General features: G+C 44.0%; 1 long non-coding RNA gene across 2 annotated transcripts; it reads right to left on the reverse strand.

The window, feature by feature from the left end:
• Positions 1–16,875: 16,875 nt before the first annotated feature.
• LOC109282226 (uncharacterized) lies at positions 16,876–104,796 on the reverse strand. Of its 2 annotated transcripts, XR_002089149.2 has the most exons (6): positions 104,392–104,796; positions 87,346–87,541; positions 26,468–26,628; positions 22,953–23,094; positions 19,630–19,661; positions 16,876–17,670 (listed from the first exon to the last, which is right to left on the reverse strand). It is a non-coding gene; the product is annotated as an uncharacterized LOC109282226 (long non-coding RNA). The 2 variants fall into 2 exon arrangements; XR_009462521.1 differs by lacking the exon at positions 19,630–19,661 and having other exon boundaries at positions 104,392–104,792.
• Between the last annotated feature and the right edge of the window lie 39,383 nt (positions 104,797–144,179).

Here is a 144,179-nt window from a genome sequence, read left to right on the forward strand (position 1 = left end):
ACAGAAAAGTAGCTCTTTTAAACTTATGTGAAGAAGAGGAGTTCCTCAGTCCCTTCCTCACCAGGAGTGGTATCTTTCTTCAGCAATTTCTGTGGGGTTACCTATAGAGCAAAATTTAATGAAATAGTGGGAGGCCTGGCCATCCTCACTCCCATTGGTTAGCACCTTACCCTAAAAACAATTCTGTTGATTTCAATTGGTAGTAAGGTACTACTTGTGGGAAAGAGTAGTGGCTCCCACTGATTAAATGTTAAAGGTATTCCACTCCTATTCCTTTTGAATATTTTTGGGTAGCTATTCCTAAAAGCTATTTTCACTCCTCTAATTGCCATCATTAGAAATCCCTAATATGAGGGTGACAGACTTCTAGTAAATAGGGAAGTCATTGGTGAGTCCATACATGCATGAGGAGGCCAATCTGAGATCTGCATGTTCAATTGCGTATGTGGCAAATATTTCTGGAAGAAATGAATAGATCATGGAGATGTCAGGGCACAATTCTTTCCATAGGTGACTTGTAGGGGGAGGAGCATGGGGGGCATGGGTCCCCACTGAGATTGGACGCTGCCACCACTGGCTTCTGTGGGTTTTCATTGCTTGCCATCCCACCACTGCTGCTGCCACCCACAAATTGTGCCCCCCCCACCCTAGTCTTGGGAGGCACCAGTTATTCATGATTCTTTCTCTTTGTCTCACTCATCTGCCTGCCTCCATAGTGCAGTAAGTTTCTTTGAAATGGTTGTGGCAAGAAACCCTTTTGTCTGCCCCACCCCCCCACAAATGTATAGCTCCTCCATGTGCGGGCCGGGAGCGGTCCGAGGCCCTCGGGGGTTTTTCGTGTGGCGGGCTGTGGCCAGCAGCCCGGACACGCTGGGTCGGGGAAGGCAGGCGGCACGCTAGAATTAGGCACGGACGCTTAGTGGTTGATTAAAGATTATTTTATTTACACCGAAGATGGTCGCGGTGCAGGCAGGAAAACTTGTTTGAGTTGCAGTTACAAAACAAAACTCGAACTTGCAGGGCACGAAAGTACGTCTCAGGGGGTTTTCTGCAACGGGAAGATGCAAAACACGAGAGTACGTCGCAATGGGTTTTTGGCGACTGGAAGATAAACCTGCAGGACTCGAATCCGGACAGAGCTCTGGATACACTCACACGAAGTTTGCTAGGCTCTGTGGAACTTGCGCGCAGGGAAGGGTATGTCAAGGGATCAGGCAGCGACGGGGAGAGGCTAGAGGCTGATTAGACTCCTATAGCCTTCTTGAGATACACGCTGGGTCCAATAGGCTCCGCAGCGCTTAGAGATCTTCACGAGACGTGAAGTTCTCCTCCTCCTGATAGTCGTGGAGTCCTCCAACTTGGGCGGAAACCGCTCAAGCCTCTTATACAGCTAGCAATCCAATCACTAGCTGCCACGTGGGAATAATTTAGAATTGGCCAATAGTGGGACACAAATTTGCATGCAAATGGCGGGAACTCCTTGCACCGTGCATTTCTCTTTTGCAACCTAGAAATGCACCATGCAAAGAAAGCTACGAGTGGCAGGAAATAATTTAGCAGTGCCGAAGCACACACAAACAAAAATCACACCCTTGGGTTGTGACATCCCCCCTTGCTGAAGGCACAGCTGAATTATGCTGCACGCTCGTCACTCGGGTGATCAAGAGCTCTTACCACAGGTTGTCGAACTAAATGGGTAAATGCAAAATCCGCTAACATAAGAAGTTCGTCCTCTAGGGATCAAATCAAATAATAACCAGCACAAATACATATACACATGATCAGATTCATAACAAAGAACTGCACGATCAGGGCTTCAGTGGGCGTCATGGCGAAGTCGCGCATCAGGCCCTCACTTCTTCCGATGATGTTATCCTTCTTGGGGCTTCTCTCCACCATGCACTCTGAATTCCGGATCTGTAAACAAAACTCTCAAAAAATAAGTTAATGTATAGCAAAATATTTACAAAGTTTCCATGGAACTACATTATCATTTCTAAAACATATAATATAGGTGTTTGCTACTTTAAACTACCCTCTCTTGCACACTCAACTAGATGAAATCATCGAGGAGCCGTCGTCTAGTTCTTCTAGATAATGGAAACCTAACTCATAGGCCAGTTGCCATTGGCCTGCGTCACCTAAAATCTGAAGTTGCCACTTATTGAGTCCAGAACACTGTAGGAGAAATCCAAACATGTATCGTTCCTCTGGTGTTCTCTGTGGCAATGATGGAAGGTCGGATTCGCGGTGTCTTGTGCCTTGAATCTCGGTCGGGTGTCGACATTCCCGATCACCGGATAATCTTGGCTCCATCAGGATACGCAGTCGTGACAACTGACGAAGGAGGTTACTCACGGGTTGGTTCACCATTGGGCTGAGCAGAATCCGGAGGACGACGATGTTCTTTCACCCATAAACCTCAAGACAACTATCTATGCTGTGAACGGTCACTGGAACGGTTCCAGGATCTTGTAGATGACGGTGAGGCCATGGTCTTATTTGCTGGAGTGATGTCAATCCCAGCGCACATGCTCTGGGGTTCCAGGCACAGTATGAGACTCTGATGATTGCTAGCATAAGTTGCTCTGCGCCGGTATGTTCTGGCCATCTGTCATGCCATGCGTGGGCTTTCTGACCGATCAGTCCTGCAACAAGCGCTGGCAGTGGAATAGGCCAGTGAACGTTAACCGCTACCATGTCGATGTCAGTGACATGTCCTCTACTCCATGAAGTTTGTCTGACCAAGAAGCTTGCTTCTTCCTGGTTTAGCAGGTCAGATCCAAGTTCCACGACCAAACGTCCCAACCAGCTAGAGTTTCTTCAGGTTGGATTCTTGATTCTCTGCACAAATCCTGTAGTTCAGTTCTGGTGCGAGCATAGTAGGCAGTAGCAACTCGGTTAGTTGTTGTTACAGGCTGGACTACTGCTGCGGGAGTCACTGCTGCTGTCATTGCCCCAGGCAGGAGGGGCAGACGCACCCCTCCGCTCGACCCTCCCCTCCGTCGGCAAGAAGGCGCGGTTGCCAGAAGTGACGCTGCATCGGTGGGCGGGGTCGCCGGAAACGATGCTGCGTCAGTGGGCGGAGTCGCCGACTGAACTCCCGCGGGCTCCCCCGAAGCTCCACCCCCCTCCCCTGGCCCCTCCACGCAGCCTCCCTCCCGCTCGGCGCCATCCTGGCGTGGCGTTTCAGGATTCTCCTCGCAGCCGCCTCCCCGACCGCCTGAATGGCCATGTGCAGCTGGGCTTTTAAACTTAAGTTCTTTTGCATTAAATCAGTTACTGCATGAAAAGCTGCAGTTAGTACTCCCCCCTCGTCGTATTGTGGGGCCACCCTCTCATCCGCGGCGCGCCCCTCCGTCTCCAGATCCTCGCGGAGCCCAGACAGAAGCTCGCGACCCCTCAATCCAGACGCCAGCACAAAGGGGGCGAACCGGTCGATCGGCACCGGCTCCCCACTCTCCCAAGCACATCTTAGGCAACGGGCACACTCCCGGGCGAGGGCCGGGTTCACCTCGCCCTCCGGGCTGACTCTGGCAAGGGACACAGTGTCGAGGGGCCCGAACAGGACCCGCTCATCGCCCACCACACACCCAAATGCCGCGGGGTGCAAACACCCCCCACCTCTCCCTGGGCTCCGCCCTCGGAAGCTCCCCCCTCTCCCCCCCAGCGAAAGGCGTCTGCCAACAAACCTCCCACCCGCTCCACCTGCCCGGTGGCAAGCAACACACGCCCCCAGTTGTAGATGCTTTTAGAAATGTACTTTAAGTTTAAAAGTAAGTTGTACTATGTAATAATGTTAGCAAGAGCAGGAATCTCTGTATGGAGCAGGTCCCTGAATGAATCATGGTTGATTGTGTAACACAGTAGCTAGTCTGGATAAGCATGTTAATGAGCGGCAATTAACACCTAAAACATCAGAGACCAAGGAGAAGAAAGAAGAAATAAAGAACTAGGAATTCTCGGAAACGTCATTGTTAAATGTACGGAAGCCCCCATTTGAACTAATCAACCCTGGAAACAGACCCTTGGGGCTGAAATACCCCCTGATCAATCACTTCTAGAGCTCTATTCATTATGGAAGTGAATCAATTAAAATTCATCAATGGACTCCTGAGACTGCACGTACGTGTGGACGTGACACCTGGGGCTGACAGCTGCCCAGCAGTTACCAAGAGGGATGTCCCTTGAGGTCACCTGGATTGGGTAAGCCTGGGAATTGGGGAGTCACCAAAGTCTGCCAGAGAAGGATAAAAGGCAGCAAAGAATGACCCCCAGTGGTGCCCTCTTTGACCTAACCAGCACCCTGCCTGTCCAGCCAGAAGGACCAGCCGGCGACCTGCTTCTGAAGCAACATCGCACTGAAAGAAGCCTTGACTGGCCATCAATGGTGGACTCTAGCACTTGGGGATAGGTATATCTTGACACCGGTGCTTAGTGTTCATAGCTAGCTACTGTGAGTGTGTGTGTGTGTATGAATGTATGTGTGTTTGAGGGGATTAGCACCAAGGTTTATGGTCTGACTTTTGCATTCATCCAATAAACTAGAATTTTATGATGCTCCTGTGAGTTGGTCCTTTGTAGCCAACATGATCGATTCCATGTTGTGCACTGTGGGTTCTCTGGGGACAATTCAGTGCTTGAGTCTACCAGGTATTAATGTTAATATTGCATTCCTTCAGATTTGCCTACAAGGTGTCTTTGAATTTCTACATTTTCCCATCTCTACAGCAGTGACCACTAGTGAATTGGGAGTACAGGATCTGTTTCACAAGCCAGTTTTCAGGCATCCTTATAACAAGTCTTGTCCAATGGAGCTAGTGTTATATAAACATAGCTTCAACAGTGGTGGTGTTTGCTTGAATCAGAACACTGGCATTGTTCTTTTGCCCTTCCAATTGATATGGAGGATTATCACTGATGGTAACATTCCAAGCCTTTCAGGTGTTTCTGATATGTCATCCCAGTTTCACATCCATACAACAAAGTAGGAACAGCCCGGTAGATGAGAATTTGTGTTTGAGTCCTGATGTCATGATCATTGAAGATGTGATTTCAGAGACATCCAAAGATAACACTGGCAGATTTTATCCAGTGCTGAATATTTTTTATTCCATTGACTGTTTTGGGAAGGTGGCTACGCAGGTAGGAGAAATGCTCAACATTCTCCAAGGATTGCCCTCTAATTTTAATATGTAGAGAAGCAGCTGGTAGATTTGGAATGAGTTGGTTTGGGATGGGTTGATAAAATATCTTAGTTTTGGTTAAGCTGACAATGAGTCCAAGAAATTCATATACTTCACCAAAGTAATCAAGAGTGCCCTGGAGTTTTTCATTTGAGTGGGAACACACAAAACAACTATCAGCACATTGAAGATCCATAATGGAAGTGTTGGTTATCTTGGATTTGGAATGTAACTCTTGATGTTAATGAAATGCCCAACTATGCAATATTAGATGCTGTCTCCAGGTAGAAGTCTATCAGTGGTAGATAGCTATATCAATAAATATATCAAGATACCTATATCAGTAGATAGCTATATCAGTACATATATATATATTAGGTCTGTTCAAAACGGCTGTGTTTTGATTCAGTTTCAGATTCAGACGTTTTTCATAGATGTTAGGATTCATAGATGTTAGGGTTAGAACGGACCTCAATAGATCATATAGATCGAGTCCGACCCCCTGCATGTCAGGAAAGAGTGCTGAGTATAGATGACCCCAGCTAGATGCCTATCTAACCTCCTCTTGAAGACCCTTAGGGTAGGGGAGAGCACCACCTCCCTTGGGAGCGCTTTCCAGACTTTGGCCACTCTAACTGTGAAGTTCTTCCTAATGTCTAGTCTAAATCTGCTCTCTGCTAGCTTATGGCCATTATTTCTTGTAACCCCCAGGGGCGCCTTGGTGAGTAAAGCCTCACCAATTCCCTTCTGTGCCCCCATGATGAACTTATAGGCAGCCACAAGGTTGCCTCTCAACCTTCTCTTGCAGAGGCTGAAGAGGTCCAGGTGCCCTAGTCTCTCCTCATAGGGCTTGGCCTGCAAGCCCTTAACCATATGAGTGGCCCTTCTCTGGACCCTCTCCAGGTTATCCGCATCCCTCTTGAAGTCCTTGGTTCTGTTCATCATGCATCTGCTGATGCACGATAAAGTGCCATTAGCTTTCCTGATGACTTCGTCACACTGACGACTCATGTTCATCTTGGAGTCCTACTGGACTCCAAGATCCCTTTCTACTTCCGTGCCACCAAGCAGGTCATTTCCTAGGCAGTAGGTATGCTGGACATTTTTCCTTCCTAGGTGCAGCACTTTGCATTTCTCCTTGTTGAATTGCATTCTGTTTTTTTGTGCCCATTTGTCCAACCTGTCCAGGTCTGCTTATAGTTGTTCCCTGCCCTCCGGTGTGTCCACTTCTCCCCACAGTTTTGTGTCATCCGCAAACTTGGACAGAGTACACTTCACTCCCTCATCCAAGTCGCTGATGAAGACATTGAAGAGTATCGGTCCAAGGACCGAGCCCTGCAGGACCCCACTGCCCACACCCTTCCAGGTCAATACCGACCCATCCACTATGACTCTCTGGGTACGACCCTCTAGCCAATTCACCACCCACCAGACCGTGCAGTCATCCAAGTCACAGCCTCTTAATTTGTTCACCAGTATGGTGTGGGATACCGTATCGAAGGCCTTCCTGAAGTCTAAGTAAATGACATCTACCCCTACTTCTGCGTCCAGGTGTTTTGTAACCTGGTCATAAAAAGAGACTAGATTAGTCAGGTATGATCTGCCTGCTACAAACCCGTGCTGGTTTCCCCTCAGCATAATTTGTCCTGCCGGGTTCTCGCAAATGTAAGCCTTGATCCTTTTTACAAAGACTTTGCCAAGGATGGAGGTGAGACTGACTGGCCTATAGTTGCCTGGGTCCTCCTTCCTCCCCTTCTTGAAAATGGCCCTTTTACAGTCCTCCAGGACCTGGCCTGTGCGCCATGAACATTCAAATATTCCCGCCAGTGGCTGTGCAATGACGTCAGCCAGTGCTTTCAGTACCCTCGGATGGAGCTCATCCGGGCCTGCCGACTTAAATGCATCCAGTTCCTCCAAGTGCCTCTGCACCATCTCAGGGTCTACGCTTGATAGTCTGGTGCCCTGCTGCTGCCTCTCTACAATCCCAGTGAGAGACTTGTCTTGCCCCTCGTTTAGGAACACTGAGGCAAAGAACTCATTGAGGAGTTCAGCCTTGTCCGCCCCTGTCTGTCACCAATTGTGTATGCCCATCTAGTAGGGGTCCTATTCCACCCTGGGCCTTCCTTTTACTCCCTATATATCTAAAAAACAATTTTTTGTTATCCTTAACTTGGGATGCCATCCTCAGCTCCATGGCATCTTTGGCCTGTCTAACTGCCTCCCTACCAGCGTGAGCAGAGGAGGTATACCCCTCTTTAGTAGTCTCTCTCCGTTGCCACTTTTTATATGCCCCCCTTTTTGCCCGTAGGCTGCTCTGGGTTTCTCTGGCCAGCCAAGGAAGCCTCCTGCATCAGGATCGTCTCACTCTGTGCCCGAAGTATCATTTCCTTAAGGCACAGCCACCCTTCCTGGGCTCCCATCTCTTCAAAACTCTTACTGTGCAGTGCGTCCTTGGCTAAATGCCTGAGTTCATTGAAATCAGCTTTCCTAAAGTCTAGCACTTTCACCCTACTATTTACCTTACCCACTCGACGTCTTGTAGTGAATTCTATTATTTGGTGATCACTGTCCCCCAGGTGGCCACCGATCTGTAGGTCTCCTACCATGTCATCCCCTGTTGCCAATACCAGGTCCAGCAAGGCATTCCCCTTAGTGGGACCATGTACCTCCTGCGTCAGATGGAGGTCCTGTACGCAGGATAGTTTTGGAGAACAGTGATTCATTTTGGTGTTTTGGATCACTGTCCTTTTTCATTTCTGCTGAATCTCTTTTGAATCTGTTTCAAACGGGCTGCAAGGGAAGCTTTGCACAGCCCTACACAGCTGGGCAGGGCTGCAGGGCTGGGGGCTGCAGGGCCCCAGTGGGGAGCAGGATGGGGCTAGGAGTGGCTCATCTAGGGGAGGACCGGTGCCCTCTGTGCAGGTGAGGAAAACCCCATGCAGATCTCTAATCCCTATGATGCTGGGTCGCAGGACAGGGAAGCAGCACTGAGTGGCAAGCAAGCCTGCTGGTCCCTGCCACCTGACTTGACCCTGCAGGGAGCAGAGATCTGTGCTGGGCAGCGGCAGTGATGAGACCCTGGCAGAGATCTCTGCTCCCTATGAATCCAGGTCACATGGCAGAGGTTCCTTGGCCCCTGGTTTGATTCCCCAACTCCCTGTTTGATTCTTTCTTTTCAATTCCCCAGCCCCTGGTTCTATTACCGAGCTCCCTGTTCAATTCCTCACCCCGGGTTCAATTCCCCAGGTCCCTGTTCAATTCCCCAGCCCTGGGTTCAATTCCCCAGCTCTCTGATCATTCTCTCAGCTCTTCTCAGGGGCACAGGCCCCCAGATCTGTGCACCGAGTGCAGGCTGCTGCTGCAGGCTGGAACTAGCAGCAGCACTTCATTCTCCCAGTGCTCAGCGTGGGCTGCGCCAAGTAGCTGCTGCTGACCCCAGCCTGCAACGGCAGCCTGCTAAAACCCCGTACGCAGATTGTGGGCTTGCATCCCTCAGAAAAATCTGGAGAAATTATCAGAAAGCTAGGGGAAGCAATCAGAGAGCTGGGGAATCAAACCAGGAGCTACATGTCGATATCAGAACAGTCCTCCCCTCCCTCCTCTTAGTTTTTGTTTCCCTACAATCCCAGCTCTGAAACTCTGAAATTCTCTGAAACATTTCTGCAATGTTTCAGAGACTTCCGATTATTTTTAGAGCTGTTTTGGAGCCTTCTGTTCTGATTTGGATTTGGTGTTTTGGGAGCCAAAATGGCTCTAAACACCTTTGAAATGAAACAGCTGTCGAAATTTCGCACAGCCCTAATATATATCAATATATAGCTGGGAAGAGATAGCAATAATAGATATATCAGTAGTTGTGATATAGATTTAAAAGAGTGTTAGTACAATCACACATCTTTGCATGACTCCAGTTCTCACAGTAAAGGGGTCCATTTTGCAGCCATTGCTTAGGGTGGTTGCTGCCATGTTGTCATGAAGAAGACAAAGTTTTGGCATGCATCCAAATCTCATCAGGATCTTCCAGAGGGCCTCTGTGTACAGAATCAAAGACTTTAGTTAAATTAATGAAGGCCATGTAAAGACCTCATTGTTATTTGCAGCATTCTGCAACTGTCTAACAACAAAGATCATATCTGTTGTACCTCCGAGTGGTCTGAAACTAAGTTGGGACTTGGGCAGAATCTCCTCAGTGACAAAAAATGAGTTTACTTAGGAGAACATGGGTGAGGATCTTCCCCGCTATGAACAGGAGTATAACATGCTAATCAATGCAATCCAAACTATCTCCTTTCTTGAATATGGTAATGATTCTGGCATCTCTCAAATTGCTGGTAATCTATTCATGTTTCCAGATTTTCTTAAGGATGACATGTAGTAGGTGATAGAGGTTTTTTTTTTTTCCATCTTGCTTATAAATTTTAGCTGATATTCCATCAAAACCATGTAATTTGTTTTTCTTCATCAGCTCAATGGCTTTCAACCTCTTAATAAGTTTTGGACACCTGCTTCAGTTTCAAATACAAAATGACAATCATACACTCATCACCTCCATGTAGGTTTGTGACTAGGCACTCCTGGTAATCAGTAGTACCTGTCCCCATTGCCACTCACCCATTGCCATAGAACTTGCTATTGAAGGAAGATGCCTGGGAAGTCCACCTTCTTTTAATGGTAGGATGCCATTGCACATAACCAGACACATAATAAGCTGTGGGAAGGAAACCTTAAACTGCTGGCAAAGAAAATCTAGAGACAACTAGAGGTTTCTAGTCCACTGCACCCTTCATCCCACTTTGCAACCATTTTGAAGTAGTCTTGCTTCATTTGCCTGTCCATCCATTGAAGACTTTAATTTAATTTTTGGATTGCTATTAACCTGAAAACCTAGTTCTTGACCTTGCCACCATAGGTGACCCTACTAGGAACACTGAATTCCAGACATCACACAACCCTCTCTACCGTATCAAGGCTACAATTCATGGAAAGACTCCTCCAATACCACACAATTTTAATATTCAGTATAATGGACGATACCTAGGTTACTATTACCAGAGTGATCAACCACTTGGATAGAAAGAAGCAGGGATCCCTAATGAACATAATTTTCCAAAGGCGACTGAATGAGCCTCAGGTAAGATCACAACACCAGCTGGCCAAAAATGCAGAGTCAAAAGGTCTTAAATAGAAAAGTTAATATTTTTTTTTTTATAGAAGACAACATTTTTTGAAAGAATGTTCAATGAAAAATATCTGTGCCCTTGATATTTTTCCATCCTTTTGATAAAAAATTATTTTTTTATTTTTCTTTCAAATGAAAAAAAAAAGTCAATCTGATCACATTGTAATGTATTACAAGATGATACTATATCCTGCAATTGTTATGTCTCTTAACTCATAGTTTTTGGGGTTGGAGGGGACCTGAACAGATCATCAAGTCCGACCCCCTACCCTGGGCAGGAGCAAGTGCTGGAATCATTATACCCTAGCCAGATATCTATCTAACCTCCTCTTCAAGATCCCCAAGGTAGGGGAGAGCACCACCTCCCTAGGGAGTTCATTCTAGAGCCTGGCAGCCTTAATCATAAAGTAATGCCTCCTGATACCAAGCCTGACCTTGCTGTCAATCAATTTATGGCTGTTATTCCTTGTTATCCCAGGTGATACCCAGGGGAACAGAGCCATGCCTATTTTCCGCTGGTTCCCCCAGTGAGTTTATAGACAGCCACCCAGATCCCCTCTCAGTCTTCTCTTGTGGAGGCTGAATAGATTCAGGCCCTTTAGTCTATCTTTGTAGGCCTGGCCTACTGCCCCCTAACCATGTGAGTGGCCCTCCTCTGGACCCTCTCAATGCTAGCCACATCTCTCTTGAAGTGTGGTGCCCAGAACTGGACACAGTACTCCAACTGCGGCATGACCAGCACCACATAGAGGGGAAGGATCACCTCCCTGGACCTGCTTGTGATGCATCTGTAGATGCATGACAAGGTGAGGTTAGCCTTACTGACTGCTTCCTTGCATTAGCAGCTCACGTCCATCCTGGCATCAACAATGACTCCAAGATCCCTTTCAGCCACTGTGTTGTTGAGAAGGGTGTTCCCCAGCCTATTGGTGTGTTGCTGGTTCCTTCTCCCTAGATGCAGCACCTTGCACTTGTCTGCATTGAATTTGATTCTATTCTCATCCGTCCACCTCTGTAACCTGTCTACATCAAGTTGGATTCTGTCCCTCCCCTGCAGTGTGCCCACTTCTTCCCACATCTTTGTGTCATCAGCGAATTTGGACAGCATGCTTTCCATGTCCATCTCCAAGTTGTTGATAAAGATGTTGAATAGCACAGGCCCGAGGACCGAGCCCTGGGGAACGCCACTGGCCACATCCCTCCAGGTCGAAAACGACCATCCACCTCCACCCTCTGGGTGCAACCAATTTGCCACCCATCTGACTGTGTAGGCATCAATGCCACAGTCATCTAGTTGTTTTTTTTTTATGAGAATGGGATGCGAGACAGTGTCAAAGGCCTTCTTGAAATCCAGGTAGACTACATCCACTTCAATGTCTGCATCCAAGGACTTTGTGACGTCTCTTAATTTTGCCGTCTCCAAATGGCCTATTAGTTTCTACAAAATGTTGGTGCTTGTATCTAAAAGTAGTAACAGGCAGAACAGGTAGGCCATAGGCACAGACAGAAGTGCAGCTCCCAGCTATAAATGAGAATCAGTGCTGTAGCAAGTGGGGGTGAGTGGGGTGACCACACAAGGCACCAGAGCAAAGGGGCACCAACAGGTGCAGCCCAGCTGGAATAGAGCATGGGACAGAGCCGTGATCGACTTGTTTTGGGGGGGGGGGGGACAGGGGAATGGGGAAGGGTGGCTCCCACTGCTGCATGAACTCCCAGGAAAGCATGGGGGAGCTTGTGCCCCCCAGATCTGTATGTGGCGGGAGGGTGGGCTGCCTCTGTGGGCTTTGCCCTGGGCGCAAAGCTTCATTGCTATGGCACTGCTGAAAATGCTTTGCAGGAAGTGTTCTAAGTTACAACAATCCCCCAAACTAAACATACAATGAGGGTTCAGATTTTCACCCAATTGGCCATTTTTAAATGGTCTGCAGCCATGCACTTGTGTTGGGTTGCAGCTATAGACCACTTTCTGTGGCCAGATCAGGCAAAAATTGTCACTTCTGCCTATGCCATATGACTACCTCATGTCAACTACACGAGGAAGTACTTTGATGAAAGTATGAAAATATGCCTCACCTACTGACTACTGGTTCACACTACAACAAATGCTGAAAAAAGAAACCTGGTTGGCACCCAGAGAGCAGTGGGTGCATCTAGAGCCACTCTAATAAGCACATGCAAGACTAATAGCCAGCAGCTAACATGGGGTGAGCAAATAGGGTGCAGCTGGCCTAAGGGAAGTGTTGACCAGCACATGTGCTGCCTCAGGGTCAGGCACCAGAAGGATGGGGCCATCTCACCCCAAGGCTACTCACCATTCACTGGTGCATCACTGCTACCTGCCTACTGCCTGCTTCACTCTGCTGGTACTTTCTGGATCCAGGATTGCAGGCAATAGGCTGTTAGTGTATAAGGCATTCTGAGATTCATAGTTTTGTAAAACAGCAGTGGAGTTTGCAACTTCTGGAGGGAGAAAAACGAATCATTAAAATCAGCATTGTTTTCTCACCAAAACTCCTTGACCCCACGTTGTCATCACCCTGCAATCCTGCCCCATGACCCCAGCCTCACTCACCTGTCCTGCTCCTGACCACTGCTCCCTAATCCTTGTCACTAACCCTAAGGGTTAGTCTATTTGATTATGTTACTGACCCCAGGTAAAGCATCTTAGAGTACTGGCATATGCAGCAGTGCTCCATGGCTCCACTGCTCCATGGTCCCATCCTGTGTGCCCTGCCCACAAGGGTCCCACCCCCATCAGTGGGTGCAGAGCGAGTAGGCCAGTGTTCCTGGGCAGTGGAGCCAGGTCCTGTGGTAAGTCTGCCACCATCCTACCCCAGATCTGCTGTGTGCCTGGGGGCGGTGGGACTGACCACATGCACTGGTCAGCCTGGACTGCCCCCTGTGCCTGGGCTGAGATGGAGCAAGGAACCTGCCATGGGCTGGACAAAATCCTTTGGTGGGCCAGATGCAGCCCGTGGGCCATGTTTTGCCCACCCCCCTTAAGCAGTGAATCTAAAGTTTCCATTTATGCTGCTAAACAGCCACAGAGGCATCTAGCTGATGTAACTTCCTGAAATTGTTTTTTGTTGATGCTGTTTGTTTCAGTTTGAGCTTTTAAAACCTAAGGAATTACGCTCAAACCAAAGGAAATATCAACACAAAACCCTATTCCACCCTACATTAAAATAACTTTACTATGTGTTCATTTCAAGGTCAAGCACTTATAACACACATTACAAAATGCCATAATTAAGGGGGCTGTGTGGCATAAATTTGTCTCCCTTATCTTTACTCCATGCTCTTATACTATTTTTTTCCATTGGACTCCTATCGCATTCATTACACAAGCTGGATTTCCTTTTACTTTAGATTTTTTTTTTTTTTATGATATGTTTGCAACCTCTCTTTCAAATGCCACTTTTAACTGTGATGTCTCTATTGAGTGTACATGCTTATTTTTCTGCATCGTCACTGAAGAATTACGGCAGAGGGAAAATTAATTATGGCGATGTAGTTTTACTTATGAACTAAAATTATCTCTGTACCTTATCTTGATGTTAAATATCTGGCATTTATATTTTATATCTAGTACACTGAATAAAAATAAAACATAACAAAAGTTGATTCAGTGAAAATGATCTAGAAATAATTTGGTCCCTCAAGTTCTGATCAAACAAAGTGGCAAAAAAATCAAATTAATCAAGACTCAAAAAAAATCACAAATCAAATCATCTTGTAAAATTGAATCGAGAATGTCATATTTTGGGGAATTCCTTAAAAAAAAATTGACAATGATGATAGATTAATGTTATCTTAACTCAATTTTCCATGATGTTTTGGCATATATTTTTTAATTGCAGTGTGGCTAACAGAGTATAAAATATTCAGTTATACTTTCATTACCCATGAGGGCTTCAAATATTTGATTCAGGCCCATTTTCATTTTCTAACTCTATTATTGATGCTGTGTGGCAGGTTGCATATCTCGGAGCCAGAAATAAAGTTACAAAGAAGCAGACACACTGAGCGCACAGATACCTAGGGAGTGGTTTCCCTAGCAACAGGGAACAGGAGAGCACTCACAACTTTCCTCTTGTGAAATTATCGGTGGCTTGTCAGAAGAGTCCATAAAGGAGTAACCTATTATAAAACATTCATTACAGTCAGTTCATGTAAAAAAAGACTGGTGTTAAAATATAGTTAGTGCAGCTTCCCTTTCTAATCACTCTTTGTGCCCAGGATTTTAAAAAGTAACAAGTTAAATGAGGGTAAGGTGGGGAGGAGAGGACTTACATTTTGGATGCTCAACTTAAAACACCTTAAAGAGGTCTGATTTTAAGTCCAGAGTACTTTCCTTGTGAAAAATCAGACTATTGCAGTACATCTCAAGCTGGCCATATGACTCGTTGGTTACTTTTAAAACCCTTGGTCTTCAAACTAGGTTTCTGACAAGGAAAATCCTTTTGGCTGTCTAAAAACATTGACATTTTTTTCTTTACACTATATTTTTATTATTCCAATAACCAAGGACCAGATTGTGCAAGTACACCTTTCACAGAAGGGCACTTGAATAGAGCCAGAAACTCACCAGATGTTACCTGTAGCTATTCACTTACTTCGGCCTCAGTGCTTCAATCTTCAACAGATTAATCCTTGCCACTAACCCTGAGGGTTAATCTATTTGATTATGTTACTGACCCCGGGTAAAGCGTCTTAGAGTACTGGCATATGCAGCATTCTCCCTTGGAGAAAATGTTCCCAATCATTTGAAAACTGAATCCTATCTCTTCACCATAATGAATGGGATCAAGTGTCTTTGCTATCTGACTACAAACATATCCATGGACAATCCTGAATTTTGTGAAGGGGGTTTCAGGCATCACAGGGGTGGCTGAACCCGCACTCCCAGCTCTCCTTTCCCCCCAACCATGGCAGGCAGACCACGGTGCAGGAGTAGCAACCAGGGACTTGTTTAATATCCCTGAATCAGGTAAGAACCGCCCCCCCCCCCCACCTTCCTTCTCCTCTGTGCCCAGTGGCACCTCCTTTTCTATTCCATTGTCCCCCTTTCCTGCCTGCCACTGGTCCCTGCTGTCCCAGTGGAAGGTATGGAGCTCCAAAGCTGCTCCTATTCCCACCAGTCAGTCAGTACAAGGAGCCAGGTTCAGCTGGGGACAGTGGCAATGGCCATGGTGACAGGCAGATTCCCTCATCCCTGCACCTACTCTCAGGTTGGTAGGGAACACCCAGGGGATCAGAAAAGATGGAGGAACCCACCTGCTGTCCCTGCTGAGTCCATGCCCCATGCAGCCCAGCTGAAACAGCTCAGGAACTCCTCCTGCTACCAGGTCAGATGGAGACAGTGGAGATTGCAGCAGTGGTGGTAGAAATGGGAGGAGGGGGGGAAGGTAAAAACCACTACGTACAAAGAGGAATGGGGGTGGGGTGGGGTGGGGGGGATGAGGTTCTTAACTGATGCAAAGACTTTAAAAAGTCAACAGATGCTGTTCCCATGGCATGGTCTGAAAGAGGAATGTGAACACACTACCTCCTGTGGATCCATCCCTGAACACATCTGTGCATTGTGGGCCAAACCCTCAGCTGGAATAAGTTAGTAGTGGTCTACAGATTTCAGAGGAGACACATTGATTTACAGTTGCTGAGGATCTGATCCTCTGTCTAGGAAAGAACAAATCTATTTTATACGAGATTTTAGCACAAAGTTGTATGTTTAAGTCACTAAAAAGGGTTAGTGGGGAAAGTGCAAGAAAAGGGAGATGCCAGGAAGCATATCTGAGACCAGTTCATGTCAACATGGGCCTCATCAGCCTATGCTAAACCCCATTCTCATGCAGCAGCATTCACTCCCCAGTCCTTCTCCTCCTCAGCCATTGATGAGCTCCATTGACCAGTGTAGCCTGTAGCCCAGGGGTGGGCAAAATGCAGTCCACGTGCCGGGTATGGTGTGCCAGGCCATTCTATCCAGCCCACGGGGTCCCTAAAAATTTTAGGAAATTAATATTTATCTGTCCCCGGCTGCCTGTCATGTGGCCCTCAATGGCTTGCTAAAACCCAGTAAGTGGCCCTCCGCCCAAAATAAGTGCCCACCCCTGGTGTAGCCTACTCATTCCCCTTTTCTTCTTTTCCACCCCATTTGGGGTGGGAGAGGTGCTGAACTCTCTCAGTCCATTGCACAGTAAGACTGTTCCTGGCCTTGGCACATGAGTGCCATGTCACCTACCACATCATCCCCTTGTTCCTATGCAGGGCTAGGTGCATCAAATTATATCATTTCTGATATTAAGAATTGACCAATTATTTATATTTGGAAGGATTTTTTGAGGGTCAGAGAGCAAGGGAAAAGTATGTGTGTGTTTGGATTCTGTGGGCCACGATTCCTGGATGGTCCTTGGGAAACGGCCGCAGTTGCGCGTCGAGTGGGGCACCGGGTGGTGACAGCAACCCAGACACACTCGGGGATGCCAAGTGCCGGAGGGAGATAAACACCACAGACAATGAGGTGTGAAATAAAATTTGATATTTACTTACAGAACTGTCGAAACAACTTGAAGGGTGATATAACTTGGGGGCGATGAACTATATACAGCAACAAGGGACAAGCGGTGGGTGGCAGGTGAAGACCGCAGTATACAAGTACGATGTCTGGTTGGGACAAAGTACAGGGCGTTCCGGATTTGGCGATGCAGTAAACTATAATGCTCAGAGCGACCGGAGCAGCTTCTGCTATAGACCTAGGGGTCTGACCAGGCCCCAAGACGGGTGATCAATCCGTCCTGAGAGTCAGAGCCTGGGGACCACGCACCGAGGCGTGCGGTCCCCTATATAACTTTTTCGGCCAATCAGAAATCTCCCCTGATGGTACATTCTGGAACCCATGGACATGCTGGCCAGCCAGCCATGCCCATTAGGTGGTTTTTGATTGGCTAGACCACAGGTGATCACGCCCTGATCACGCATCGCTCACATGTTGGGTCAAATTGCTGATACACTCCGCCACCGCATCACTATTTACAATGGTTACATCACTTAACACATCAATACAATAATCTGGCGGAGTCACTTTGCTTTTTGACAGATTCTAATTTAGTTTTGGAATCTGTTACCTTCAAAACAGAAGTCAGTGGCATTCAAAGCAATTATCTCTTCAACATTTTATGCACTGTGATTGTGACAGCAACACAATGATGGTATTCCATTTCCAGGGCCAGTCACAGACAGGATGACAGATGGTATCTCCATTTCACAGCGTTGTCCCAAAAGAGATTTTAAAATCAAATGAGTAGCCTTCAGAGGAGATAATAATGTTAAAGAATAAAAAGTGTTGATTATTCATGCAATTTAGACAATGTGAAGCTACAGCCAATGACACTCATTGTTCACTTGGGTTTAATTCCAGTCCTTTAAATCACAGAATATCACCTTTATTTTAAGAAAGCAGAAAAGATTGCCATAGCTGACATATGCATTTCAATGTTACTCATACTCCAGGTAATCAGAATTAAACATCTGGTGTATAGGAAGTGAATCAGTGGTCTCCATTCAGCTCTTTGTCATTCTTAGAGGTTGGATGCCTTATAAAACAGCACTTTCTTTCAGCTTGTCTCTAACGTAGAAGTCAAGGGCTGTATCGTCTTTAGGGGTGAAGTGCCCCACTCCTACCTCCACAGATCTGATATACAAATATGGAAGATTTGAACCATCTTTGAATAAACCAAGTTCAGTTTTCACTGTTGTTCAGATGGCACCTTCCATGTATGGATAAAATTTGTCACTCACTTATTCTTTAAATAAGAAAAGCAGAACTCTGATAACAGGACAATCCTGTCGACAGCACACTTTACTAATGAAGTACTTTTGTGATACAACATCATAAAACAGCCCATAAGCAAATGTATCCTAATTCAAATAGGTCATATTAGGATTCCCTTAGGCCTCTTCAACAGAAGTTTCAAATCATAGCCCTATAAAAACAAACTAAACCCACAATACTGAGAATAAAAACTGTTTAAATAGCATGTTAACAGATGACTAATAAGTTGTCTTTTTTACTATATAAGCTTACTCTTGCTGTATATAAAACCCGTCGTGCCAAGAGTTATGAGACTGATGACATCACTAAGCTTGGGAGCCAGTCACACTTTTTAACAGTTCTTGATGTTCTAATAGTGCATGCATTACTGAGTCTTTGATGGAAGAGGTCAAATTAAAGCATATCTAGGGGATGTTTTGCCTGCACTTTGGAGGAAATCACTCCTTCCCTGCACATTGTGAAATCATCCTTGTCACAGATGACTTTTATCCATGGCTTAGGTGTGTGTGTTTATTTTCAGCCTCTCTGTCCAAGTTAAATGAGTCAAAAGCAGCAACTTATCACAGCGGTGATATTTTTGACATATGTACCTTGCAACCTGTAAACTAGCAAATCACTATTTAGGGGAGGCAAGCATCAAGGGGCTCTTGGGGACAACCAACATATACTATTGATCTTAAGAATAACTAGGGACATTTCTGAAGTAAGGATGGTTTTGTGGTTTAATTGGGCTGTGGGCATTATCATAGGAACAGGGTGTGATACATTAGTTATTTTCCAGAGCTATTACCATAGTTTTTGAGATGGTTGTTTGTAAAGGAAAGCATTATTTCATTTATGGAAATAATTAGGAAACAAACAACAAAATTCAATATCTTCCATGTTACAGGGGTGTAGGTATAGCCATGTTTGTCTAAAGACATAGCCAGACAAGGTTCTTTGGGTAAATCAGATATCTTTTATTAGATCAACTTAAATAGTTGAAAAAAAATTCTTCTTAGCAAGCTTTTGGGTTTAAATATCCTTTGAGGAAGCATCTGCAGGTGGTGTGTGCTCTTCCTGGCTGGAATGAATAGTAAAGAAACTTTACCGATTCTTTACTACTTTACTATTTCTTTACTATTCATTCCAGCCAGGAAGAGCACACACCAACTGCAGATGCTTCCTCACCCTGAAGAAGGGTATTTATTTAAACCCAAAATCTTGCTAAGAAGATTTTTTCCAACTATTTGAGTTGGTCTAATAAAAGATATCAGATTTACCCAAAGAACCTTGTCTGCCTTAAGGAAATAAATGCAGCTATATGCTAGAGCTGATCCGAAATATTGTAGGGGAAAAAGAGATTTTTTGCAGTTTGGAAAGCGCTGATATAAAGTACTTTTCACAAAAATATACTAATTTTGATTTTAAAAAACAATCATCAGTAAAGGTACCTGAAATCCAGGATGGATTTTATGGTCAATATCTGAGAGAGAGAGAAAAGAGACTCTTAACTTTTTATACATTTATTATAAAAAATATAATAAAAACAAAAAGGTGAAGTTACGGATACAGAAGAGCAGGAACTTCCCTCATCTCAGGCAAGTGCCTGTCCTCAAGAAATATTTATTGGACATGGAAACTGTTCATACCCAGATCCTTTATCAAAAATACTGTCATCAGTGTCATTGACCTGTGTCAAAGTTTTAGCCTCTTGTTTTTGATTATGAGCTATTTATAGCATGGGACATGACTTCCTATGAATTTTTACAATAATTAGCAGAACTGAGGTCCATTTTGATTACCACCTTTGACTTCTGTGGCAGTAAAAATAAACAAGAACACACACTTATTAGTGTACTGACTTGTGCATACAGTGACCAACTAGGTTTTTTATCTGTTCAGACACAGTAAAAGAAAGATGACAAAAAGGTAATTCAAGTGAGTGGAACAGGTATGTATCTTTTGTGTGTAGACTTCATTCCTCCCCCAAAAATGTAATACATCTTTTTTTTTTTTTCTTCATGGCAAATCATATTTTGGATCAACCTTCTTTATGGATTAAGGTAACTCTTCCTCATTTCTTTAAACTAAAGAATATAGGGATTGATTTATTGACCTGAATTTTTTGTCATTGTGGATTACCTCTACTAAAACTCATAAAAGTTATCAATTCCTTTCAATTTTTTTATGGGACCTCTTGATTCTTAGTAAACTGAAAACATGAAAGCTACTCAACTGATGACACTCTCCTGAGAATCTTTTTTTTCCCTTGGTTTCAAAATGCTTTAGCAGTCTATCATTAAGAAGCTGGGTGGTTTCATTAACAATAAAAGTGGGTAGTTAGGAAAACAAGCACTATGATAGAGTTCAAACCTGTAAGACTGACTTCCTGGATAAGGCACATTATTCCCCAACTAATCCTGCACTGGAGAAAAGAGAAATATATTCTCATTATCACATTTTACATGAATCCTGAATCCTATTCTATTTTATAATCCATCTGGGATAACTGGCAAATCATTAGAACTAAGTTAGGTCACCAAACTACTTAACTATCCCCTTTTGTATTTTGCATAAAGCTTTAATTAAAATTGATCCAGGGTCAACTAACAGTGTCCAATTGTAACATATCACCTGAAAAATCCAACAACAAAAAAGGATAAATGCCACAGGAAAAAAAAAGAAAATCAATAAAGGCTGGATAGATGGGGGTTATCATACTGTTTGCTGTAATGGGTATATGTATTCTTTCCATATTCCCCACAGCAGATGTTCCACACAAAGCACAAATATGAGCTTTTCTCTAAGATGAATGCTATAAATGTTCAGTGCCTGATGGTAATATTTTTTTTCTAAAAACCTAATTGAATACGTAATGAGCGTACAATATGCTATGTGGAACTACATTGCTGAGATTTCATACAGTTATTGTTTTCATTCATGAGTCCTAAGCATTATTGTTATTGTTTATTTTAACTTGAATCCACAAAAAATGAAGAGAAGCCTATGTCCTATTTTATTCAGGTCAGATTAGAAGATCCCAATGGTCCCTTTTGGCCCTAAAATCCATGAATCTATAAACATCTTAATATATAACTGGCATCCCTTTTTTCCCTATTGCCCCACCATTGGGTACACAGTGAGTGTCTTGAGAGTTACCAGCCTACTCTCACTGCACACTTAATAGAATACATTTAAATTCATTATAGCAAAGCTGTGCTGCACTGATGTATTTAAGGTTGAGAACCCCTTTCTGTTTGAAGATTGGCTTTTCAAACTGCTCTAAAAACTCACGTCCTTAATCAAATTACCCTGAAATACAGTGTGCCTCGGGGGGGGGGGGGGGGTGTAGGGTTACTGCATAAATTCTGGGATTATCTGAGAGAAATTCCTGAGGTGCAGCCCCTTGGAAAAAAATGTTCTTCAGGATGAGAGTTTCTGTATATTTTTCCATACAGATCTCAGATTGAAGAATAGCTTTGACCATATCCAAAATGGCTCAGTCACTCAACACTTAGTCCTACTGGTATAAGGCATCCACTCCCACTTCAGGGACAGTAAATGAAAAATGCTTTAAAAAATGCTTTAAAAAAAAACTCTCTTAGTTTATCCACGCAACAGCAAATCTAGCTACATGGGTTTACACTGTATCTGTCTGACATTAGAGGCATTTCATATGTAGAAACACAATGAATTGTCTGCCACTTCTTGCACCAGCCCTGTTAACAACTACACATTCCTAGGGTTGCCAACTCTGACTAAAGCTATTCCAGGAGATTTTTTTTCCAACATGATGTAATGTCATTAATTGTACTGTACGTTACGTATTATGTCATTACGCTGCCAAGGGAAAGGAAAACGCAATCAGATGACACTGTTACGTTTTAACAATGAATGAACTTCTGCATGAATTATATGCATTCATTATATTAATTAACTTTCTTAAAATATCCTATTAAAATCTCTCAGATTTCTTAAAATAGTCACTGGGAGATCAGTGTCCATTCTGATAGACTCCTAGCCAATTCGGGAGGGTTGGCAACCCAACACACTCCAAAACATTTCAAAGCACAACTGTGTGCCACCCATAATGCACATACTTGCATGATACCATGCCTTATAAGCATACTGAACAGAAACTACTAACACCTACCCTATAGTCAAGCACTTAGCCAAGTCTTTTAATTGTTATAACCCCTTCATTCTTAAACACACACTTTTATTTAGCCATCGTTTTTTCCAGAATCCATATTCAGTCTTCCTAACTACTGACAATCCCCACGGCATGAATACTTCTATGCCCTGCTAAGAATATTTTTAATGCACTACTGAAATGTAGCACAACAGGTCCCTCAATGCCCTTCTTCCCTTTCATCATATACACGGGGTTCAGGTCCTTCCCCTCCCTCAAGAAGCAAAACTCTGACAGGTTGACTCATATCACAAGCACAGCTCTTCCAAGCTACTCAAAGTAACCCCTCCAGCACTCCATACAGCTATATCTAACATAATGAGTGCAGCTGGAGCACATGCAGATATAATCCAGATGCTACTGCCAATACCAGGGGGGCAGAGTCAACATTACATGGACATGTAACTTAAATCTCTAAATCCTGATTTTCAAGACACAAGCTTTATATTTTCAACAAAGCTAGACTCCAATATTCTGGGAGAGCATGATATACCACCAGGCAAACTTAATTCTATATTTATGAAGTATTTGACAGTAAACTACATAATGCTTTTAAAATTTTAACAACATAGCTGTACTCACCGTAACTCACACAGAGGCTCTACATTTGTGAAAAGAAAAAGGGGATGCATGGTAAAGGCATACAGATAAGTCAGGAGATATAAGGTCTCTTCCTGAGTTTGCCAAAGGCTTCATGTGTCACCTCTCTTCCCCATTTCCCTAACTGTAAAATTAAAATGAGGTTTTCAGAAACATTGTTAATAGCAATTCATTCATCATATTGTTCTATTGTTACATTAGTATAAGAAATGTATACAAATAAATGCACTGTGTGTGAACAACCAAAATTAAATATGAAAAATATCAGAACCTTGATAATAGTAGTAAGAGTGATAAGACCAAAACACTACATTAGCCCATTAAGGAAAGAACAAAAGCACAGGATATGCATGCATGCAGGGGGGGGCAGAAGGCACTGCAATTACTTCATAAGATTCTTCATAATTTCTGTGAACTAAAAAGGGCTGCCCCTGGAGAAGTAACATTCTGCTTTATGCAGTCAATGACAACCTGTTAGTCTCCATTCACTACTAGTGTAGGAACATATGCTATTTTTGGATAATGTTTCAGGTCCTTGTTGGGTATTTTGTTAATTTTGAAAGGATATCAAACTATCTGAGATGTTCTTTTATGCAGAAATACACTTATAAAGGATCTAAAGTAACTCTGACAGCAATAATCATAATGAATCTTCATAACAAAAATGTTTTTTATTTAGTTTAAAAATGAAGAGATAAAACCCCTTAATTTCCAGTATGTATGCAAATGATTAAGTTAAAATAAATAATACTGCATTTTACTTTTTTTTGTTTTAATGGTGGTTACTAGGGCTGCACTGAGCTTCAGTTCCTGATTCAATTTGGTGGAGATTCGGCCCGATTCGGTGGCCAAATCTCTGAATTTGAATCTAATCAGAGGACCCTTCAATCTCTTTGAATTGAATCAGAACCCTACAAATCAATTTGGAGAGATTCGGAAATATTCAGTGATTTGGACATTAACATAGCTTTAAATGTCTTTTCTACATACCTCTAGGTAGCAGGGGCTCATGAATGCTGTGATGCTAGGGTGCAAGAAGCATCCCACAGAAGCACAGGGGACTCCCCAGCATGCTCAGCAACAGACCCAGAAGTGGGCCAGAAGCACTTCCGGTCCACTTCTGGGTCCACCTGGGAGCACGCAGATACACCCCCCCCCCCCGGCGCCCCTTGGCTCAGTAACTGTTGTCTCCTGGATCTGGGAGGGACACCCAGGGTCCCCCTGTGGCCAATTGATGAGTCAGGGAGGCATGGGGCCAGTGTGCTTCCTGGCAGACCCGAAAGTGGAGACTGGAAGTACTTCCAGTCTCCACTTCCAGGTTCGCCACTGAGCACATGGAGAGCGCCCCACCCCCTCCCCCCTGCACTTCTGTGAGATGCTCCATCCACCCCAGAATCACAGCATTCACAAGCTGTGCTGGTACCTCGAGGTATGTAGAAAAAAACTTTTAAAGCTGTGTCTGTGTCTGAATTGCTGATTCCTTGAATCAGCATTGAATCTTCAGATTCGGGTTCAGCTCAATCAAATCAGGGACAGTGATCCAAACCAATGAATCAAATCACTGTCCCTGATTTGGGCCAAATCAGAATCCAAATCAAATAGGGCCTACTTTGCAAACCCCTACTGTGCATGCAGTGTCCCACAGAAGCACAGGGAGGCTCCCCAGTGCACTTGGCAGCAGACGTGGAAGTGGACCAGAAGCACTTCTGGTCCACTTCTGGGTCCACAGGGGAGCACACGGGGGGGGGGGGGCTGTGCCTCCCCAGCTCAGTGACTGGTGCCTCCTGGGTCTGAGGAGGCACCCAGGGTCACCCTTCAGCTGATCACCAAGCTGGGAGGACATGGGGGGGGGAGGCTGTACTCTCTCCAGCAGACCTAGAAGTGGACCGGAAGTACTCACTCATCCTCTCTAATGCTATACAAGCTGCTGGTACCTTGAAGTATGTAGAAAAAATCATTTAAAGCTGTGTCTATGTCCAAATTGCTGATTCTCTGAATCAACATTGACTCCTCTGATTCAGATTCGGCTGAATCGAATAAGGGACAGTGATCCGAATGAAAGAATTGAATCACTGTTCCTGATTTGGACTGAATCCAAATCCAAATCGGATAGGGCCTGCTTCACACACCCCTAGTGGTTACTGTGAAGCTTTCACGTTTTTAACTGAAGATTTAAAATAAATATATAACACAATTAGATAATTAATGTAGATCACCTCAATCATTATGTAACTATTAAAGGTTTGCACAAACAATAATGGCCATTCATTTTGTATAGAAAAGGGAAATAATATCAATTGCAAAATATCAAGCATTTTCTTGATATTTTTTCTTGATTTTCTTCTCATGTGCTTCTTTCATCCTGTAGGTTACAATTTGTGTTACTGCTACAAACCAACCTACAAACCAACCTGTCCATTTTGGCACTGGACTGTACAAGGGGCAACACACAGCTGCACTGGCTCAGAAGCTTTGGAAAAGATCATGCCTCTAAAAAGGGGAAATTCTGGTCTTGCCAAAGCTTCTGTCAATTCAGCAGTAGCTACAAGAGAAGTAAAATTCCAGCTTTTGGCTGAGCAGCCAATGTAGCAGCAAGTAGCTGAAGAATAGACTCTGCCTTTGTTCCACACAATCAGCATTCAGTCATGATCATGGAAAAATCTTTTTTCTTCATTCTGCCTTCCCAAACCAGTGAGTGTGTGTGTGTTATTTGGCAGTGTGAGATATGCAAAAAAAATAGTGTTTTGATGGAACAATATGAATTTACAAGTTCACCACAACCAGCAGACAAGAAATGCCTGCACTGTTCTGTACATAATATTACATTTTGATTAATCTTTGACTTTGAATGCCAGGAATTGAGAGATTTTTGTTTATTTTATTGTCTGCCAGTACCTCATAGAAAAAATGGCATTTTTGTTTGCTTGATCTGAAAGTTATTTAGGACACTGAATATGTGGTTGCTCAAACTTAGCATGCTTTCAAAGAATGCATTTATCATATAATTTCTAGTTTCTCTTTCATTTGATAACATAAAACATAATACTTCATTGCCTTTTCTTTGTCACAATCATTTATTTTGGAGCAGTGAATAATTTTAGTGACATTGCCAAAAGTAATTTTTAAACAGTATCTCAGATTTCCTTTTACTTTTTCCCAGTCTTCTCTTGCCCCAGTGTTTTTTCTCTGGGACAATGGTTGAGAGAGAGGAAAAACTTGGACTCTGTGTCATGGCTTTTGATTACCCATGTAACTTTTATTTCAGATCCTATGCCCCAATATTCTTCCTATTGAAACCAACTCATCATAGTTTTGCCACTTCACTGAGACTGGCTTATGCTCTTTGTGGGTAATTTTGAGCAATTCTACCACTTCAATGAAAATTCAATTTTCATTAGGGCCTTGCCCTATCACCAATAATGAATGGGAAACATCGGTAAAAGCCAGGGCACAGGCTATAGAAGTTAGAAATAAAGATATATTTCTAAGTGACTTACCCATTAAGCTTAAAATCCTGGTCTTAATTAAATCAATGGTAAAGATCCCTTTGACTTCAACGGGGTAAGGATTTTACTCTCAGAATGAAGGTGGTTAAGGATATCTTGAATTAAATTATCCTGGAAATGCATTCTCCTCAACAATTGTGGAATTTCCTGTTCTGTAAAAAATGATTTTTACTTTTGAGTACAAATTATTTTTGATTAATAGAAGCATATTCAGATATCCAAAATGAGACAAATTATATTTTATTGAACCTCACCCTTCACACAATAAAATTTAGAAATAATCACACTCACTCATAAATCTTTTCCAAGCTTTAGCTCAGAGCCAGCATGTACAGTGGCTTTTATCCCTTTGGAATAAAGGATTCATAATGGATGTGCCAACAAAACCTTAAACTAGGCTATCTGGGTGCAACTGCACTGCTATAATAAGACTTTATTTGATTTTCGAGAGCTGTAATAAGATTAAGGCATAATCATAAATTCCCCGGTGAAAAAAGATAAACTACTTCTCATTGATCTCTCAGAAACCAGACTAATTTTGGATACTAAACAGTCATATTTACTGCGGCAGCAGGTATATTATTGCTCTGATAACATAATGTCAAGTTTTATAGAGACACTCTAGTGGCTCTTCCAGAAGCCTACTTAAATAGTAGGTCCATATAGTAGAGAATTTCTAGGAATACCCAGTTTTTTGAGGGTTATCATATAGATTTTTTGTTTCACATTGATTTATATGAATCATTCCAAGAAACATACTGGCTTCTGTTAAGCAGGTCTCAAAGCTGCAGGTAGCATTGCAAAAGCAAGGTGGTGTTATTACAGAGGGGGGATTTCCATCATACTGTCCAATGAATGAAATCAATCCTCACTAATGCTTTAATTGACTGTGTAGACACAGCATCATTATAATTAGATTCAATATACAGCATATACCCATGCAGATGTACTGATTATAATACTCCAACTTCCCTCCTAGTGAGTTATAAATGCAGTAGATTTATTCCTACAGTTTTTTTGTTAATTTTAAAGTACTTATAAAGATCAAGGCCCCATTGGCATGGAGTAAATATATATTAAAAGACAGTCCCTGTGCCAGAGTGCTTATGATCACTTCAAATTTAACAACTAAGGAACAAACACCCACATAGATTAAGAATGGGATTTTCAAAAGCACCAAAAGGATTTAGGACAGGGGTGGGCAATTATTTTGGGCAGAGGAGCGCTTTGAGTTTTGGTAAGCCATCGAGGGCTGTATGACAGGCAGCCCAGATCAGATTAATATTAATTTTCCAAAATTTTTAGGGGCCCTGCGGGCCAGATAGAATGGCTTGGCGGGCTGCGTCTGACCCGCGGGCCGCATTTTGCCCACCCCGATTTAGGAGTTACCATTCTTTTTTGAGAATTCAGGACTAAGCACCCTGTCCAGTATCACACAAGTTGTCTTTGGACAAGACAGCGATTCATTCCATATTTTTTGACTCCCAGTCTGGTGTTTTAACTGCAAGATCATCCTCCCTCTCTTTATCAGTGAAGACAATATATATTCACATTAAGCATGCCTGCAAATCTGAAACCAAGTCCCTAGGCAAGTTCATCAGGTTTGACCTTCCTTGGGATAACATAAGGTTTTCCAGTGCAGATAATTGAAGCTATGCAGCTTCTTTCTGTAGGACAAGCTGTGAAGTTTGAAGATAGTGGGTGGTTGGTAATACACAAAAGTTCCTATTGGCTTCAGTGAAAGTTTTGTCTGAATATAACTTGTTGCATCAAAGCTTCAGGAACGAGCCTATGGAAGTAAACATTCTTGAGGTAATGGTCATTCATACAGAGCCTGACGAAATTAAAAATTTGTATTTAAATCAACTTCATTATAATATGATTGCAATGCACAGACAGAGATGTCTTTCCTTTGATATTTTTTTTTAATGTCAGGGCTGCAATTGATCCTCTGTTCCAAAGCAATCTATTTCTAACCTAACTAAACATTTGAAAACCTTATTTCAAAACCAGAATAATCATATGCCTCAACTTTTTTAAAATCCCTCCATGCAATCAAAATAATTAGCTGCCCAGACAGGTAGTGGGTAACCCCCTCTGCTCATAGACAGTGGGTTATATCATTACATCAGTTTTTGAGGCCAAATCCTGGCATCAATTTTTAAGCAGAATTCTCTACTGAAATCAGCACGGAGTACTGCTTAAAAATTGATGGTGTGACATGATCTGCAGTGGAACTCCTTTGTTACTATTGTAAACCAATATGAGACTGAAAAACAACTACCTTCATTTTGAAATATTTTATGAAAGAATTTAATAACTCATCTTACGAGATAAGTAATTAATTCAGTTTCCCTGATACACAACTCACCTCTCCTGTTGAAGGAAATGCCATTTAGCTACCTACATTTTTTAAGTGATGTTAACTAATATTCATCTTTAAAATGAATTTAAAACATAAAGCTCTAACAGAAGACTAGATGTTTCAAACTTATAGGGAAAACTCCGCTGCACAAAGAACCAAAAAGCTGGTACCATTGTTAAAGTGCTATATAATAAATAAAAGACCAGGTTGCTAACTCAGACGTAACATTTTCTTAACAGGGCCTTAGTTCTAAACCCCTGCAGGTGTTGTCTATGTTCCTTTAATAAAAATGCTTCTAATTCCTGAACCTTCCTAAATTGTTGGATTTTTAGTTGCATTAGATGAAATCTTGCCTAAATACTATATTATGTTGTACGTCAACATGAGTTACTAAATTTTATACTAGTAATATTCTGCACAGTGCCTTTCAGCTACTTAAAAACCACGAGAGCTTAGCACAGAAAAAGTGTAAGGATCCATTTTGAAAATTCCAAAAATGGCCAAGAAGCAATTGCACAAAGACAGAAAACTGAAGCACAGTGATCCAGGTTGCACATTGCAAGTGGTGTTTTAAAATGCGTGATTTCTGTTATCTCAAAAAAATACTAGAAGACAGAACCAGAATACTAGAACCAGAGTTCCACCAATCAGAACACCTCTTTTACACTGTGATTTCTATGCCTGATAGTTCAAGGGCAATTCTGTCTTTATGTAAATCTCATTACAAAAGCAACTAGGAGGCTGAAATCATTTCAAATATTGGTATAAAGGCTGGGAGCCCAGGAAGTTTGTCAGCAATAGACCAGTTTTTCCCAATTCAGACTCCTTTGTCTTATAAAATCTTATGGAAGGATATAGGGATTAATTTAGATTAATTTTATGGAAGCAACACCAAAACATTACAAAGAGATCCAAATCAGGAGAAAGACAGGGCTTGTCAGTGAGCGTGTGGATGGATGAACACACCCCGTAGTGTAATTTACATCATTGTTCTATACCAGTTCTGCGCAGCCAGGTTCCACACACTGCTGGGGCAAGCCCCCAAGATTCCTTTGCCACACAGACAGCACCAGTGGTGCACACCCCTCCCTGCCCCACTCTGCTGCATGGACGGTGTGCAGCCCCCCACCTCTAGTGCATGAGGAGGAGGGGGTGACCCTCAGCTCTTATCCTTCCAGGCCTTTCTCTGCTGCACAACTTCAAGAGAAGCAGCTGCAGGGGCCCATGAGCCACCACTTGGACAAAAGTGTTCTATACCAATGTTGATTGCACTCATATCAAGAACTGATGGATGTGAACATATATAGTTATATGTCACAGACAAGGCAGCCATTACTGCAACTTAGCCTTAGGCATGGAGGAGCCTTTAGCAAACAGCTATGCTGGTATGGACACAAACCGATAAAACATAGAACTGGTGTGAAGTTTTACTTCTGCCTCTTTTCAGGGTTAATTCTTCTTCAGATTGGGTGAAGTCACTCTGGCTTAGGGATTTGAATGGTCTGGCTGCTAGTTTTTCTTTGGGTTTTTTCTTTTACAATTGTGTAATGTTGATTATGCTGGTGTGAAGGATTTATCTGCCCTGAGAAGACAGCAGTCATCCTGATAGTTGTTAGTAACATCTTTAAAAGGTACCCATTTATATCCCACATTCTATTCCTCTCAGCTCATCCTCTTTTCCCTGGAATAAGTCTCTACTTGCTAGCATATGTTCCTACAGTCAAGACCTGCAAGACAGAATCTGTAATGCTAATATAATCTGAGTTTCTGGCAGAAGAGATGCAACTTGCTCAACTAGATCTAGCTACTCAGACTGGATGATGGTCAGGACAACTAGACCCCAGTTCAGTGATACACTTCAAGAAGTGGAATAGGACCTCTACTAAATAGGCATAAGCAATTGGTGATGGACAGGGGGGACAAGGCTGAACTCCTCAATGAGTTCTTTGCCTCAGTTTTCCTAAGCGAGGGGCAAGACAAGTCTCTCACGGGGATTGTAGAGAGGCAGCAGCAGGGTGCCAGACTACCAAGCATAGACCCTGAGATGGTACAGAGGCACTTGGAGGAACTGGATGCATTTAAGTCGGCAAGCCTGGATGAGCTCCATCCGAGGGTACTGAAGGCACTGGCTGATGTCATTGCACTGCCATTGGCAAGAATATTTGAACACTCATGGCGCACAGGCCAAGTCCCAGAGGACTGAAAAAGGGCCAATGTGGTCCCCATTTTCAAGAAGGGGAGTGTCGCAGGGCATCTCGGTGCACCTGCTCCTAGAGAGGGGAAAGCTGCCAGAGAAGCTCTGACAGTACATAAGGAGCCCCAGTGGAGATAATGAGCACAGCTGCAGGTTGCCAGGGAAACTGATAAGAATCAGCTGGCCAGAAGGGGGCAGGGCCTGGCCCTTATAAAGCCCAGGGCTGAGGCCAGGCTGGTAGTTCCCTGCCAGCAGCCAGAGAGGCAGGAGCTCGGGGCTAAGATGTGAGGACTGCTCGAGCAGGCTGAAGGATGGTGGCTCTGTGGTGCAGGAGCTATGTTGTTGCAGCCAGGCAGCCTTAAGTTAAGTTACAGCCAGGAGGCTTGTGTTTTGTTTGGTTAGTGTTTGTATTACAACCGGAAGCTTGGGTGAGGCTGTAGGGGTTGGAGGAGGCCTCATCGGGGACTCACAAGGGAGTGTGAGGCCCCAGAGCCAGTGAGGGTGCAGTCTAGCACCAGAAGGGCGCACTATCCTCAAAGGGACCCCATAGGGGTGGGGTGCCCTAGCACCAGTGAGGGCACAGTCTAGCGCCAAGAGGGCGCATTATCTTCATAGGTACCCCAGTGGTATGGGGACCTCAGCACCAGTGAGGGCGCAGCTCACAGTTAGGAGCGCAACTAGTGGGTTGCAGGTGCAACCAGTGGGTTGCGGATGGGGAACACAGACCCTGGGTTGTGTGCGGGGTATGTAGACCCCAACCCCAGAGAGAGGGGCGATTTTATCAGGGAGCCCAAGGTGGGCACGGCGAGCCCCAAAGAGGGGGAGCGCCATATTGGTCTACTGAGGAGCCCTAGAGCGGGGCGATACTGAGGAGCCCGAGAGGGTCCATACTGAGGAGCCCTAGAGCGGGGCAATGTTTGAGAGGCCCAAGAGGGGCCCGATTGAGAAACCCAGGACAGGAGGAGCGAGCCCGGTAACAGGCTAGCACCGCGGAAAGCCCAGGACAGGGGAAGGGTGCTGCGGTGGACCCAGACAAAAAGGGTTAGCAGTACAGCATCCCAGAGAAGGGCAAGGTGCTGCGGTTGCCCCCAAGAGGACGGGGAGTAGCAGTGCAGTAAGCCCATACTAGAGAGGGTAGTGGTGCGGTGGGCCTAAAAGACCGGCGGCTCAAGGGGACGTCCCTGAGGGGACTAGCGTATTGTAGAGAAGGCCCAAGAGTGGGCGTAGGTGCATTGTGACAGGACAACGTCTTTCCCATCAGCGAGGCTTGGGGCATGGTATTAGGGGTGGTAGGAGCCACGCGCAGCCCATAAGGCTAGGGTGCCTGGGGAGCACCCATTATACCGGGAGAACCCCAAGGGGGAGGTCCAGGAACACACGGGGACAGAGGTCCCGAGTAGCTGTGCCCAGGGAGTCATAGGCAGCCTCTCAACCTTATATTTACCAGCAAGACGTGGCAGACGAGAATAAGAGGGTGCCTTGGGCCGGCCTTGACACGGAGCTAGGGACCTCGAGGAGATCACGGCCCTCCTAGAGGACCCCGCCGTGACAGGGAGGAAGGAGGACCCAGGCAACTATAGGCCAGTCAGTCTCACCTCCATCCTTGGCAAAGTCTTTGAAAAAATGACCAAGGCTCAGATTTGCGAGAGCCCAGCAGGAAAAATTTATGCTGAGGGGAAACCAGCACAGGTTTGTAGCAGGTAGATCATGCCTGACTAATCTAGTCTCTTTTTATGACTAGGTTACAAAACACCTGGACGCAGGAGTAGGGGTTGACATCATTTACTTAAACTTCAAGAAGGCCTTCGATACGGTATCCCACCCCATACTGGTGAACAAGTTAAGAGGCTGTGACTTGGATGACTGCACAATCCGGTGGGTGGTGAATTGGCTAGAGGGTCATACCCAGAGAGTTGTAGTGGATGGGTCAGTATCGACCTGGAAGGGTGTGGGCAGTAGGGTCCCGCAGGGCTTGGTCCTTGGACCGATACTCTTTAATGTCTTCATCAGCGACTTGGGCGAGGGAGTGAAGTGTACTTTGTCCAAGTTTGCGGATGACACAAAACTGCGGGGAGAAGTGGACACACCAGAGGGCAGGGAACAACTACAAGCAGACCTGGACAGGTTGGACAAATGGGCACAAAACAACAGAATGCAATTCAACAAGGAGAAATGCAAAGTGCTGCACCTAGGGAGGAAAAATGTCCACCATACCTACTGCCTAGGAAATGACCTGCTTGGTGGCATGGAAGCGGAAAGGGATCTTGGAGTCCTAGCAGACTTCAAGATGAACATGAGTCGGCAGTGTGACGAAGTCATCAGGAAAGCTAATGGCATTTTATCATGTGTCAGCAGATGCATAACAAACAGAACCAAGGAGGTGATACTTCCCCTCTATCGGGCGCTGATCAGACTGTAGTTGGAATACTGAGTGCAATTTTAGGCACCGCACTTCAAGAGGGATGTGGATAACCTGGAGAGGGTCCAGAGAAGGGCCACTTGTATGGTTAAGGGCTTGCAGGCCAAGCCCTATGAGGAGAGACTAGGGCACCTGGACCTCTTCAGCCTCCGCAAGAGAAGGTTGAGAGGCGACCTTGTGGCTGCCTATAAGTTCATCATCGGGGCACAGAAGGGAATTGGTGAGGCTTTACTCACCAAGGCGCCCCTGGGGGTTACAAGAAATAATGGCCACAAGCTAGCAGAGAGCAGATTTAGATTGGACATTAGGAAGAATTTCTTCACGGTTCGAGTGGCCAAAGTCTGGAACGGGCTCCCAAGGAAAGTGGTGCTCTCCCCTACCCTAAGGGTCTTCAAGAGGAGGTTAGATAGGCATCTAGCTGGGGTCATGTAAACCCAGCACTCTTTCCTGCCTGTGCAGGGGGTCGGACTCGATGATCTATTGAGGTCCCTTCTGACCCTAACGTCTATGAATCTATGAAAGTTCTTAAATTTGATTACATTCAAGTTCTATTGACTTCATAAGCACATGCATAAGTACTTTGGTGGAAAAGGGACAAGGATTATTCCTGCAAGGATGGAGGTCTTTTTATATTGTAAGAGGACACAATACCTTAATAGCACAGAAAAATAATCAGTAAGATAAATCAGTAAGGAACACATGCTTCCAGAGACAACAAGATTTAGCATTTTTTTTCCATGAACATTTTTGTTTCAATGATTGTTCTCCATTACGAAATAAGGCCTTAGTTTAGGAATTGACTTAAGAGTATATTTAAACATGTTCTTAAAATCCTGTGAAGTTAATGGAACCAAAATACATGTTTATTTCTTTTGAGTCAGAATCCAAGAGTTATACTCTCAACTGACATATATTGGTATAGCTCCATTGGACCAACATTGACAATTTTTTTCCAAAAAGTATCTGAGACACATTAGCTCTCTCATTTTGGCCTTTAGTCCTACTCCACTGGAGGGTCAGCTGTTTGGATTTTCTTCTCTATTTGTTCTGACTGCAGGGATTTCTGTTCTTATCTCCAGTTCATTCATCTCTTTCCTGACTACATCCTTCCATCTCAAACTTGATCTTCCTCTTTACTTCAGTGTTTACCTCCATTACTCTCTTCTTACTGTACTTCCTTGGTTACCATACACGATGTTCCCTAGCCATCTCAATCAACTTGTCTTTCTCAAAAACGTTCTATATTCAGTCATTTCCTAATGTCATAATTTCTGTCTTTCACTATGTCTCAGTGAAATGCCTAATATCCTTCCATGTCATTGCCAAGGTTTCCACTACATATAGCAACAATAACCCTACCACTATCAGGTAGATTTTTATCTTCAAATTCTTTGGCACCTTCTTTTCACATGCAATACCCCAAACTTCATTTCTTTTCTTCCATTCCTTTTTTAACTTTAACTTAAGCATAAGTAAAGCAGTTTATTCTGTTAGTTATTATCCCAACAACTTGCAGAACTGTGCTTTATTTAGGGTATGCCCTTTCCCATCTTTCACTACTACATTTTCCCATTCACTTCTAAAACTCATTGTTACTTCTCTTTTTCCAACAGCTATTCTTAGGCAACATTTCTGGGGATGTTTCTGCCAAGCTGTATATATTTTATGCAACTTCTCACCTCTCTATGCCATTATAACAAGACCAACTGCAAATAGTAGCTCCCATAGTAAACCTTTCTGTGCCTCTTCATTCAGCAATCCACCACAGTTACAAGCAGGAATTTCCTAATGGACCAGTGTGTTTGCAGTACTTATGATTTTTATTTCTTGTTCTTGCCCTGTCACTTTTTCTATTAACTCTGGTTTCTCTTCTTCAATGTTAACCCATTCTTCCCAATAGCCTTTTTACTGGTCCCCTATATCTTTTCCTTTAGTCAGGATGGTCTCATCTTTATCCCGTCAATACTATAAATTTGCATTTTCTCACTGGATTCCATCTTTCACTTTTTGCTTATTACTTTTTCTCCTTCCATTGTTTTTAACATATCATACCTCTAAAAATAATGCATAGAAAAAGATTTTTGTGGCAGGTTTTTGTATTTCTTCTACAAGATTTTTATCTTCCCCAAATGTTCTCTCTAGCATTCTGTCATTCCCAAAATGCCTCCCTTTTTCTTCATCACACTTTTCACTTCTACCTTCCCCAGTCTGTTTCACCATCGGCTTCCCTTTCTTCATCTTTACACATTTTCAGGATGTCCCCAGCTTTGGCCTTTTCATGATATTCCATTCATTCTTTACCTCTTCAATTTGTATAGCTAGTTTTCTGTACTCTTACCTTCCCTATAATTGTCAATGTACTCTCCTCTCAGATTCCAAACTAGTTTTTCCATCCCTCTTCCTCTCTGCAATCTGTAATATCAATCAAGAATCTATTAAAATAAAGAACAATCAAGAATTAAGTTGTCACCACTTCCCATGGTCTGACCTTGCTATTCAACTATTATTTTTTACCTCTCTCTTTGCCTGATCAGAATATAATCAATTTGACATTCACTTTGATCCCTCTTGTGTGTGACAAAATGCTCTTCTCCCTTTTAAAGTGCAGCAGTCAATAAACTGGTCCAAAATTTTAGCCATTTCCAATACTCCCTCTCCAACTTCATGCCTAACTCCATAACCCATTCCCCCATGCAATTCCTCTAACCTTTGTTTTCTTTCTCCAACATATGCACTTCATATTATATGCTTTCTGTCTCTCTTATATTATTCTCAATACACCCATAAAGTTTTCTTCCTCCCTGCAACCTATTTTTGGTGTATATCCCAACACTATGTTCCCAGTTCTCACACACTACTGACCTTCCATTTACATTCTTGCCAGCACCTTCTTACACCATCCATCGTTTCAAAATGTCCATTATTTTTCTATCCTATCTACAAGGCTGATGTATTTCAACAGTCAGTGCACCAGTTATCAATTCTGACTGCACTGACTTCTTTAACTGCAGTTGTGGGACCTGTGCTGACTTACTACAGCAACCAGGGGATGCCACTATGTTTTTCTTATTTCTAAGAGAAGGCCTATTTTCACTTTTGACTCTAAGTCTATGGATTTTGGAACAATATTTCATCTGGCTGGATATCCTTCCTGACAACAGCCACAGTTGTAAGCAATTGGGCCTAGCCTTCCATCAAAAGATTGCACATACAAGGCAGTGAGGGTCTGAATTCTCTTAGGTGGATTACATAGGGTTACCATACATCTGGGTTTTCCTGGACATGTCCTCTTTTTGGATCCTCCTATCTCTGTCTGGGCAGTTTTTTAAAATATGATCAAATGTCTGGGATTTCGTGCTCCTCAGCATCAATGTTTTTCCTGGCTTGCCCTAGCCAGGAGCTGTTTGGGGCTGTGGGGAGGGAAGTTGGAGTCAGTGGGCACCGCATGTGTCTGCATGGACACATGCGAGTGGCCAGCATAGAACAAGGCAGGGTGGTGGGAGCATCCCCATTAGCTACATGCAGGTAAGTCTATGGGGAGCTTGGGACTGTGTGTGGGTGTGTGTGTGTGGGGGTGGGTGGGGGAGTGCGGGGTGTGTGTGTGTGTGTGTGTGTGTGTGAGAGTGAGGGGGGTGTGTGTGTGAGGGTGTGTGTGTGAGGAGGTGGGGGTGTGTGTGAAGGGGGGTGTGTGAGGTGGGTGTGGGGGGTGTGAGGGGTGTGTGGGGGTGTGTGTGAGGGGTGTGTGTGTGGGGGGGTGGGTGTGTGTGTGTGTGAGGGGGGTGTGTGAGGGGGGTGAGGGGTGTGTATGTGTGTGTGAGGGGGGTGTGTGAGGGAGGTGTGTGTGGGGTGTGTGTGAGAGGAGCGGTGTGTTTGTATGGGGGGTGTGTGAGGGGTGTGTGTGAGGGGGTGTGTGTGTGTGGGTGGGGGGTGTGTGAGTGAGGGGTGTGTGAGGGGGTGTGTGTGTGTGAGGGGGGTGTTTGTGTGTTTGAGGGGGTGTGTGAGGGGTGTGGGTGTGTGGGGGGTGTGGGTGTGTGTGTGTGTGTGAGGTGTGTGTGTGTGAGGGGTGGGTGTGTGGGGGGGTGTGGGGGTGTGCGTGGGGTGTGTGTGAGGGGTGTGTGTGGGGGGTGTGAGAGGGTGTGTGTGTGTGTGTGTGTGAGGGGGTGTGAGGGGGGTGTGTGTGAGGGGGGTGTGGTGGGGTGTGTGGAGGGCTGCGGGGGGTGTGTGTGGGGTGTGTGTGTGTGAGGGGGGGTGTGTGTGGGGGGTATGAGGGTGGTGTGTGTGTGAGGGGGTGTGTGTGTGAGGGGTGTGTGTGAAGGGGGTGGGTGTGTGAGGGGTGTGTGTGGGAGGGTGTGTGGGGGTGGGGGTGAGGGGAGGTGCCTGCTGGTGCTGGGGGAAGCTTTCTAGGTGTTGGGGCTGCAGCAGGGCAGCTGGGCAAGGGGGGAGGCACCTTCCTCTCCAGTGGGGAAATTGGGGGGAGGGGGGCTTCTGTGGACAGCAGGGAGCTGTGTGCCTGGGCCAGCAATACCAGGGCCAGAGCCTTTGCTCACATTGCAGGGTGTCAGAGAGATACTGCAGCGCTGGGAGTCAGGAGTGAGGGGCACCAGCAGGACTGTGGGGGGCAGGGGGCTGTGGGGCAGGAGTGAGGGATGCTGGCAGGGCTGCAGAGGCTGTGGCTTGGGAGTGAGGGGCACCAAGGGGCACAAGGGACTGTGGATTGGGAGTGTGGGGCTTTGGAAGCACCAGCGAGCTGCGGGTCAGAAGTGAGGGGTACCAGCAAGGATGGGGGTGGGGAGGGGGACTGCGGGTTAGAAGTGATGGGCAGCAGCAGGGCTGGGGGTGGGCTGTGGCATGGGAGTGAGGGGCAAGGGAATGGGCAGGGGCAGGGCACCAGCATATCATTGGTCCCCCATCCCTCCCAATCATATAGCCACCTCCTGCCCCCAACAGGTGTCTTCTTTTATGGAACTGGAAATATGGTAATCCTAGATTACAGACCAGGCTAAAGAACTCATTCATCCTGAGCATGCATTTTAAGGGCATCAGACATGCTCCCCTCACACACTATCTTCTCTTATTTCAGGGAAACAGAGAGGCGTCTTGCCATGGGATTAATATGAGGAAGCATTACATGTTTTTTCATCCTTTCATACCATCAGTTCCCAGCCCATCTACTTCAAATGCAGGCAGCCATGGAATGAAAGAAGCAGAGCACCAAATCAGCTCTCCATTACATTAGTGCAGCATGTGGAGTAACGTAATTGAAATGAAAGCAGTCAGTCCAATATACATCTGCATTACGAGAGAAAAAAAGTGTTCATAACAAAGGTGTTTAAAATTATAACCTAAATATTAATGAAGCTATTACATTTTATTTTTTCTCACTTGAACAGTGTCTCACTGAAGCAAAAATGTGATAGTACCCTAATTGTAATAGGCGAGGGCCTTTTTTTTTTAACTTCCTTTTAATTGCCTAGTCAAAGCAGCTTTGACTTTCATAGATGTACATCCCCTGCTGTTTGCCCTACCCTGGGAGATGTGTTTGAAATAAGTCCTTGTTACACCACAGAAGACAACAGTCATGTGCTTTTTGTGCATTCCTGCAAGGTCTGGCTATGGCAGATTTTCCATAATTTCAGTTCAAAGCAACTCTTCCTATCCAACTATCAGTTAAAAAATATTGCTTATACTATGTATTCTACTGAGCCTTTATTTTTAGTAAACTTACGTAATCAAAAAAATATTTTTAAATTACTCCAGTAGCAGGTTAAATAAAAGAAAGAAAACACTCTGATTAAAAAATTGAAATTTAATCAAAATGTTTCTCAGAAGTCTCCCTGGAATTTCAAACAGGCATACCAAACAGTTTTGCATGTAAGAATTGATTATACGGCTCTCACACATTAAATGCCTCTAGTATTAAGGTCAGCTGAATTCTCCTGGCAAAAAGTGGCAACTCATACTGAAATTGGAAAATCTACCTTGAAGTCCTAAGACACAAACAGTGCTTACTTGCCTAAGTTCCACTAACTTTGGAATTGCTGAAGTCATTTTTAGCTTTGAATGTCTACAAATACTGTATGTTTCTTACTGCATGAAATAGTAAATAGCAAAACATAGTAAAGGAGGAGATAAATATAGAAGCATTATCTGCACCAGGGATCAGAAACCTACAGCCCACAGGCTTTATATAGCCTGTCAAGTGATCAGATCCAGTCTGCAGAGGTCCAATACTACTCACAATGGCACAGAGGGCCATGTAGCATATAACTCATCCCAGCACATCCCCCTTCCTCACCTTGTGCCATGCCATTTATTCCCTTTGCAGCCATCTCTGCTGTTCTCTCTCACCCCTTATATTGCTGAATCCATCTGTCCTCCCTGCTATTGGGAACAGAAATTGGCAGCAAATGAAGGAGGCAGCAGCAGGTAGCTTGGGCACTGCAATGGGGAGTAGTGCCCTGAAGCAGTAGTTGGGGATTGGTGACCCACAGTGGTGACCAGATTGCCTCTCTAAAAAGTTACCAACCCGTGATCCATGGGCAACTGGTGCCACCTTAGTCAGGGTGGAACATGTGCCCCCCCACCCCCCACCCAGTGACCAGTCTGCAACTGGGAGAGGGGTCGCTCTCCCTGCAGCAAAACTTACCATCTGGTGAGCAGCTGCATTGCTCCCAGAAGCAGCATCTGACACTCCCACTCCCCGGCCTGCTCCTCCTGCCCATCACCTAAACAGGGAGTGCGGCCAGTCAGGGGGTGCACCACTGCTCTCAGGGGGTGCACTAGTGCTCTCACCCCCTGTGCATCACCACTGCTGATCTGCACCCCTAATTTACCTTGCTCAGCATCTCTCTCTCTCTCGTGCATACACACACCAGTCGTGTGCAGGCTGCTTTCTAGCCCAAACGCAGCACAGTGCACAACCAGGCTCATTATCTTAGGTGCTGGATAAGTAGGACTAACATTCAGCAATCCTAATTAACTACCTGAAAGCCAGCAGAAACAACTACACTGTTTCAGATTTAGGAAACAGCCTGCCTCATGCTGCAGAGCTTGAAGGCACATGGCTGGAGAAAGTATGTTTACTGCCTAAGGCTAGGTACAGACATTGAAAAAGCCTGAGGGAGAAACAATCTAAGTTATGTGCCTTTCTGTAAGCGGCATAGATAAGATCGATAGTGAACAGAAAACACCTTCGCCCTTTGGTGGGGGTGCAAATCTAAGACTGGATTCCACCATTTTAAACCAGTCTGTGTGTGCCGAACTTCTGTTCTGTTATGGATATAGACCGGTTTTTGATCACTTACATTGGCAAAAGTGTAATGTCTGTACCTGAGTGTTCAGCTCTTCAAGCAGAGGGTTCCAGAAATGAAGAAGTATGCTGCATATATTGCCAGAAAAAAAAAAAAAGTTCAGGAATATCTGGTGTCTCAAACGTGGTTACACAACAGTATGCTACATAGCTACCAGGGTCTGTGTCCTGAGTAGCAGAAGTTGGGCTGACTGCTTCTGTTGAGCTGGCAGCAAGGGTACTGCCATTTTTGGGCTCCCTCTAAGTGGACACCCATGGCTGATGCCTCATTGCTAATGCCTCTCTACACTACTGACAGCTGTCTTGAAGACCATTGTTTGTAATCTAAGGAAAAATCCAAACTGAAATCCAGATACAAACCTCTTTTAAACTGTTGGCAAATAACAATGCAAATCAATATGTACTGGTTGATAGTCTGAACATACCCACAAGCTTTGGGAAAGCTTATATGCAAGTGTTCTGGCTCACGGCACTTGATTCGGTTTAGGGACAGTGTAAGAATATTACTGTGAAAATAAAATATGAATCCATAGTGACATCTTGTGGCCTAAAACTAATGTAGGAAATTCTGAGTAGGGACTCAATTTGAGAGAAGCAAACTTGAACAAAAAATTTCTCTCTCAAAAGCAGAGAAAGAAAGGACTAGGATTTATTCCTTGAAACAGTAGAGTGCCCTTACTCACGATGATTTGTGGGATCAAAACCATAATCATAAACTGGTATGCTAAAACTACTTTTGTTTTATTTTGTGCTTTTACAGCACTTAATACAGTGGAGTCCTGGAGTCGAGATCTTAGGCACTGCTGTAATACAAGTAATATAAAAAAAATTAAAGGATAGACCTTACTTTTCAGGTTAAGAAAATATTTTTTTTCTCTGTGTGGTGCCAGACCTTTCTTTCTCTCCTTCAGTAAGAAGTCAACATTTCTTGAAGTGGCCATTTCACACTGAAAGAAGTGATTTATCCAAGTATCTACTTAAGTGTAAGTATGAGCAGGTGGACATATTTTTTTCCTAAAAAAGGGTCCAGCATCACTAAGCAGAACTCTGGGCTCTGTTGCAATACCAGAAATAGGGTGTAAATTCAGAATTATATTGTGAATTATATACATTGTGTATATACATTTGAGAAAACTTTACCTTCCAAGCACTTACTTGGCAACAACTGAAAACTATGATAAATTTTCATGAGATAGTAAAATATCAAGAACTCTCTTTATTCCTATAGTATTTGCCCTGCTGTACTGTTTACTGAACTCTGAAGTAGTGCCCAAGGCATCCTACAAGTCATGGGGGAAATGTTTTACTTTTTGCCTTTAAGAGAAGCAGACTAAAAAATTAGCATTTTTAGTTTTAGCCCTTGAGAAGTGATTTTATCTCCTTCCCCCGTACCCCCACCCCCCCAATCCATCTTTGGATGAGATGTACCTTCTACAGGATGAGAAGGTAAAAGTACTGTACACAGTGCAAGAGAGTATTACAGCAGAGGATTGTTCATGTTGGGCACAACACAAAATTCTCTAAGCAAGAGTACGTGCCTTAAATTAAATTAATAGCAAATGCCCTCACAAGTCCACCTTACCTAGCCACACTACCTAGCTCTCTTAAACAGCTCCATTTTGAAAATATGATCCATGTGATAGCTCTCTGAAGAAAAAATCCTAAAGTCATCTTGTGAAGGAACAGAAGACATGCCTTAGAGTAGAACTGACCTCAAATTTTCTGAGGAAACAACATTTTTTTCAGAAAATAACAGATCATTCAGCTCAAACATTTGATTGAAGATTTCAGGTTCAGTGTACATCTCAGGTTCAATGCAAAACCCAAGACAAGGTTCCAAAGGTACCACCACAGGATGCTTGACAGACTGCCTTCAAGGCTAGGGACTGTGTAACATATGTACCTTATCCTGGGGTGGTCAATTATTTGGCCTGGAGGGCCACTTAGCGAGTTTTGGTGAGCTGTTGCATGTCTGGGGTGGGAAAGAGGGGGCTGACCCAGCATGGCATGGTGGGGCACTGGTGCGAACCCAGTGCTATGTGGGGCAGGGGGCAACTGATCCTATTCAACCCAAGCCTGTCTGCCCAACACCCACCACCAGGGGTGCCAGACAGAGAGAGCAAGGGGTGGGCAGGTTTTCCATGGAGACCAGTCCAGAAGCCCTGCAGGCAGGGTGCACCCAGCTGGGTGGATAGGATGAGGTCGTGGGTGGGCAGGGAGCAGTGTCCAGGAATGAGACAGACACATGGGACATGGGCTGGGGCCAGTGCCAGGGCACAGAACCAGCACCCATCACAGGGACATGTGGGGAGTAAGTTGTGGCTCTGCTCCAGGCTGCGGCCCCATGCTGTCACTGACCCACAATCCCAGCACTGCCCCTGGCCCCAGCCCTGCCTACCCATCTATCCTGCTTTCAGATGCAACTCCCCACATGCAGTCCCATCTCATCCACCTGGCCAAGTGCACCCTGACCATGGGGCCAGTCTCCACATAAACCCCACTCACCCAGTGCCCGCAGAGGTGGGTGCAGAGTGGGCAGGCTGGGGTGCTGAGGCATTGGGGCTGGGTTCAGTGGCAGTGGCAACACTGGCAGTGACAACTGGAAGGAACTGGTGCAGCTGGGAAGTGGAGTCTAGCCACCGTGCTGCTCCAGTCCTGCTACGTGCTGGGGGGTGGTGGGACTGGCTGCACATGCCATGGCCCAGGCCACCCCGCAGCTGGGCCAGGCAAAGCCAAGGGACCCACTGTGGGCCGATTAAAATCCCTTATTTTGCCCACCCCTGTCTTATTCCTTCCACTCACAAGAACCCTTATGCTGCCTGCTCAACAACTCGTCTCGGTGCTTTTCTATTATCTGAGGTAAAGTTATTTCCCTGCATATGACCCTGTACAACAACATGAGCAAAAACTAATTAAAGAACTTGAGGATTAGAACCAGTTGGGGTGCTCTAAAGAATGAGGAATGATGGTAGTATTTAGCTTTAGATTATTTATTATCTTGCTGGAAAACTAAATGTTATGATATTAAACAAGGCAAACATTCACTCCACTGAGGAAGAATAACGTAACATTCATCTTCCACATACAGCAATTATAGCAGAAAGGAGTCTTCATTCTGTGTCACATGAAAGCAGAGATGCACTTTGTGTATATAGCAAACCACAAATGAGTAATGGTGGTCTTCTTTTATAAAGAGATGAAGTCCCATTTCTTATTAATAACTATACAAAGAAAAATAAGTTAAACTCAGTTTTGTTCTTTTTCATGGTTCTCTAGATTTATACCAGTATAACTGAGAGCAAATTTGGTTAATTTTATCTTGATTGTGTAATAACCTTAAAGTCCTCATTGTAATTAATGAAGCCTGCCTCCCAACTGTTTCATGAACTGTGTGTTGAGCAATAATACACTTTTAAAACCAAATACACTCTTTATTAGAATCATTATTCAGAGAGATGCTGCAGTTGTAGATATCATTTTCTGTTGCCTCCTATCTCTTCTTTTCTAAAACCTGGCTTCCTCCCTTCAAGTTCCATGCTAATTGCTACACTATAGCAATTGATTCTTTTAATCAGGAAACTTAACCATGGACCAACCGGAAACGTAAGTCCAGTGTAGCCAACAGCTCACATAATTAAATAAGGCACGTGTCTAAGGCATGCATGAGAATACACACTAGGGCTGTGCAAGGCTTCAGACAGAGCTTCGGATCTGGAGAAGCTTTGGATGCTTTGGCATCCAAAGCAGCATGTCCAGATCGAAGCACTGGCTTCATTCGGCTTTCTGAAGCAGTTAGGAGCTTCTGAAGCCCTTCGGAAAAGCTTCGGAGCCACTTCGTAGATCTGGCCATAAGTATAATGGGGAATCAATGAAATGTCCATAACTTTGTTGTTTTCTGTCTGATTTAGATTACATTTGCAAGGAATGTAGTCTCTGCTGAGAGCATGAAGCCTGCCATGGTTCAAAAAGATCAGTGCAGGGGTTTGGAGGGAATTGCACCCCACATTCTTGAAAGCAAAACTGATGTCATGTGTATGTGTTACATCACAAGGGAGTGAGAACTGCAGGAGTGGTGGCCTCTGGTGAGGCCACAAAGACTGCCAAGTTTCAAGAAAATCGATGCAGGGGCTTGGGGGGAACTGCACCTCAAGCTGCGGACACGCAAAACTCGTGCCATGGGTGACACTGTGTATGTTAAGGCGCAACAGGGTGAAAGCTGCAGGGATGGTGGCCCCTGCTGAGGCCATGATGCCTGCCAGCTGTTGAGGAGATCGGTGCAGGGGTTCTGGGGCTCTGCACCCACAGCTGCTGACAGGCAAAACTTGTGACATGGGTGCTTGTGCAATTGTCTGTCTTGGGGCATGGGAGACACTACTGCAGGCCTGGTTGCTAAGGTACTGTGTTACCAGTTACCAATCAATCATGATTCACTCAGGGACCAGCTCAATACACAGTACCTAGCTAAGGTAACCAGTTAATTACCATCAATTAACACCTACAAAAGCAGAGACTAAGGAGAGGAAATAATCAATACAAACAATCAACTGCCCCAAGACAGAGACAGTCAGTTGCACAAGCACCCATGTCACGAGTTTTGTCTGTCAGCAGCTAAGGGTGCAGGGCTCCAGAACCCCCCTGCACTGATCTCCTCAACAGCTGTCAGGCGTCATGGCTGCAGCAGGGGACACCACCCCTGCAGCTTTCACCCTGCTGCGCCTTAACACACATAGTGTCACCCATGGCACAAGTTTTGCTTGTCCTCAGCTTGAGGTGCAGTTCCCCCAAACCACTGCACTGATCTTCTTGAAATTTGGCATGCTTTGTGGCTTTATCAGGAGCTACCATCTCTGCAGTTTTGACCCCCTTGTGTTGTAACACATAGATGTGACATGAGTTTGCTTTCAAGAATTTGGGGTACAGTTCCCCCCAAGCCCCTGCACCAATCTTCTTGAAACTTCAAATACTTCATGCTCACAGCAGGAGCTACCACTTCTGCAAGTTTAATCCAAATCACACAAAAAACATTGAAGTTATAGATATTTCATTGATTCCCCATTATACCCTATAGCCGGATCTCCAAGGCAGCTCTGAAGCTTCAGGGCCACTTCAGCCGGATCGAAGCAGAAACCCGGTCCGGAGCTCTGGATTGGATCCCTGGCATCTGAAGCAGCCAGATCCGAAGTCAGATTGTATCGCTGCCGACTCTCACAGGCCTAATACACACCTATGAGAAGGAAAATTAAAACAAAGCAACTTGCTATTTTTAAAACTTGTTTCTAACAGGCAAAATGTTTAGCTCCAAGGATTATCACTGAATTTTTAAATTTTTTACCAGGACTTTAAATCTCAATAATTGTGTTATTGTAGGCACTAATCATGACAGTATAAGTTCTTTCAAAGTACATTGGATTATTTACTAATGGACGTCAGAAAACCTTCTGCTCTTCCCCCTTCCTCAGTTGTAGGAAATGTAAATACATCTCTCAATTTGAAGATACAAATGGAAAAACCCTTTCCTTCTAGTTACTTGCCTGGGTACTTAAGAGTCTTATTAGTTGAGTAATATTTTAGTTGGTCTAATAAAAGATATCAGATTTACCCAAAGAACCTTGTCTGCCTATGTCCTTAGACCAACGCACCTACATCCAAAACCACTAAGATTCTTATTTGCATTTGAAGCTTTTGGTAATGTAGCTCTTAAAGTGAAAACAAGGCATCTTAATAGTGTGCATAAATGTGCAAAAAAAAAGTCAACAGCATACTGGATTGTATTTGTCACTTGCAAATCAAGGGAAGTGATTTTCCTCCTCCATTCGACACTGATGAGGCCTCATTTAGAAAACTGTGTATTTTTGGGCCCCACATTTCAAGAAGTAAGTAGAAAGTTTGGAAAGGGTCCAAAGCAGAACAACAGAAGTGATTAGGACCTGGTAGGCAAGATTTATGAGGAAAGGTTAAAAGAACTAGGGTTATTCTGTCTGGAGACAAGAAGATTGAGGGAGGATTTGATAAGAGTCTTCAAATACCTCAAGGTCAATTACAGAGAGAATAGAGATGGGCTTTTCTCTGTAGCTGTAGAGGAATAGGACTAGGAGCAGGGGAAATTTAGGTTGGAGATGAGGAGGAACTTTCTGACTATGAGGATGGTCAAACATTAAAACACCTAGAAAAATAGTGAGATCTCCATCCTTGGAAGTTTTCAGAAGCAGGTTAGGCAGACACTTGGCTGGGATAGTTTAGTCAGGAATGAGCCTGCTTTGAGCAAGGACTGGGCCTAGATGATCTTGTGATCTCTGTTCCAGCCCCACTTTCAAATGACCCTGTAACAGCAGGTGCAAGCAATACTTTTTTATAGGGTCAAATGCAGGGATGCTATTCTCAAACTATCCCATCAAATACTTGTCCAAACTCCAAAAGAGCAAGCTGCTTAACTGCATCAGCTAAAAACTGAACCCATGTCAGTTACTTAGAGGAAAGTTATGCACACAACCAATGTACCCAAAGGAGTGTGAGTGAATGAGTGAGTGTATGAAAAAAAAAAAAGAAAAAGTAGTGCCCAGCAGAAAGAGGACCTTGGAGACCTGTGTCATGAACAGGACTGCCATTACATTTTCCAAGGATCTTTCTTTAATCTTGGAACATAAGAAAACATCATGAGAAAGTATGCCTACAAGCACACCTGGACCAGAACAGCAGCTCTTTCACACTGACTCATTAAAGCAGCCATTTTGCACTAAAATGGCAGCCAGTTGTGCCTGCTTGACAAACTTTAGTTTAAAAAAAGCAGAAGAAATGGACCAGAAGCTCTAACAACCTTATAAATGGTGCAGTACATGACTACAATCCTACAACAGGTTACCAGTGTGAAGAAACCCATCTCTCTCTCTGTCTCCGTGGAAGGGGACATTCCATTCCCTCCCCCCACCCCCGATTCTCACTCTGCCCGGTTTCAGTCAACCTGGTCACCTAGACAACCAGGCTGTAAAAATTCCTGACGGCAGGGGAGCCTGCTCTCTTGCTCTTCCTGTGGCAGTCATTTTGGGGACACGCAAAAAGATGAGCCCTTGGATGATTTTACCATGAGTAGATTTGGAAACTAGCTAGTAGTTTAGAAATAAGTAATTTTAGCCATGTGTTAAAAAGGTCACTGAACTCAATATTGAATGAGACTTGATTTGTTCTGTTTTGCACAAGGTGTTTTCTCTAAAATCCCTTTGTTATTCCCCTCTCCCATTCTCTCCCTTTGATCAATGAAAGGCGATCTGGTTCAGCATGCCTGTGAATGCCTGAGGGGAGAGGGGGTGGGGACATGACTCCTGAAGAAAAGCTGAGGGAACTGGGCTTATTTAGTCTGCAGAAGAGAAGACTGAGGTGGGATTTAATAGCAGACTGTAACTACCTGAACCAGGGTTCCAAAGAGGATGGAGCTAGATTGTTCTCAGTGGGTACAGGTGAAAGAACAAGGTGCAATGGTCTCAAGTTGCAGCAAGGAAAGTTTAGGTTGGATATTAGGAAAAAACTCTCTCGCTAGGAGGGTGGTGAAGCACTGGAACGGGTAACCTAGAGAGGGGGTAGGATCTCTATCATTGTAGGTTTTTAAGGCCCGGTTTCACAAAGCCCTGGCTGGAATAATTTAGTTGGAGATGGTCCCTTCCAACCCTAATTTTCTATGACTATGTTTCTTAATATGATGCAAAAGCAATCTTCTAGGCTAGATTTAAACCTATGAACTTCATTTGTTTTTTTAAAGCTTTATTTAGGGTTCAATGCACACAGCAGGTCTAGCATTCTGAATGCCAGGTTGTGGATGGCTGTGTTTTTGCCTGTGTCCAGTGACCATTTCAGGGTCTATCTGTTCATGAATTGTTGGGGATTCATACTGTTTGCTACTGAGAAGCTGCTAGTTCATTAGATATCAAAAGATAATACAAAATACTTAGGATTTGTAAAGTGAGTGAACTTTATCCAAAGTTCACAAAAGCATGTTTACATTCAGAAGATCTCAGTAAACTTGTCGAGAAACATAAGCTTTCTTTTTTCCCTTCTTTTTTTTTATTTTTGGAAGCTAAAACCATTCCCAAGGTAATTACATGAAGTAGGATTCAAAAGACCTGGATTACATTCCCAAATCATAACCCATTTGTGTGTACTAGGAGAGGTCATGCTGATAAAAAAAAGACAGACCTAGCAAAACAGCTTTTCATCCTGCAGTGCTGAGTTCTCCATTATCCCCAAGTCTGTGGGGATGGCTGGCCCCTGTTTTGTTTTTTGTTTTGTTTTTTCTCTATAGGCACTTGTAATATAAATTAGTGTAACTTTAGCAACTTGCTGCTGGCAAGAGAAGGCTGCATACACTTCTGATAAAAACCTAGTTTTCATTCTTTCTACTAAACAGTTCACTATAGAAGTAGAGAGATAATAGTGAAAAGGATTTTAATTCCCCTCCCTTAACAATAATGTTTATGCCACTGCATGTATCCATTATAGAAAAAAACATACAGTCTTGATAGAGGGGAGCAGGAAGACTGATGCTTTGCTTTAGGGACTTTGATCCAACATATTTTTCAGCAATAAGGTTAGCAGCCACTAATGTAAATGTGCAAGTATCTGATGCAGGCTCCAGAGAAAATAAGAGACCAAAAGTGGCTGGACATGCACCTGGCTGGGGTCATCTGACTCCAGCACTCTTTCCTGCCTAGGCAAGGGGGTCGGACTCGATGACATGCTGAGGTATCTTCCAACCCTAGCATCTATGAATCTATGAAACTGTTTGAGTTTTTTGTGGGGGGATGGACAGGGGAAGAGTGTCCAGTTTGTTTGGGGGGGATTGGGGGTAGGGAAGGGGGAGAGGATATAACATCTGTTTGCCTACCAATTACAAACACCATGAACCATGGACTTTCTACTTTAAAACTCACTAGTATTGCTTTAATAAGGAAATCAAATTAAAAAAATAATTATGTTTGAGAACTGCACCTAAAAATACTATCTTAAGAATTGTAAGCATTAGGGCTAGGGACAGACATGCAAAAATCCTGAGCCTGAATTAATTCAATCTTTGCAGGTTAGTCTAACCTGGATAGGCTGAACTGGTTTGAAACTGGACAGACATTCTCTCTGGACTGAGGAAATTCAGGCACATGCCTGCAGTGGCCCAGGCTAGAAGCTGGGGGGTGCTAGAGCAGCCCTCCCTTCGTGTCTCCAGGACACTGAGCTGAGGGGGGCATGGCCAGTCCTCAGAAGGACTCTCTCATTAGGGATGTCTGCCTGCATAGTCCCATGCTTTCCCCTGCTGGCTGTTCAAGGGGCAAGAGTGTTGCCAGCCCCCAGCTAGCACTCTCAGGCAAGGGTGGGGGGGAAGGGAAGGGGAATGCAGTGCATGCATCTATTGTTGATATGGAGCTTTTGAATCTCCCTCCCTGCTTCATCATACTGTCTGCACCAAAGTGACAGGCAAACAAGCCAGCTAGAGGGCTGGTAAGTTTTTATTACCCAATTAACAAAACAACAGCCTCTCCCCACATTACTTCAAACTTCTTAAACAGCTTACTGGCTGACCTGTTGATTAGTTCCAAAAGCCCTAAGTGGTCACTGTCTGCCTATCCCAGTGACATTGGAGAGACACATACATAGAGACAGCTAGCATACCATTGCTGGCTACAGCAGCTGAGAGGCATGCTGTGACAAAGAGCAGGAACGGATCTCTACTTAAACAGTGAGTGATGGGGGGAGGGGGGCATAGGGAAGCCAGCAGACCCTGTTGTGCCTGAAAGTCTGTACTGAGCTCCAGCCCAGGGAGCAGAGGGGAGAGGCCAGCCCTGCTGTGGAGCAAAAAGCCCTGCCCAGTCCAGACAGCATGCTGGGATTTAACTCTGATTTTACTTAAACCAGCAAGGGGTCTGGGACAGACATTGCATAAACCAGTTTGAGCCAAATCAATTAAGTCTGATACTACATTCAACCAGGTTTATCTCAAACTGGTTTCAGTTTTTTTTCAAATTGGTTTATGTGTACTGAACATCTGTTTTGTTCCAGGTTTACACCAGCTTCTGATCACTTAAACCAGTTTCTCTGTAATGTCTGTCCCTAGTCCATGAGTAAAAACCTAGTCAAATGTAAGGAAGTTTTGTTTAAGAAATTTCTGTCAAATTTTTATATGAAAATAATATTCACAGGCAAACTTGATTATCCATCTCACTGCAAAGTGAATGCTCTTAAACAGCTTTACAGCAACAATAGTTAGATCACTGCTAATAAATGTATTCATCATTGAAATTTTCCCACTAAGAACAGCTAAGAATTCAGGGAAAAAATTAAATAAACAAAGCTAATTGATTATCAGATTCTATGGTTTTTACAGTAGGTAGAAATTCATTGTTTTACAACTGGATTTGCAAATTCATCTCACCAAATACCACAGTGAAACACTTCTATACCAATGGCAACAAATAAAAATAGTGACCTTTAGGGTTCTCAAATCAGTCACTAGCCTTTGTAAATTCCCAGAAAAAAAAAAAAAAGCATATTAAAATAGGGTTTAAGGTTGAGGGTAGGTACTACTGTATCAGTAGCTTCCATAGTTCAAAGAGTTACCCTGTTGTTGCAATTTATCCTAAATGGAGATATTATAAACCCTGTGGAATCTTAGTTAATTATATATTAAAGGAATCCAAACACATTAAGATGCGGACGTGAGTAATTAAGGCACCCCAACAAGCATAAATCTGTCTTGCAGTGAGATCATTCATTAGCTGTAAGATTATGATTAAGGTATATTAGTGTCTGTGGTCCTGGATTATACAGAGACTTGTTATGTGACCAAAGATGATACATTCCTTAAAGGACCAGCATTGATTTAATCTTAATTCAGGATCCAATATATCTACTTATAAATTCTCAGAAAAAATAATTGTATATTGAAAGAATAAGAACTTTAATTTTGGGGAAAGGTACTATTTTTCACTCAAAGGATGTTGGATTTCTACTAAAAGTGCAAATCATATCCCCCCAAAATTCCCCTAATAAAGACTCTAATTGCCTACAAAAGCAGCCTGATTTTCCAAAAGTACTAAGCACTTTTCGCTACCACAGATTTCAGTGATATTACTCTTGATTTACAGGACTGATAGGAAAACCAGACCAAGGGATAAAGGATATAAAATAATTTCCTTCCAAGGATGTGCTTTCTAACACTCCACAGCAATACCTCACTTGGTTTTTATGAACCAATGGGTGTGTCTACACGTGATGCTATATCGCTGTAATGACATGCTACAATAACATACCATCCACGGGTGTCTACATGTGATGAGCAGCTACTTTGCCATGGCAGAGCACTCCCCCATTATAGTATGCTGCTACGACAAAGTAGCTGCTAAAAATAACTGTGCGCTGTGTGTACAGCACAGTGTGGACAGTTACTGAGCCCTGCTAAAGCATGGCACAGTAACAACATCATGATAGGACAACATGTAAACATGCCCAATGTTGAGCCTGACCTGCAGTTTGAGGGCTTTGCAGTAGTCCCTGAATCTAAAACACCCCTATCTTTGCTGAGAAAACAGAAGAATGATAGTGGATCCCATAGGTATTTGCCTATATTCTCCTTCAATGGAGGTTGAATTTGCATAGACATAATAAATCCTTGCTTATTAACAGTATCATGGTAATGCCTGGGAGACTCAGATTAAGGCTCTGTATGCTGCACATGAATTAACAACTCTATGAGGTATTATCTTCAACTTTTTCACCCAATATATATTTTTAAATTAACTCACCTAGAATAGGTAGAAATCTTTTTTATACTTTTTGTAAATCTAAATTCATAGAAATGATTTTAAAAAAATAATCAAATGAACCAGAATTGGAGTTACCAGGAAAGGCTTCATGCTAAACATGGCTTTACAGATGGCTGAAATGACTTCAGTAAATAACTTAGACTATCCAGTATAGCTGTTTTCAAAATTCACCTTTTAACTTTTGTCACAGAAAAAATAGTTTTTAGGCAAATTAAACTGTAAGTGAGGCAGGCCTAAGCAAGGAAACGATTTATGGAGCTCTGCTGAAGACATTAGATACAAAATTGACCTCAACTATGTGAGAATCTGGCCCTTTATGTTGAGTCACAGTGGAATAACAATGTCTTCCTTTCAGCCAGATAGTGGCAGTAGAGCTTTGCTATGCAGTAAAAAGAAATCAAACTATTTCAGACTTTTGTGTGTTTGGCAAATGTACATTTATCACCCACCAGCACTTTTTTTAAGACATCCAGTTAGATCATTTACATGAATCTTGGTCTTCCTTAATGTTTATTACAAAGTAAAAGGCAAATTAATCCCAAGTACAATTCTACTGATGCCAAAAGAAATAAGAAGAGATGGTGATTTTTTTAAATGTATATATAAATTTAGTATTAAGATTTTAATAAAATCACACTTTTAAAATAAACTTACCACACCAAAGTAATAAAAATTATACTTTATTTAGAATACTTTGCATTTTAAAAGGATATCACAATAGAAATTTGGAAGTAGTTGTTGATCTGTTCTGGCAGTATAAACTCAGGCCAAAGAGATTAACATTAAAAACTAAAATGAAGCTTAAGAATTATAATACATATTGTAAAAATGTTATGTAGGAGTGCTATAAAAAAGAAGATGTTCTGAATGATCTAAGGCTGGAGATCCAACTCTGCAATTTTAGAAAGATAACTAAATTATAATTGAGATCTGTAGCAAAGACAAAGAGAGGGAACACTTGAAGACCCTGAATTAACCCTGGATTAACTCATTAGAATTTGCCAAGGACAGAAAAGTTGCCTTATTCAGACTGAAATTTAAGGAGGGTGGACAGTATCCTGGTGTTGCTTATATAGTAGGGGTGTGCAAAGTGGGCCCTATTCAATTCAGATTCGGATTCAGCCCAAATCAGGGACAGTGATTCGACTCATTGATATGGATCACTGTCCCCGATTCGATTCGGCCAAATCCGAATCTGAAGATTTGATGCTGATTCAGAGATTTGGACATAGACACAGCTTAAAAATTTTTTTCTACATACCTTGAGGGAGCAGGTGTGGCTTGTGGTCACTGCAAAGCTGGGGCAGATGGGTCCTCTGATTTGATTCAGATTTGGAAATTTGGCCACCGAATCAGGCCAAATCTTCACCAAATCAAATCAGAGACTGAAGCTCCGCACACCACTACCACGTCCAAAATACTACAATAAAAGAGATCTTATGTCAAAAGACATCTGGAGCACAAAGTCAGACCCCATAAAAACCTCACACGGAGATGCATGCAAAGCAACCAGAACAGCAAGTTAAAACAAATATTTGCTAAAGATTACAGATCTACAATGGATAATGTACCTCAATATGACTTTGCAAGTGGCAACAGTGTGTGAAAAGCATGGACAAAGAGTATGTCAACAGTACCAGAAGCTCAAAACTGTTCTTTATAGAATTAGTGAAAAATGTTACACCACAAGATAGTCTATCATCCTGAAAGCAAATGTGACATTTATTAATTTTAAGTCGGACATGTGCCAGTTTGGTACCAGAAAGCTATTCAAGCCTTTATGAGTAGGGACCTACATAAATCGTGGTGAAAGTGTGCTGTGCAGCAACTCCTTTAATCTTGCTCTTTTCACTGTACACCCTTCCTCTTCCCCCGCCCAGTGATGATTGGCTGAGAGGCCCCGGCAGCCCTGTCACTTGCCACTCACTACCAAGCAGCTGGGAGGCAAAAAACACATTTTTAAATATGCCATGGTTTTTGACTCCTGGCCAACCAGCAACAAGCACCAGGACTGCCAGGACCACTCAGGCAATCAGCAGTGGGAGGCAAAAACCATGGCATATTTAAAAGAGTGGGTTTTGTCTCCCAGCCAATCAGCAGTGTGTGGCAGGGGCACCAGGGTCCCTTGACCAATGAGTGGCAGAGGGGGAGAGGGGGGAAGAGAGGGAACATGACAAAAAGAGCAAGATTCAAGGAGCCACTGTCCAGCACACTTCTGACACAATTTAGGTAGGTACCTATTTATAAGTAGATGTGATCGCTGAGACAGTGGCATCAACATGAAGACGTTGGCTTCTTTGACAGTAGGCAGATGTTCTTGGGAAGAGTATTGCTTTCAACAGATAGGCTTCACCTGGCAGGAGAGAACAGCTTTGTCTGACTAACCTAGTACAGAGGGCTTTAAACTAGAGTCCATGGGGGATGGTGATCAAAATCCTCCAGCAACAGAACATATAGTCCAATGGGGAAAGGACTTGAAGCAACAGGACTGGCTGGAAGCTGCATCATGTGAAAAGAACTATGATCTGACTGGAATCAAGGACCTGGTGTGACAACTCTTATGATGGGAATATCAACACTGAGGGTTATATGGTTTTGGACCGACAAGGTTGGGAGAAAAAGCTGGTGGTTGTTGCTGTGTATATCAAAAACACATACACTTGTTCCCTAGTTCAAGAGGAAGATGACAGCAAAGCAGAATGCATTTGGGTGAAGATGAAAGTCAGAAGATACAGCAGCAATATAATGGTGGGGATTTATTATAGGCCACTAAATCATTTGCTTATTAACAGTATCATGGTAAAGGAAGAGGAGGTGGATGAAGTAGGTGACAAATCTACTCCAAATCTATGGCATGGTACTGATGGGAGACTTCAGTTTTCCAAACATCTCCTGGAAGAAAATGCAGCAAAACTTAAAATATCAAGTCAGTTCCTAAGTTGCATGAAGGACAACTTTCTGTTGCAGAAATTGAAGGATACAACTAAGGGATAATTTATCTTGGATCTTGTCCTGAACAACAAGGAAGAACTGGTGGAGGACGTAAACATGATGGAGAACTCGGGAAGAAGCAATCATAATACGACAGAATTCCAGATCCTGAGACAGCGAAAGCATGATGTCAGCAAAATTAGGATACTAGATTTTAAAAAGGCAGATTTCATCCAACTCAAGGAGTAAATAGGCATGGTACCATGGGAAGACAGACTGAAGAATAGAGGCATCCAAGAGGGCTGGGAGCTTCTAAATGGCACAGTATCAGAAGCACAACAAGAAACTTCCAACATGATGGAAGCATGAGAATGGGAAGAGACCAGTGTGGCTGCACAAGGAGCTTCTAAAATACTTCAAATGCAAAAGGAAAGCATACAGGCGATGGAAGAATGGGCAGGTCACCAAGGAAGCATACCAAGAAATAGTAATAAACTGCAGGGATGAAACCAGGAAGGCAAAGATAAAGAATGAGCTGCACCTGGTGAAGGAGGTTAAGGGTGACAAGAATAGGTTTGATAAGTATGTTAGCCAGAACAGAAGGACTGAGGTACCTGTGGGTCCACTGTTAACAAGCCAGGGGAACTCCTAACAGAAGATGAAGAGAAGATGGAGATACTCAACAGCTACTTTGCCTCAGTCTTCACTAAAAATTAAGCTGCAGCCAGGCATCTAATAAGATTATCTGGATAAGGAAAGGGAAAACCTGAGGGATGAGATAACAAAAGAGATGGTCAGCAAGATTTAGATACGTCTGAATGAATTCAAGTCATCAGGGCTGAATGAACTTCATCCTAGGGTACCGAAGGAACTGGTAGAGGAGATTTCAGAGCCCTTGGTAATGATTTACATGATGTCATGGGAGAGAGGCCCAGACTGGAAAAGGGCCAAAGTTCCCCTTTAAAAAAGAGAGGCATAAAGGAGGACCCAGGGAACTACAGACAAATTAGCCTCACCTCAACACATGGGAAGTTATTGAAGCATATCCTAAGGAAGGCCATTTGCAAGCACCTGGAGAAGGAAAGGGTAATCACAAGCGGCCAGCATGGAATTATGAAAAACAAACTTGATTTCCTTTTTGACAAAGTATTTACCTTTGTGTGGATAAAGAAAATGCTGTACATCTACTGTATCTGGACTTCACCAAGGCTTTTGACAAGGTCCAACATAACCTGCTAATAAATAAATTGGAGAAATGTGAGCTAACCCAAACTACTTCAAGCTGGATAGATAGCTGGCTTAATAGCCTCAATCAAAGGGTAATTATTAATGGTCCAGGTCAGAATGGCAGGACATTTCTAATGGAGTCAGACATATATCTGTCTTGGGCCTGGTGCTGTTCAATGTTCATTAATAATTTTGATGCTGGCATTGAAAGTTTCTTGAGCAAGACTGCAGCTAACACAAAAATAGGAAAGATTTCAAACATGTTGGAGTTACAAGGCTTCCTAAAGAGAGTACAATTCAGAAGGATTTCAACACATTGGAAAGCTTGTCTAAAGCTAACAGGATAAAGTTCAATGCAGATAAATACAAGGTTCTGAACCTTGGGAAGAATAATTAAAACACAAATATAAAATGGGTGAACCCTGACTAGATGGCAGCACTATGGAAAAGGACTTGGAAGTCTTGGTAGATCACAGAATCAATACAAGTCTGCAGCATGATACAGCTGCACAAAAAGTGAATGCAGTTTTGGGGTGCATGAATAGAAACATTAGGTGCAAGACATGGGAGCTGATAGTCCCTCTCTACTCAGCATTTGTCAGGCCTCATCTGGAATACTGTGTGCTGTTTTGGGCTCCACATATTAAACAGGGTGTGGAGAAGATAGAAAGGATCCAGAGGTGAGCACAAAGATGATCAAAGGCTTGGAAAGCAAGTCATATGAGGAGAGGTTAAAGGAGCTACGCATGTTCAGCTTGCGGAGAAGGCATTTAAGAGAGGATATGATAGCAGGCTTCAAATACTTGAAGGGCTGCCATAAAGAAGAAAAACATTTTCCTCTCTTGCTGAACAGGATGATGTGGACCAATTTCTTCAAGTTGCAACAAAATATATTAAGATTGGATATCCGGAAAAACTTATTCCCTGTTGAAATAGTGAGGCAGTGGAATAGACTACCTAGGAAAGTCATGGTTTTCGCATTACTGGTGATGTTCAGTAAGAGGTTGGATAGCCACTGGTCAGGGATAAGGTAGGCCTATGTTCTACTCTGAGTATTTCCCATACTCCCAGGCTTTACTGGTTGCCCCTGCCTACCCTTTCTGCTACATATGTCAAGGTGTTTTTAAGCCTCTTTCATGGGCTTTAGGTGTTGGCTACAGTCAAGGCTGGGGACTTTGACTGGGCTGTGCCAATGCTCCTTCTGGGACCACAGGCTGAGGCTCCTGGCTGGAAGGTCTTGCCTTCCTGCTCAGTGTCAGGTAAGTCAGCAAGGGTAGCATAAGACTACACAGATGTTGGCAATTTTCAACAATTGGGAGTGCTCAGCCAAGACAGCTCAGCCAAGGCAGTGCACAAAAAGAAAGAGAGGGGAAAAAAGCAAGTCAAGCATTTAGATTTGCTTTCAGCTCACAAAAGCCAGAGACATGCATATATACAAATACAATGAAAAGGTTTCTATATCAAAGTAAATAAACTATATGGAATACAAGTGGGATTTAGTATGTATAAACATATGTGCTCCAGACAACTTTTCCTGTTTAATCCTGCCACACCTACCCTAGTCCTAACCATTTCTAGTCTCTTTTGGGGAAAATACAATGCCTATTAAAGCCTGTTAAATGCTGCTAGAAGACAAAAGCTGCAAGCATTTTAATTTAAAGTAGTCCTGTATATCTGTTGGGTCTTGTGTGACAGAAGCTCTGTATAAAAATTTTAAATCACGAAACTTATCCTACCTCCAGAAGACTTCCTAAAGGGCTGCATTTAAAAGAATTGTTGCTGGAGCAATCACACAAGGGCTCAGATGAGGGAGAGGAAACCTCAGCATCAGTAGAATGTGGGGTGAAGAAGGGTATTGACAATAGCAAAGTGTGTTGAAACAAGGTTGTTCTTTTTTTGCAGTAGAGAATCCAGGGGTTAGTATCAGCAAGCAAAACAGTGTCTTAAGAGTAGGGTGATCATATTGTCCTGGATTAGCTGGGACAGTTCCAGATTTCAGCATCCTGGCCATTGGAGAAAACTGAAACCAAAGTCCTGGATTGAGTCAGGAGCCGGGCAGGTGTGGGCAGGTTCACACCAATTCAGAATTTGCTTCAATTTTCTCCACAGAGCTCAGCCAATGGAGACTACTCCCTGGTCTGGACCCCACTATACTGTGAGAGGAGTCACTTCATAGATTTTACAGTTGGAAGGGATCTCAGTAGATCATTGAGTCTGACCCCCTGCCCTGGACAGGAAAGAGCGCTGGAGTCAGATGACCCCAGCCAGGTGCTTGTCCAGTCTCCTCTTAAAGACCTCCAGGATAGGAGAGAGCACCACCTCCCCTGGAAGCCCATTCCAGATTCTGGTAACCCTTACTATGAATAAGTTCTTCCTGATGTCCAAATTAAAGCTGCTCTCTGTCAGTTTGTGGCCATTGTCTAGTTTCCCCAAGGGAAGCCCTGGTAAACAGAGTATCTCCTATTCCTTGCTTCTCCCCTGATTAATTTGTAGGCAGCCACAAGATCACCTCTCAACCTTCTCTTGAAGAGGCTGAAGAGATCCAGGTCCCTAGTCTCTCCTTGTATAGCCTTACCTGGAGGCCCCTAAACATACGAGTGGCGCTCCTCTCGACCCTCTCAAGGTTATCCATATCCTTCTTGAAGCACAGCGTCCAAAACTGGACATGCTACTCCAGCTGCAGCCTTACCAATGCCGCATAGAGGGGAAGCATCACCTCCTTAGACCTGTTCGTGATACATGTGCTAATGCACGATAGAGTGCAGTTAGCTTTACTTATCACTTTGTCACATTGACAACTTATGTTCCTCTGGAGTCTACTCTGACTTCAAGATCCCTTTCTGCTGCTGTGTTACTTAGAGGGTCATCTCCCAGTCTGTATGTGTGTTGGCAATTCTTTCTATCTAGGTGCAGCACTTCACACTTATCCTTGTTAAACTGCATCCTATTCTGTTCTGTCCACTTTTCCAACCTGTCCAATTCTGCCTGAATCTGTTCCCTGCCCACCCATGTGTTTACTTTGTCCCATAATTTGGTGTCAAAGTGCTTTGGTGTACTTTGGCCGCAAATTTGGACAGAGTGCTCTCCATGTCCTCATCCAAGTCACTTATGAAAATATTGTACAGCACTGCTCCAAGGACTGATCCTTGGGGGACCCCACTGCCCACATCTTTCCAGGTCAATACTGACCCATTCACCACCACTCTCTAGGTGCATCCCATATACTATTTTTCCACCCACCTAATCGTGTAATCATCTACATCACAGCCACTTAGTTTATTTATAAGAATGGGACGAGACAAATGATATCTATCTTGACTCCTTCATCTAAGCATTTTGTGACCTGGTCATAAAAAGAAACAAAGTTAGTCAGGCAGGATCTACCTGCTATGAATCCATGCTGTTTGCCCTTCTGCATTATTTTTTGTGCTGGACTCCCACAGATGTGTTTCTTAATAATTTTTTCAAACATTTTCCAAAGGATAAAGGTGAGACTAACTGGCCTGTAGTTACCCAGATCCTCCTTCCTCCCTTTTTTGAAAATAGGGACCACATTGGCCTTTGTCCATTCATCCGGGACCTCTCCTAAGCACCACAAGTGCTCAGTCTTGCCAGTGGTTCTGCTATGACACTAGCTAATTCCCTCGGTACCCTAGGATGAAGATGGTCTGGGCCTGCTGACTTAAAAATGTCCAGCCCCTCCAAGTGTCCCTTCACTTGGTTGGCACTAACTGTTGGTGGGCTGAGGTACCTCTTGTGCCTGTCTATAATCCAACTGGGAGATGTGTCTTTACCCATGTTCAGAAATACGGATGTAAAAAACTCATTGAAGACCTCAGCTTTGTCATTCCTATCTGTCACCAATTGCCCTAGTCTATCCTGTAGGGGTCCTGTGTTGTCGTGTGCCTTCTTTTCACTCCCTATATACCTGAAGAAGAACATTTTGTTGTCTTTAATTTTTGATGCCAGCCTGTGGTTAGGATCTTGTGCAGAAGAGTCTCACTTGTGCAGTAGAGTTGTGCTTAGGGTCAGGGTACTTGAGGCGAGCCACAGGATCAGGGCTGTCTGTCTGTGCACATGTGCTGTCCTGCCTGCCCCACTCCTGGCAGCCATGGGTTCGGGGGTGTGTGTGTGTGTGTGTGTGTGTGTGTGTGTGTGTGAGCATGTCTATGTGCGCGTGCACACACACACACACACACTAGCACCCCCCAACACCCTCCATCCCCATCCTTGATTTCCCTCAAGTTATGATGGTCAACTTACCTAAGTGTGGTGTTTGAGAGTGGATACTAAGAACACAATCCTATCCCTAAGCATAGGTAGTTGTATATTTAATTAGGTCTTTAAACTCCACTGAGCAAGCCCTTGAATTTTTTAAGGTCAGTAGCTTTTTCAGACCAACAGTCTGAAAAATTAAGTCCACCTTACACATGGAAGGCCTAAAGTCTTCACTGAGTTATACCTCGCTTACCCCAACACAATGGTCTGAGGTATCAGCCAGCACAAAACTTAGCCCAAATATCCTGAGTGTAAAACAATATGTGTGAAATAAACAAAAAAACTGTACCTATGAACTGAACAAATGCATCTAAAAAAATATATAAGTACAGAAATATGTTGTATGCTGAAACACTGTAGTGCACATTTCAGTCTTGATACGTTTTTCATGCCAGAAGTCTAAGCAAAGAATGATTATAGAAACACTGACATAACCACAGCTCTGTGAGTTCCAGTTGGACAAAAGCTAAACAAAAACCACATGTAGAACTGATGATTTACCAGCAAGCACTCTGCAGGAATGAAGCATCATTTTTTAAAAATACTAACAGCCCCATGATTGCAGAATTAAGAATGAAGCTCTGGGAAGTGCTGAGTGCCTGTAACTCCTACAGATCACAATGGAAGCTGAAGAACCTCAGGACCTTGTAGAAGTGGGACATCATTCAGTTTATTTTCTTTACCAGGTTGCTCATAATTTGCCTGGAACTGCAGAGGATGTGATGCAAGGGCTGTGCTTGAGAGGACAGACTGCTTTTTTTTGAAGGCCTGCAAAACTGTTTCATTACAGCCTAAACACACGCATATGAAGAAGATAATGCTGCGGGTGATATTACATTTCATAGCAAGTGCTAATTCTAAGAAATGTTAGTCTGTCCTGCCAGGTGAAAGTTAACAAGTGCTAGCGATCACTGATCAGACACACGACTGGGTTTAATGTTGACTTGACACATGCCAGATCAACACTCGGGATCTCAATATTGTGGTTTTAGACAGGAGGGCATGATACAAAATTATATACACACACACACTACACATACAACACTATGGGTTCATACCCAGATGCATATACACAAACACACACTTCTGTGGCTGTGTATTAACACTAGGGGGTATTGGAATAACTTGGTACTCGGGGTCAAGGTGCCTCGGGGTTACTCAGGGTCACTTGGGGCCCCAGGGTTACTCGGGGTCACTGGTGCTTGGGGTTCTTGAGGTTAATTGGGGAGAGCCGACAGAGCTGAGGAGCAGTGCTAGGAAGAGCTGCGGAGCCAAAACCAGAGAAGCCAGGGCTGGAGTAGAAGCTGGGGAGCCAGGGAGAAGGCTGGGGCCAGGTAAGAAGCCGGTGTTACGCCTCAGCTCTGTATTCTTGGGCAACCCTGTAACAGGATGCAGTCTGTCTGACTCACAAGGACTCACCTCCCCCCCTCCCTCCCCTCCTCTACCTAAACGAAACTGATTAAGATGCAGCGAGAGACGCACCTAAGACCCTCACCAGATAAGCGTGATAAGAATGAAACAACTGCCCTAGGTCTCATTTACATCTGAGATGGAACCAGATGACCATTCATTTACATGAGAGATGGAAAACAGAAAGCCTGAAGCAGAGACTGCAGTGAATTCTGGGACCAGAGAAGCAGGGGAGCACTGCATGATGGGGAATCTGTGCTTCCAATGTTAATCAACCCATGTTCACACACACCCAGCTCAGCATTTATCAGACCAGTTCTAATCTGGATTTGCTAAGGACTTTCCCCCCCCCAGACATACACACACAGCTCTAAGTTTAATAGGCATCTCGGGACGTACATTCCCTGGTCCCACTATGGGAGGCCTATTTAAACTTGATTGACTAAAACTCGGTTGCCGGGTTAGGGAATGCTGAGGCAAGAGACTGAGTCCGAGGGGGTATGGGCAACATTGGAACAATGGTTAAGGGTTCATCACAGCATCCAGCCTGCTGGAGCCCTAATCCCATGTGTTGTCATATCTTTCCCGAGACGACTGGTGGGAGTCCTCTCCACAAAAGGTTACGAGCACCCCAATAATTGCTTTAAGTCTGTTAAAAGACTATAGTAAGATCTGGAAAAGTCATGCTAAGCTGAGGCTTGTGCACAACAAGTAAAAATCCAAAATCCTGATGCTGCAAGCTATCTATTGTTCCTGAAGAAACCATGAGATATCCCATCAGTATATCTGCCATCCATAGGAATTTCAAGCTGGCTCCCAAGTATTTGGGTTACTCCCTAATCTTAAGTGTTTCCTGATTATCAATCAGTTTCCTGAGATGGTCCAAACCAGATAACCCCTTGTCAATAGAAAAGACAATGATTTACACTACTGAGGGTGCTTCGAAGCAGCTGAACTGAGGGTATAAAAATCTGTAAGTGTGTGTGCTGCAAGAAGAAGAAGAAGCAGGAGGAAAGAAGAAGAAGAAGAAGAAAGAAGAAGCAAACTCCTGTGCTGACACCATCCCCTGTCGTTCTTGGGACGCTGGAAGAACAGATCATCTCTCTCTTCAAGGATTGTGCTATGGACTGTGCCTGTCAGCTTTGCAGCCTGAGTACCGTGGACTAGGTGAGATCCCAGCGCTCGCTCTCTCTCTCTTCTCTCCAGACATAAACTTCTGAACCTGAACTGTATTAGTTAAGCTTGAGCTAAGTTTCCCCAAATACTTAGTGAAACCAGGGTAGTACTGTAATTGTTTGTGTTTGTTTTTCTTTTGCATGTCTATTACTACTAGTGTTATTATATATTTCATATGCTTAGCAATAAATAACTTTTATAGTCAAACTGGTAGTATTATATATATATATATGGTAGTTTGGAGGAGAGCAGAGCTGGAGTTTAAGCCGGGTAGGTATGAGTCACAGTTGCAACATACTGTACAATATGGTATGCTCTACTGTATAAAGCAGGGGACACAAGATGAAGGCTTTACATTACAAAATGGAAACTTGACATTACTTTGGTTAACTTTACAGACACAGGCCTAAACCATCCAATATTAATATGAACCAATAAAAAGCAATACAAATACAACTGAACACTATTTACAATATAAAAAGGGGCTTATCACAATAACAGCATACAAGAACTTAGCTTACCTATGACTACTTATAATTACTTATAAGGGGTAGAGAGAGCAGAGAGAAAGTCAGAAATGGTTGGGGAAGGGGAGAGAATGTATTTAAGTTTTTTAAAAAAAACCTGGGGGTTTTGCTACATTAATACCCTTTCTAACATGCACTGCTCAAACCTGCCACTAAAAGGCTGGTGAGCAGGAATGAGGCTAAGGGTGGAACATCTGCTACATGCCTTCCCTGCTTTCTAGCTCTCTAGCTATAGTGTAGGCCAGGAAGGAGGGGGAGAAGGTTCCCCCATATCTCAGTTGGATCATTCACTCCACCCCTAAATCACCTCACTGCTCCTCATCAGCCTCTGGATTCCCCCTCTGCCCCACAACTGGCCCCTCCACTCTCCCCAATCATTTCCCTGCCACTCCAAATCACCACAAGAACAAAGGTAGTGCCAGCAGCTGCGAGAGGGGTTCCCCCTCTTCGCCTGCTCCCAGGCTCCCTGAAGCCCAGGCTGCCCCATGTACCCAAATCCAGCCCCTACTGGACCCTGCAGCTGCGTGGCAGCCCCAATGTTGTCTGGTGTTATTCTCAGAGTAATGTATTAATTATTGTCATACTCTAGGCATTTTCTCACAATCTTCCCTCACAATCTATGATGGAGGCAGTACTCTAGGCAGGACATGACATGTTTAGAGCATGCAGTGGCCAGATTACCTCGACCAACTCAATGCCCTCTAAACAGCTGTTACAAGCTAAAACAAGTTAAAAGAGCCCAAAGAGCTGCTCTAAATGCTGCTGAGTGCTAAAATCAGGTGCATTAGCCACTGCTCAAATGTACTTAGGGGCCAAATTGTTTATATTTAAAGTAGGCACATAAACTATTCCAATAGAAAACAACAACAGACCATTGGGACATATTCAGACCCAACATATGCAAGTAAATAATCATTCTTTATAAAGACTATGTTCCCCTTTTTGGCATTTTAGGAAATAATATTGCCTGGAAAATATCCAACTGAAAGAAAATATTGGACTGGAAGGAAATATGAAGTCTTCTTGGCTTGACCTTTAAGGTCTAACAGGTAGCATTCAGGCTAGGGATAACAATTACACATAAACCAGTATAAGTGATCAGAAACCAGTTTAAACATGTAATAGAACAGAACTTCAGTGCATGTAGACCAATTTCAAAATGGGTGAACCTGGATGTAGTATCAGACTTAACTGATTCAGGTTAAACTTCTGTCTAACTTCTGTCCCAGATCCCCTAGGTCCAAGTCACTCTGCATCCCAGGATGCCTTGTGCCTCCCAAGCCCCCCTCACAGGGCAGGCAGGCTAGCCTCAGTTATGCCGCCTACTCCAGCTGAGCCAGCCTGCCCCATGCTTCCCTTGAGCTGCCAAAGGGCAGAGGTAGCAAAGCCTCTGTTCCCTAACTGGTATCCTGCCTGGCAGGGCAGGGCCATGTGGGGGGAGGCCCACCCCAGCACTGAGCCCCAGTCCGCTTTGCTGTTGGCAGAGGGTAATACCCTCCCCACCCCACTATATCCCCACGCTTGCCCCACCCTTGCAGGTAGAAGTTGGGAGGCAGTCCCCTGAGCTAGTACCAGCCCCAGCAGCCAGGGAGCTGTTTTTCCCCACCCTGACCTGGGATTCCTTGAACCCCAGTCTGCCCTGCCATGCAGGAGAACTGAGCATTCCTCCCAGCCCCACTCCTCCAATCTGGCAGGTACTCAGCCCACCCCCACAGCTGTGAAGCTGGCCCCCATCCCCACATCTTGGGGCTGCCCATGTGGGGAGAGTCCCATGGCTCTGGGGACAGGGAACTGCTTCCCTCCTCCCACCTGCACAGACAGGCTGAGCATCAGCCACACTGTATTGGTGAGAGGGTGGGGGGTATCCCCAGGCTCCTGTGGAAGGGCAGATCAGGGCTCAGGGGTCCCCAGGTGGGTGGGGGTAACCCCTTAAGTTGGGGGACTCACTCCACATGAGCACAGCTCAGCTGTGGGAGTGAAGAGGAAGTCAAAACATCCAATGTAGTGGCTAACATGACTTGAAAAAGAGTTGGCACTGAGGGGGACTAAGTGTAATGAGCACTACCAAATATCTTATTTAGATGGGTTGCACTACCCTATCCTTATGGTAAGTACCTTTCAGTATGTTTGCTCATTATGGACCAGGTGTTTTATAAACATGTTCAGTGTTGGCTGCATTTAATCAGCTTGCTTTCCATTACTGAGCACATGCTGCTTTGGCAGCAGTTTAATGATGAACAATGAGTTTAATGTGGTTTCCTTATATCCAAATGTAAGTTAAGAAGCTTTTGTCACTCATGCTGATCTTATAATTGAGTAAATACAGTAGTTTTGAGTCTGGTTAGATGGATGATTGCTTCTTTGCCTATGACATGCTACTACACTCAAGCATTTGCAGTGAAGCTTTTTCAGTAAAAATGAGAAGGAACTATTGGGGAAGGTCTCTGGAAATGGTGCACAATTCTGGAATTCACTACCAAAACCTAGACTTACTAACTTCCAAGCAAAATGAACCTTTCCCACCCTATTCAGACTGTTGAAAAGACTGAAGTGGATGCAATTCTTTGTCCATGTGTATGTTGTCATTTTTAGTTTATGGGAAAAGGAACTGGATAAATAGCTAATAAAAAATAAAGAAAAAACAAACATTAAACTATTTCACAGCATCCCTGCAGGGAGGATTATTATTCTTATTAGGGACAGCACTGTGGCTGAGTTTTTTGGTTCCCAACATTGTATTAATTCCTCTTGATGATGTATTCTTTACAGCAGCTGTCTAGTTAATGATGGACTGACAGGGTTGTTTGAAAAGCCTTTAAGGCTGTTGCCCTGGTTACATTCAAAATATATTCTTTGTGGCTTTTACTGATGGCTCTCACAGAACAAGGGTTGAATGCAATAGTATATACAGTATGTTTAATATTAATATTCATAGTTTTCACCAGTAGAATCCTTATGGGAACCTCAAAAATACTTCTGCTAAGGAGACGATATGTGCATCCTGGAAAGAGTACAGGGTGAGTACAAGAGTGTAGAGCACTTTCAAATAAAATATTACATGAATGCTTCTATCTTCAAATCGTCTTTCATCTTTCAACTTTTGGCAGAACAAATTTAATCTTAATACACTACTCCTCTGCTCCATGCATCTTTGTTGCTTTATATAAACATCCACTACCTATTATCTTATGACAGGCAGACAAAAGCATACTTTTGGCTTACCGTGAGAATTGTTTCCTACCACAGTACAAAACATGTGTTGACACCAGAGACACTAGATTTATGATGATCTACAATATTATCATGGGGGAAAGAAAGTTCCAATAAATCAAAGCCTCAGGTAGATTCAGACACTAAATTTGGTCATTTTTGGTTTGTTTCATGTGTTTGAAATCAGAATTTGTATACACTGGGGGGAAATATACAAAATTCAGAATTAGTTTGTCAGACATGAAAATATGATCTGGGTTCATAGGAGTTCACTGACAGCATCCCACAATTTATAAGATACATATTCTTTAAATATTTAATTAAAAAGAATATGTGTTTGAAAACACTTTGAATCAAACTGTGAATAAATGAGTTCCTATTCTGACAGTCATGTGACATTGCAAAGTTTGAAGTCTGTTGGATTTTTGTTTCCATCCCCTGGTGAACCTATTTTAAATCCTTCCTCACTAGCAAGCCTTTATATTTTGACTTCCTCTTCACTCCCACAGTTGATCTGTGCCTTTCTTTTCCATTTCTTACAATTCTTGTTTTTTAACCATCCTTAAATGTCTGACAAATACTAAACAAGGCTCCAAACAGTTCATCTAGAATCCTTTTGTCCCTACCCCCAGCCTGTCACATATGGCTCTACCCTCCATGAGGTGAAGCTGAATCAAGTTGCCATCAAGTCAAAAGATGCAAAAGATGCATCAAGATGCAAAGACCTTTCTCTGTCTCTCCATCAAGTGGACATTTCTTCTCAGCAGGCCATCTTCCTAGAACACTACCTCATGGGCAGAGAAGCCAAAGACCTACAGGCAACACCATCTATGCATCTAGGTATTGATGTTCATGATGTGTCTACTCCTAGCTGGGCCTTTACCTTTGTTTGGAAGGGTTGACAAGAACAGCACTGGACCCCCCATCCCTTTCATCCTTGGGCCCAGAGAAGTGTAGTAACTTTTGATCTGCTCAAAGTCAGCCAGGGCAGTATCATTAGTGTCACAAGGGTGAGCAGCATAGGACAGTAGTTAGAGGGACAAATGTGTTTCTGCAACTTTTCCATGGCATCTTGAATGTGGGCTCCTGATGGACAGAAGACTTCCCAAGTCAACAGGTCACACCAACAGGTAAATGCCTCCATGCCTACAGGAAGGTGTCACCAACCACCACCACCCATTGCATTCTCTTGGTAAAAAGTAATACGGACTCTCCCTCCCTTAGGGATGAATGGATTGGCCTCCCCTGCCACTGGAATGGGATCCTTCTCAATTAATATCAGGGCTCCATACCTGTTCTTCAGCAGTAGAGCCACAGGCCTGAAAGAGAATGGCTGTCTATTGCCAGTGGTGACAAATTGCCAGTTTCCACCTCCTGTATCTGTTTTCTGAGTCTTCCAGTGCCTTCTCTTGGAATCCCCTTTCCATGAGGCTGGAAGTCTCTGTCCATCAGGCTGATGAAGAGATGCTTCTGATGTGTGTGGATGCTTCTGAGTCTATTTACCTCCTCCCGAAGCTACCTCTCATGATTCCTGAGAGAATACACCAGGGGACACCTCTCAAACCTCACATCTCCCAGCCTGAAAGGGATATGCAGACTGCAGTCCCTGCAAAGCCAGACTAGAACTTGGATGCAAGCTTCAGTAGTCACTGGCCATGCCTAGACAGGGCATCCATAGGTAGAGAAAAAGCTGGCAGTGGCAGGGGCCTTAGTATTACAAAATCTTCCAGCTAACCTGTTGATTCTCCTGCTAGTTTCCTCATCCTCTTCTGCTTCTATGTCCTGGGGCAAAACAGTTCCTCTTCTTCCTTCACCAGCTTCCACTCAGCAAGCTTACAGCTGCCTGTCCAAAACAGGCAGGCCTTCCTATTCACCAGCTCAGACAAACCCTCTTCCCCCAGGCACCCATGGCTTCGTGTTCCTTCCCCAAGCAGGACTCCCATATAAACTTATTTTCTTGCCTGCTCAGTGGCCAAGTACCACTGGCTCCCATGTTGCTAAACTCTGGCAATGCTAACCAGATAGGTACTTAGTAGGATTTAGAAAGCACCTAGGCAGGTTAGGTGCCCAACTCTCCCAGGTACTCTCAGTAGTGTAACTAAAGTAAAGGTTGCTGACGCATGAGCCCTGGGCATTCAGTAAAGAGGGGGATACCAAAATGGAGGCAGTGGGGCTTGATGCTCCAACCATGCATAGCATAAGAGTGTCAGGATTCCCTTTGTAAGACCCCCTGTCCTGGTAGACACTGCTAGTGCAAGGGTAGTTGTCAGTGTTGTCAACAACTACCAAGTTAATCCTTCCCTAGGTCTGCAGTAGACACTAAATTCAGGACTTTGGATCCTTAATTGTCATGTAAAACTGTGATGGTTGAGGGGTCAGTGGAGACTTAATCTAGCTGCTGGTAGCAACACCTCCACTCATAGCAGTGTCCTGACTCCACTGTGCCCTGCTCCACACAGCTCAATTGCATCTGCTTCTATTACAGCTGCCCAGGGTACAAACTACTTCAGCTAAAAGTCTGCTGACCAGGGTGCAAATTCTATTAGTTATGCTTCTAAGGGGCTTTCTAGGGACTTCTCTCCATTCTGAAGTGCCTAAATAGCTTCTCTGAGTCTGGCCTCTCATTTTATAAAGATGTACCATTTTCTCAATGGGCACATCTATACAGGGCTGTTACCTGTCAGCTCTGTGTTCCTGGGGAACCTTGGCACAGTACCCACCCTGTCTGACTCATGAAGGACTTTCCCCCTCCTCGCCCCCCACCTCACCTCTGCCTGAACTACAACTGATCAGAAGAGCTTACAAAAGGAAATGAAGATATAGTGAGAAACACACCTAAGCCCCTCCAGATAAGGGTAACAAGATTACAGCAACTCCCTCCCCCCCCACCCCTCATTTAAACTGGAGATGCGGAAAAGGGAGGCACCTTCATTAGCATCAGGTGTGGAGAGCAGAGTTCTAAGGCAAGGACCACATGGAACTCTGGGATCAGAAAAGCAGGGAAGCACTGCATGATGGGGGATCTCTGCTCCAGATTTTAATTTACCCATGTCTGTACACATTTATCAGACCAATTCTAGTGATAAATGCTTTATCAGGTACCCAAAAATACTGTCTCTGCCTGATTGCATTGTGAGCTCCCTCTGAGTAACACTGCCCAGAGCCAGGAATAATCAGTTCCTATTGTCCAGCATAAATAAATCCATTGATCTCCCTTGAACTATTGTTATTTCCTTGTAAGAAACCCTACCTCATCTCAAGTCTCTGTCCTGGTGCTTGGATCCAAAAAGCTGCACCAGTTCCATTGGGAATCTACCTTCTCCTTTTCTGCCTGGAATATCTTTACTGATCCTAGCGAGGTCTCTGCGTGCCAACAAACACCTGGGAACCTTGGAGTGGTGAGACCCTGACTCTCTTTCTCTCTATCCCTCTCTTATTTAAGCCTACTTCCTAAACCTCAGACTCGATTTAATCTCTCACTCCAGGCATAGCTTTCTAATGTGATTTTTGCTGATTAAACTTGAACAAGCCCACTTTCTAAACCTCAGACTTGGTTTATTCCCTCTACCCCTCTTTCTCTCTCTCTCTTACTCCAGACACAGCTTTCTAAACCTGACTTTTGCCAATAAAACTTAAGCTAGGCTTCCCCAAATATGTGATTGAAACTGTAATATTGCAACTGTTTGGGTTTTTTTTTTTCTTTGTAGGGCTATTACAACTAGTATCATTATAAGTTTCATATACCTGGCAATAAAACAATTTGCATGGTCATGCTGGTTGCCATACTCTTTCTGAACCTCATTTACTCTTTCTGAACCTCTACCTCTCCACCTGCTCTGCAGCAACGCATCTTTTACCTAAGTCAAAGATCCCTGTGAAACCCCAAAACCCCATGGGGTCTGCTCATCAGGGGAGCTACTACCAGGACACTTGTGATAAGAGATTGGGATGTGCTGAGTTTGAGGCCCATAACGGTATCAGCTGAAAGTGCTGATCAGACCCAGCCTGCTTAGCTGTGCCGTTAACCTGAGTATGTGTGGGTGACTGCATTTTATTATTGTTGTGAAATAAGTTCTGTGCTGAGCCAAGGCACATGAGGGTATCATCCTGGAAATGCTGAGTAACCCAGCCTGGTTAAATGTGCATTGTTAATCTGTATAGGTGTGTGTGTGCATGTATTTTCATTCCTGTGTGGTTGGAGGAACCCAACCCTATTGAAGCTAAGTCCCGTAAGGTAGCTCCATTGGGAGTGCGGACTTGCAGAAGGGAGAGATACAGCTTCATATAGAAACACAAGTGATACAAGCAGCACATTGATAGAATGACGGAGACCCCAGAAACATAACTCTAATAAATGAGCTCACCCCAAAGGGATAGGCAAATGTGGTAACAAGACATTTACAACAGGGTTATCTAATTAGCTCCACAGTAAATGTCTTAGCATGTACTCTCTTGGGCCACAGCAAACTAATAACTCTTCAACAAGATAGTACTGGTATTTACAAATATTAACCTGCTGTAGTTTCTTTGTGCACAGCGATGAAAGTGTAGATTCAGATGGGACTGGCTGGAGCCTGAGGGTGGGGACTGCCTGCCAGTTAGCCCCACATGAAGCACCTTTGTGCCCCAGTCAGGCACTCTGCAGCATACTGAGTCAGGTGGGAGCAACCCTGGGCTGGCAGGCTGACCCTTGGGCCCCCTGACATCTGGAACTGCTCTGACCAGGCTCAACATGCTGTGGTCCAAGGTTCATGTGTAAACGTTGTGCCCAGGAGCAATAAACTCTAGTGCAGTATGTGCCAGAGTTTATTGCTGTGCATTAATATGCATGCGTAGATGTACCCAATATGTTGCAAGACTGTAGCTAAGATGGCCTTTTAAAACTCATCCTAAAAACACAGTCATTTCCTTTTTGAGTTTGCTAAAGTTTGGATTTATAGTATTTTCTCTCATGCATACTATTTCTAGATGTCATCATAAATCTTTGACCTTTGCATTTCCAAGGATTAATAAATGAAACAAAGTCTCTCTCTAACCTAGTTGATTTGATTTTTTAAAAGTATTCAAGGTTTGGTACTGAAAATAATAACAGAAAAAAACAGTACTTTGTATAGGATGTTTGTCAAAGAAGAATGTAAGGAGGTGTAATCTTCAGGGGACTGACACCCCAGCTGCAGGAAAGCAGCAGTTCATAAGCTGCCTAGCCAAAAGGCTGCAAACTGGCTGCAATTGATGATTAGTAAATGGAAGTGAAGCCTCAAAAGGGTTAAGCTCCAGGAGCAAAGTACAAAGAGGAGAGAGGGAAGGTTGTGGTGTTGAGGGAGAAGCAGACAGCCTGGGTTCTGTTTGCACACGTATTTGTTTTATTGTTTTGTTTCTGTGCAACAAACTTGCCCTGAGAAAATAAATGGGCTCAAAACACCAGAACACAGAGCTAACTGACCTTAAGAACGAAGATGGGAATGACCTGCTTATAAAGGAAATTATTTTTTCAGTTATTTCTGTATAGTTAAAATAATTATTTCTCTGCTCTTTCTCCCCATCTAGGAGCTTCCGAAGTCAATGGGATCTCTTTCTCTTTTAGATATTTCTTAATAAATTAAAAAGAAAATAATTCTGCCACTTTCCAAGCTATAATCTGTTGTGGAGTTGAGGTGGGAGTGGGAAGCTGAAGCAGTGTACCAGCCATTTCTCCTCTCCAACGTCACAGAAGCCCTGCTGCTTAACTCTAGGTAGTCTAGCTTCCTCAACTTGGGCAATTGGGGAACAACTGGATTGAGAGAGAGAGGTAGGAAAGGACTAAATTCTGCAGCTTTTGTTTGCTAGAAATCAGAGACTTTCCTGAATAACTAGACCTGAATCTCTAACTAGGCACATTCAATTTCTGCCAACAAGCACTGTTCCCAAGAAAAGTCAAGGATCAAGAGCATAAAATATTCTTACAGATTTCTAGTATTAATCATTAGGCCTATATTCCATACACATATACTTTAATTATATATAATATGGCCACATCAAAGTGACACACACAAACACATACACACACATTATTAACATGGTATATGTAGGTTCCCATATGCATGCAATAAAATTAACACAGGATTTGATATACTAGACAAGAGGCACTTTCTTTTAAACAGGATTAGCTTGGGTTGTAGGCTAGCAGGTGAGATAAAAAAGGGTTTTTTGGGGGGGATGCAATGCTTAAATTATATGTATTGCTGCATGTTGGTCAAAGAAAGCGTCTCAGAAAAGCCAGGTTGAAAACAACTGATATAGTCTAAAATCATGAATTATTTTTTTTCCTGCTCATGTTAAAAAAAAAAAGACATTTACTATGCTCAGTCTAGAAATGCATCTGTTTTCATGATAAGAGGGACGTAGTTAGCTCTGTTAGCCTGAAGTTAGGCAGAGTGGCTTTCAATGGCTACAGTATTGTCAGATGCTATTACCGCCACCATACCCTGCCTTCTGTTTTCATGACTCAAAGTACAAAAGGGGAACAGAGGCAAAGAAGATGGCTCTGTTATAGTTTAGAAAACCAAAATTTTGTTTCCTATTGTTACATTTCTAGTTTTCAGACGCATGTTTAGTTGAAATCATGTCCAAATTAATTGGTAATCAATAGAATATTACTACCTATAATAGCCAGCAGTGTATATTATCCTTAACATACAGGCATAGTTCCAAAACACAAGTACAAATACATTTTAGTAATATTCTCATACATTTCCAAACCAAGTACAGAGTCTCTGTACAGAACATTATTTACACATTTTCATATTATGCATATGTAAAGTTAATATGTGTAATTAGTTATTCAGTGGGTTAATTTTTTTCACTAGCTACATGTAATTCTTATTATTGTTGCAAAATAGTACCTGTGTACCATGAAGGACAGTTATTCCCAGATTTATGAGAACAGAGAAGTTCATTTGTGGTGAAAAACTGAGAGTTGCATAAGAATTCTGGCAGACAGTTAAAACATGCTAATTGTACAAATAGCACCTGACAACATTTGAAGCCATGCTACGTTAATAGCTGTCAAAAGAAAAGGACTGTTAGTCTGCTGTACTGCTTTTGACTGACTAAGGAAGAACACAGACATTGCACTGTTCTTTATTGCAAGCTGGTAGAAAGACTAAGGAGAAGAATGTGTTTGAGAGGTGTCATTGCCTTCAAAAAGAAAGGCAGACTTCTTTCAAAAGAGAAGCCCAGGAAGCCAGCTTCATCTTCAAGAGAGGAGAAAATATCAGACGAGAGCCTGTCTCACGCTCCTGCCATGCCTTGATGTAGTTGTTTGATAGAAAGGGAGACTACCTAAGCATCCTAGAGTGAGCCCCAGTTCTTCTAGCAAGCGGCAGCTCCCTCCCGGATCCCGCTAGTCTCAGTTCTGCTTCGCTCAGTCTAAGTGGATCCTCCTGACCCACCCATGCCCCCCACAGGGCACCTGTATCCTTAAGGGCTATTATGTGGTTCCAACCACCCCTTACACCATGGCCATGCCTGTTTCTGGATTCCTCGTTGTTCAAACAAGAAGTCCAAGGTTGTTCCTGTCTCCCCAGGGTGGCAACACAGAGCACACACGTGTTCCTTTGTTTGTCCATCACTTTCAGAACTTCTCTCATCCCAAATTGTCCAGTCCCTTGGTTCTCTGTCAAGCATTCCTTATATGATGCACCAATCCCCTGGCACTGTGCCAGCCACATTCCTAATAGGGAAACTGCAGTCCCTTGCTCACCTACTGCCCAATCACAGCACTCACATCTCCCAGTGCCACAGAAGGTGCTCTGTTCAATTTTGTTGTTTAGTTCTGGGAAGGCCTGGACTGTGGCTAAAAGCCTTCGCATAACTCAGTTTGCCTGCTACACATATCATATCAAGGGATTACTCAAGGGACTTTGGGAGCATATTGTGAATTGATGTTTTATCCTATTGTATTGCATTTGTTGGCAATAGCAGTACGGTAAACAAATTCTGATTTGTACTTGCTCCTGCTTGATTTCAGGGCATGGACCTGGGAGTGGGGGAATGGTTTGCAGCCAGATGACAGGGGGAGTGCAGTAGCTTCCCAGGCTGGACACAAAGCTGGTCAGGGTCCATATTTCAGATTGGCTGGCCTCACCTCCAGGCACCCCCCCCACACACACACACACGGTCAGTGGGACATATTACCTAAATATCACCCGGGATGCTGCATACCCTGGGCATCAGGTCTGGCAGGCAGCATTCTTCCCCGGGCTTTTTTTTTGTCGTGGTTCTGAAATGGAATGTGATGAAGTTCAGAAGGTTTGCAATACTGAAGGATGTAACCGCTCACTCCAAAGTTTCAAACTACTTGCAAAAAAACTTACCATTACAGTGATGCTGCAGCTGTCATCGGGAGCTATGTCCACTGCAGTGGCAGCACACAATGGAGGGTGCAAAGACAGGAGGGTACATGGGTGGGAGTAAGGGGACATATGCTATAGGTGGGGGGAGTGGAAGAATTAAGAGGGGGTAGAAAATTAAGGGATTATTGGCCTCCCCCATTTTAAAATATTTTTTTTCTAAGCGGACCTATCCTGACCTGAACCTATGGCCACTCCACTGTGTGCTGTGACTGAGGAGTGAGGAGTGAGTGAAGATTGAGAAGGGTAAAAAAGAACACACAGCAGCACCTACTGGCTAAGGGCCAGAACACAGCACCCCCTCGTGGTGAAGGAGATTAATTAGAAGTCTTTGAAGTCTCTGGCTGTTTGCATGAACAAATCCACACTTGGAGTGGCATAACTGGAGAGTGCCGCAAATTAACACATCTCCGAGTAGCGTTAGTTTAATGTGCTAAATGGATTTTAGAGCAGTGGGAAACCCCGAGTCTTGTAAACACAAATGCAGTTGCGTCGGCATAAACGGGAAATATTGTTTCGTCTACACATGCCCTGAGATGCTAGTGCTACTGTGCTGCTTACTTACCTGTTGTTATTTAAAGTGGTGCACCAGACTGAGGCTGCCGGGAAGGAGGAGACCTCACTGGGGCACACTGCTGTGTCATGTAGAGGTCCCAGTGCCAGTGAGAGCATGCCTTAATGCATACAAAAAGTCACACGTGTCACAAGTTTTGCTTGTCAGCAGCCTGAGGTGCAGTTTCTCAGAACCCCCTGCACTTATCTCCTTAAAATGTGGCAAGCTTCATGGCCTTAGAAGGGGCTAGCATTTCTGCAATTTTCATCCAAATCAGGCAAGAAATTACAAAGTTATAGGAAGTTTTGTGATTCCCCATTATAGCCTATGGCCCAAACACCATCGAAATTCCAAAACAGATCCAAAACTCTTTCAACTGAAACAAAACGGGACATTGATTTGAAACACTGAAACAAATCACTGTCCCTCTGAAATGCCAAATCCAAAACTAAATGAAACACAGCTGTTTCAGACAGCCCTATGAAACACCGAAATGAAATAGTGTCCCTCCAAATGCCGAATCTGAAACCGAAACGAAATGCAGGCATTTCACACAGCCCTACAAAACACCTATTTCCTAGTATATTGCCTTTACTACCATGGTGTAAGCTGTTCTGGATGGGGGGACACCTTCACTATTCCAACTGAAGCTCTTGCATTGTGCAGAAAAGAACTCAAGATAGGGCCAGGGAAAGCATACAAGAGGTAACATGCCTTTGCAGCTTTGTGCTTAGGCCACCAATATAGGCAATGGAATCACCTGAGTTCTAGTTCCAATTCCTATGAGTGTTTCTGGATTTCACCCTAAATAGTCATTGCATAAAATATAGAAACAGTCCGGGGACAAGACCCAGGATTTCCTGTCTAAGGTGAGTATTTTAACCACTGAAGTTATTAATAATTAATGAAGGAAGTCCTGTGTCCTTGCATTCAAAAAGGACAGGCAGACTTCTTTGACAAGGGAAGCTTAGGAGGCCATCATCATGATTAGCAACATGAGAACTTCTTTTATTCCAGCCATGCTTTTAAAAGAAAATGGCAGCCACCACATTATTTTCTGAGATGCTCAATCTTGTCAGCATTTAGTGTGTCCTGAGGATACTTACCAGATTGAGCCCTTCAAGGGTTGAGTTCCTAAATATTTCAGGAGGGGATTTTCATTCTCATGTTCAGGTTTGGGCAAACAAATCCAATTTTTTGTATCAAATCTGAAGAGCTCTCCTATATTCAAGCCAAAGAATATGAACCAACAAAACTATCTTGATAAGGAGCTACTCATTAAAAATAATTGCCAGGAAATTTTGAATGGTCAGACTGCCCATTGAACTTGTGTTGGCATTTCCAAGCGCTATTGAGAGTTGAGATAATAATTTCAATTAAAATTGACAAGCAGACCAAGGCGGAAAGCAAGATCTCAGTAGGTACAGTCAAAATTCAAGTTGATTAAAACTGATTATGAATCCAAGGATATATAAACTAAGGCTTTGCGAGGGGGTGGAAATCACTCTTTCACATCACACAGTCCTCAAACAACTACAGAGTCATTAGGGAATGGCAGTTTGCTCTGGAAAGGAGATAAACTTGTAGATATAAATCGATTACTAGGTTTAAGGTAAGCAAAGCTAGGCACTGCATGATACATTCTGTATATTCTCTAGTTAGTACAATGCATTAAGATAACCACCAGATGTCACACTTGCTTCGAAGAAATGCAGCTGCAAACATCTGGTCAACTTCCAGGTAATTTTAAGAGCAGATTTTCCAAGTAGATGGCTTTAGAGAGTAAGTATCTATTTAATTTTGAATACGTTTCCAAATTAGATTAAATTCCTTAAATGCAAGTTTTTTGCCTTACTGCAATTTTTCTGAAGCAAAAAGTTCAGCTGAGATAAATAGCTATTTCTTTTAGTGCACAAGCATAACTAAGGAGATAGTTAAGCCAAAGTATATGAAACAAAACTTCTCCAGTGAGATGAATCACCAGAGAAAAGTATAAAAAGCAACATTCACAAGTAATAACTAAGGTTGCTATGACCTGATGAGGCACTGCTGTAATGCTCTCACTGACTTGCTCCCTCCCCACGTATACTTAGGAAGACATGGCTGCTTGCAGACTTAAAAAAAAATAAAACACACCTTACCAGAAGAAGCAATGCATTACTTTGACCCAGTTCTGCATCATCTATATAGATCAGGTGCTTCAGTGGGGCATTTTGGCACTTATTGCTAAAGCTGATTCAATCAGCTATTAGGTAAAAGCGCAAAAAAAGCCCTACTAAAGCACTTAATTTATAAGGATGTTGGGTGAGCTTGGTCCAGCTAAGGTGCTGCTTCTTTTGGGGATGTGCTAGGCTTGGTGCAGAAATGCATGGAGTTTAAAGTGTAGGGGTTTCTTTTTGGGGGGGGGGGGGGCGGGTGGCAGGGGATGTTTTGTTCCGTTTTTTCTGTCTGCAAGCAGCCAGAGTCTAGTTCTATATAATGCCATTAACAATTGATTAGTTACTTAGAAATTCATCTTCTCATTTGCATATGCAAACCTCTGAATCCTTGGACTTGTTCCACAAAAATTTACAAACTCTTCCTTGATAGAGGATCATGGATATTTTGATGAGCCAACTTCTAGCAGAGTTCAAAGGTTCAAGGTATCGTGAGTTACACAAATTTCAGGGGTATCTTTGACAAAGGATAACATAGCTTCACTTGCAGACATTCACTTATATGCAGGTTCTTTCCCACCCCTAAACACAGATCTCTAGCCTGTTACTTGTGGAAAAGCAAATTCCTCTCTAAGTTTCATTTTTCCAAAGAACTTAAGCTGAAGATCAAGGGATTGTTCAAACCATTTGCAGATAGCAGCACACTTTCAAAATTAAATTATAGCCTTATCATTTGGTCTTTGAAAGTGCACTGTCACATATATATGAAATAAATTCAAATACATTCAAGGACTTAATTGTCTTAACATTCTAAGCAGTCAGTTACTAGAAAAAACGAAATAAGTAAAGATGTGCAATTTACAAAGTGGAAACTGTGGGGAAGTGGAATGAGACACAAATTACTGTTACTGAAACAAATAATACTCCAGCAAATAAACATTTCTGTGTTGCTCAGTATCAAAAGGCAGCATTGAAACTAGAACTAGAATACACCGTCTTACCTGGAATCCAGGAAATAACAGGTCCTGGTAGCACCAAACCTCCATAAAATGTTTGTGTAAGGAGATCCAGGGGGCTCACACCCTCTTCTGCAGTGTATCACAGTGAACACTTCCCCCCATGCTCAAGGCTGGTGGGAGACATATAGTGTGTGGGGTAGAGGTGAGCAGGGAGCAAGCATAGGAGAGGAGTACATGCCCACAGCTGCCACCATCCCCAGCCAAGCCCAGCACACCATGCAGCTGCTTCCTGCAGCTGGTGTTCCCAAAAAGAGGTGTAGAAAAGGGGTACCACCTAGGTGGAGCATGGTATGTAGTGGTCAAGGGTCATAGGTACCAAAATACTGTCATTTTGGGGCAGTTTCCATGATATGGCTAATGTACCTTGAGCACAGTATGAGTAAGTAATAGGAAGGACAGTTTCTGGGCTGCTCTAAGTCATGCCAGCTACATGCTCCCTTTAACTGTAAAAAGGAGATATTACAAGAAGTGGGACAGAAAATAAAATAAATTAGCCACAGAAGTTATTCAGAAAAAGAACTTTATAGATAAGTGCATGCCATGATTGCCACATTATCTGTAAAATATTATTATTTTCTAGTGCACTGTTCATTCTCTAGGGTAGAGATTCTCTCTGTGTTTACACAACGCCTGGCAGAGCCCTTCAACACTATCCTGATAAATAATATTTAACCATATCCTATCATTATGTACATATGTAAAGATTCTAATGACTTCAGTGTGAACTGACCAGCAGTAAAATAAGCAAAGTCCCAAGAAGAACTTAAGCATATGCTTAAAGGTAATCTCATGTTAAAAAATGTAAAGCGCTCCAAAGGAGAAAACATGTCTCCATCTATCTAGGAATATCGTAACCCACCACTAATGTTTGGAATGAAATGGGGCAACTTTTTAATAAAGCTCAGTAAAACTGTGAGATGATTTAGGCCAGTGATAAATGTTAAAAAGAAGGTGCAATGTAATCAGATACACAATCCCATCAATCATGCTTCCTGCTTTGCCACACACGACTGTGGGACTGAGCATCAGATCCCATCATGCCATATGGCTGGTGCAAGAGGGAGCCTCGGGTCAGGCTCCCCTTGCACCAGCAATCTTCCTTCCCAAGGCTGGGACCCCTATCAGCTGATCAGAGCAACTGGCCATGGGTGCCACCATGCACTCCTGCAACTGAAAGCTCCATTCACTTTAAGGAGCTCTGAGCCACAGGCGTGCATGGTGCCCACCATGGCTGGGAGTTCATTTCACTGATGGAGTTCCAAGCTGCAAGAGCCCCACCAGCATGGCCAGGAGCCTCATCAGTGATCAGAGCTCCTAGCTGCAGAGGTACCATATGCTCCTGCAAGTGGGAACTCCATCAGTGATTGGAGCTCTCAGACATGGGAGGAGGTACCCTGTGCTTCCACAGCTGGGAGCTCCATCTGCTTACTGGAGATTTCAGCCAGGGGAGCTTATTTTCCTCCCCCAGCTGGGACCCCTAATCAGCTGAGCAGTGCTCTTAGCCACCCAAGTACACAGGATTGCTTTGGAGGATGGGAGCACTGGCCCCAGGTCCAATTAAAGGCATTATAAGAACCAGTGACAAAGTTATTATGCATATTTTGTCACACCATGAATTAAATGAATGTGCAGCCAGGTCACTGCTTAAGAGGTGATTAACCATGTTGCAGGGTTATAGGCCCAAGGGGCTGGAGACCCCTGTGGCAGAGGCAGAGAGGTGGCAAGGAAAAACCAAAAGCCTGGGGATACAGCCCAGAGAGCTGTGACTCAAAATAACTTATCTGGCCCATGTGCAGCAGCAAGAGCTGCAGAACGGTGGACAACACTGCCTGAACACTTTATTAGCATACTTTCAATATGGCTGGAGTGATGCAGGAGTGTGATGTCATCTGCTGGCACCAGGGAGTACATTTAAAAGCCAGTGTGAGACAGGGAGATAGGTGGCATAAGCGGCAAGGCAGCTACAGGGTCATGGCCAGAACATCCGGCCATACCACATCTTGGAGATGCTGGGGACATCCTAGAGGCGGACACAGCTTCGCAGGGAAGTGATGTCCAGGACTACTCAAGAGAAAGGGACCAAGGATCCGATGGCCCAGTACCTGACAGGGACTCATGAGTGGGAGGAAGACCACTGTCACACTGTCTTCTTTGTTTAAGTATGTTAATTTCTCCTCTGGCCTGAAAGCAAGGCCTTATACTTTTGCTGCCTGAACTTGAGCCAAGCTCCCAGGGACTCTAGGGAAGAGGACTATACTTGGGCAGGCTCAGAAGACCCATATAGCCATGGGAGATGGCCTCAGAGTACAAGACCACTCCTCCACAGGTTTTAAGTCTCACAGACAGAGCGTGGGAGGGAACTAACCCCAGCCATTCCCCAGCAGACCCAAAGGTGCTCCACTGGTCAGTTAACCTGCTTATAACATGCAGTCAGTGCAACCAGCGTGAGATGATACACTGGATCATGGGAGAGCCCAGACTATCAACCACACAGCCAGAGACCAACAGGCTGGTGTATAGATCGGGAGTAGGGGAGGTGGAGCCCCAAGGCATGTCTGTCAGGAGCATTACCAAATGAGTCCAGATCACATGGGAACCTCCCACATCTTATAAAAACAAGATGTAGCAGGAGAACAACGGGGGAATAAGTTTTGCTTTAGGAATAAGTTTGTTTCTACGTATGAATAAGAAAAACTTCATCTTAGATATTCTTTTCTTTAATTAGACCCTGGGTCATTGTGTAACTTGGAGATAAACCAGTTTTACATACAGTAAAACAAAAAAACAAACAAACAAAAGAACAATAGCATTAGCTAACTACACTTACTGTCTTTCACCTAAACATCATTTTACAATCTTGTTTTTAAATGGTGTGGTATGTTTCCTATGGATTCATTACTCATTGTCATATTATTCCCTTACAAAAGTGAAACACTTAAAAAGATTGAAACAACTCTTAATATGATTTTTCATATTGTTCTCAAAAGTCATTACAGGTGGCAGTCTATAATGAAGCAATGCAATATAATGTTAAATAGTAGTCAAATACACATGTTACACAGCTTGTGGGCATAACCCAGGAGGTTAAAATTTATTTTAAAAGAATTTAAGGCAGTTAATATAGAAGTTCATTAAATTTGTGCTGCACATACAGTGAATGGTATCAGTTTTCTAAGTGTCAGCTTTCTATTAATAGAAGTTTCTGTTCAAGTGCCAATGTTTGCTCGAGGATGCTGTTGAAAGCTGACTGGATACAAAGCAATTATGTGACTTTAGTATCAATCTAGTTAAAAACAGATCACTCTAGATGCATAGAGTAACTATTCAATGTTATTGTTTTTCCTTCATTCATTCAGTAGAAATAACATTCATTGCCAAGCTATAATTACATTGGGCACATATTTCCCCAGATGGAGGCAATCTTTAGGTGGTGAATTGCACTATAACAATTTGTACCAGATGAGAATCTGTCACAAAATGTCAAGATGGTGGCCAATTTCACTTATTTAAAATACTTTTCTACTGTCCCCTGTCGTACCTACCCGCCAAGAATTAGATGGTGACGTACTAGAAAATTATCTTTTCTCTCTTGAATACTAGATTTGCAGAAACTGACCTCTCAGGTGTAAAATGTGGTCTTAGCAAGAACAGGGTGATGGCTGGGAGAGAAAATAAATATGTGTGATAAAGTGATTTCCATGGAAATACTGTAGAAGGTACACTTCTGTGGGCTGACAAATTGTTCTCTGTACATTTGAACACCATTATCCTCTTCAGTTACCATCCTATATTTTATTTTTCAGCAGGAGAAGCTTATTTTTAACCTGACAACTGCAATTCCTCATTCAATAGGAAAAACTGTTATGAAACTCAACAAAAAATAAAGTACACGCTGCCCTCAAGTAATATTTTCTTTTTTTCCCTATTACAACAGAAATGATAACTATGGTGGTATGAAACTGCTACTGGTAATGACTGGAGGAGATGGGAAAAGTAACACCAATCTCTTTAATTAAAAAGTTACCTCCACCATCACTTAGCAGGGTTCATAACTGGTGGTGAGTCATGCTATCTGACAATCATATTATAACAATAACTCAGTAGATTTTTTTTTTTTTTTTATCACCTGCCTCTTGCCAGAAAATTGTAACCTTTCCTTTTCAATATGGACTTTGCTATTGTCATCCAGGCTATTTCACCACAGGATTAGACTGCCATAAGGCTCTCTATGCAGGTTTACCTTAAGAGCTTTGGACAACAGAAATGAATGCTGCTCTCTTAAGGAGCAAAGTAGTTTGCCAGGAGTGGGTGACATCAATATTCTTGGACCTACCCTGGCTGACAAGCAGATTCTAGGTAGAATCTAAACCAATAGATAGCCATTCATTTCTCCTGCTAAAAATGTCAGAGTGAGCAGGAGACGGGGACTGCCAACAAGGGACTGCATGGTAGTGGGGGCATTCTGCATGAGGATCTGGAGGGGGTTTTGGGCCACCAACAGACTCCATGTGCCATCAGGGCAGCCCATGTAGTGGGAAGGAATCCTGAAGGGAGGGGAGAGGGCAGATATGTCCCTGATACATTCCTTGTGAGGTCTGCAGAAAATGGATCAACATACTGTAAATGGATCACACCTTTGGTGGAACCTGAGGCCCCCAGACACAAAAAAGTTGGGCAGACATGGCCTAAATGACAATTATTGGGACTAAACATTTGCAGGTATGGTACACTGGTACTACCACAAGAATCTACATCAGTAAGAACTAAACATTTTACCTAAAAACATGTGCCAACCAATTACGGTACCTTGCCCTTCATACCATGGAAAATAGACTGTTAAAATTCCCAAATAAAAAGATGGCAATCAAAAATTAATTCCTACTTTCACATACACAATTTACAAGTATTTCCCAGTGTTCCTACTACACACTAGCCTGGGTTATTTTTTAATATTAAACCTAGAGAATTGATGATTATTCATTTCTGTTTTACCCCTTCCACTACAGCTATTTCCAGTCAGGATGTGCAAGTTGCTGTTACCTCCAAACCAAAAAGCAAGTAATAAATTCTAGATTATACAAAATTCTCTACGTCAGTTAAATCAGTACTGTTCAATAATCTTGATGAAGGCATGACTTCATAGGATTCATAACATAAGGCAGTAGGTGCATGTTGGGTGAAATCTTGACCTCACATGTTGGGTGAAATCCTGATCTCAGTGAAACCAGTGTCAAAATCCACACTGATTTCATTGGAGCCAGAATTTTGCTTACCATCAGCAAGATAACTAGAAGCTGCATTAAGATGAAGAGACAATATATATTATACCACATAAAAGAGAACAGAGATTGATGTAGTGGTGTTTGTAACTGGACTCAAACTGTAATGCAAATGGATAACAAAACAAACAAAAAAACAAAAAAAAAAACAACTTTAAAAGACCTGAAAACCAGAAATATTCAGTGATAATTCCAGGAAAAGGAAAAAGGAAGAGGTAATTTAAAACATTTAAATTTAGGAGGTAATTTAAAATGTAAAGGTAATTTAAAAAAAAAAGTTGAACTTTTCCAGAAGACAGACAGATTAGGTTGCTGAAAATATTAAGAACTAGGTATGTTTAGCTTGGAGAAAAGGAGATTAAGAAAGGGTAGGATAGTAGTTTTCAAATACATGAAAGACTGCCATAAAGTCTTGCCCTTCTGCTGCAGAAGGGAGGATATAAAGCGGCAAAGCAGCTTTAGACTAATCTCTGGAAAAAAATCCTTATGATTAGAGCAGTAAAGCAGTGAAGTAGACTGCCCAGGGAAGTTGTGGAATATCTTTCACTAAAGGTTTTTTCAAGGAGGTTGGATAAGCATTGGTCAAGCATGATTTATGAATTGCATTCCTCTATTCACACACATGATTGAGCCAGATAACCCTTGATATCCCTTCCATCTCAGTAATAATCCTATCATTCTTGCTCCACATGTTATTTCCTCAAAACCCTTCAATAGTTAGAAAGTATTTAACAGGATTGGCAGAATGATAAGGAATTATAACTCTTCTTTAAATGCACTCATTAGCTATTTAATAGGAAGAACAGGGTGGTTCTTTCCCTAAGCATAACATAGACATTTTCATTTATTACTAGGCATAAACTTCAAGAATATAAAATAAGTGGGAAGCAACACATCAATTCATAGCGCAAAAAATCTCGACCAGAGTTAGGCATGCCAGCTAGTGTTGCTTCAGGAATTCCTTGTACTGCTTGAAGTTATATCTTGAAGTAACCCTTGAGAGAAATTTTCCACCAGGCATAATACCAGTCTAATTTCCACTGAATTTAACTGCAGTAAGATGAAATCTGTTGGTAGACAATCACGGCCCCATGATGTGATGAGACCCCTTATAAAAACATAAATGAAATAATTCTTAAATTTTGCAAATGTTTAAAACAGGTCAACACACACACACACACACACACACACACACACACACACACACACACACACACTAGCCAATTGCCCATCAAGAATGATGGGGGGTGGGAGCGGGTGGGGATAGAGCCCCGTCCCCCCATCCAGGCCCACTCCCCCCCTTCCCTTCTGCTGCTTGGGATCTGGGCCTATTGCCCCCTTCCACAGCACAGCATCAGGGGGAAGGGAGGAGCAGGCCCAGGCCAATGTGGGGGAGGACGGGCCTGATGGTGGGAAGAAACTGAGCCACCGCAGTGAGGGCAGAGGGAAAAGCAGGCCCGGACTGACCCAGCGGTGGTGGAGGGATGGGAGGAGTGGGCTCAGGGCTGATGCAGGGGAAGGGAGGTAGGAGAGGAGTTGGACTGGGCCCGAGGAGGAAAGGAGGCCCGCTCCTCCCCTCCCCCAGCTGCTGCTGTGTCGGGCCAGGCCCGCTGCTCCCCCCCACTGCCACGGTGGGCCAGGTTCTCCTCCCCTTGGGTTCAGTCCCACTCCTTTCCCAACTGCTACTGCTGCTGGGTTGGCCCAGGCCCACTGCTCCCCCCACTGTGGTGGCCCGGCTTCTCTCCACCCTCAGCCCAGTCCTCCCCACCATCCCCTCCTCCCACGACTGCTGCCGTGACGCGCCCACTATTACCCCATCACCATCACATCGTCCCATGTCGGGCCATGCAGGCAGCAACAATGGAAGGAGGGAGGGGCAGGCTGAGGCCAGTACGGGTGGCCTTTTCCCCTCCACCGTGGCATCCTGACTGCACTCCCCTTGTGCTGCCACTGCTGTCAGCTGCAATGAGTAAGTGGGTTGCCCTCCCCCCAAAATCTGCTCCATCATCACTACCTGCAAGGAGCAGGGCAGGGGAGGTGAGGCCATTGCCCCCGCCTTCAGGGAGCAGGGCAGGGAGGACAAGACCAGCTGAGCTGGCTTTGCCCCCCCTCCTTCCCCTGTGTCCCCACCATCATGGCAGCACTCCACTGTTGCCAGCTCCTGTTCAAACTCTTGTTTATACTCTAATTGTCTGTTTGTCAGCCAATTAGAGTGCAAATAAAGCATTACGGACAGACAGACAGACAGACAGACGTAGGCTTTTATAATATTAGAATATATTGCAATTCCTAAATGTTATGACTATACCCTGCTATTTCACTGCTTTAAAAAATTTAATTTTGGACAATAAATTATTTCAATCAAATCCATGCCTTATTTACACAAATACAGATTCCCTCACCTGCAGCAACTAGAAAATACCATTACACTCAACAGCATATTCCAGCTGATTTTGCCTTAAGAAAAACTAATTCTTATGATTTCAGGATCTTTCCATTTCACAGGAAAAGGTTTTCAAATGCTGTCAAACTGATGCTGAAGGAATACAGTCAAAGACCGTACGGAGGCCCACACACATTTCCTGAAGCTGACCTTACTGAAACCTCCACCCTTGAATCCTTTCTTACCTTTTAGAACAAAGGGATCATCTTTAGTTGTTTCAGCTTTATCCAGGAATTTATTTTATGTTTTATGGGAGAAATTTTGTGATCCCAAGACTTGCAGCTTCACTTGAAATGGTGCTTGAGGAATTAGACAGAGATCAGGCAGTCATCTTGCCAGTACTATCTGAAATATTTTCTTCATTCCTTAACTGAACCATTTCTGAAACAAGACAAAACAAAAGCCTTGAGAGAAAGCTTTTTGAAACTTCTAGATGATTTAACAAGGCACTATCTACCCAATGTTTATGATTCAACACATTATATGGCTATTTACTCCAATCTGCTATTATAAAGTGTCCATGTCCATGTGTTCCTCCATATTTACTAACCTGATATTTCAGCTATTTGGATTATAAAAAGGAAAACCAAAAAAAGGTTAGGTTTTTTGTTTGTTTATTTTGAGTTTCTTGAGTCTCATTGTTTGTTTTGGGGGTTTTTTTGTTTAATAAAATTTCTCAGTGGATCAAATTTACCATTTTCTCAAGGACAAATTTTTACTACATTCTCACAGAAAATATATACCTGGTTGATGAAAATGGCAAATGTAGTTATAGAACTTGTATTAGTTTATGAACCCTGAAGTTGTCATGGTAAGGTAAGGCCAGACTTTATATTCAAACAGGACGTGTTCTTGTGGGAAGAATGTGATAAATTATCTGAGGGTTTGTTCACATGTTACATTGAGATCAACCTAACCAGGATTAAGTCAATCTAAATGCCAATCTGTGCGTATGTTCAATGAGATTAAATTGGGCAAAAAAATGGCAGGCCCAATCTAGGACCAAAAATGGCTTAACCAGATCTAGTGAACTTCTACACATTTGAAGAACAGCCCCAGGGCTGAGAAACCACAGTGGCTTGCCCCAGGTCTGGGGTTCCACTCTTCTTACCCTCCCAACCCTGACTGGGCTATTTGTGGTCCTCCAAAACCCCGTACCCCTGGTCAGACAACGCCTAAGTCAGTTTCATAGTAGCTAGAGTCAGGAGGGACCTGAACAGATCATCTAGCCTGACCCCCTGCCACAGGCAGGAATGAATGCTGGGTTCACAAGACCCCAGACAGGTGATCGTCCAACCTCCTCTTGAATTTGCCCAAAGTAGGAGCGAGGACCACTTCCCTGGGAAGTTGGTACCAGATTTTGGCCACCCTAACTGTAAAATATTGCCTTCTGATCTCTAACCTAAACCTATTCTCCATCAGCTTATGACCATTGTTCCTTGTCACCACAGGTGGTGCTGGGGAGAAAAGGGCTCTGCCTATTTGCTGTTGACCCCCCCGATGAGCTTATAGGCAGCCACCAGGTCCCCCCTCAGCCTCCTCTTGCTGAGGCTGAACAGGTTCAGGTCCTTCAGTCTCTCCTCCTAGGGCCTGTCTTGCTGCCCTCTCACCAAATGGGTGGCCCTCCTCTGAACCCTCTCCAGGCTGGCCACATCCCTTTTGAAGTGCAGCACCCAGTACTGGATGCAGTACTCCAACTGCGGCCTGACCAAAGTCGCATAGAGGGGGAGTATCACCTCTCTGGACCGGCTTGAGATGCACCTTTGGATGCATGACAAGGTATGGCTGGCCTTGCTGGCTGCAGTCTGGCATTGGTGGCTCATGTTCATCTTGGAGTCCATAATGACTCCAAGATCCCTTTCTGCCTCTGTGCTTTCAAGAAGGGAACTCCCCAGCCTGTATGTACGCTGTGGATTCTTCTCCCAAGGTGCAGCACCCTGCATTTGTCTACGTTGAACCCCATCCTATTCTTGTCTGCCCACTTTGGTAGTCTGTCTAAATCTAGTTGCAGCCTCTCTCTCCCTTCAAGTGTGTCCACCTTGCCCCATATCTTAGTGTCATCAGCAAACTTGGACAGCGTGCTTTCCACCCCCTTGTCCAAGTTACTGATGAAGATGTTAAACAGTGTGGGCCTGAGGACTGAGCCCTGGGGTACCCCACTGCTCATATTTCACCAGGTTGAGTACAACCTGTCCACCTCTACTCTCTGGGTGTGCCCCATCAGCCAAATTTTTACCCATCCAACTGTGCAGGCATCAATGCCGCAGTCACTTAAGTTATTGATGGGGGTGGGGTGAGAGACAGTGTCAAAGGCCTTCTTAAAGTCTAGAAAGACTACGTCCACAGTGACACCATCATCCAAGGATTTAGTTACAGGCAATACCAAGTTACTTATACCAGGTTTCCTGTGAATAAGTTAGACTACATCCATATAAGTCCTTTAGACTGGAACATATAGTCTAAGTACAGACATTCTAAAAGCCCCTGGCAGAAGCACTGTATCAGACTTTACTTAAAGTGCTATAAGTAAGAACAGGAATGAACCAACCAGATATTCACTGTTCGGTGCAGAGGCTTAGTGCCTGCTTGCATTGGCCAAGGCCAGCATGAGAGGTGCACTCCTAAATGCCTCCCAGGAGGCTGCCAGAGCTGCCCCTCTCCCCAGCCCCTGCCAGTTGGCCAATCATGGCCTGAAGTGACTTAACTGTAAGATGTCTGGAAAACTCTTGGCACTTATTAATGAGCCTTCATATGCGGTTGCTCAGGAAGTGCTCTCAACATGGTCTAATTGTAACATTTAATCTCACCCTATGTTTTCAGAATTGGGAATTTACAGAGAGTGCTAACATGTCTGGCACCCTTTTCAGACCTTTACTATATTCAAGCTCGCTCAAGTTCTCTCAGTGCTTTCTCAGATTTAAAGCATCCTTCCCAGAGGTGTAGATGGCCAGCACTGCACCCTGGGCAGCACTTCAACCTCCCAAATATTTTATGTTCCCAACTCCAGTTCTGGCATCGGAGCAGGGCAGAACAGCAGCACAGGAGCAGCAACTGGAGGCTCACTGTTGCTGGGGAGATGTCACCTCCTTTTTTATTTGCTGCCAACATGTATATGAAGTGCCAAAAATCATTGTTTCCTGGTGGTGGAAAAAAGGAAAAAAGAAAAAGACGTGACATCTCTCCCAGTCGCTCCTCCTGCATTGTGAGCCACTGTTGCTTTTCTTCCCTCCCCGCCATTAGAGCCAGAGCCATTGCAAGGGAAGTACAGGGTGCATGGGAAAGGAGGGGAGAGCAGGAAGTGAGAGGGGGAGCATTTATTGCTCCCCACAAATATATACTTTATTTCTGTCACAGGGATTTCCCAGGTTCCTAACTACTGAAATGAATTCACAAATCACCCAGTGAAAATTAGCAAATACCTGGCAACTATTATTTCACCCTGACTGGATGTGAGGGTGTCCATGCTCAAAGTTAACCCACGAGGTTAATGGATAGTAACACTGTCTGCCTGCAAAATATAGCAATCCATATTTTTTCAAGGTGTTGTGCAAACAAACTGAGCACATGAATATTCCTGACTTTCCTGGAATAACTGATGGAAATCTTCAATTACACTGTGACTTTGCTTAAATGAAATGAAGCACTCAGCCATTATAATGATGAGGTAAATCAATAAGCAAAAAATAAATCAGGTACCAATATAAGTGCAGCTATGAGGAAAATGTAAAATAACCCTGTACAAGTGACTGGCAGCTAGCCATTCTCCTTTTTAAAATTAAACAAGAAGGCACTTTGGAAATAACAGCTACAGCCAGAGCTCCGAGATTTTTTAAATCATTATGACTATCACGTATTACTTATGTGGCAATGGCCTTGAATTACAGAGTGAATGTGGTCCAGTTCTGCACACTTCATTTTGTGTGCAATACAAAGTAAAGATTATGTTCTTCTTATGCATCACTGAACTTCAGTTGCACATGGTTGCAAAAAATATTTCTTGTCTTGCAATTAGTATATGCAGCCATATGCTGGTTTTGTCTTTTCTCATGATTTTTCACACAGTAGGTACACTGCTGGCCTTGCTCCTTGTTTTGCCTTTATTTTTTATCTGGTACACATCTCCCAGAATTTTGTATACTTACAATGTCTTGGTTCACTGATGCAGCATATATCAACAAATAGTTCAAGTTCAAACTCTGCTGCCAGTAGGCAGTCTGACTTAATAACTGTTGATGTTAAAATCTGTCAGATTTCTAATTCATTTCTCTAAAGATACAAAATATACATAATGAGGTAAAACAATACACCTGATACTGACTTATACTTTGGTTCATTTTAATCAGATGTATGAAAATACCCACCTTATTCATGATCATATTTGTCTCAAACTTCTACTGTATTAGTTACAATATGGTTTTTCTTCATCTGCTTTGTGTAAGTGCTGGCAAAACAGTACTCACCTATTGCTGTTCCTAATGTAGTCCGTACAATTTGCTTCCTATATCTGGGCTTCTATCTTGCTTTATCCAAGAGAAGCCTCAGTTTTCATAAAATCCTACATGCATTTGGATAGTACTAGGGAGTGCAATATTGCTTGTAAAACACGAAGTGACTTATTCTATTCACTAAAGCAGTAAAAATTCTACCTGGAAGGGCCTGATTGATAGAACCAAACACTGGGATTCAAGAAACCAAAGGTCTATTCCCAGATCTGCCATTATCTTCTTAGGGGACTTTCAGCAAAAACATTCCACCTTGGGGCACCTCAGTATCCCATTATCTGTAAAATGGAACAATGATTTGGATTGCCTTTGGAAAACAGTTTCAGATCTACTAATGAAACATACTTTATCAAGCATACTAAACAGAGCAATATTAATAGCTGCATGTAGAGAGCAGCACAGAGGAGGCCAGTAGCACAACATGTTTAATTATACCCACACACCCCAGGAATCATGTTAAATATTCCTGGGTGTCATATACGGACATTTTATCTACTAACACTTTGCATATACATTAGTGTATGTCTTTGCTTGTCCTACAAGCATACCAGAATAAGGATACTACAAGCCACAAAATTGGCTATCATTTCTGCTTCCCTCTCCTCTTTCCTAACAGTAGCATTCCTAGCTGTTCTTAATCTCCATGCACAGATTAACCCACCTATTAGACAAAACATCTCCTGAACTAATGGAAGGAATAAAAACACCACAGTCATATATGTAGCTGCTGTTAGTCTCCTTCCAGTGCCAATCCTTAAGTGCTTTCTTTTTGGGTATCTTCTCGCTAGGTTTGCTAAATTAAACATACTTTTTTTTTTCCCATTTGACAGATCTCAGTCAGCAAAATCTAATTTATAAAGCCATGAAATTTGTTTTTTTATTTTGCCTACAGATTTTACAACTTGGCACAAAAAAAGCCCATTGTACTCTGGGTGAATTTCATCTGTTTGACTTGATTTCATGTCCTTTTTAAATTAAGTTGTCAAACTTTCTCTCTGGAGAGGATTGTGTAATCCTGTCTCATATGCAGTCACTGCTTATTTTAGTGTTGAGCTTCAGCATACAAAGCAATTTCCTCCTAGTCCACACAACTTCTGTATTTCACATTTCCCTGCCACATTATAGATCCAAAATAACATTCTCTTCCCTCCCCTCAGCTTTTGTTTGCTATCCCACATCAGTTATGGCATACTGTTATGTGGAAAGCTGGACCTCATCAAGGATTTGGGTTTGATGCAATTCCATTCCAATAGATGCCAACTGAAATATTTCCATTGACAGCAGTGGATTTTGGTTTATGCTTTTGGTCCTTAAGATGACAGGATTCAATCCTTAGGATCCAATGGTGCAGACAGAAGTGGCAATTTTTGCCCGATCTGGCCACAGAAAGCAGTCTATATCCATGACCAAAGAACTGCATGGCTGCAGACCACTTCAAAAATGGCCAATCGGGCAAAAATATGAACCCTCATTGCATGAGGGGTCAGATGAAGATGCTTCAAAACAGAGCATCTTCTGTAACTTCTGTCTGCGCTGCCTCCCAGTCTTGAGCTGTTTTCAAATGCGGGGGAAGGGAGCAGAGGGAGTTTGGTCTGGGGTTTTTTCAGTCCCTGCCAGAGGGTGGAGTAGGTATATAGGAGCTTACCAGGGGGGCGGGGGGGGGGGGAGGGTAGTCCAATTCACCCACCCCACTTTCCAGCGCTGACTGGGGAACCCCTAGAATGAGCTCCCTGTCCCTTTCCCCCCTCCCATTCTGAAACAGGGACAAGCTGGGAGAAAGAAGAGGCTGTTGCTAAAGGAAATAGGGTGCAGGCTCCTAGCCAGCAGCTAGATTCCCTTCCCCCTAGAACTAAGAGTGATTCCCCCAGACTGAACAGAAGTTCACTATAACTCAGAGTGCTTTCTGCAAAGTGTTCTCAGTTACAGAGGGAAGCTGCATTTCTGTCTGGGCCCCAAGACAACAGGTCACCTACCATTTTGGAGGGAGACAGATGGAAGATATAGAGAGAAGTAAGAGCAAATTATTCGGTGCATTCTTCAAATTAATTTATCTCAAATAATTATTTTCACAGGATTGTCCTGAAGAACATTTGCAATAATACTACTTTGTTTAAGATGTATGAGGCTGAGAGCTCCCTAGCAATATGGCCAAAAAAATGTACATTTGTGATGCTCCTAATCACCTGGGACAGAATGTCAGGTTGCTCTTGCCCAATGTCATCTGCTTTGTGTAGGACTTTAAACACAAGATTTCCAAATTCAGGAAAGCAAAGAATTCGACAAATCAAATGAATTAATGATTTTTCTGGATAGGTAAGGGCATGATGCATGATTTATATATAACTGATTTTCACAGATTAGAATGCTTCAGTATGCTTAATCTTCAAATACCAGAATGAGTAAAACATTTGCTTTTTGGCACCTTGAAAAATCAATTAGCCCTTATCTAGTGTATGTTGCATCTTGCAAGACAGAACAAAATAGGTCACAGTAAAATACATTTCATAATTAATTTACCATATTAACTAAGTGGCTGCTAAATACATTATTCTGTAGATACTGCATAATGCTCAAGGGGTCACTAAATCAAAGCCCTTTACATATCATTTTAATTGCTAAGACTTATATAAGTTTCCTACAGCCTATTAGACAAACATAGCTTCATAAATATTTTAAAATATTCTAAATTGCTATGGAAAGATCAATTGCTGATTATCTAAGGGTAGATTAAGATAGAATTTTGGATGAGCATTGAATAGTGGCAGAAATGGTGGAGATCAAGCAAATAATAAATTATGCCATTAAGTATGCAATATGCATTGCAGGGTTTGGCAAGGGATGGCAGGAGCCATTGATATCTTTTTAAAATTCTGTGGAGGGCTGCTGGAATGTTTTCTTCCAGGTGTTTGGTTCAGTGAAATTTTGACTCCTTTATTTTACAAAGGCGTCTAAAAAGTGGGACTTAGAAAAAGAAAAACAACAAAAAAAAAACAAACCCTGATTGCCATAAAAGTAAGAGTTCAGAGACCAATTTTCCAACCTTAGCTCTATATTCTATCTGTACCTTTTCTTTCATTTATAGGCCTTTGAAAAGGCAAAGAAGGTAATTTCTGCAGTCTAGCTGTCTGTTCAGGCAGTGCATCAATTCATGGGGGTCAACTGGGACAACAGCAGCCTGGATAAACTGCAGTAATCCAAAAATAGCAGTGGCGTTAAGTAATTATTAGAGTGTTCTTTCAGATTCTTTGGCTTCTTCATTCAGTGTCTCATCAGTGAAATGCTTCATTCAGTGTCTCATCAGTAAAATGAAGTTCTTCATGACATCCCCTCCATTCTGACTAGTTTATGCTGTTGCTTTTTAAAGGCAACGTTTCCCCACATCTTCCGTCCCCAACCAAAAACAACAAGAAAGAGTAATCAATATAATGCAAATTTTCAAATGCATACAAATAACTTTCTAACTAATAACACCCAATTACAGGCTTAGAGGATCTCATATGGTGCTTCCCTTACCAGGTTGTGATAAAGCCATCTGTTTTGATATGGCATGTACTGAGGCTTAGCAGGCTGTGGCTTTTGACTGTCTGAAACCATTCAGGCCACATGGGCTAAGTACAGACAGTCAAAAAGCCCAAATTAGAACTGATCCAACCTTTGCAGTTTTCTCTAAGCTGTGAAGATTAGATAGAAAGTGTAGCAGGCTTGCCTTTTGGACCTTGGTTTGAGTCCCAGGCTTGAAATCTTGCTGTTTTGATTGGTGGAGCTCATCCCCAAATCAGGAGGCGGCAAGAGAAATTCAGTCATGCCCCTTTCCTGAAGGGAGGGAGAGAAGACCCCCCCCCCCCCCGGTGGACCTGATTGAAGACTGCAACACTCAGGTCCAGAAGACTTCAGGGGCAGAGCCCTGGAGCATATAAAAGGAGCTGCGTGCCCAGCATGGGGGAACACATCCGGGACAGAGAAGAGTGGGGCTTAGAAGAGCTGCTCAGCAGGGTGAAGCAATAGCCCAGAAGTGCCCCTGAAGACTTCTATAACTGGGGAACAGTGGATGGCTCCAGCAGCTAGGCTCTTGGTGTGCGGCACAGCACACGGAGTCCAGACCCTGGGAGCGGCGTGAGGCAGCTCAGGTCTATAACCTCTGCAGCCAGAGACACGGCCAGAGACGTGGCCAGAGACACGGTGCACAGGACAGTGCATAGAGTAGGACCTTTAGAGTGTTTGGGTGGCTCAGGTTCTCAACACGTGGAAACAAGCTGAGAGCTTGGTGCAGGAGGTGCTGCACGGAGGGTCTGGGAGCAGACTGAGCCTGGTGCTGTATGAGGCAGCCTAGGCCTCCAGCCCATAGCAAAAGGTTGAGTCCAGAGAGCCAGACAGTGGTCGGGCTACTGAGCCAGCAGACAGGGCTAAGCCAGAGACCCCAGAAGCCCTGCATAGAGGAACCCTGTTCCAGGGGACAGCACCCCCCACATAGCTCACTGCAGGTGAGAGAGCAGCCTGGCGCAGAGGACGAGGACCATCCTCCAGGTCTGGGAGCCATGAACTGCAGGGAAAAGAGGATTCCCACAGAGGAGGGCAGTCCCCCCCTGGTTAGTTAAGGGCTCCTGAAAGGGGAGATCCTACTAAGAGGGCCCCCCTAAAGTTACTGGCTTCTTTGTAGGGCTTGGGAAAAAGCCCAAGGACATTGGGGTTTCCCCTCAGAATTGAGTTTATCTTTGGGGTTTATGTGTTTCAGATCAGATACTTACCTGTATCTGGAGCACTGGTATAAGGTTTTATATCATATACCCAGAGGGTATTTTTTATGTTACTTGTTTAGATATCATATATCTAAATATATATATATATATGATACACACATATGTGTGTGTGTGTATATATATATATATACACACACACACGCACACACATTGTACATATGTTTATATCTATGTTCCTTTCCCTTGTGATAAGTTAATGTAAATAAATTTGTATATATTTAAGTCCCTTGACTGTCCTGGCCTTGTTCTATAAGATGGAGGGAAACTGAGCGGTCTAAGGTTCCCACCCCACAGCACACCTGCCAGCTAACAATCCCCTTCAATTGGAGAAGGGGAGTATATACCCAAGTTACCTGGTCTACAAGAGCAAACATGTAACATGGTTGCCCTTGGAGGGGAGGCAGGAAAACGCCTGCACTGGCTAGGCCAGAAGGCAGGGTGTGGTCTCACATTCTGTCCTATAATTTAACAGTGCTAACAATGGATCAGAGTCTGACTCAACATCCTTTTTTTCTTCAAGTGCTTTATTACAATACTGGTTTTAGTGAATACTATCCAGTGAATGAGGGATAACTGGGATTAGAAGTGGTATATTTTAAACCATATCCACTGAAACCTGCTTAAACTCATGTCCATTAAACAATGATATCATGTGCCTAGTAGAATGGATTTAATATGCACAGTAACTGTTTAGCTGTGGTATCTTCTTCTAAAGTGGTCTCAGGGAAGGGAGAATAATCATCTAGGAAAAGAAAAGAAAATTCTTCCAGCCAAAGTAAACAAATATATGCCTACTTTGCTTCAGGGTCCTATTTTTCTGTATCACCAATACTGCCCTTTAGCTTGACTTGGCCTGTATTTTGGGCACACACAACAAGCCTTAACAGCTTCCCCAAACTCAGTGCTTATTTGATCTTTAGGGTGCCAGAGGATGTTCTTCCAACACTGATTATTTACCTGGGAAGAGGAAAAATATGTTACTCATTGCACCCTCCCTCTCCTAGTAATCTAAAAGCTGCTGCGGCACCTTTAGACATCTACTGTTTCACTGAGCCCTGCCCTCTGCAGTATCATCGGACCCCTCTCAAGTAGAAGGCAGCTGAGAGAAATTGGCAAGGGAAAGGCTGAATAAGCACTACTGACAAAAATAAGCACATTTAAGGCCAAGATTAGATTGCAAATGATTTAGGGCAGAGAGCATATTTTTTGTCTTATTTGCAAGGGAAGAATCACAGTCTAGCCTGAAATGTTTTATCTGCATCAAAGGACATGTCTACACTGCAGTAAGGCAAGGTTCTTTGGGAAGATGTGAAATCTTTTATTAGAGCACCAAAATAGTTGGGGAAAAATGTTCAATGCAAGCTTTCAGGCACAAACACTTTTCCTCAGGGAGACTCTGCAGGTGTCATGTGTTCTCCAAGGTAGAAAAGAAGCTAATTTGTAATGTGCAGGTCTGTTAAAATGCAAATGAGTGATAGTTGGGAGACAATAGATAGAGATGGGGAGGGGGGGAGGAGGAAAATGTGTGAAGGACTGTAACTGGTCAGCTACAGGTAGGTTATCTGGAGTTATCAGATGGCAGGCAGATTGTAATGTGCCCTAAATCCAATTTCTATATTTAGTTCATTATTTTTTTGTATCCAGTAGATTTATGAATTGAAGTTTGTAGGCATGTCTACATAAGGTGTTTTGTAAGTTCCCTTTAAGGATTCAAACTGAGAGATCGGAGAGAGAGTGATTGTCCTGTGAAAAGTGTGTCCCCACAGGTAATTAGATATTTTTGTCTTTGATGGATGGATTTTTTCTGTGCGTTCATTCTGGATTTTGGATTTTAAACTTCATTGCTGAACAACAAGAAACATTTCTAAAACCTCCTTGAATGCCATCTGATGCCAACAGGGAAGTAATCCTGCCTGATCTATACAACAAAGAGCAACTCACAGAGACACTTGCATGGACCCAGAGGGACAGACTTCCGTCATCAACTTCCTCTGGCAAAAATGAAGTTTATTTCCTACCTCTGGGGACTTTTTACCGTCTTTAATTTTCCCTGAACCAGATGAAGGGCATGTAAGCCTGAAAGCTTACAGAAAAAGACTTTTTTTTTTTAATTTCTTAGTTAGTCTAATAAAAGGTATCATCTCTGAACCATAAGTTCCAGATTTTCACATTTCATTCTGGTATACAGTTGTTGTTTGGTTTTTCCCATATATTTTCCATCAGGGCATTTGGTGCACTGGATGAGATATTAAATTTCTGGAGGTGTAGCTGTAAGATCCAGGAATGGTGCTGGTTCTGTTGTTGGGTGTAGTTATTGTAGGACTGGTGGAGATGTGTTGGCAGTTTTTACATTTCTTGCCCTGGCATGGTCTGAATCCATTTGGTGTGGTTTGGCCCATAGCAGGTTTGCTACTGGTGATGAGATTAGAGAGGTTTGGTGCTGCTTTTAAGGCTGGGATGGGTGGTTCTGAAAAGATCTCTTTGAGAACTGGGCCTTCTTTTAGTATGGGTTGCAATTATTTGAGGGTTTCCCATATACGGTCCAAGGAAAGATGGTATGTCATAAATAATGGTGTGCAATTTGTGGGGATTTTCTTTTTGTACTGCAGCAATTCTTCATGTGGTATCCAGGTGGTGTGATCTATCTTTATGGAGGAGTGTCCTTGTTGGGTGAAGGCCCTTTTGAGATTTCAGAGGTATTCTCAGTACAAATTCAGTGATATCAGAGGGCTTGGCTGTATAATGCAGCTTTTTTGGTGTGTGTCCTTAGACCAACATGGCTACAACCAACAGTAATGCAGTCAGAGATACCATCCAAGTACATGTAAATGAGTTGGCCTGTTTTGCTTTCCAGTGACATTCAAGATGCAGCAACGATAATTGTGAATTTGGGTAGCTGGTCAAATACTTATTTTGGGAAGGCTTAAACTGTCCATGCTAAAACCATGTCACTAGGTCTTCATGCTATTGGTACCTAAATTAATGCTAGTTTGGGTATTCTTTCACATACTGCAAACCACATCTCTGACGACAGTGTAGAGGGTGCATTCTAGAAGCACACATTTCTACAGAGAATTCAATTATTTTCCCCTATTTATACTATATTTGTAAGACCCTTGCATTTTTGTCTACATGGAATTATTAACTCTGCAGCCTGTTCAAACAAACCAGAGCTGATTGATTATGCTCTGTTTAAACAGTCAGGAAGGAAAGCGGCATACTGTTGTGACTTGCAAAGCTTACTGCTTAGATATTTGCTTATAACTTTTGGCCAATTTGTTGTCATTTGTTTAGTCATAGTCTCTAACTGGAACACAAAATCTGGTTTACAGAAATTTAAGTTCACAGTTCTTTGTTAGGTTAATTCCACTAGATCCATTTATAAGTGTTTTTGGAGATCTGTAGTAAAGAGTAGCTTGACAGTACAGAGAATAAACTTTATTTTACTCTTGTGATTTATAACAGTTCTTGTTAGAATTTTGCCTTTATTTACATGCCAGTTAGTGATGGTTCATATATCACTGTGTGTCTTACAGGAAGTGTTTATCATAGGAGATAAATTTCCAACTCAAAGCCTACTTTTCACATTCCCTACCTAAATATTTACCTTTTTAAGAAGAGACATACATGCAATTACCATTAAGCAGGAAGAAAGAAACCCCCACCATTTTCCTGGAAACCTATAGCATAAAGTATTGTACTTACTTAGCTTTCTCCACCATTTAATTTGTCTTGCACTCAGGAAGTAGCTTAATAAAAATCATCCAACTAGCAAGCACACTTACCTGACACTAGCAGAAATAGGCTTTACTTAAAACTCTGTAAACAAATAACCCCCTGAACTTTAGGATACGTTACTACATACCTTCCCCCTAACTATAAAGAGTACACTTAATTTTTTTTATGAGAAGCATTGGGGAAAAGGATTGGTTTGTTTTTCCCTTCTGTCAAATCATTTTTTTTCTAGTCATAGACAAAGCTAGCAATTACAGAGTTACTGGTCTAATTGCCTCCATCACATTAAAAAAGGGTTGAAAATGTTTTGTAACTTGAAGTTTTTCCTATTTGATTTGCAGAAAGTAGTTTACATTTTTTAAATTCCAAAATAAATAGTCAAGATTTTTTAAAGGGAAATGTTCATAAAAGTTTTCCTCTGGTTGGAATCTTAAAAAAATTTACATATATTAATATATATCTTCCCTATTGACTAGCTTGAATATTAGAGCTAATGAGAGAGAAAACAGATATTGATAGATATAGATATCTGTTTTCTCTCTCATTGGATCTAATATTCAAGCTAATCAATACTGAAGGTTTATATGCGGTCAACGAATTTAAGATTAAGAGCATGCATTTTCATCCAAAACAAAAGTTTGAATAATCTTCATGGGATGTGGTAGATAAAAACTGACTTTTTTTAATGTCTTGTTGTTAGTTTGAAATCTGATTAAATTTTGTAAAGGTCAGATGAATTTTATATCTATGTAAATAAAAATAAATATAAAAAGCTAAATCCAGAATAGCAGATTGCTATTTTTTCATCAGCTGTGTGGTATTAGTCTTAAAGAATGCTTTATGCTTTGTAACTTTGTTGCAAATGATTTATGAAAAGGTTGATGGCTTAAAATGTAGACAGCATAAGAATAAGAGTAAACATAGTCTAGATTAAATTATACATTATTACTAAGAAATAAATGTTATTGTTTCCTATTCAAAATGTCATTCAGAAGGTATGGCAACATTTTCCAATGCTATTTCTTTTCCACTTGTATTTTAAAAACTAGGGATTGGGGAAGAAAAACCATGACTGGAGGTTCAGATTTATTTTTAATGATTGTTTAATTGAAATCAAAATATATCATTGCAAAAACAACATAGCTAATTAAGTCTAGAACAACACTACCATGTTGACTGCTGCATAAGTTAGCAAAGCATATTTTTACAAGCACAGCCTGCAATAGCTTCCTTGCCTTTGCACCAAGAAAGGATCGATGTTTTCTCATCCGTGTGAAATCCACAGTTCGTTTAAGTCATAGCAAAAGTCACACTGGGCCCAGGATTTCACCCAAAATGACAGCTAGTAAAAGTCAGAACCAAAACTTGATTCATGACACCCAGGGCAGAAAGCATGTACAAATCCTTATTCTGGGCTTGTTCCAAAGTCAGTGGGAGCGGCTCGTTACTTCACTGTCTTTTATATCAGGCCTTTGACCCTTCAAGCATTTATTTCAGTGGAACTCTGCCAGTGTAGACTGATTATTCAGCAAACATATAGGCACACAACTTGAGTCATGGACACAGTCTTGCTGAAATATTGCCATACAAACAAAAAAGAAAAGCTCTTATAAACGAGGTTGAATTGTGCATATCTAGGCTGTATCCTCTGGGATGTAAAGCATACAAGAGAAAACAAACAAGCAAACAAACAAAAACACAGTAGAACCAGACCCTGGAGAAAAAGTAGTCCCACTGAACTAGATTTGGAAGGTTTATGGATTTCAACACATTTCCATTTAAGACAATGGTGTCATATTTCATCAACATGACAAAAAATTGCATGCTTAAAAAATAAACACATCTTTGTAGGATTGGGTTTTTAGAGCCATACCTTTTGTTCCTGGATTATTTTATTTATGTCCCATGCTTTGCTGAACACATCAGCAGCATTTAACAAAATATAATACTGACTAATATTATTAATACAAATAATTGTATGACTACTTATTTTAAATGGTTATCTGCAATAAATACAGCTGATGGCTAAACTATATGCCAACCCATATTTATGTGGAGCTGCAGGAGATTTTCCCAGACCAGTAGTGAACTACAGCTTCCAATGCCCTTCAAATTTTAGAATAATTTTATGAGACACAGTGTATATATTAGTTCTCAAAAATACAATGGTAAAAGACAAATCAAAATGCAGTGGAAGGAAGTTTAAAAAAGAATCCTTGCTGGCTAGAGTTTAAAGAAGATTATTTATCATTCCAAACCAAACAAATCATACAGAGTAAGGAATGTTCATAGTACTAACTCAAAAAAAAAAAAAAAGTTAAGCAACATGATGTTATTATCCAGACTACAAGCCAACTTTCTCTTTCTACCTTTTTGCTTGGGTTTTTTTTTTCTCTTAGGCTACTGGACCTGCAGCTCTGATCACATCAAATCGAAATGCTCCTGACTAAATCAGGGCATCACAATTCAAAGAGCATCTGTCTTTCACTGGAGATAATTTGTCTGTACAGTCAAGCCATTCTCTTTGCTTTTTTAGGTCTCAAAGTTGCAGACAAGGATGTACTTACTTTTCTGCAAGCAGACACTCATTTGCTCCTTGTAAACTGAAAACTAAGCACCGATATGTGTTGTCAGAACTGAACTAAATGTTTTTTTTCTGTGTGTGTATGCTTCTTTTATCATACAGTAAAAGCTACGTTATCCAGCACTTTAGAAACTGGCATGCTCCATTAACAGCATGCTGGTTGCCATGGCAAAAGCAAAACCAGAAGTACGCCCTGTGGCACTTCTGTTTTTGCTGAGCCCCCATGGCCTGGGACAAAGCAGCCTACATGGGGCCCCCCCTCTCTGTCCCCCAGCACACTGACATGGTGGGAGGGGTAGCGGCACACCAGATGCAGCAGTAGAGGCAGCAGTCCAAACAGGCAAAGAAGCCTGTTTGGGCCTCTCATGTAACCGGCATATTTGGTTATCTGGCACCCCTCATCTCCCATGGGTGCTGGATAACAGAGCTTTTGCTGTAGTTGAACATTCTTCAAGAGATGTCTGATTTTTCATGGAACTTTTCCATTGTTCAATTTATATGTGATGTGATGTGTTCTTTAAGAGCTGCACCAATAGCTCTAGTCTATAGCATATATATCTGTACATATGTTATATTTATGTTATCTTTATCTTTTTATGTAACTAATAATAAATTTGTATATAGTTAAGTTCCAGATTTTATACATACATACATGCGTATTCTAGTTATATATATACCTTTAAACCTTATTCTCTATAATGGGTTACCACCACCGGGGTTTGAGGTAAGTGACAGGTAAACACAGGTAAGTAATAGCAAAGGGGGTCCCAGCAGATTCCACAACCAGGGTTATAGACTCTATTAAGCCACTAATACACAAATATAGAGGTGCACAAAATATAAGGTGCAATATTACACAGTATATTAAAAATATCAAAATTATCACAATTCTTATGTGATGCTATATCCCAAGGATATATGCTACCTCAAATAGGGCTCAGGCCTGCACAGGTAAATGGCAGGTCTAAAAACTGATAAACATAGGGGAATATAGGAGGACAACAAATAAGTACAGGCATGTGTAGGTAAGTATAGCTGAACAATCACTAAATGCAAATAGCTGGTACAGGGTCCAGCAAAGGCCCAGCGAGGATCTTGTAACTATAAATTTACAAATATAATAATATACAAAATATGAGGCACAGCAATATCAGGTACCTATAACCCTTCAGTGCTCCCCAGGCTCCAACAAGATCTCTAGGACTCTCCCTTCGGAGCTCGGAGCACCCTTTGACCTACGGAAACCTTCTCTTGTCTAGGCTTCCCCTTCAGCCTTACCACCTGGGTAACTCCCCCTCCCCTGTGGGAATCCCTTTCCCTGAGCAACTCAGGATTCCAAGGGTCCCAGGTGGATGGTGTTTGCCCGCAGGCATGTTGCTCCTATCTGGCAGGAGCCTCCTGGGCCCTCACCCACCCATGGCCCTGTGCACCAAGGGCTCAGCCTTTTGCCCAGAGTCAGAGGCTCAGGCCACCCTATGCAACACCAGGGCTTGGTCCCCCACAGGAGAACTAGCTGTGAACTATCCATGCACCGAGATCCTGGCTACATGTCAAGAGTAATGGACCCAAGCTGCCTCAAATGACTCCCAGGGTCTTGGTCCCTGCTTGGGACCTGCCATGCAGCACTGCCTGCACTGAGCCCATGACACTTACCAAGTGGGGTTGCAGACCTGGGCTACCTCAAGCAGCTCCCAGGGTCTGGATTCCATGTACTGTCTGGAGTCAGGGACAATTGCTGAGTCTTTCCAGTAAAGGGAGTCTTTGGGGCAACTGGAAACTCCTGCTGGGCAGCTCTCCCCAGCTCTTCATAGCTCTGCTTGCTTCTTTGTCCTTCGACGCATCTGCTGCATGCTGGGCATACAGCTCCTTTTATTCTCTTTGGAGGTTCCACCCCGCAAAGTTCTGCCAGATGAGAGGAGTGCAGTCTTGAACTAGGTCTGAGGCTTTTTCTATATTTTTTCCTCTCACCCGGAGCAGGGGCAGGGCGAAGCCCCTCCCAACAGTTACCCGATTGGTGGATGGGCTCCACCAATCACAATAGACATTCTCTGAGCCTGGATGCATGAGGCTGTATCAATAAGTTGGCCACGTATATCTGTGCAAATAGCACAGGAGAAAAGATGGACCTATCTTGGCCAGATTCTGAGAATGCTGGATAACAGGTATGTAAGGCAAACCTGCTTTTGGAAACCACAAGGCAAAGGAACAGAAGTGAACCCTGAGGAAGCCTGCACAGGATATACAGAACTGAAGCAACAACTTTAAGGTTAACAACCTGAGCAAATTAACCTGACTGGCCCAGGACTGTATTGGTTGGCAACCATTATTAACCTCTGCCTAGCCAACTGACGGTTCAAGAAGTGGACTGAATTGGAATGTGGTTCTTAAATAGAGTCTGAAAATAAAATTTACCCAAAGCACCTAAATAATATAAGAGCTGACGTTCCATCAACTTTGATGAAACTTGGGCTCCCAAGCAGCTAAACCATTTTTTTTAAAAATCAAAACTTGGGTCCTTTTGTAAATCTTACGTTATATCTTCAAAGGCGTAAGTTTAAGTCATCATGAGAGAGAAATCTAGAATGAGTCCTTTCAACATGATAAAATGATTGCTGCTATTTTGCAACAGTAGTCATGAAATTATATTGCCTTGGACCTCAGAAAGGAGAATATGACTTTTTAAGATAGATTGCTTAAAAATTAGGAGTGGACACAAATCGCAGATACAGAAATATATTTTCAAAAGGTGCATTTTAAAAAGGATTTAAGGTATAACCAGGCACTTTTGCAACTTATCAGACTCGTTGCCAAAAGAAATTACAGTGCATCAGAGTAGACTTGATTAATCAAGTCTGCAGTAACATGGTAACATTACTTACCACATGCCAGCAGACTCCAGCGTCAGCATCCCCATGCTAAAAAAAGACAGCGGGGGTGCTTTAACTAACATTTGTTAGACCAGCTTTAGTTAAAGCACCCCTGTTGCCATTTTTTAGCATGGGGATGCCAGTACATGTGATGTTCCAGGCATTTTAATTGGAACAGCTCTCAGAGCTGCTCCAATTAAAGTGCCTTCCCCCACCTTCCAGAGCATTTGCATAAACACCCAATAATTTGGATTTCTAAAACAAGAACCATACTTTATGAACAGGTTTCAGTATTGCCCCCAAGTGATTTGTGGTATTGTTTTTAGCTAATCAGAATTCTTCTTTTTCTTTGTGCATTTTCAAACCCTTCTCATATATTAATAAAGTGAGGCATTTTTCCAAAAAAGAATTTAATTAACTGGAGGGGAAAAGAGAAGTTCTTACATTTGCATTTAAAACATTTGTAAATGTGAATGAGATAAAAGATAACAAAGACAATTAGCCAAAAATATGGCTAGAAGCATTATGATATCTCTAAAAGTTCAAATTGAGAAAACAACCAAGTTTTAATCCAAATACATGTGAAAAGTCATCATCATATCAACATAAAGGAACTCAATCCCATGAGGCAGCAAAAATAAACCTAAAACTACATAGTTCATCTTTCCTTTGCTTCTCCCTCTCAGTTTTCACAGGAACTGAAAATCACCAAGATTCTTAAATGCAATAAGAATATCCAATAAAAAAACTGCTATAAAAGTTTATGATATTTTATATTAATTCTTGGGATATACAAAAGAGGAGACATTTAAGGGCCATATAATAACAGGAATTAGTGCCCAGTCTGATCACTAATTAAAGGAACAGCAGAGAAGATGTCAGCTGTTATTTTCTCTACCCCTCTGAGATTCTACTCAAACTGTCCCAGGAATCTAGTCATCCATCTACCTCTATTTAATTTGTAAGATTTTTTATTAGATTTTAGTTGCAAACTGGGAAGTCCCTGAACATGAGAAGGAACATCTTGCAATCCCACTGCAACATTCCAGATTATCTCTGCAGCTTTACTGTTACTCTGACAGTTTGTTCTCTTCAGTTGAAGATGTTATACTTAATGTGCATTAAGAATGCAGGAAGTGCTTTAAGAACAGATGTTCATGGCACTTAAAGTGCTTTAAAAATGGCAGATCCTGCTCTAAGTTAACCCTCAATGTATGCAGTATTAGACTAAAGCACTTAAGCTTAGAGTATTTTTGTAACATGTGTACCACATCTGCTGTGCTTCAATGTGGATGGAATTCTGATGCCATCCCAGGGGCCCCTTGCTTGGCAGCTTGCTAGCCTCAGCCAGTGCTTGTCTGCTTTGAGCAAACACCAATCCAGCCCCAGCACTGGGCTGTGTGACAAGGTAGCAGAAACATCCTGTCATGATAACGAAGGAGGAAACAAAGAAAATAAACTTACCAGGGGAGAACCCAGACAAAAGGTGAACTGTGGCAAGCCCAAGTGGGAAGAACACCATGCCTTGGCTCAGCAGGGAAAACAGCTGAGGCCATGGCAGATCAAAGGCTGCCGTGGCAAACCCAGCTGTTTCACCTCAAGCCCAGAGCAGGGAGAAAGACATGGCCAAGGAGATGAAAAAAGCTGCAGTGAAGAGGGAACAGCTGGGAAGCCAGGAAGACAGCAAATCACACGCTGCCACAGCAAGCACAGCTGGTCCAAGAGAGAAATTTTAAGGGATGCCGAGAGTGCAGTCAGCATTGGTCCCAAGAAGAAAAGAGGGGAGAAGACATGGTGAAGGGAGAGAGACAGCATGAGGAGGGACCAACCCTAGGACTCAGAAGAGAGTCCCAGCTTCCAACTTACCTGGTGAGAGCCAGCGATGAGACAAAGAATTCCCCATTGGTGTGTTCAGTCCTGAGGGGTGAAGATAACCTTTTCAGGATCCTAAAGAAGCAAGGAGACTGGGATGAGATTACACCCTGAAGAAGGGCAAGTCCAGCCGATTCTGAAGGTTAAGGGTGGGATTTGAACCGGGAACAGTTGTCTTGGGACCTGTGTGGGGAAGAACGGGCCAAGCAGCCAAACAGGGCAAGTGGCCTCAACAGAAAAGAAGACTGGGACTGGACTCTTCAGTCTGATAGTCAAAGAACAACACGTCCGGAACATCAGGTGTGGTTACAGATGAGTATGTGAATGGTGGAGCCTTGCGAAGAGGAGCTGACCTCATGAGCCTATAAAAGATCTTTTGTCTCTCAAGGATAGTGTCTTGGCACCTCTCTTTCTAACATCAAGACATGGCAGAAGAGTTTCTAGGGACAGGACACATCCCATTCCAACAGAAAGAGACAACTCAGCTCCAGGCGTCATCACCGACTTCTCACAGGCTGTCACAGAGAGAAGACAGAAAAGGCTCTGTCTCCTCCCCACAAAACTAGGTGGTGGGGTGGGGAAATGAAGCCACATGGATTCCCTGCTCCCCTCAAGATTGTTCAGGTCTTGTTGGGGGCTGGGTCCATGCAGAAGAGAAGCTCTGTCTCCCTCACCCCAGTTCCCAGCACTGCAAAAAGCAGACTGGGCAGCCCCATGCTGCAGCTTCTGGATGCAGCTGTCAAGAGGCTGGGGCAGGGAAGGAAGGATCCCTACACCACCCTAACAGTCCCCTCCAAAACTTGCTGGCTGCAGTCTTGGGAAGGGGGCCAGGTCAGGCCAGGCAGAGCTAGGCCCACATGGTGAGGGGTCTTTCTTCTCCCACCTCCCCTTGCCTGAGCCTGCTGACAATGATAGCCAGAAGCTGCAGTATGGGGCTGTCCAACTAGCTTTTTCCTGCGCTGGGAACTGGGACCAGGGAGAGCCCACAGCTTGCTGGTTGAGGGATTGGGGGGGAAAGTGACCTGGTTTTTCACAGCATGAGAGCTCCTTTTCTCCCCTCCCTCCCCCCCAGTTTCTGGTGTGGCAAAAAAATGGCCACACAGCCCCATGCTGCAGCTTCTGGCTGCAGCTGTCAAGAAGCTGGGGTGGGGGAAAGTGGAAAGGGAGTCCCCCTGCCATGTGGACCCAGTCTGTACTCCCCCCCACCCCAGACGCCAGGCAGCAAGTTGTGGGGCAGCCCTCCCTTTCCCCCCAGCCTCAAGTCCCAATGCCATAAAAAACTAGGCAGGCAGCCCATGCTAAAGCTGTCAAAAGGCTGCAGCAGAAGAGGGGAGGGAGCCCTCCCTACCATGCAGACCCAGACTGCAAGCTGTAGGGTGTGGGGGGGTGTAGTAGTGGGGGTCTCTGTTCCCACTGATCTTCTCCCCACCCAGATGCTGCTGGCAGTTTCCAACTGGCAGGGGGGGGGGCAGGGCGGGACCTGGCAACCTCCTAAGAAGTGTGTAGGAGAGCTCCACACCAAATGCCAAATCCCTGTTCAGTTCATCTCCATTCTAACTTTAAGCACTTCAAGTAAAGTGCGATAGAGCACTTCCACCAGGACCTTTATGAACACCTATGCATAACCATAAGCTTCTTCTGTACCCTTATTTTCCCCTTCTATATCTCTCCTTCCAACCCCATGCCCTTTTTCTATCACTTCTAAGTTGCATTCCCTAAAAATGTTATATTGCAGAAAATCATTATTACAACCTTTAAACATTTTGAATACAGACCATTGCCTGAGCAGATGTCACTGTTTGTTTTTGTGAGTAGAACACGCAATAGAGTCATATCACTTTCAAAAGCTTGCAACAGAAATGAATAGCAGCAGCAAAGGCTTTTCAGAAAAGTCATTGACATATGGAACAGGAATCTCTACATAGTCTCAGGTGCAGATGGCTCTTATAGTGCTGTGAAAATGAAGGATGGGAATGCTTTACTCAGATCTGCTTCTTTTGTATATACAGCAACACACCTGCTGGTGGTGAAAAACTTAAGCTTGATATTGTGTTTTTTTCTTTAACCCCAGAGCCCAGGAGATGGATTCCCTTGGCCATCATCATGGGTGGATCTAGGATTTTGGGAAGGGAGTATGGGAGCAGTAACCACTGCTGCAGGGGTGAATACACCCCTGCTCCAGCCTCCACCCCACTGGGGCAGGCAGGCCATGCCATGGGAGCAGCAGCAGCAACTTTAAGTTCCTGAAAAGGTAAGAATCCCATCCCCTCTGCTCTCAGCAACTTCCCACCCTACATCCTTAGTAGAACATCTCTCTATCCCCGCCCCCCCCCCCACTCCATCCTTAGCAGTACATCCCTCCTATTCTTCCTCTTCCCCACCTGCTGCTACCATGGTCTGCACTGTCCCAGGAACAGGAGAGGGAGGGTGCTGATCCAGGAATGTAAGAGGGAGAGAGGCAGTCAAGAGCTGCTCCATCTGGGAATAGTGGCAGCAGTGGTGGCAGCAGGTATGCTTCTCCTCCTTGCCCATTCCCTCTGGGTTGTGGTTTAGGACTAGTGTGGGGAAAGAGGTCCAGAGCTGCTAAAGTGGCTTAGCAAAGAACAGTAGCAGTGGTGGTGGGCCAGTTCCCCTGCCTCCTACACTTTGTCCAGGGCTGGCAGGGAATACCCAGGGAGAAAGGCAGAGAGGATAAACCCACCCCACTGCCACTGAGCCCAGCTGGAGCAGGGCAGGAGAGGGCCCAAGAGCCACATCTCCCCATCCTACTCCCAGATCAGCTGGGGACAGTCAGGACTGCATCAGCTAGTGGAGGATGGAGAACAGGAGTTGGGGGAATATGTTGCTGAGGAGGGAGAGGAAGGAAGAGGGTGACAAGAGAAGGGAGAAGAGGAATGGGGAGAACAAGATTCTTATCTTTATCAGGGCTTAAAATCCCCAACTATTGTTCCCTGGGTAGGGTCTAATAGGGGAGTACATCCATGCCACTCCACCCACTTTAGATCCACCTCTGGCTATCATCATCCTAATTATTTTAATTCCACTCAGTTACACCTGTGGATCCTCACTCTCTCCATATTAAGCCTGCAGTGTTTAGTGCAGAAACCCATTGCCTTCAGATCCACAAGACCTTTATTACAAATGATGATGCATGAAAAAGGAATGACTCAGCTTCTCTGATCCTAGAATGTGTTTATATGTTTGACTTTTAGGAATAAAACTGTAGCCAAAGCCCATATGACATGCAACAACAGAAAATAATAAATGTACAAACACCATTCTAAGATTTTTATAGAATTTCTTATCAGAGCTGAACAGAACTTGAGCAGTCCAGGCATAGCAACAAACAGGAGAGAAAAAATTGGAACAGCTTAGACTATCTTAGATAACTGACTAGCTTTGTGCTATCGGGGCTGCTGGTAACAATCAAAATTTTGGGACAGAACAGAGCAGATCACCTGCCTGGAAGATTGGCATAACTATAGGTATACTTATGCATAATACAAACAGGCTCTATTTACTGGCAATTCTTAAAGTGTTGCAGATATTAACTTTGCCATTAGATAATTTTACAGCAATTTTACATAACACCCCTCCCCCCCTGCCCACAACAGCCAGCCAGCCAACTAGCTACATATATTTTAACACTTTGCAAGGGTACTGAAGTTATTGAATAGCGTTATTGTTGAATGAATAAATCATATAAAAACATAAAAGAGTAAGATTGGAAAGGACCTCTGGATATCATCTAGTCCAACTCTTGCCTGAGGCAGGATCACTCCTATCCAAACTATCTCATATCCTTTGTCTAACCCAGGGGTTTTCAACCTTTTTTGGATCAGTGTACCCCTGGCAGCTGCATGCAGAGCAGTGTAGCCCTGGCAGCCAGACACAGAAATGGAGGGGCAGGGGTAGCACCCAGCCAAACACAGAGTGATGGAAGCCACCACATGTGAGGTGATCCAGCCCCCCATGTCCTGCCAGGCGGGTGGCACCATGGGATCGTGCATGGCGACGCTCCATGCCCACCCACCTGCCTGTGCCTACCCCTTAGGGACTTCTCAAGTACCCCTGGGGGTACGCTTATCCCTGGTTGACAACCCCTGGTCTAACATCATTAAAACTACATGGTCAACCCTGTCACACAACTACAAGGTACAGAAACCTCACCTGCCACAAATAAAGCAGGGGGACAAGAGCAGCAAATGTCCTGCTGCTGCAACTGTTGTTACAACATGCTCCAGCAATCCAAGGAAGACAGCCCCACCCCCCACTACAGAGGAAGGGAAAACCCTTGTTATCTTCCTTCAAGCATCTGTTTATTGCCAACAGAAAGCTACTTGTTCTTCTGCCCTTCTGAGATGTTAGATGGAGCAGACAGCACAGTACAGCACAGGGCTACAAAGCATCTGGGATGCTGGGGGACTCTGGTTTAGCTTAAACCAGGAAGGGATCTGGGACAGACATTGCATAAACTGGTTTGACCTGAATCATTTAAGTCTGATACTGCATTCAGCCAGGTTTTTCTTAAACCAGTTTCAGCATTTTTGAAACTGGTTTATGTGCACTGAATTTATATTCTGCCACAGGTTTCAACCAGTTTCTGATCACTTAAACTGGTTTCTGTGTAACTTCTATCCCTATCCCTCATGTTCAAGTTATACCTATCATCAAAATCAGACAAATGACTCTTGATTTACACTGGTGCAAGACAAGAAAACACTTAGATTCATTGTTTGGTTGAGAACATTGTCACTGATTTCAACAGAGACAAAATTTTACCCATTCTTACTAAATGGAGGGAGGAAAGAAATAAGTAGGTGAAGAAAAGCTGGTAGAAGGAATTAAGTTTGCAAAATTCTATAAAAGGTATGAAAGGAAATTATCTTTTAATATGTTAATTAGTGTCATTTCAACCATGTCTGGATTATCAGTTCATGCTCATTTACCACTCAACATCTGAAGACTATATTTAAAATTTTTAGAAGTTAATTATACCTCAATAGGGTTTTAATGGTCCTGAATAAGAAGTTAAATGCATATTTAAACTTTACTAATAATTATCACGATATGTTTTTTGTTCCTTAGTGAGTTAATTTCAAATCCAGAATAATGTAAAGGAAAACAGCATGGAGAAATGATAACTCATCTCTAGAAATAAGTTTAATAGTTATGCTCAAACAGCTATACTCCTGAAAAGGCTTATGTCACTTCATATCAAGTAGACTGGATCTAGATCATACCATTTAAATGAGATTATATTATAGTATCATAGGAAAGTAAGGCTAGAAGAGAGTTTATGAGGTCATCTAGTCCAGCCCCCTACTCAAGGCAGGATTATCCCCAACTAAACCTGCCAAACCAAGTGCCCATCTTGAAAATGCCCAGGGATGGAGATTCCATAGTTTCTCTAGATAGCCTGTTCCAATGCTTGACCACCGCCAGAGTCAGAAAGTTCCTCTTAAGCTCCAACCCAATTTTTCCATCCTGAAGCTTAAGGCCATTGCTCCTTGTCTTGCCCCCTACAACCATAGAAAAAAGCCCACCTCAGTCTTCCGTATAATTGCCTTTAAGGTATTTGAAGGCTGTTGTCAAATCCGCCCTCAATCTTCTATTCTCCAGATGAAATAATCCCAGTTCTTTCAGCCTTTCCTTATAAATCTTGCTTCCCAGGGACCTAATCATTTCTGTTGCTTTTCACTGGACTCTTTCCAGTACACAGTACTCCAGGTGCAACCTCATCAGTCCTGAATAGAGCAGAAAAATTGCTTTCCTTGATGTGTAAATGACACGCCTATTAATACAACCCAGTATACTCTTGGCTTTTTTGGCAACAAGAGCACAGTGTTAACTCATATTCAGTTTATAGTCTACTGTAACCTCCAGGTCCCTCTCTGCAATACTGTATCCTAAACAGTCATTTCCCAGTCTCTATTTGTGAATGCAGTTATTTGGTCCAAGTGCAGGACTTGGCACTTGTCTTTGTTAAATCTCAACTGATTGGAAAAATGGTCTGAAATCAGTTTAACCAGGTCTGGATCCTAGCCCTACCTGCCAGAGGGTCTGCAGCTACACTCAGCTTGATGTCATCCACAAATTTACTAAGTGTGCACTCAAACCCATTATACAGATCATTAATGAAGATATTAAACAATGCCAGACCCAGGACACACCCAGGGAGAACCTCCACTTGATACCCCACAACTAGACATGAGTCACTGATGACTACTCGTTGAGCAAGATGATCCAACCAGCTAAGTATTCACCTTCCAGAATGTTTGTCTAGCCTGTGTTTCCATAGCTTGTTAATGAGAATGCTGTGGGGGGTAATGTCAAAAGCTTTGCTAAAGTCAAGGTATATCACATCCACTGCTCTCCTCACAGCTGTACAGCCTGTCATCTTATCACAGAAGGAAATCAGGTTGGTCAGGTATGACTTGTTCTTAATATATTCATGCTGGTGGTTCCTGATTGCCTTCTTCTCTATGTGTATCACACACCTTGAGGACCTGCTCCATCACCTTTCCAGGCTAACTGGTCTGTAGTTCTCTGAATCCTCCTTCTTTCTTTCTTAAACATGAGCACTATATCTGCCCTTTTCCAGTCATCCAGGACCTCACCTGACCTCCTCAAGTTCTCAAAGGTGATAGCTAATGACTCTAAAATTACTTTAGTCAATTCCTTCAGTACCCTAGGGTACATCCCATCCAGCCCTGCCCATTTGAAAGCATCTGGCTTCTTTAAGTAATCCTTAATCATCTTGTAGTTGACTTTATTATTGAAGTCTGAAGTTAAAAAGATATTAAATACTTCAACCTTTGCTACCTCATCTGTAACTAGATTGTTTTCTATATCCAGCTTGTGTACTGCTGCGTTTGCCTCCCAGCAGATGTCCCCATAAGTAAAGCCCCACCCCACCCTTGCCCTCCCATGATAGCCAAGTCCCATGATTTGGAAGCTTGCATCAATTGTCTAAAGAACACCTCCTCTTCCTGCCTGTAGCAAATGCCCACCATGATACCCCACACCCACCACTGCTCCACACCCCTCCCCCCCGACCATAATCCAGGGACTTTCAGCAGACCTAACTTCCACTTTTTAAAGCACCTCAGAACATGTATATATCATATGTATAATTATTGTCAAACAATAGTTTCTTGGTGTCAGATATAAAAGATAAGGTTACAAGTGTTATAGCTACTGCAGTGTGACATGGGAAGAGATCTCCAAAAGAAAATGAACCATGACAAGAATTTTAGATTTAAATTTTTATGCAGGTTTCTGAATGTAGAGCTTGTGAATAAAAATAGAATGGCCCCTGGTGAAGAGAAGAGAAGGGAGTAATATTCTCCTCTACCCCTGACCCTTATTCACTTCATAACCCCCCATGGGCTCATGGGTGAAAGGCCTTGAATTGGGATTCTCTGCAGAATTCTTTCCTATTAAACCTGTGGAGCCTCTCAAATTATGGTCCCGATCTTGGAAGTATACATGTACTGTTCTAGTATGAGTAGTTGGAAGCAAATTAACAGACCTATCCCTGAAATAAAGCAAAGAAGATATACAGGTATTTCTGGGTTATACTCAAGATTATTGCTGGTTGGATCTTATTTTATTCATTAGATGTATATGCTGCCCTCCACAGAAAAGGCTCAGAGCTGCTTATGATAGAAAACAAGATAAACTATAAAAACCGATAAAATGTTATAATAGAACAATATGTAAAAAACAACCCCCCGCCCTCAAACTTACCCCCTGCTTCTAAAACCCTGCCTAAATAAAGAAGTCTCAATTATTTCCAGAAGATGTATAGATTCATGCTTTGACACTTAGAGCAATATCTTTTCCCTGCCCTTTTTTGTGTGGCAATGTCCAAAGACTTGAAACCTACTGCTTCCATTCTGGCATGCTAGGATGGAAACTACCAAATATGCCTACAGAGAATAAGGAACAAAGCAGCACTCAGATAGGATGGGAGGGAGGGTGGTTTCGCATAAATTGTGGCATGCCTACTGAAAGATTAGTGAAGACTGAGTAAAGATAAAAGATGGGACTACATACCAGTGTCTCAACTTCTAAAGTTTCCTTGGAATCCATTTTTGTAGCTACTTACAGGGTGCATCTACACTTGCCCCTACGGCACTGCTGTTACTGCTGTTGTACTTTAGTTAGTACTAAATGATGGCACAGTAACAGCCATTACTACACACTATGTGTGGCACATAGTTATTTTTAGCTATTATCTCACCGTAGTGACACACTATAGCGAGGGAGTATGTTGCTACAGTGACATAGCTGCAGAATCACAGTTTGTGCCCATCAATGCTACGTTGCCATAATGTGTTGCCACAGTCATGTAGCATCTCATGTAGAGGCACCCGCAGACTAGAACTCAACTTTGATGCTTTTGATTCCAATGCAGCACTCAAACCCATAAGTTTAGAAAGTAGATATGGTGTGAAAGAAATTGAAATAGAAAAACATGCAAGTGCCCAGTTTGGAAATAGAGAGTATTATAGCAATTTTCAAAGTCCTTCTAAAAGACAAATTATGTTACACAGAAGAATAGAAGTCCCCACAATATTACATTAAGGCAAACAGTATTGATATACCAGAATTCTCTTTGATGCATTAGAGTTATTGTCTTTTGGAATCTAATATTTTTTTCCCATTTTTTCTTGATTTTAATGTTCCCCAGCAGACAAACACTTTTAAACATCCAAGAGGCACATTTTCTGTATTTTTAAATGCATCCACTATACTACTTTTTACAGCAGTCATTTTTTTTTTTAAGGCTTAAGGACTGAATGAAAACTTAGGAAAACAGAATAGGAAGAAGAGAGAAAATATGCTTTGTAAGGTAAAGGAGCAATGGGATCTAACACGTGATCTCATAATCATGCCTCCTGACATGCATATGTAGCATGGCAAGAAGCACAGTTGTGTGGATCATGCATTCGATCCCATTGTCTTGTTGCTGGTGTAGGAGGAACCCAATCCCAAGCTCTCCCTGCACTGGCAAGAAGCAAACTTCCACAGGTGGGAGCCCAGTCTGTTATGGGGCTGGTGGATCATGGCAGACATGATCTCCCAGGCTTGTGGGTGTGTGAAACCCCCTAAACTGGGGGATCATAGCAGCTATGATTCCCCAGGCCTGAGGGTTTCACGCACCCACGAGCCCTGGGGATTGTGACTGCTTTGATTCCCATGGCCTGGGGGTTTCATATGGGGCATGGTGCATCCCTACGCTGGGAGCCCTGTCAGCCTACAGGGTTCCAGCTGCAGAGGAAACCCTGCTACTTGAAAAGTAAAGCTTGATAGCAACCAGCTATAGGGTTAGTATACATTTTCGAGATCTAACTTTATATCTGGTTGGAGCTTTTTGTTGTGTGATAACTATTTTGTATGTGTTATCTGATTTTAAGGTAATTGCATAATTAACCAGTTAATTGTACAATACCTGTAAGGTACAGATAGGGCTTACAAGCAAATAGTGTGTTTTCTTAACATGTCCAAGACATCTCAAGTTCATAGAAAGAATCACTCCCACCAAATGGGGATTTTATTTCTATATGACTTAAGTTATATTATGAGTGATTTACTTCCAGCAAAACTGGAACTTTATATAGATGAAATAATTAATTTTTTTATGATTATGAGAATGATGCAAAAGTCTTTTTGAGCTCAAAGATTAATAAAGAAAATAATCTGAAAATGGTGATACTATTCTGGATATTGACTTTATTTATTTGGCAACTGTTATTTTTCATAGATTCGTAGATGTTAGGGCCGGAAGGGACCTCAATAGATCATCGAGTCCAACCCCCTGCATAGGCAGGAAAGAGTGCTGGGTCTAGATGACCCCAGCTAGATGGTTATCTAACCTCCTCTTGAAGACCCCCAGGTTAGGGGAGAGCACCACCTCCCTTGGGAGCCCGTTCCAGAACTTGGCCACTCAAACTGTGAAGAAGTTCTTCCTAATGTCCAATCTAAATCTGCTCTCTGCTAGCTTGTGGCCATTATTTCTTGTAACCCCTGGGGGCGCCTTGGTGAATAAATACTCACCAATTCCCTTCTGTGCCCCCGTGATGAACTTATAGGCAGCCACAAGGTCGCCTCTCAACCATCTCTTGCGGAGGCTGAAAAGGTCCAGTTTCTCTAGTCTCTCCTCGTAGGGCTTGGTCTGCAGGCCCTTAACCATACGAGTGGCCCTTCTCTGGACCCTTTCCAGGTTATGGAAAGGGTTATGGTTTTCTTTTGCATAGAGAAATATAATTGTATGATGTCTTCATGCATTTTGGAAGATTACTGTTTTGGTTTGCTAAAAATATTTGTTTGATTTTAATGTTTTCACACTTGTTTTCCCATATTAGTAGATGGCTTTTCAAATTTGATTGTTTTAATAGATAAGATCCATTTTAACCCAAATATTCTTTTTGTCATTCTGATTATGTTGTGAAGTGTGTCTATAAATTAGTGAAGATGTCCCTGTTTTCAACTGATAAAGAACCAGAAAAGGGAACACAAGATGGTGATACCATAACCTTTAAGTCCAGCCTTCTTTGTTGATCCAGTGGAAGTCTGCAGAATACTAGTAAAGATCCAATGCATCAAAACAACTGGAAATTTGCAAGCATGCAATGACCTTGCTTAAAAAAAAATAAGGAGTTTGCAGTCACTTCAAGAGGTAGATCTAGTATCTGAATAAATACTTATCTACCAGCCAGAGACAGAGGTTCATAAAAATAAGTGTCATACAAAAAAACCAAAAAAAGGCAAAAAAAGTTCCTTACGTTAGCAAAGGGGAAAATGATGACACAGGTGGCTAATTTCATTACAAACAAACACAGACACTAGATGGGGATGGAGGTCAAAAGATGAAGTGTTTGTAATTAACTTTTAGGTCTACAAATCCAGTAATATCCTGTATAATGATGAATTTAGAATGACTACATGAATTGGAAGAAGGCATAATTCTCATGCCTATCAGCACTCTATGTTGAGCCAGGCATACAAGCAATTATTTCCTTATGGGATAAGTTAGGATGCATGCAGTTCCCAACTTTTGGTGTGGATAAACAGCCAGATTCCAGCCTAGCTCGTGGTTATGGCTCTGGCCCAAATCTGCAGTTATGATGTAAAATTGGGCTGAAAATCTTGTGAGATCTTTTCCTAATGTATGATAGTTATGGCAAACCAACTAGTAATGCCAGCCAGAAACACTTTTCTTTGTGTCTTTGTGTTTCCTGTTTCAATTCTCAACATACAAAAACTTGAAAAACAGCTTGAAAAGTTTGGTGCTAGATGAGATCTAAAGTCATCAACATTTTATTAACAGGTTTTTCTATTAGTTCACTAATTCTGGGTAAGTTCTGAAGTATTTCTCATGCCACAGTTAGCTTAAAATGCAGCCGCAGTTTAACTTCTTAATGGCAATTCAGGCTGCAGAGGCAAAAAAACCTAGTTTTCTGACCTACAGCATAGGAGGGTTTTCATAATTTTAAATTTTAAATGAAAATAGTATAGATGGGATACTGACCTGAAATTCAATCAGTTTTTCCCAAATTAATACATTTCATGTATACAAGCTGTTCATTTCCCCATCAAAGGCGGGGGGGGGGGGGGGGCCTGAGAGATCCAGCTGTTTCTTATAATTATTTTATCTCTTAATTTACAGCTCTGTTTTTATTTTTCAAATGCCACTGGCACTGGCTGGCATAGCAGCATCAGCTCAGTTCTAAGTCTTGTGCATATTTTTAAACTCCCGTAACTATACATTCCATCTGTACTTTGTTTTTCCTTCCAACCTGTCACGTGACACTTTTTGCCTACCCCAAGAAATGGAGCCAGGGCAAGTTGCCACTGTTTTCATCCCAACCCCCACATGCCTTCTTTCAAATCAACTCCCTTTTATATTTCTTTCTTCCCTTATACAAATGATAGGAGAGGAGAGTTAGGCCTGTGTGAATAGGGAACTATCTGATTCAGGTTCAGATTCGGCCAATTTGCATCCGATTCGATTTAGAGATCCAAATCAGTTTTCTGCTTTGATTCAGCCAAATCGGCTCTGAAGCTTCAAAGCCAATTCGGAGATTTGGCCATAGGGTATAATGGGGTGTCACAGGGCACTAAGGTGCCTGCTCCTATTAGAGCAGAGATCGCCTGGGGAGGGAACACGAAGGGCCAGATAAGAGCCCAGGTGCAGGTTGTCATGACAACTGGCTAATGAGGGAATTGGCTGCACCTGCACCTGGTTAGCTGGCCAGAAGAGGCAGGGCCCTAAGCCCATACAAACCCTAGGGCTGGGACCCGGCAGTTCAGACCCTGCCGGCACCCGAAGGGGAAGGAGCCTTCAGGGAGAAAGGGCTCAGAGATGCTACAGCCATTGGATATGCTACCCTTAGGGCTAATGGGGCACTAGGAGCCCATAAGGTATGGTCGCCTCCAGGCACCCAGTATTAGAGAGGGAGTTTTGCTCTTTTAAAGGGGCAGAGCATGCCCTACACTTTGTTATGTTATAGCCCAGGGGCTTATGTTTTGTTTGCTGTTTTATAAGACCTGTGGTTTGGGTGAGACTATTTGGGGAAGGAGGAGGCCTCACTGGGGGCCCTCTGCAGTGTGGGGATTCTAGTGCCAGAGAGGATGTGGCATTTGGGGGCACAGAGCCCGGTGCCAGAGAGGATGTGGCATTTGGGGGCACAGAGCCCAGTGCCAGAGAGGGCACAGCATTTTTTGGTGCACAGACCCCACCGCTGAGGGGTGCAGAGACAGGTCTGTGGAGAGCCCAGCACCAAGGGACACAGAGACAAGGCTGCAGAGAGCCCAGTGAGGACAAGGGGCCGAATTATAACAAGGCTTAGGCAATACAATGCCAGTACCATCTGCAAGGCTTAGGGCATGGTAAAGGGGCGGTTGGAGCCACGCATATAGCTCATAACACCCATAGTGAAATGGGACCCACAAGGGGTGTAGGAACCCATGGGGTTCAGAGAGTCCAACAAACCATGTCTAAGAGGACTTAAAAGCAGCCTCCCTATTTTTATATTTCCATCAAAGACATGGCGGGCGAGAACTGAGCGTGCCCAGTGGACCAACTTGGCATGGTCAAGGGGCCTTAGGAGAACACGGCCACCCTTGAGGACCCCATCCCATGATATGGGGAATCAATGAAATATCTATAACTTTGTTTTCTGTCTGATTCGAATGAACCTTGCAGGTGATAGCCTCTGCTGTGAGCATACATCCTGCCAGGGTTCAAGGAGATAGGTACAGGGGTTTCTGGGAAACTGTACCTCAAAGTCCTGAAAGAACACACACAAGTGACGTGAGTTTATTAAGCCACAGTGGGGTGAAAACTGCAGGGATGGTAGCCCCTGATGAGGCCACGAAGCCTGCCAAGTTTCAAGGAGACAGGTGCAGGGGATTGTGGGAAACTGCACCTCAAGCTGCTGACAAGCAAAACGTGACATAGGTGACTGTGTGTGTGTGTGTTAAGGCACAGTGGGGTGAAAACTGCAGACCTGCTAGGCCCTGCTGCAGCCACAAAGCCTGTCAGTTGTCAAGGAGATAGATGCAGGGGGCATATGGCTTCCGGGGCCCTGCACCAGGCAAAACGCGTGACATGGGTGCTTGTGCAACTGTGTCTGTCTTAGGGCACAGGGGGGTGAAAAAAAAATTATGTATGCCTGCCAGGCCCTGCTGTGGCCATGAAGCCTGCCAGCTGTCAAAGAGATAGGAGCAGGGGGTGTTATGGGGCCCTGCATCTCTGGCTGCTAACAGGCAAAACTCATGATGTGGGTGCTTGTGCGACTGTCTCTGTCTTAAGGCGTGGGGGGGAGGGGTGGAAACAGTACTGCAGGCCTGCCAGGCCCTGCTGCAGCCACGAAGCCTGCCAGCCATCAAAGAGAGAGATGCAGGGGGGGCTTCTGGAGCCCTTCACCTCTGGCTGCTAAAAGGCAAAACTCATGATGTGGGTGGGTGACACTGTGTGTGTTAAGGCGCGCCCTCACTGGAGCTGGGGCCTCTACACAACACAATAGTGTGCCCAAGTGAGGACTCCTCCTCCCCTACAGCCTTAGTCCAGTCCACCACTTTACATGACAACAGGTAAAATAACTTAGTGACTGACTGAGCACTAGCACCAGCATCTCAGGTAGTCAAACTGTCAGAGAGCCCATCTTTCCTCTCAAGTGGGAGGGGTGTGTGTATGTGTGTACACTTATGTTCAGGTGCACCCTCACTGGTGCTGGGGCCTCTGCACAATATGGCAGTGTGCCCCAGTGAGGTCTCCTCCTTCCCTACATCCTCAGTCAGCTCCACCACTTAAATGACAGCAGGTCAAAATTACTTAGCTGGCTCAACCCTTTGTCAGGCTGAGGAAGTACCTGCAGTTGGTGTGTCCCCTGGTCCTAGATGGAAAGAATAGTGAAGAAGCAAGAGGCCGTCCTGGCATGCAATGCAGGCAAGCAAGCCAGTCAGTGAAAATGAAAATGGAGGCATCAGGGGGTGAGAGACAGGCTGGGGTGGGGGTGGGGGTGGGGGCAGGAAAGGGGGATATAGCAGCACAGGTAAAAGTGCAAAGTACCTGGGGAGTCAGGTGTCTGGCAGGTTGCAGTGTGTCCAGATTCCACTGTGTGTGTGTGTGTGTGTGTGTGTGTGTGTGTGTGTGTGTGTGTGTGTGTCCTTTTGTGTTGTGTGTTTTATTCCCTCTGTGTTGCGTGCATGCACTGGGCTCTTCTTTGATTGTTTGATTCAGTAATAAGTATTAAGAACTATGTAAAAAATGTGTGCAGTCTGTCTTCTTTGCTGTGATGTATTTATTTACTATGAACTATGAATGGGAAGTGTGACTCTGCGTGTGTTATTCCCTTTGTGTTGCATGCGTGCGCTGGACTCTGCTTTGATTATTAATAACTATATATGGTGTCGTCTTCTGTGATGTTCTATTAATGTGAATGTGTCCTGTACTTCTTGTTTTTCTTCTGTGTTGTAATGTGTACCCAAAATGATATATCTCCTCCTTCTAAGACCCTGAGTTCTGTTTTAGTCTCAATCTGATTCTGACTTCTGTGTTTTCTTCAGTCTCTATGTAAACTAACTATAATAATATTAATAACTGCTATATATAATCTGACTCTCTTCTATGAATATCTGATTTTTCTTTTTCTATGTGTGTGTATATTATAAATGTGTGTGTGCAATCTGTGTGCCTCCTTGCACAGTGATGGATCACACTGGAAGGGAAAACGCAGATTCATAGATGTAGGGTCAGAAGGGACCTTGTAGATCTTCTAGTCCGACCCCGTGCCCTGCGCAGGAGAGAGAACTGGGCTCAAATATCCCCAGCTAGGTAAACGTCAAGCCTCCTCTTAAAGACCCCCCAGATAGGAGCCAGCACCACTTCCCTTGGAAGTTAGTTCCAGATCCTAGCCGCCCTGACTGTGAAGTAGTGCCTTCAGATGTCTAGTCTAAACCTACTCTCTAACAACTTATGGCCGTTATTTCTTGTTACTCCAGGAGGTGCTCGGGGGAACAAGGTCTCTCCCAATACCCGCTGGTCCCCCCTTAATAAGTTTATAGACAGCCACCAGATTCCTCCTCAGCCTTCTTTTGCAAAGGCTGAACAGGTTCAGGTCCCATAGCCTCTCCTTGTAGGGTCTGCCCTGCTGTCCCCGGATCATGCAAGTGGCCCTCCTTTGGACCCTCTCAATGCTGTCCACATTCCTCCTGGAGTGCAGTGCCCAGAACTCCAGCTGCAACCTGACCAGTGTCGCATAGAGGGGGAGGATCACCTCCTTGGCCCTGCTTGTGATGCATCTGTGGATATGCAACAAGGTAAGGTTAGCCCTACTGACCGTGTCCTCGCATTGTCCGCCCATGTTCATCTTGGAATCGATAATGACTCCAAGATCTCTTTCTGCCACTGTGCTTTCGAGAAGAGAGTTCCCCAGCCTATAGGTATGCTGCTGGCTCCTACTGCCTAAGTGCAGCACCCTGCACTTGTCCGTATTGAATCCCATCCTATTTTCATTTGCCCATTCCTGTAACCTGTCCAGGTCCCACTGTAATCTGTCCTTCCCTTCTAGCCTGCCCACCTCACCCCAAATCTTGGTGTCGTCTGTGAATTTAAACAGGGTGCTTTTCACCCCATTGTCCAAGTCGCTAATAAAGAAATTGAACAGTGCAGGCCCAAGGACCAAGCCCTAGGGGACTCCACTGCCCACTTCCCTCCAGATCTAATATGACCCTTTCACCACCACTCTCTAAGTATGACTCCTCAGACAATTTGCTATCCATCTGACTATGTAGGCATCAATGCCACAGTCACCTAGCTTTTTAATGAGAATGGGGTGGGAGAGAGTGTCAAAGGCCTTCCTGAAGTCCAGAAAGACTACATCCACCGCAACACCTGCATCCAATGATTTTGTGACCTGATTGTAGAAGGCAATCAGGTTGGTCTGACAAGACCTGCTCCAATTAAACCATGTTGGTTTCACTTGAGCATCTTCCCCGCTGCTGGCCCATCACAGATGTGCTCCTTGATAATCTTCTCAAAGAGCTTCCCCAGAATTTAAGTAAGACTAACGGGCCTATAGTTGCCCGGGTCCTTGATGCTAGCCCTAGTTCCGTATCTGCCTTAGCTTTCTTAACAGCCCCCCTACAGACCTGAGCGGTGGAGATATACTCCTCTTTGGCGATAGCCCCTCCCTTCCACTGGGTGTATGCCAAAAAGGAGGTGACTGGGCATTCCCGAATGACCTCGGTGAGCCAGGGGGGCTTTTGAGCACTCTTGCCCCCTTTGCTTCTTGTTGGGATTGTCACCCCTTGGGCTCTGAGTATCGTCTCCTTCAGGAACGACCATTCATCTTGGGCACCCAGTTCCCCTACTCTCCAGGATCCCAGTGACTCTCCCACTTATCTCAACTCATTGAAGTTGGCCCTCTTGAAGTCAAGGGCTACTGCCTTGCTGCAGACCCTTGACACCCTGCACTGGATGGTGAATTCCAGCAAGGGATGATTGCTATCGCCCAGGTGGTTGAGGACCTGGAGTCCCCTCACCAGGTCCATCCCCTGTGGCCAGGACCAGGTCCAGCAGGGCACTTCCTCTGGTGGGACCATGCACCTCCTGGGTTAAGTGAAGGTCCTGTATTTCAGCAAGGAACCTTTGTGAGCGTTCTGACCTGGCTGACTGCTCCTCCCAGCAGATGTCCAGATAATTTAGATCACCCATGACAACTACATCCCTTGCCTTAAGTGCCTCCGCAAGCTGACCTGAGAATTTGTGGTCCAGCTCTTCCTCTTGGTTGGCAGGTCTGTAGTAGACCCCCACCATTAAGTCCCTTTCCCCATGACCCCCCTGTATCCTGACCCAGAGCACTTCAGCCTTCCCCTCCTCAGACCCCATCCTGCTGGTTGAGGATGTGTATTGCTCTTTGATGTAGAGCACCACACCCCCGCCTCTCCTCCCTGTTCTATCTCACCTGTATAGTCTATAGCCCCTAATATTAACTGTCCAGTCATGGGATGAATCTCACCAGGTTTCTGTGAGCCCTACTATGTCTGGGTTTGAATTAGCTATCCAGAGGGCGAGTTCCTCCTGCTTATTTCCCATACTATGAGCATTGGTGTAGAGGCATTTAAGGCCTTGAATTGGTGCATGTGCTCCCCCCCCCCCCCGATTCCCAGAACTATCTGGACCCCTGTTGCTTACCTGGGTACTCCTTGTGCATGTCACCTGTCTTGGTTGGGAGGTGTCCTCAAGTCCTCCTGTGGCCCCATCCACCGGTGAAGCTAGTTTAAAGCACGCTGTATGAGATCAGCCAACCTGGAAGAGAAAACACTCTTGCCTTTAGAAGAGAGGTGTAGCCCATCCCACCCAAGCAAGTCCCCTGTGCAAAAGTATGGGTCACTATCCAGGAACCTGAAGCCTGCCTGGAGGCACCAACTCTGTAACCGCCGGTTGACCTCACCAATTCAGGTCTCATGTTGCCATCCATGCCTACTCACTGGGAGAATAGAGGAGAATACCACCTGTGCCCCCATCTCCTTGAGCTTGGCCCCCAGGACCTCAGAGTCCTTCATGATGCGGTCTGGGTTGCCTCTGGGCATGTCATTTGTCCCCATGTGGATGAGAACCACAGGGTACTGGTCTGAGGGTTGAATGTAGGCCCGGATCCTCTCTGTGATGTCCTGAATCCGAGCCCCAGGCATGAAGCAGACCTCTCATGCCATGGGGTCAGGTCGGCAGATGTGTCCCTCTGTTCCACTTAGGATGAAGTCCTTGTTGAGAAGGACCTGGCATTTCTTCCTCCTGATGTTCCCTCTCTGTGCTGTCTGTCTTCCGTGGAGTGGCATCATCCCCACTGGAGGCATCGCCTTCATCCTTCTCTACCACGGCTGCCAGGGCCTCATATCTGTTCCCCATTTGTACCTGGTAAGTCTCCACCACGCTAGCCCCAGCAGCCCTGGATCTGGTGGATACCTTCTGTCACTCTTGTGTTGAACGCATCTCCTGGGGGGACTGTACACTGGATGACTGGTCCTGCAGTGAACAAAAATATGAGTCAATTTCATCCTCTGCAGCCCTGATCCCCCACAGCCTGCTCACCTCAGCCTGGAGCTCCTGTACCTGCTCCTGCAGAGCCCTAAGTCGGGTGCAGGAGAGACAGGCAAGGGAACCACCACACCCCTTCCCTCCCACCAGCTGCTGGGACCCCATCGAGCCTCCCCCACAGACAGGGGGTTAAGGGGCTACTGACCCTACCAGGAGCTCCATCTGGGTGGAGGCCTCAGAAGAGCCCAGGGTAGGTGGCACCGCCAGGGTGGGGCCCCTAGCAGCTGTGCTTCACATCCACACCGTGTCCATAGAGCTGAGTCTACTATTCTCGCTTGTTGGAGGCACCCTTCCAGGCCGCTACCACATGCCTGCCTTACGTGAATGCCGGCGTGCCCTTACAGAGCACTCCTATTTGTGGGGCACACATGCACCCTGCTCCCATCACTCCTGACCCCCCAACTGCTGGGGGTTCCTTCAAACCACGGCTTTTAAAGCCCGCAGTTTGAAATGTTTGTGACTGGCCCTACAGCCAATTGGGTGTCCCGGCTAGACCAGAAGTGCCTGCTGGCAGCCCCGCCCCCTACTGCTGGGATCCCGGAATTCCTGGGGTGGAAGGCACCACCACCCCAAGGGACTATCCTGGGGCTGCTCCCCTGCTTTGGGGGAACAGTCCCCTCTAGCCCTCCCCCTGACTGCCTGTGCTGCTCATGTGCAACTCCCTGCCGGCTGAACTAAGAGGGATCCGAAGGTCTTCCCCTTCGGATCCGCCTCAGCTGCACCAGCACCAGCACCCTCTGCCCCACTTACCTTAGGAGGATCAGCTGTTGCTGCCCCTTCCACTGCCGCTGCTGCCTGCTGCTGCTGCCTCCGCTGCTGAGGTAAGAGGGCACACGTGTGTGGGGCCCACGTGCACCCTGCTCCCTCCACTCCTGACCCCCAAATGAGCTTTCTTTTTTCAAAGTTTGCACACACAAAAAAAGAAAGCAAATATAAATTGAAAGAAATGAATTAAATAGTATTAAGTAAAGAGATTCTAAGATAAGCTTAGCTAAATCCTATCCAATCCTTTCCAACAACAAAAAGGAGCAGGCAAGTTGCAGCTGACTGACTCTATGAAGAAAGCCAGGCAGCACCGTACCTTTCTGATGCTATTGCTCAGGCAGAACCAGCTCACAAAAGTCAGGGCAAGCCTGCAGACAGAGGCTTTTATAATGTTTCTATGTCCCTCCCCACAGACACTGTAATTGGAAAGGCAGTTAGAGAGAAATAATGCTCACTGGCCACCTAGACATGTCAGCCTTTCCCCCTCTGCTCCCCTTCCCTCCTTCTCCTCCCTCTTCTATGTTTCTGTTTCCCCATACAGACAGCCTTCTGAATCTCCAAATTGCTGAATCTTTTCCAAATCAATTTGGAAGCTCCGAATCAATTTGGAAAACCAAAAGCAACTAGCGGTTCAATTCAGACTCGCGGATTCAGCCTCCGAATCTTTTCTGAATCCAAATTGCAGTCCAAAGCTTCATATCGCCCTAAGGAGAGTGCCTTGGTCTCTCTTTGATGATAAGTAAACACCCAGCTTCTAGCTCACATGTCTGTTGATAAGTCTCTTTGTGTCACTGTTGCCTGTTGATTTTCAAGTCAGCAGTCATGATATTAAAAACAGAGGCATTTCAGCATCAAAACTCAGATCCAGAATTTTAAAAACTTACTCTGTCCCAAAGTTCAGTTGTGTACAGAGACAAATTTAAAGTCTGCCATTCTGAAATTTAGTTCCCACCCTAATTTGAAACTTGGGTTATGTTTCATTTTCTATTGAATAAAACTAGCCAAGAAACTGTATTTCTGTCTGTTGAAAAAACTTATCAAGTTTTCATAGCATTTCCCATTCTGCACCGGAACAAATGTAAGCCCCTTCACTTTTTTTTTGTTGTTTACAGAAAATAAAAACCAAAGAAATAAACTAGAAAAGCCCCCTCTTTCTATAGTGTTGATGAAAATTTTCATCCTAAAACTGAGAAACTTTTCCAACAAAACCTTCATCAAAACTGGTATGACTGTTTCAGTGGATCAACATTAATTTTCATATATCCTAAATCAGCCCAGTTGGACAGCCAGCACTCAAATTCCCCTATCATCATGTTGGCAGAACTCTGTCTTCACACAGTTCTATTGAGTTTGACTGCTATATGTCTTTGGGACAAATCCTACATTCCTCAGTCCATAATGCTAATTCAATCTAATTCTGGAATACAGGCAGTCCTTAATTTATGACTTTGAGTTACAATGAATGACATTTATGACATTTGTAAATTGATACCCTGTTTTGAGGTTCTGATACAGGTTTCACCTGACATTCAATACACCTGCATCCAGTTTGTAAGTCTGTGGTGAGAGGGACGGGGTGTGGGGGGGTGCAAATCAACATCCCACAGTGAAGGAGGGATTGTGGCTGGGGCAAGCTGCCCAGCCGAAGGGGGTGCGGGGAGGGGTCAGGGTAGCTCCGACCGCTGTGCACCGCTAGTCCAGGAGGACATGGGGGAGGATGTGGGCCCCAGATCTCTGCAGAGTGGGTGGGGTCAGGACTGTGCTGGGCTGCACTCCAGGTGAGTGCAGCAGCGCTGGGCATGGGGACTCTGCCCTCCCACTGCTCACCCAGCCAGGGAAGGGGGGAGGGGGGGCGCAGGACACAGGTGCAGCTCACTCTAGGTGGGCATGGTGGTTCCAGGAGCAGAAGTTATGCCCTGCTGTCACTCACCCAGCTGGGGCAGAGGCGCTGCACAGAAGTGGGAGCCACTCCAGCCTCCCCACGCCCCCTGGAGAAGCCATGGCTTTGCTCTGCCCTGCCCCAGCTGGGAAAGTGGTGGCAGCAGCAGGGCATGGCAGGGGCATGTGTCCCAGATCTGTGCAGGGTGGATGGCGGAGCAGGGGTTATGGGGGGCTGTAGCCACTCTTAAATTCCCCATAGCCCCCATCACCCACCTGGAGTGGAGCCCAGTGCAGCCCCAGCCCTGGCTGCCCCATGCAAATCTGGGGCACGTGCTTCTGCCATGCCTTGCCACCACTCATCCAGCTGAGACCGGGTGGGGTGAAGCTGTGGCTCATCCAGGAGGTGCAGGATGGCTGGAGCGGCTCCCACCACTGCATGCCACTTGTCCGAGGCAGCTCAGCACTTCCACCCTATGGTCACCTGCCCCAGCCGGGCAGCCCCTTTCCCAGCCCTGGCTTCAGGGCATTGATCTGTCCCCCCACATCCCTTCCCTCCCCCTCCCACAACAGACTTACTAGTTGGACACAGCTGTGTTGAGCATGGTAAAGGAACCAACCCCCCATTTGTAACATTGTTTATATGGGAAAATTGGTTCCAAGTTATGACCTTTTGATTTATGATATGGTTTTCAGGAACCAGTTGTGTCATAAATCTGAGGACTGCCTGTATGGATCTAAGGCTTGATTTAGGTCCATCTCCTATTTTAAAAGGCAAGTAGGGATGAGAAGGCAGAATTTAGGTCTTGATCTAATTTTAAATGCTCTGGATATTAATCTTCCTATTTATTTAAATTTACCCTCACTCTCTGGTAAACAGTGATACCTCTACAATAATTGCTCTGTTTATACATGCAATATTTTAGAATTCGATTTAATTCAAGGACTTTTGTAGCTAACTAATAATTTTAAAATAAGAAAGAACAGAGAAATACCTTGTACAAATCGTTCAACTGTAAAATATGGTGAAAAATCACAGATAGAAGAGTTGGCATTTCAGAAGTCAAAAGCAGTGCTAAAACCAGAAAAAGGTACCTAAGATAAGAAGAACTAAGGAACAGATCCCCTTCACAAGCACCCTAGCTTGTGATTCCAAACTAGCAACAGAGGTGTACTGACATAAAAAAATAGAAGATGCTGCCCTTTCGTTTTTATTTGAAGGAAAATTAATTTAGACAAAATACTGTTGCTGTAGGCCTTCAGCTGGTATAAGTCAAACTAGCTCCATGGAAATAATTGGATAAAAGAGATGTACACCAGCTGAAGATCTGGTGCAGATCAATCTCCATGTTAACAATGTTAACTCTAAGTATATTGCAGCTGTACTTATGCTCAAAAAACTCAGACATCAGCTATTTTCCAGAAGTTTTGGCTGCTGCCCTCCATCGTTTCCTGTGGCACTCAAGGCCAACTACTCCCAGTTCAAGGAAACAAAAAAAACCCTCTCAGTTAGTCTAAAATTAGTGCATTTCTCTAAAAACAACTGAGACCTTTGAAATAATTTTCTCATAATACGATGTAATAAAAAATCACCCCAATTGAAATCACTTTCAGTAGTCATCTATCCTTTACTGCAGTCATTTATAGACACTCAAACGATCATTCCAATATCTGAGATATCAATTATGCACACTAGCTTGGTTGACATCCTGACCCTCAGGAAGTTGGCAGAAAGATTCCCTCCTATTAACTTCATCAGGTACAAAATTCCAATACTGGTGTTAACTGATTTCAGTAAACCCTCCTAGATTCATGGCAATCAATCATTTTTGACATATTTGCTAACCTTCAAACAACAAAACACCTCAAAAACACCTGCTTTCTGAAGGTACAACATAGGACAGTAAAAAAGCCTATTAACATGCATGAAATTAAACAGGTTTGAAATGCCATATCTTTTTATATGTAAAGAAGGTTCCCCCTGCCCCCCCCATCACCTGTAGAGTCATGATACAAAAACTCTATAACCACTAAATTAAGACAGCTTTCTCAATAGACACAGCAAAATTCTGACCTTGTTTTTGCTTGAGCTACACTACCAAAATGAATGGAGCTGCATAAATGTAACTAAAGGAAAAATAGGAGTTAATTTTATTTAACTTCCTCCTTTTCCAAAGAGAGGCTTTACTTTTGAAACATTCTGCAGCATCTCTTGTACTACCTTTTGTCTAGAATTCAAGTTTTATTTTAAAAAAAGAAAGAAAGAAAAATCTTTTCAGACTTTATACTGGATAAAAAACATTTACTTTTTAAATCACAGAAGACCAAGGTTTCAGCATTCTAAGCTCCCAACTTATCACTGAAAAATAACAACAGCAGCAACAACTTGACTTTCTATAGTACTTTTCTTCTAAAACCTTTGCCTTGGAATAAATAAAACACATTCCTAGGTAGATAGGACAGTGTTATACCCAATTTAAAGCTGAATTAACTGAGGCACAGAGAAGTGAAGACAGAAGTGATTTTCAAGGGCACACATTGCAGTCAGACAATTAGGGCAGAATTCTATTTCCTTTCATGTGTCTAAATAGCAGTATTTTAACTGGAAATAGATTTTTAATGCCTGACTTTCAAAGGGACTTAGTGCCTAACTGTCATGAGTACCTTTAAAAAAAAACTTCCCTAGAGTATGCACAGGTAGAAGTAAATAATAATTCAGTTATATAGTGTTTTTTATCTGAGTCTGTGTTTTAGCACCAACCACAAACCAGATAGAGGAGCAGTTTATACACAATGAGGGATTGCATGTTTGTAAATATTTAGCAGACACATATTGATAATCCCATAGTACTTGTGTGGCTTCTCCAGAATGTTTTATTATGTAAAAAACCCCAAGACATATGACACACCTAAAGCTAAACCCAAAGAGCCAAAGCCTCTTTTAGTTAAAGAGCAGACCATGTCCGTGCTTTCCATCTCCCAAATGTCTGCCATAATAAAAGAGCAAACTTTATTTTATTTTATTTTTAATCTTAGTGATTAAAGTTTAAGTTTTGTGGCTTAAAAAGAGCTCAGTGTTTCTGTCCAGTTCTCTCTGGAGAGGTGTCTGCAAGCTATATACAACTGCCAGTTATCACCAATGGCAATGTCAGCACAGAGGGCAAGAATTTAATGAACAGAGGGGCTAAACTGCTATTTTACATTCACAGATTATCCACGTCCTCACAGCAGTAGAACATGTCGGTGAGAAATTGTAGGAAAGATTGTCCTGCTATTGCTTGTGTTGCTTCTGTTCTATGGATAGATAAGTGGCTTCAGTTCAACCACAAATGAATGCCCTTTCACTATGGACAGCATGAGGAATGAATATGAGGCCCATTCTTGCAAGGTAAGGGGTCCATGTAATTTACAGATTTGCCTTATGCTTAGCTTTGACATAAATTTGAGGACTTACATACAAATCAGGCATTGTTCTGAGCTCCATTTGAAGCCATTCATATCCAAAAGCCATAACATGCATAAATATACATCCATAACCAGAATCTATAGCATTCTGAACATACAAGGTAAGAGATTAGTTTTGTATATGTTTCTGAGAAAGGAGAATCATTTCCTTGTCTTGGCTAGCTTCTCAAATTTTTCATATGAAGTCCTAAGCTTTCCCAGTGAGTTGAAAGTAAATTGTTTCGTTGATGAATAGCTTACACAGACATAGGTTATATTAATATATCTGTTTGTACTGCACTTTTTCACCCCATAAAGGGAAAGTCTATTTGTAGGAGATCTTGACTGAATTTCTGCATACTCTTTTGCTCTTACTAAAAGTTGATCAGCTTCTTGAAAAACTGAATACTGTGGTTACTTGAATATAAAACAAGTTCCTCCCCTGCCCCCTCACCCCAACTGGCAGCATAGGGGAAAAAGCCCCTTGCCTTATAATTACACACAAGGAAATCTCACTAAATATATTGTCTATCATTAAACTGCTGCCAAAAGCAGTGTGAGCTTAGTAAAAGAAACCAACTATAAAGTTGATTAAATACATCCAACAATAAGCATGACTATAAAACATATGGCCTATATTAGACAAACATGCTGATGGGTATAGGTATATGTGTATGGGTGGAAGGGGAGAGTGGGTGTGTGCTGGGGGGAGGGAGTGTAAAAATAGGCAGTTGCTCCCCCAGCAGAGCACAAGCACCAGGGCTGGAGGTACTGCAATCCCAGGCCAGCACTCAGAAAGACTGGAGCAAGCTCCAACACCAGAGAAATTGGCTCTGATTATCCCATGACCTGGCCTGGCCCAGCTGGGGCCCCATTTATGGTGAACAGGGCCCTGGCCAGGCTGGGCTGTGGGACAGTCGGAGCCCAGGGGCTCCTCCAGGGGTGCATAGCTAGGAAGCCAAGGGGGAGGGGGATGTGACACCCATCTGTGCATGGGGTAAGGGTGGGCTGCACCCTCTGCTTCTTGCCTCACTGCCACTGCTTTGACAGCAGCAAGGTGCCATGTGAGTTCCACCATGGTGTAGGCCAGGCAGTGAGGCACATAGTGCCATGCTAAGGTCAGAGCAGTGGCAGGGAGGCAGGGAGTAAAGGTCTGCAGCCCACGCTTGCCACAGCGGGGCCTCATTAACCATGAATGGGGCCCTAGTCAGGCCAGGTCAGGGTATGGGGCAATCAGATCCCAGTGGGTCATCCAGGGGCATGGCACAGGGGAGCCAAGAGGGGGCAAAAATGCTTCCCCTCCCCTGCGGTGTGCACAGTAGCAGGAGCCACCCACCCACAGCCCTAGAGGAGCTGCTGGGCTCTGACTGCCCCACGACCTTGTCTGGCTGGGGCCCCATTCACCATGCAGGAGGGAGTGGAGCAGAGACAGGGGTAAAAAATTCACTCCCCACTCCAATTTAAATTGTGGGGGGTCTCGATCTACCCCCCCCCAAGCCCATGCAGTTGGAGGGGGGTGGAGCAGAGGAAAATGAAGCAGGCGGGGGAGTAGGGTGGAATGGCAGAGATGGGGGAGCAGGGCTTAGCCTAGAATGGCAGAGGCGGGAGCGGGCCTGGGCACAGGCCTGATGTGGCAGGAAGCAGGCCTGGTATGTTGGGGGCAGCAGGCATGGGCCCAGTGTAGCAGGAGCAGTGGGCCTGGCAAAGCCAGGGCAGCGGGCATGGGCCCATTGCAGCAGGAGCAGTGGGCCTGGCACAGCCAAGGCAGCAGGCATGCCTGGGCCCAGCACAGTGGAGGCAACGGACCTGGACAGTGGGCCTGGACCTGGCACAGTGGGGGCAGTGGACCCGGCGCAGCGTGGGGAGGGCTGGACCTGAACCAGCAGCAAGAGAGGGGAAGCAGGCCTGAAGTGGCAAGGGAGGGACGCAGGGCTGGACACGGGGCTCCGTCCCTGCCCCCCTCTCTACCTCCCCCATCATTCTTGACAGGCAATTTGCTAGTATGTATATAATAGTTTACACATATATGTTCCTGAATAATATATGATTAGATTAGAAGTTCAGAAGTGCAGTAGAAGCCACAAAATCTGTTTTCTGCTACCCAAAAGAGAGTATTCTCAATAACACAGCTTAAATTAACTATGCACTTCATCTCATAGGCTCAGTACAAATTCAGAGAAAAGGGAAGTATCAGCCAGCCATTTATAAACTGTTTATTGTCTTTAGAAATCTCTTATCAAAGAATTGTTTTAATGCAATATTGCTTGCCTTCCAGCAGGTTATTAGAAAAGTGTGGTTTTAAAGTTCAATGTGCAGAAATTCTAGGAAAATATTGTTGTTGCCAGTGTATAGAAGATTCACAATCCCTGTTAATTTTCAATTTGAAGAAGCAGAAAATTAAAACACAAATGAAATGACTACATTCCTACCCTATTTAATTAAAAAGCCAGAAACACCTCTGTGTTGGACTGCCCAATAGAGCATGTATCTACATACTGCCAAAAGTCAGAATTATAAACAGAGAACAAGACACAAAAACACTTAGCTGAAACACACTAGAATAGGAATATGTTTTTTGAGGATGCATGAAAAGTTGCAAAAATATATAGGAACCAGAATTAGGTAAGCATTAAGTGTATATATAATTATCTTTATCTCCACATTCATACCCACCCACCAGCCCACTTCTTAGTGCATCTTAAGTTTCTCTCTAGCTTCACAGATTATGAATATGACAAAACTATTTCCAAATTCAATTAGACTTATTTTATAGGGTTAATCTCATTGTTAACTCTTGATCACTGTTAAATCCCATCAAAATATTACTCAACAGGGGCCTGAATGTATTTTCATTTAAAGTCAATGGCAACTTCTAATGGATTCCAGTCATGATACATCAAGGTCTTCAGGTAGATTATATGCACTGCCCACCCACAGCTCTGCACACATTCTCCAGGTAGGTCAAGGCCCAGGTGTCTCCACAGCAGTGCACCAGGCAGGACAATGATCAAAAGGGAAAAGAGACTGAGTTTCATGATAGGCCTTTAGGAATGTATGGGTGTGATTGTTGGAGGGGATGAAGGGGGGACAACAAGTAATTAATGTCATCTTCTTGAAGGCTTGGCATGAAGAAAACTATCAAAAGTTTAAAAAACACAGCTAAACAATTATAACAGTTCATCACAGAAGTTCATCATTCATATCAAAACTGCCATGTATTTTGACTCAAGCATGTGGGTTTCTGCCAGAAACAGTATAAGATTCAACTACTAGGCAACATATTTTATATATGCTATGACTAGGACTGTGAGAAACAGCATCATTCCATTTCCCCTTCCATTTTGCCATTTCAAAGGGACAATGTTTTATTTCGTTGTTTCAAAGCACTGTTCTGTTTTGTTTCGTCAAAACTGTTTCACTGTTTCAACGTGTTTCAATGTTTTGCCCATAGGCTATAATGGGGAATCACAAAATGCCCATAACTTTCTAATTTCTTTCCTGATTTGAATGAAAATAGCAGGGAGGGTAGCCCCTGCTGAGGCCACAAAGCCTGTCAAGTTTCAAGGAGATAGGTGCAGGGATTTCTGAGAAACTATACCTCAAGCTGCTGACAAGCTCATGATGTGTTACTGTGTGTGTTTTAAGGCATGCCCTCACTGGTGCTGGGGCCTCTACATGACATAGTAGTGAGCCCCAAAAAGGCTGCCTCCTCCCCTACAACCTCAGCCTGCTCCACCACTTTAAATAACAACAGGTAAGTAAGCAGCATAGTAGCACTAGCATCTCAGACAGCCAAACTGTCACAGAGCCTTTGTTTCCTTTTCTACAAGATCTTCTTCTCCAACAGCTGCCAGAGAACTCTTCCTGCCATCCCCAACCCTGGGGCTTAGATGTGCCCAGGACCCGGTGTTCTTCTGGCCAGCTGGCTGGGGACAGGTGCTAGGGGTGTTGATCTAAGGACATGGCACTGGTAGACAAAGTCCTTTGGGTCATTTTGGTATATTTTAGCAGACCAACTGTATAATTGGACAAATATATCTTAGCAAGATTTTAGGTTGAAAAACCCTTAGTCAGGCTGAGGAAGCACCTGCAGTTGGTGTGTCTGTGTGCTGTTTCTGGATGGAAGGGATAGTAAAGAAGCCAGAGGCTGCCATGCAATGCAGGTAAGAAAACTAGTCAGTGAAAATGGAAATGGAGGCATCAGGAGGTGAGGAACAGGCTGGGGTGGGTAGGCGGGGGGAAACGGGGGATGTAGCAGGTAAAAGTGGAGAGATACTTGGGGAGTCAGATGTCTGGCAGGTTACAGTGTGTCAGAATTGCAATGTCTATATTGAGTCCATGAGTTTCTGTACCTAGAAGGCTGATGAAGTCCAGTTCATAGGCTCAATTGTCAAAAGTGGTTTGTAAATTCAAACAAGCACTAAATCTCACTAACATTATCACCAAAAGCCAAATTCCTACAGCTCAAAACACACTGAATGGATCCAGACCCTGCCATGACAAGACATGCAAAGCCTGCCAACAATATCTCCAGTATGGAGATATATTCACAATACATATATGCAGCAGTCACCAAGCAACAACTGCGCACCAGAGTGAGTGCATACCAAAAATCTATCAAAGACAAGAACACCCAGCTACCTGTCTCCAATCTCTCAGGCCTGATCCTCAAAGGGAATTTACAAACCACTTTGCACAGATGAGCCTATGAACTGCATTTCATCAACCTCCTAGATACAGAAACTCATGGATTCAATATAGACATTGGAATTCTGACACACTATGACCTGCTGGACATCTGACTCCCTAGGTACCTCTCCACTTCTACCTGCTACATCCCCTCCCCCCCCACACCCCAGCTTGTCCCTCACCCCCTTATGCCTCCATTTCCACTGACTGGTTTTCTTCCCTGCATTGCATGCCAGCCTCTGGCTTCTTTACTATTCCTTCCATTCAGGAACAGCACACACACCAACTGCAGGTACTTCCTCAGCCTGATGAAGGGTTTTAAACCCAAAAGCCAATGCCTCAAAGATGGCATCCCAGGCAACTAAGCTCCCATGCCTTGCAAATGGCATCCCAGGCAGCTCACCTGGACCCTCACAACTCCACTGCAACCAGCAAGCCTCAGGCCTGTCAAAGATGTGATGGGTCTGGGCTTTCCCCATCCACGACTGTGTGTGCATGTGGTGGCTAGAGGTTGTAAGGCACCTCCTACCCACCTTTCACCAGGGAGATCCTCAGTCCTGGCATTTCCTGGGGCTGCCATGCCACCAGCAGTCCCACCAGGCCTCCTGACCCTGTCATGCCCAGGAACTGGGGTCTCCTCCTTCACCCTGCCCATAATTCCAAGTTCATCCTGGCATGGGAGCTCATCAGGGATATGCTCTTCCCCTGCTAGCTGGTGTCTGAGGTGAAGTGCAAAGCCACCTGCAGACCTGCCTTGCGCCTCTCCTCCCTCAAGTTACAAGATGGGCTTTGGCTTTTTGGACCACAACCCATACTTCTGAACAAGAGACATGCTCAGGTGGAATGGGCTACATTTCTCCCCCAAAGGTAAGTGTGTGTTCTCTTTCAGGTTGGCTGGTCTCCTTCAGTGGGCTTTAAACTAGGTTTGTTGGGGGAAGGGGAGGACAAGGACGGAGGGATCCACAGAACACTAAACCATGAGATACCCACAAGACCATCCCAGGCAAGTATCAAAGAACCTATTAGACAGGAGTATAGGGGTAGACACCAAGGGAATTAAATGTATCTATACAAATGCCAGGAACATGGGAAACAAGCAAGAGGATCTAGAACTCTTGCTGCGAGCAATAACTTTTACCTAGAGGGTCTAATGGAAACCTGGTGGGACTCCACTCATGACTGGGTAGTAGGAATAGAGGACTATAGGTTGTACAGGAGAGATAGAGAAGAAAAAAAGGAGGGGGTGTTGCTCTCTATGTCAAAGAACAGTACACATCTTCCCTAATCAAATTGGGATCAGAGGATGGACAAGCAGAGACTCTATGGGTTAGGATCCAAGGGGGTCGGGGGGAAAGGGACCTGGTGGTGGGGGTCTACTACAGGCCTCCGCACCAGGAGGATGAGCTAGACAGGAAATTTTCCAGGCAGCTGTCAGATGCTGTGTGGTCTAGAGACATGGTAGTCATGGGGGACCTTAACTACCCAGACATATGCTGGGAGGAACAGTCAGCTAGATCTAACCACTCACACAGGTTCTTAACATGCATTCAGGACCTCCACCTAACACAGGAGGTAAGAAGTCCCACCAGGGGTAATGCCTTGCTTGACTTGGTGTTGGCCACAGGGGATGACCTGGTGGGGGACCTGCAGATTCAAGGCAACTTAGGGGACAGTGATCACCAAATGATAAAATTCACTATCCAGAGAAGGGTGTGCACTGTACCTAGCAGGACGCAGGTGCTAAACTTTAAAAGGCTCACTTTAATAGGCTCAGGGGATTGGTTAGCAGGGTACTAGGAACCAAGAGCCTGATGTATTGGCGGTCCAGGAGGGGTGGTCATTACTTAAGGATACCTTTCTTTGGGCTCAGAGTGAGACAATCCCATGGCAGAGAAAAGGGGGCAAAGGGGCCAGGAAAACCCTTTGGCTAACCAGGGTCATCCAGGATACCTTAAGGGCAAAAAAAATAGCATACAGGAAGTGGAAGCAGGGGGTAGCTAGCAAGGAGGAGTACACTTCCTTGGCCCGCACCTGCAGGGAGTCAGTCAGGAAGGCCAAGGCAGCTCTAGAACTCAGGCTAGCGGCAGGGATTAAGGACAATAAAAAGTCCTTCCTTAGATACATTGGGAGCAAAAAAAGGGTGCATGGTAGCATAGGACCCCTACAGGATGGGCAGGGGGGCTTAGTGACAGATAGCAGGGACAAGGCAGAGCTCTTCAATGAGTTTTTTGCCTCAGTCTTCTTAAATAGGAATCTAGACAAACCCTCAATACACATCATGGACATCAACAAAGGGAACATCAGCCGACTAACGGTCAGTGCCGATACACTAAAAGGACACTTGGAGGGACTGGATGTGTTCAAATCACTGGGACCAGAGGGACTTCACCTACAGGTAATGAAGGAATTAGCGAGTGTCATAGCCGAACCACTAGCGAGGATATATGAGCACTCATGGTGCTTGGGTCAGGTCCCAGAGGATTGGAAGAGGGCTAATGTTGTCCCAATCTTTAAGAAGGGGAGGAAGGAGGATCTGGGGAACTATAGTCTGGTCAGCCTTACCTGTATCCCAGGGAAAATCCTAAAAAAAAAATTATCAAGGAACACATCTGTGGGAGCCTGATGGCTAATGTGATGTGGAGGGGCAAGCAACATGGGTTTATAGCTGGCAGGTCCTGCCTGACTAACCTGGTTTCTTTTTACGACAAGGCCACAAAATGTTTAGATGCAGTAGTTGAGGTGGATGTTATCTATCTGGACTTCAAGAAGGCCTTTGACATGGTATCCCATACCATCCTTAAATTGAGGAGATTTGCCATGGATGATTATATGGTAGAATGGGTAGCAAACTGGCTCAGGGGTCACACACAGAAGGTGGTGGTGGATGGGTCAGTGTCAACCTGGAAAGATGTGGGCAGTGGAGTCCCTTAGGGTTCAATTCCAGGGCCAGTGCTGTTCAACATCTTCATTAGTAATCTGGACGAGGAGGTGGGAAGTACTCTATCCAAATTCATGGATGACACTAAAATATGGGGTGAAGCTAACACCCTGGAGAGGAGGAACCAGATCCAGGCTGACCTTGACAGGTTGGGAAAGTGGGCAGAGAGCAACAGGATGCAATTCAATAAGGACAAGTGCAAGGTGCTGCACCTAGGGAGGAAAAGCTGCCATCATACCTATAGACTGGGGGGTGACCTTCCTAGCACCACTGAGGCAGAAAGAGATCTTGGAGTCACTGTTAACTCCAGGATGAACATGAGTCATCAATGTGATGAAGTAGTCAGCAGAGCCAATCGCACCTTATCATGCATCCATAGGTGCTTCACAAACAGGTCCAGAGAGGTGATTCACCCTCTCTACGTGGCACTGGTCAGGCTGCAGCTGGAGTACTGTGTCCAGTTCTGGATGTCACAGTTCAAGTGGGATGTGGACAACCTGGAGAGGGTCCAAAGAAGAGCCACTCGTCTAATTGGAGGCCTACAGGAAAGCTCCTATGAGGAAAGGCTAAGTGACCTTAACCTTTTCAGCCTCTCCAAGAGAAGGATTGAAAAGGGACCTTGTGGCAGCATACAAATTCATAAGGGGGGAGCAACATGAAGTAGGTGATGATCTGTTTAACAGAGCACCCCCTGGAATAACAAGGAACAATGGCCATAAGCTATTGGAAAGTAGGTTTAGACTGGACATTAGAAAAAAGTTCTTCACAGTTCTAAAGCCCTTGACTTCAGAAGGGCCAACTTCAATGAGCTTCGGAGATTAGTGGGGGAGGCACTGAGGGCCCAGAAGGTAGAGGAGATGGGAGTCCATGAGGGATGGTCGTACCTTAAGGGGGCGATCCTCCAGGCCCAAAGGGTAACAGTCCCTGAGAGAAGCAAGGGGGGTAAGAGTGCTCAGAAACCTCCATGGCTCAGCAAGGGCATTCAGGAATGCCCAAAGACTAAAAGGGTGGTGTACAACCAGTGGAAGGGAGGGGTATCACCAAGGAGGAGTAGTCCTCCTTGACCTGTGAGTGTAGGAGTGCTATTAGGAAGGCCAAGGCAGAGACGGAACTCAGGCTAGTGTCCAGGATTAAGGACAACAAAAAGTCCTTTTTCAAGTACTTTGGAATAAAGAAGAGGGCACCAGGCAATGTAGGGCCCCTGCAAGACTCAAATGGTAACCTTGTGGCTGTGCCAGATGAGAGAGCCAATATTTTTAACAGTTTCTTTGCCTCTGTTTTCTTGAACAGGGACCAGGACATCCCTCCTGCCAGAGGTAGGGACAATCTCAGGGATAACTCTGTCAGGCCTTGGGTCAGAGAAGATGTAGTTAGGGATCTTCTGGAAGGGCTGGACATTTTAAAATCTGCAGGTCCAGATGCTCTCCACCCAAAGGTGTTGAGGGAGCTGGCAGGGCTCATCGCAGAGCCCTTGGCCTGGCTGTATGAGCATTCGTGGTCATCTGGCCAGGTGCTGGGGGATTGGAAACTCGCTAATGTGGTCCCCGTTTTTAAGAAAGAGAGGAAGGAGGACCCAAGTAACCATAGGCCCCTAAGCCTCACCTCGGTCCTCGGGAAGATCTTGGAGAAAATCATCAAGGAGCATATCTGTGGGGGGCCAGCAGGGGAGATCATGCTCAGGGACAATCGGCATGGGTTCATCAAAGGCAGGTCCTGCCAGACCAACATGATTGCCTTTTACGACCAAGTAACTAAATCCTTGGATGATGGTGTCGCTGTGAACATAGTCTTTCTAGACTTTAAGAAGGCCTTTAACACCGGCTCTCACCCCATCCTCATCAATAAATTAAGTGACTGTGGCATTGATGCCTACACAGTTGGATGGGTAAAAAACTGGCTGATGGGGTGCACCCAGAGAGTAGTGGTGGATGGGTTGTACTCAACCTGGCGAGATGTGAGCAGTGGGGTACCCCAAGGCTCAGTCCTCAGGCCCGCACTGTTTAACATCTTCATCAGCAACTTGGACAAGGGGTTGGAAAGCACGCTGTCCAAGTTTGCTGATGACACTAAGGCGAGGTGGACATACTTGTAGGGAGAGAGAGGCTGCAACTAGTTTTAGACAGACTACAAAAGTGGGCAGATGAGAATAGGATGGTGTTCAACATAGACAAATGCAGGGTGCTGCAGCCCTATGAGAAGAGACTAAGGGACCTGAACCTGTTCAGCCTCGGCAAGAGGAGGCTGAGGGGGGACCTGGTGGCTGCCTACAAACTCATCGGGGGAGATCATCAGCAAATAGGCAGAGCCCTATTCTCCCCAGCACCACCTGGGGTGATGAGGAACAATGGCAATACGCTGATGGAGAATAGGTTTAGGTTAGAGATCAGGAGGCAATACTTTATGGTTAGGGTGGCCAGAATCTGGAACCAACTTCCTAGGGAAGTGGTCCTTGCCCCTACCCTGGGTAAATTCAAAAAGAGGTTAGATGATCAGCTGTCTGGGGTCTTGTGAACGCAGCATTCATTCGTGCTTGTGGCAGGGGGTCACGCTAGATGATCTGTTCAGGTCCCTCCTGACCCTAGCTACTATGAAACTATGAAATGGTCAGTGTTTCCAGGATCTGGAATGGGATCCCAAGGGAGTTGGTGCTTGCCCCATCCTTGGGGGTCTTCAAGAGGAGACTGGACAGGCACCTGGCTGGGATCACATGATCCCAGGTTTGGTGACCCTTTTCTTGCCTGCCAGGGTCAGGGGGTCGGACTAGATAGCCCACTGAGGTCCCTTCCAACCCTGGAATCTATGAATCTATAGAAGTACTCCCTGCATGCCTCATACAGAGAGGGCACCACTGCCCTGCTGAAGGTGGTGCATGTGGGCACTTAGTATGATGGGGCCATGAGCACCATGAGTAGCCTTAACCCTGGATGCTCAACTAAGGAGAAGGGCTGGCCATCCACAGCAAGCATCTCCCCAATGCTCTAGGTGATCTCACTCACCTTTGGAAGGTGCCCCTCTTTCTGGCTACCTTTCCCCCCACTATTCCAGGGTGGCCTGCCTCTGCTTTGGAGGGATGGAGGCTTTGGATTGACAGGGGGACTTCTTTTGGGGCACGCTCCCACTGGTGCCAGGCTGAGTAGGAGCAAGGACAAGGGGGTGATGCCTGCAGAGATGCATCCCCGTAGTTCTCATGTGTTTTGTTCCCTTACCCCAGCTGGTTTGGGCTCAGCAGTGCAGGCAGATAGCATATGTGGGATCATCTGGCAGCTCATAATGATCCCAGACCACTCTACTCCGTTGCTTCTGGGCTGCAGGTGCATGTGCAGATGCTACCTTTTCCCCCTCCTCAGTAGGCAGAGGCACAGCAACAGGAGGAGCGGACTCAGCTGAGCCATTTGCCTCCACAACCTCTAACACGACCTCCTCCAAAGTGCCTTCTGGGGAAGAAGACCTGGCTCTAGGGAAGACTTGAGGGGTGTGGAGTACAAATTCAGATGATTCTCCTTCCTTTCCCAGAATTTCCCTTGGTATGGCACTCAGATCCAGATCCAGCTCTTCCTCTGGCACTTGAAGGCTCAGGATGGGAAGTGAAATGGGGGTGGAGGAGACTGTCATGCTGGTGCTGGTTGTTGTCATGGTGTGTGTGTGTGTGTGTGTGTGTGTGTGTGTGTGTGTGTGTGTGGGCGGGGTGGGGGGGTTATGCCTGCTGCTATTGGTGGGGATGCAGACTAAGGCACAAGCAGTGGCACTGCTCCCCTCTCCTTGCTGCCAGTAGAACAAGAAGCCTCATGCTTACGGGTTGTAGGAAAAAGGCTGAATCTCAGTTCAGAGGGGGTGGGGGAAACTTATAGCTCTCCCTCTACTCCCTTTTCTGCCCCTCCCTGAAGGCTTGCCAGCTGCCTTTCCAAAACACCTCATAGTGTGTTTCATGGTGCGTTTGGTGTGCTAGAAAATCTATGTGTTCTTCTGTAATGTAATATATGTAGATAACTGTATGCATGTATTTATGTACTAAATAAAATATATAAATGTGTGTATGTGTTCCTGTATAAATTCTATATTAGAATATGTAATATATGTTGTGCTTCCCTGCACAGTGAATAGAATGCACGCTGTGAGAGAAAGCACTTTTTTTTTTCCGGGAGAAAAGAATCAAAATAGACTAGTAAAAACAAAAAGAGTATTTTGGGGGAGGAATACATTGAAAGGAATGAATATAATAATGAAGGGTATTAGGAAACCAAAAGGTTACTTGCTAGTAACAGGCTAGCAAATAGGAAGTGGTAGCCTCTCTCTGATGCTGCTAAACTGCTGGAAGACACAGTTTAGTAAGCTGACCCCAAGGCACAGAGAAAGATCAGTTCAAACAATGCTTTTT

Source organism: Alligator mississippiensis, chromosome 5 (genome assembly GCF_030867095.1).
Source record: "Alligator mississippiensis isolate rAllMis1 chromosome 5, rAllMis1, whole genome shotgun sequence".
NCBI classification, from domain to species: Eukaryota; Metazoa; Chordata; order Crocodylia; family Alligatoridae; genus Alligator; species Alligator mississippiensis.